This window comes from Clarias gariepinus, chromosome 26 (genome assembly GCF_024256425.1).
Source record: "Clarias gariepinus isolate MV-2021 ecotype Netherlands chromosome 26, CGAR_prim_01v2, whole genome shotgun sequence".
In the NCBI taxonomy this organism is placed as follows: Eukaryota; Metazoa; Chordata; class Actinopteri; order Siluriformes; family Clariidae; genus Clarias; species Clarias gariepinus.
The window spans coordinates 6449461-6578333 of NC_071125.1; the positions used below are offsets into that span (position 1 = coordinate 6449461).

The 128873-nt window shown below is 38.4% G+C and overlaps 7 protein-coding genes across 11 annotated transcripts; 6 read left to right on the forward strand and 1 right to left on the reverse strand.

Annotated features, from left to right (window-relative positions):
* Positions 1 to 4602: 4602 nt before the first annotated feature.
* On the forward strand, positions 4603 to 14536 carry LOC128513795 (zinc-binding protein A33-like). Of its 2 annotated transcripts, none has more exons than XM_053487337.1 (6): positions 4603 to 5055; positions 10242 to 10337; positions 10855 to 11085; positions 11209 to 11231; positions 11482 to 11600; positions 13144 to 14536. In XM_053487337.1, the coding sequence occupies exons 1-6, from the start codon at positions 4669 to 4671 to the stop codon at positions 13764 to 13766; spliced, it is 1479 nt and encodes a 492-aa protein (XP_053343312.1). In that variant the 5' UTR covers positions 4603 to 4668; the 3' UTR covers positions 13767 to 14536. The 2 variants fall into 2 exon arrangements, with proteins under 2 accessions (XP_053343312.1, XP_053343313.1); XM_053487338.1 differs by having other exon boundaries at positions 10861 to 11085.
* A 9383-nt stretch (positions 14537 to 23919) lies between these two features.
* LOC128513851 (E3 ubiquitin-protein ligase TRIM35-like) lies at positions 23920 to 27991 on the forward strand. Its single transcript, XM_053487397.1, has 6 exons — positions 23920 to 24276; positions 26130 to 26225; positions 26355 to 26585; positions 27122 to 27144; positions 27223 to 27344; positions 27428 to 27991. Exons 1-6 carry the CDS (start codon positions 23920 to 23922, stop codon positions 27976 to 27978), a joined length of 1380 nt encoding a protein of 459 aa, XP_053343372.1. The 3' UTR covers positions 27979 to 27991.
* A 3041-nt stretch (positions 27992 to 31032) lies between these two features.
* On the forward strand, positions 31033 to 68806 carry fam171a1 (family with sequence similarity 171 member A1). 4 transcript variants are annotated; one of them, XM_053487944.1, is made up of 8 exons: positions 31033 to 31311; positions 50858 to 51085; positions 51423 to 51515; positions 54529 to 54687; positions 56591 to 56767; positions 65070 to 65189; positions 65625 to 65739; positions 65898 to 68806. In XM_053487944.1, exons 1-8 carry the CDS (start codon positions 31203 to 31205, stop codon positions 67495 to 67497), a joined length of 2601 nt encoding a protein of 866 aa, XP_053343919.1. In that variant the 5' UTR covers positions 31033 to 31202; the 3' UTR covers positions 67498 to 68806. The 4 variants fall into 4 exon arrangements, with proteins under 4 accessions (XP_053343919.1, XP_053343920.1, XP_053343922.1 ...); XM_053487945.1 differs by lacking the exon at positions 31033 to 31311 and adding an exon at positions 49336 to 49397; XM_053487947.1 differs by lacking the exon at positions 31033 to 31311 and adding an exon at positions 49371 to 49397 and having other exon boundaries at positions 50861 to 51085.
* Positions 68807 to 72187: 3381 nt separating this feature from the next.
* nmt2 (N-myristoyltransferase 2) lies at positions 72188 to 82708 on the forward strand. The gene is made up of 12 exons (XM_053488306.1): positions 72188 to 72358; positions 74515 to 74632; positions 74771 to 74915; positions 76007 to 76125; positions 76270 to 76361; positions 76624 to 76740; positions 78363 to 78533; positions 78653 to 78761; positions 79045 to 79215; positions 79316 to 79483; positions 80125 to 80262; positions 81167 to 82708. The coding sequence occupies exons 1-12, from the start codon at positions 72249 to 72251 to the stop codon at positions 81185 to 81187; spliced, it is 1479 nt and encodes a 492-aa protein (XP_053344281.1). The 5' UTR covers positions 72188 to 72248; the 3' UTR covers positions 81188 to 82708.
* A 99-nt stretch (positions 82709 to 82807) lies between these two features.
* rpp38 (ribonuclease P/MRP 38 subunit) lies at positions 82808 to 84133 on the reverse strand. The gene has a single exon (XM_053488307.1). The coding sequence runs from the start codon at positions 84004 to 84006 to the stop codon at positions 83089 to 83091; it is 918 nt and encodes a 305-aa protein (XP_053344282.1). The 5' UTR covers positions 84007 to 84133; the 3' UTR covers positions 82808 to 83088.
* A 2379-nt stretch (positions 84134 to 86512) lies between these two features.
* Positions 86513 to 92835, forward strand: acbd7 (acyl-CoA binding domain containing 7). The gene is made up of 4 exons (XM_053487921.1): positions 86513 to 86623; positions 89948 to 90065; positions 90197 to 90259; positions 92534 to 92835. The coding sequence occupies exons 1-4, from the start codon at positions 86615 to 86617 to the stop codon at positions 92605 to 92607; spliced, it is 264 nt and encodes an 87-aa protein (XP_053343896.1). The 5' UTR covers positions 86513 to 86614; the 3' UTR covers positions 92608 to 92835.
* A 1967-nt stretch (positions 92836 to 94802) lies between these two features.
* Positions 94803 to 109298, forward strand: crot (carnitine O-octanoyltransferase). The gene is made up of 17 exons (XM_053487920.1): positions 94803 to 94971; positions 95830 to 95952; positions 97166 to 97290; positions 97417 to 97598; positions 98286 to 98410; positions 99953 to 100061; positions 100252 to 100345; positions 101561 to 101686; positions 101874 to 101975; positions 102071 to 102154; positions 102252 to 102359; positions 104652 to 104782; positions 104901 to 105024; positions 105476 to 105554; positions 106392 to 106485; positions 107389 to 107508; positions 107638 to 109298. Exons 2-17 carry the CDS (start codon positions 95838 to 95840, stop codon positions 107756 to 107758), a joined length of 1839 nt encoding a protein of 612 aa, XP_053343895.1. The 5' UTR covers positions 94803 to 94971; positions 95830 to 95837; the 3' UTR covers positions 107759 to 109298.
* Positions 109299 to 128873: the final 19575 nt, after the last annotated feature.

The following is a 128873-nucleotide window of genomic DNA, read 5'->3' on the forward strand; positions in this document are numbered from 1 at the left end:
TGTACAGGGCAACAAATTGGCTACAGTAACTGTAACTCTATAAGCCTTTTGCACTTGATATCACAATGTCTTTCCCTTGTCCACCATGCTTCTGGACAACAAAGGGAACGTTACTTAACCAATTAGTTGCATGAGCCTTCCCCAACAATTAGTTTCATGCGTCTAACTCATTCCGAAATATCTCTGAACTGCCATGTTGGCTAATGCAAGATACAAAGCCCACTAGCTTTCAACACACGACTGACTATCAAATCTAATTGGGATTCAATGCTGGAACAGTAAGTTGTCTATTAATTAGCAAGCTTGAAATGTCTGTATTAGTTAACGTTACCTGCATATTATTTTATGAAGAATAAAGCACAGTTTATTCCATAGCATTGTCTTACTTGCAACAGAAGTGCTGAATGTGCTAAGACTACCACAAACTTTGATACAATTTTGATTACTGCAAATTACCGCCCTTATTCCCCTTTTCACCCATTTAAACACACTTGTTTCTTTTGAAGGTATAAATAAGGTTGACTAAGGTACTGTATAAAGTCCACTATACTGTAACATATTGCATACTGTATGAAAATAATAAACAGAACAGAAGCAATCAGTTGTTAGGTTACGCTTTTACCTGTGTGACAAATCATTAGATTATTTTGTAGGTAGTCAGGTAATCATCAGGTAAACTTTTTTTAAGCTTAAAAATACACCTCAAATGTATTTGTTAACCATCGCCTAATGGTGGGTAACAGTACTTCCGCTGTCCATTAGGGTGACTGGCTTCATGGTAGTCATGTGACTGCAAAAGGTTTGTCAAAGTGGTTCACCTGATAAAATTATTTTGTTTGACATGATAAAAATTTATATTTTACTTGATGTCAAATCCACATTCTGAATTTCTCACCTTGAGCATTGTACACTATACAAAATTAGCCAAATTTAAAAACAGCACAATGTCAAGACCCATTGTAGATTTTTTTTATTTATTTGAGGATTAAGCCTTAAAAAGAGCATACACAATATATACTGGCAAGAAAAGGTATGTGAAGCTTTTGAAATTTCATGGTTTTTTTAATTAATTTTGTCATAAAATGTGATCAAGTGAATTGTCAAGACAAGGGAATTGACAATATAATGTGCCTAAAAAAAATCTCTTTTGTGTTTTTATAGGCTACAACACACTCATTCAATATTCAAAATGGTAGTGTAAAAAGTAAGTGATCCCTTGGAATTAATAACTGGTAGGCAATATCCTTAATTATGTGCACATTTCCAAGACTGTCATTAAGCACATCTGCAAAAATAAAACTGAACCGCTTTCAGTTTTATTTTTGTGCCAAGAGGATTCATAAATTAAGGTTAAGTGGGGTTTAATGTCTATTGATTTTATATTTTACTCAATTTACATTTTATTTGTAAAGTAACTCTATAGGCCTTTTGCACTTGGTGTCACAATGTCTGTCTGCCTCGACCACCACACTTTTGGACAACAAAAGGGACGTTACTTAACCAGTCAGTTGCATGCCTTCCCCAACACTTAGTTATTGCTTCTAACTCATTCCGAAATATCACTGAACCGCCCATGTTGTGTTTCATGGCTAATGCAACCTAAAAAGCCCACTAGCTTTTAATGTGCCTAAAATTATAACACACACACACACACACACACACAAAATCTGATTTCTCATGTCTTTATTCAACACAATTATTCAACATACAAAATAGTAGTAGAAAAAGGAAAGTGAAGCCTTGGATTTAATCATAATATTCCAATAATAATTAATAATGCTCTGTGGCAACAATAACCTTAACTACAGTAGGTGCTTCCTGTAGCTGTGGATGTTTTTTCTGAAGCCATTATGTTGTGGACTTGCTTCGTGTTGGGTTTTTTTAACCTCACTGTTTTGCGTAATTATTTTAGGCAAATTGTATCTTGACTTATAGATGAAGATCAGATCACATTTTATGACAAATTAATGCAGTAAACCATGAAACTTTTTTTTCCAACTATATACTGTATGTATATATGGCAACCATATTTTAATGAACCTCAGCACAGAAGCACTGTCATAATGTCATTTCAGTGAAGGGAAATTTTAATGGACTGAGCATACAAGTACATAGTTTATAATCATAAACTATGTACTTGTATGCTCCAACTTAATTTTGGTGTTTGTGGACTAGCTTTGGACTTGGATTTATTGAACATAGGTTTGTGTATGTGACAATTAAAAACCTGGCAACCCTGGTAAATGGAACTGAAAGTAAAGCATGTGGCATTCCAGGTTATTTCTTGAAATATTTACAGCAGTCAGTTCTCAAAGCACGTTGGCATTAAATAGAGTAAACAGTGTATAAACAAAAAAACATAAAGAAAAAACAAAACAACTGCTTCTAAGGGTCGCCTCTTAGTTTAAACTGGTAAAAATTTAAACTAAAACTAAAGACCTTTAAAGTTGTCTGGTTTAAATCCAATCCAAATGTTGATCAAATAAGGGATTAAAGATTTAACAGGTGATATGATGCATTTTAAGCCTGGAAGAATGATGTGGAAATGTAGAAAATGTGGCGTAAACTACAGTACAATTCAAATGTATTGTATTTTTTTTACAAAATACATTGTTTTGTTCTTGCCTCTTGCTTGGTTAAAGGTAAATTTAATGGAGCTATATAACAGGATTTATTGCATTAATGGTTTGTTTAGTTTTACACTGTTACACTGTAACATTTGTTTCCTATGTCTAGCGCTTTACTGTTTTTAAATATTTAAACTGTTTTTGTGATTGTTCATAGTTAATCTTAGATAATAATGCTCTGGACACGCCCTGGTTCTTCATTAGCTTACCCAGGTGGCGGTATTTGTGTGGGATTTCCCCACTTCAAAGTGGCACACATTTCCTGTAAAAGCATAAATTACACTAAATGCTGTCTTAGATACCCACTGTTGTTGTTGTTGTTGGTCTTTTATCTGCTCCCGGCAAGTGGCCGCCACAGCGGACCATCCGGTCCGCACATAAAAGCTTGGCACAGGTTTTACGCCAGATGCCCTTCCTGGCGCAACCCTCCCCGAGCCTTTAACATGGCAGGCGAACCACCTACCACTGAGCCACTATGAACCTAGATAACCACTGTTGTAAAATAAAAATTTATATATATATATATATATATATATATATATATATATATATATATATATATATATATATTTAAATGTAGTAAGTTAATTTGTTTACTAAAGCAGTCCTGAAATTTTTATGTCTCTTGCAATTAAGGTGTAATTTTTTAATGTAATGCCATAAGGATTCCATTTTAATGGGAGAACAGATACTAAATGCCATTCTATTAAACTTTATGTTACGGCAACTCACAATGCAAGAGCCAAACATCAGGTCTAGCTACAGTATAGCATTTACAATTTATAAAACATTATAATAACTATTATAAAACTGTTGTTTGAATAATACTCAAAATTAGTATCTTGCACAGATGTGTATTTGTACTTTCCATAGTCATGTGCATTATGTCTTGCACCAATACAAATACAATGAAAAATCGCGAAATACTATTTTGCTTTAAAATATAACCGCTATATGGAGAAAAGCCTTTGTTTTGACTAAATTTATCAAAATGTTTGAACTGGCCGTAATAATTTGTAATTCTCTGTTTCCATGGGCTGCTTCGTTACAAATAAAATGTCTTAATGCCAAATAAACACATTTTAAAAGCAGTGTATGCCTTAGCTTTAAGTTGTATGCGTGTTTATATTGACAATGGTCCTCTTTTTTCAAAATAGAAATATGTAGAAGCAGGATGAATATTTTTTGCTATGTTACGGTTAAATTATTAGAGTACAGTTTTTTTTTCCCCAGTAGAGCTCAAGGGTATTTGAGCACAACACAGACTTCAGAGTAGAATTTTACAAAAAAAAAAAAAAACAACACAGTAATATTATTTAAAGTAAACTTCCCAAAAAAGGTGGAGAGAAAGCAGGTTAATGTATTTGTAAATCAGTGAAACTCTCATGAAGACCATCCCAGGAAAGCAAGACCAAAACTTACTCCTGCTGCAAAGGTAAAGTTCATTTAGCCTCATAAATCACCAATGAACAAACAGCACCTTATATTAGAGCCATTTATGAGGACTTTACAGAGCATAAGCAAGAGATCCATCTACAATATCAACTGTTTAAATTAGATTTTAGATTTTGAGGCAATAGGTCACATGATCTGAAAGCTATTTAAATAAAGTCAATATAATTTCAACAAAAAATAATTAACAAACATGCAAAGTAATAATATGCAAAGTCATTATACACCACTATGCATCACATTGACACAAACAGTATGAACATTTCTTTATTTCTTTATTTCTAATATTAATATTATCCGTATCTCAGTCGGATAATGCGCACAGGTGAAGTGCTGTCGCCGGACAATTTAAAAAAAAAAAAAAAAAACCGAAAAAAAACCCCGTCCAATTTCAAACCAACTGCAACGCGGTTGATTTCGTTTGCTACAAACCATGGTAACCTGGAACTGAAAGTAAAAGTTTTCACGGTTTTTTTTCGGTAATTTCCCAGTACGCTCAGTTAGCATGTTAGTAAAAGTGAAACTGAAATAACAACAACTGACAGGAGCCTACAGTAAGTCGTTAGACCTGAGTGAAGAAGCCCTCATTATGGCGTCTAAACGCCTCTTTTCTGACGAGGATTTTATGTGCCCTGTGTGCTGTGATATCTTTAAGGAGCCCGTGCTCCTCTCGTGCGGTCACAGCGCGTGCAGCAGCTGCGTTCACCGGTACTGGGACATCAAGGGCTACAAAGAGTGTCCGCTTTGCAGGAAACGATCCGTAACAGACCCTCCCGTCAACCTGGCCTTAAAAAACCTGAGTAAGACCTTCCTAAAGATCCGAGGAGATCCAGAGACGCTCTGTGACATTCACGGACAGAAGCTGAAGTTGTTCTGTGTGACTGACGGACATGCGGTGTGTGTGCAATGTAGCGATTCGATTAAACACACGCAGCACTCTTTTATCCCTGTTGATGAAGCAGCTTCTCAATTGAAGGTAGGCTTTACACAAGCTAAAGTAAAGCTAAATTAGAATTCCAGCACATGACACTTTTTCCTTTTGCTCCTTTGACCACTAAAAATAGTGTCTGAGTTTTTCTTGTTAGTGGAATGTTATATATCTATGTTATGTTATGATATCTAGAAAAAAAAAAAAACTTTTGTATAGTATTGTTGATTTATCTATCAACATGCTAACTCCATGTACACACACCCCGAAGCACGGATTAAACCCAGGCCCTGGAGGTGACAGTGCTAACCACTAAGCCACATTGCCACCAATTCTAAAAAATATATATAGCCTATGTGTATTGTTTTACAATAGGAGGTAGTTAGCATCAGTTGTTAATTAGTGTGTGTTTTTTAAGCTGTATATTCCCATGTACAGTCAGGCCCATAAATTTTGGAACAAAGGTAAGGTGGCATTAACCATTCAGGAATTACAGCCATTTTCATACACACAAATAATTTAGGGGGCTTATAAATAATGGAACAAAGTCATACAATTACAAACATACAGTAAGGACTGACTTTAATACTGGACCCCATGGCCATGAGCAAATTCTCAGTTTCCTCTCTCCATACGCTTAATAGGCCCTTACTGCAGCCGCCTTCAGCTGCTGATTTTTTGTGGGTCTTTCTGCTTTCAGTCTCAATTTGTCAGTCTTGTCAATAAGTGAAAGGCATGCTTAATTGGGTTAAGATTAGGTGATTGACTGGGCCATTGAAGAACATCTCGTTTCTTTGCCTTTCGTAGCTTTCACTGTATGTTTTGGGCCATTAATCTTCAACCTGATACTTTTATCAAAAGTCAGGTCATCAAAAAACACAAGTGACCTGGTTCCATTGGCAGACATACCCACATATGCAATAGCACTGCCTCCACCATGTTTTCCTGATCATTCTGGTACTTTCCATCATTCTGGTACATGTGATGGAAAGTACCAGGTTAATTCTGGTTTCATCAGTCCACAGAATCTGGCTGAGTTTTCTGGCAAAGTCTAATCTGGTCTTTTTCTTCCTCTGTGTTACCAGTAGTTTGCACCTTGTTGTAAAGATGCATCTAGACAGTTGAAGAGTGTTCTTGACTTTGCTAGATGTTGGAAAATGGTTCGTCTTCACCATAGATAGAATTCTGTCATCATCCACTTTAGTTGTCTTCTATGGTCTTCCAGGCCTTTTGCTGTTTCTAAACCTAATGTTCCAAACTGTTGTTTTGGCCATCTTTCATGTTTTCAGCCTAATGATGGCCACCTTCACTTGCATAGACACAATTCATGTTGGGTGATCAGCTACAGTACCACATGCAAACCTAACACTTACGTCCACCACTTCCAGGACTTTTATTTGCTTGATTAGTCATGGAGTAAAAAGGGAACTGGGGTGTTATGTATGAAAATTCAATTCAATTTCAATTCAATTTTATTTGTATGGCGCTTTTAGCAATTTTCATTGCCGCAAAGCAGCTTTACATAGTCAAAAGAATTATTTAAGTTTGTATGAAATGTGAATTTGTATGAATCAAAATGGTCAGTTTGTCCCTGGTGAGCAAGCCGAGGGCGACAGTGGCAAGGAAAAACTCCCTGAGATGGTAATAGGAAGAAACCTTGAGAGGAACCAGACTCAACAGGGAACCCATCCTCATTTGGGTGAAGCAGAAAGCAGTAAATGATCTGCATTTATACAGTGTGTAGGGTGGGAGGCAGTTCAGCTATAATAGCTGATGTTAATTGATGTTAATATGGAGTCCAGGTAGTTATTGAAGACCCAGGTAGACTTGTAAGAAGTTCCAGTCATGAACTATCGAACTGTCAAGTCCCCAGAGAAACAGTTGCCAACACCAGTCAAGGCCAGAACCATTTTCTAGGTGGAGAGAATCATTCCCAGACACCAGACGCATCCCAGAGAGACACACGGGGCATCCATGTGACGAGATCTTCAGCCAGAAGCGGGGCACCAGGATGGGTCAGACAGGTCCGGAGGGCAGAGGGAGTCTGGATCACTGGCAGCTCAGGAACGACATGTGTAGCTCGACAGAGAGAGAGAGAAAGAGTGAAAGGGGGGGACAGGAGGAGAGAGGAAAAAGAAAGAGGGGGGGAAAGAGAAGAAGAGGAGAGATGGCAGTTAGGTATGGTCACAGTCACACAATGTATAATGTGAATGTATATTAACTGTAGAGTGCAAGCAGAGACTCCGGCAGGACTAACTATGACAGCATAACTAAAAGGGAGAGCCAGAAGGAAACACAAACATGAGGGCTTCCTGACATGTAAAGCAAACAATCACCTCACCGTCAGCAAACCTGAGTGATCAATGAGAGTGAGGAAGACAGCATCCAAACATACCAGTTCACCATAATACTCTACGTCCATGAGTCCCCCAGATCTGCTCCTTTACCTATGGCAAATCTATTTATAAAAATGCTTGGCTAAATAAATAGGTTTTTAGCCTGGACTTAAACACTGAGACTGTGTCTGAGTCCCGAACACTATTTGGAAGACTATTCCATAACTTTGGGGCTTTATGAGAAAAAGCTCTGCCCCCAGCTGTATTTTTCATAATACGCGGTACTGACAAGCAGCCTGCATCCTTTGATCGAAGTAGGCGTGGCGGATCGTAAGACACTAGCATTTCGCTCAGGTACTGCGGCGCGAGACCATTTAATGCTTTATATGTCAAGAGTAGTATTTTAAAATCAATGCGAAATTTCACAGGGAGCCAATGGAGTGAAGATAAGATAGGGGTGATGTGCTCATATCTTCTGGTTCTGGTGAGGACTCTCGCTGCTGCATTCTGGACTAGCTGAAGCTTATTTATGCATCTAGCTGAACAACCAGACAGTAAGGCATTACAATAGTCCAACCTAGAGGTGATAAAAGCATGAACTAGTTTTTCTGCGTCGTTTGGCGACAATAAATTTCTTATTCTGGCAATATTTCTGAGGTGAAAGAATGCTATCCTGGTAATATTATCTACATGTGCTTCAAATGAAAGGCTGGAATCAATAATTACACCAAGGTCTTTCACTGTTGCATTTGATGGAACAGAAAGGCCATCTAAAGTTACGGTGTGATCTAAAATTTTACTCCTAGCTGTATGCGGTCCTATGACTAGAACTTCTGTCTTATCCGGATTTAGCAGAAGGAAGTTAATTAGCATCCAATTTCTTATGTCCTGCACACATTGCTCAATTTTAGTAAGCTGTTTTTTCTCATCAGGTTTTGCTGAGACATATAACTGTGTATCGTCAGCATAACAATGAAAACTAATACCATGCTTACGGATTATGTTGCCCAGAGGAAGCATGTAAAGGGAAAAAAGCAGTGGACCTAAAACTGAACCCTGCGGAGCGCCAAACTCCACTAGAGAACATGCAGAATAATCACCATTTAAGTCTACATACTGATAACGATGGGTCAGATAGGATCTGAGCCAGGAGAGGGCTGTACCCTTAATTCCCACTACATTTTCTAATCTGTGAAGAAGAATAGCGTGATCAACAGTGTCAAAAGCTGCACTGAGGTCAAGTAATACAAGCATAGTTACACAACCCTGATCAGAGGCCAATAGAATGTCATTTACTACTTTAACGAGCGCTGTCTCTGTACTGTGATGAGGCCTAAATCCTGACTGATACAGTTCATGTATGCCATTTCTATGTATATATGAGCATAGCTGCTCCGCTACTATCTTTTCCAGGATCTTAGAGATAAAGGGGAGGTTTGATATTGGTCTGTAACTGGACAGCTGACAGGGGTCGAGGTCAGGTTTCTTAATTATTGGTTTGATAACTGCTAATTTAAAAGATTTTGGAACATATCCAATGCTGAGTGAAGAATTAATTATTCTCAACAGGGGTTCTATTATTGCTGGTACTATCTGTTTAAGAAAATGTGTCGGTACAGGATCTAATATACAGGTTGATGAATTAGAAGAAGAGATGAGTGAAATTAGTTCATTCTCTTCAAGGGGAGTAAAGTATTCTAGGTTCTGATCTGACATGGCTAGATTAACATCTGCATCAATTACATTGTTCGGTTTCAAAACCTCAATTTTATGCCTAATATTTACAATTTTATTATTAAAAAAGTTCATGAAGTCCTTACTATTGCATGATGTTGTTGTGGAGATTTCTGCAGTGGTCTTATTTCTGGTTAATTTGGCTACAGCATTAAATAAGAATCTAGGATTATTTTTGTTATTTTCTATAAGAGTGGAGAGATATGTTGATCTAGCTACACTAAGAGCTTTTCTATAGTTCAGGATGCTCTCCTTCCATGCTATTTGAAATACTAGTAATTTAGTTTGACGCCATTTACGTTCTAATTTCCGAGCGGTCTGTTTTAGAGTGCGCGTGTGATCGTTATACCAGGGAGCAAGTTTTTTTATCTCTAATAATTTTTCTCTTGACTGGAGCTACATTATCTAGGGTATAGCGAAATGTCGACTCTAAATATTCAGTCGCCTGATCGAGTTCTGTGGGGTCAGACGGTGATCTAATCGTAGTTGGGAACTCTGGGAGATTACTGATAAAACTCTGTTTGGTAGTTGATGTGAATGTACGTTTTATACGGTAGCGCGGCGCTGTGTGTACATTATTATTGTGACACACTTGAATTGAGATATAATTTGTCATTTGTGAATGATTAACCCCATTGAATTAAACCTCAAAGTCTTAACTTCTCTTACACCGTTCACACCCGTTACATTTTATCAATGAGGTGGTATACAAAGGCCGAATTTTTACAAAAAATCTGTATAAATACCTTTTCCAACCATCCTTTGCAAGAGAAGAAGTAGTTTATTAGCCTTTTTTATTATAGATTTGTATCTTACCAACTTGGAGCTGTTCAAGAGTGGATTGTCACTACAAAGTATTAAGTGGCACAATATTATTAAAAATTAAATAAATCATAAACAGGACACAGCTGGTGCCTCCTGACTGCTCTGATCTTCATCATTATCAGTACTTCCAATGTCAAACCTTTTACAACATAACTGCAATAATTTTTTCTCAGGGCTTTTTTGTCCAGCATATCTTTGTAATTTCATTTTTATGATGAATTCTGACATAATGAATTATAAATATATATATATATATATATATATATATATATATATATATATATATATATATATATATGGAATATGTAGTTAATAATTAAATTATATTTCTGATTGTAGGATATTCTTACCAGTGCAGTGAATACCTTAAAAATAAAAAGAAAGAGCCTTCAAGATGCCCAGTTTCATTGTCATAAAAATGTAGACCACATAAAGGTAAGAATGTCTAGCCTACTTAAAAGTTAATTAGGTTGTGATATGATCTGATAAGTTATAATTAAATTATATTCCTATAAAATATAAATTGTCCATGAAAGTAATCCGACCAGTAAATTTGCCTATGATAGAAATCCTGCCTATAATGCAAAAAGCATCCAATAATGACAGTTATTAACTTGTTTCAGATTATACATTTTATAGGTCAGTTGCATTAATGTTATATTATATTTGTTTTTGCATAGGGCAATGTGTCTTTTTTCAATTGTTCTGCTTATATTGAATCAATTAAATTCAATTTTATTTGTATAACACTTTTAACAATTGACATTGTTGCAAAGCAGCTTTACACACTCAAAGGAATTATATAAGTTTATATGAAATGTGAATGTGCATGAATCAAAATGATAAGATGATATCAGGCTATCATATAAGTGAGAATATATGAGTGAGAATATACTGGATGGAAAATGGGCGTGTAAATCTGATTTACTGGCACTTGTGTCCATCATGTCAGCAACAGGCAGAGTACATAAGGAATCAGATAAAGGAGGAGTTTAAAAAACTTCGGCAGTTTCTACAAAAGGAGAATCAAGCCATGATTACTCAGCTAAAGAAGGAGGAGCAGGAGAAAACAAAGAGTCTGGAAAGCAAAATAAACAAGATGAATCAAGAGATACAATCACTGTCAGACACTATTGTAAAGATACACAAAGAATTTGAATTTGAAGACATCAAGTTCCTGAAGGTTAGGCTTCCATCTTCTATCCCTCAGGTCATCCATTCTGATGTTCAATCAGATGTTTAAAACCTTTTATCCTGTACATATGTGTTCTAATACCAAAATATTTCCTTTTTTTTCTCAAAACAGAACTTTGACAGGAATTTAGCAAAGTGAGTTGGATTTGCTTTGCTTTTCTTTTTTTCCCCTTTTTTTATTCTTCATATAAAAGTAGCCTCAAATTTAAAGTGAATTGTCATTATAATTTGGACTTGAGGAACATCAGAATTTAAAACCTCTACCTTTGTTATGGCTATGATATTTGGTTGTATCTACAAATCTACTTTTTTTAACCATAAAGATTTTTTAAATATATATTATTGGAGAAGTCCAATTATTTATTTATTTATTTATTTATTTTAGAGCCGACTGCAAAGATTTTGATCCAAATGTGGCTTCAAGCGAAGTTATTGATGTTGCAATGTATGTGGGAAACCTGCAGTTTAGACTCTGGAACAAAATGCAGAGCATCATTAAATACAGTGAGTCTTTTAATTAACATTATGATTAAAGCCATCATGACTGTGAACAATGTTTTATCTTTAGGAATTAGATTATTTGAGAATGCTAATGTTCCTGGGGGCGGCACGATGGTGTAGATGGTGTTAGAACTGTTGCTTTGCACCTCCAAGGTCCGAGTTTGGTACCTTTTCCAAGGTAGTCCGGCTCCAGGCCTATCCCAGGATAGCAATAAAGCAGTACAGTAGGACACACCACCAATATACTGTACAATATACAATGTATTACAAAAAATATAAATATCATTTTATTATTATATAGATATTGTAAATCTCTGTTTGCTCTTTAAAAATCCTAATATTTAACGATACTGTCCCTTTTATCTATCAGCTATTAGCTACAGTACAATCTTATTTCCTTATAATCTAAAAAAAACTTGAAATATTTAGACTATAAGTATCACTTTTTTAATTACATTACAAAAAAACCTTTCCATGATATAATTTTTTTTGTGATCCACTGTATATAAATGCTGCTGTTCAACACACACACTAGCAAACACAAGTTCCTGTTGGAATCATTGTACGTACAATCATTGTCCAAACTTTTAAGCTTTCTCTCGCTTAGCTTTTCCATCAAGAGAGAGGAGAAGCAAAATCGTTTTATATTGGCAGAGCAAGATATTTCCTTGCTCTACTTTAAGCCCACTTTACAATATTAGCAAAAAAAAATGATGGGCCAGTCCTGCAGTACATTATATTGGCCCCAAAGTGTGCTGGCATTTTAATTATTATCTCAATGCATAACATTCCACAAACTAATAATTGGAATCCTTTGAATCATCTTCAGCTTTCATAATTATACTGTACATTTCATGTATATGTTTAATTACATAGCCATCTTCGAGTCATTACGAGGGTTATTACTGTACCTAGTTGAGGGAAGGTGCTACTTTTTCAACTTCAGCTGACTAATCGTGGCCTGCTAATTTTGTGCCACCCCCAAATAATTGGTTTTGATGATAAAAATTTGGAACTATCCATGATTCCATCTGTCACCACAGCCCAAAAGCTGCCATCACCAATCTGGTGGTGAATGGTGTTGCATTCTTGGGTGATAAGTTGTCTTGTTTTTGTGCCAAAATTTTGCCCCTATACATTAAACATGATCTTACCTGGTCATAGTAAACCATAGAGCTTCATTTTAACCACCGTACACCTTTGACGGATGTAGAAAATACAAGAGTTGTCATTGTAATGTTGCTGGAGGTCTTCTGACAGCCTCCCTAAGATCCTGTCTTTTCTTTTCATCGTCCCTGCTCAAGTCATATAACTTTGGTGCACTTTTCCCTTTTGATTACGATGATGATAATGATAATGATGATGTTAGCTTTTGAGTGTTCAATTTGTTTGTTAAGAGATATTCCAACAATAACTGTACTTGATGGTTTTTTTGCTTGTACGTTAATATGTATGGATATGGGGACAGTTCATTTAAAGAGCCTTCTAAACTTTTTTTTTTTATTTCAATAATATACACTTATTGTAATACTGTATGTCCTCTCAGGTCCTGTTATCCTAAATCCAAACACAGCTCACTCACAACTCATCCTGTCCCCGGATCTGACCAGCATGAGAGACACTGATGAAGACCATGAAGAAAAGGCTGACATATACAGACCGCCAGTTTTGGACACTCCTGGACAGTTTAGGAGTTTATGTGTTCTGGGATCTGAAGGTTTCTCTTCAGGGCTACACTGTTGGAATGTTGAGGTGGGAAACAGCACCTTCTGGATGCTTGGTGTGACCACTGAGACCGTGCAGAGAAAAAAACCCAGTGTTTTTCCCAGCGGTGCTTGGAGTATTGGGTACAACGATCAAAAGCTTTGTGCCCGATCCCCTTCAGGAGAACATACTGCTCTGACTTTGGCTCCCAAACCCCAGGTGGTCAAAATTCGCCTGGACATGGATTTGGGGGAAGTGTGGTTCATAGATACTGCCAGTAACACTGTCATGCACATGTTCTCGCACCAGTTCACTGAGAAGGTTTTTCCATTTTTCCACAGCACGTGCAGTTTGTATCCTCTGAAGATAATACCTCTCCAGCCTCTTGTGGTGCTGAGTGATGTGGTAAATAACAGAGGACAGTTTGAAATTTTGCGTGATGCTGAAGGAAAAATTATAATGTAGGTAAGACAATGTCTGTGTAGGATGTGGTGAAAATGAAGTCACTGCGGTTTCGTTTTGCTGTTTGTATCTGTCATGGCTAAAGGTAAAAGTGACGGAGCTGCATGCCATGCTAAGTGAAATTTACCTGTAGACATAATGCTGTTATACTTTAAAATGTTTTGTTTACATCATTTCATCTAACACTTCTACTTTAAACAGTTATTTATGTCATATAAGATATGTAATTTATTTCTGTGTCATGCCATATTTTGCCATATTTTTACATTCTGATGGGACATGGGAGTGTACTGTATGGCAGGATTTTTTTAAAAATCAAAATGATTACTGCAAAATCAATTAGGAGTATAAAGTCCTACAAATCCAAAACTAATATACTGATAAAATGCACCATAACTTGTACACATATACCCTGGCTATAACGTTATCATATTGTATGGGCTACCTGAGGACTTTGAGAACTAGTCCACTATTACCTAGCATGTAATTCAATTTATTTATTTAATTTATTTATTTCTGATTAAGAAGGTGTACAGTCATAAACAATAACAGAATCGATTAAAATGACAAGATTGTGGAGGGAGCAGACACATCATAAACGCAGAAGCATAAATCAGCCTTAAGGGCAACCTTGCTGCTATAGGGTGAATAGTGGTAAAGTGGGACAATGGGTAAAGTGGGACAGTTAAGCTTAATAATTTATATCTTTGCATGGATATGTTTTTATTACTAAAAATCAAAATGAGTTCATCATTAGCAAGTATGTGATAAAATTTTTCAAAAAAAAAATCTGTGGCTATGACATCACTTCCGGGGTGTGGCAAATCATATTTAACAACCATTTTCAGAAAGTGTCCCACTTTACCACTATTCACCCTACCTTTTACAATCAAGGTCAATCACATGCCTATGACATTGTGAGCGTTTATACTTCTGTGTTGGTGTGTTTATGTCGCACGCCAATGGGTTTCTGTGTCACTGTGTCCTCTGTTTGCCACACTTTGGTAAATTTGTTTTAAAATCCAGACAGGCTTTACAAGAACTTTACCAGGCTATCTCCCAAATAAATAAATAAAAAATCTTAATTTTACTAAAATGTATGTTTTTTTCTTTAAGAAACATTGTATGTATTTTATTCCTTTTTATGCCCTTTGTATTACCAAAGAGGTGCGTCACTATTTTTGATTAAATGCAAACAAATTTTAACAAATACAACAACAAAATAGTTTAAATAAGCCTAACACATACTAATTCATGAACGGTTTAAGCAACCATGTACTGTAATACATGGCATCATGTTACATTTTTTGTGGATACATGGAAACTACACTTAAACAACAACTATGGCATAAGTTACGGTTTCTCTCATATTGTGCACTACAGTAATTAAATATTAAATATCATACATCCAAGTGATAATCAGTTCAAGCGGTATTATTATACCATCAGTGTCCCTGAGATGACCAGCTGCCGATGCGCTTTCCGTCTCACACTTTACTTGACTTACAGACAGTATTTTATGCACTAAATTTATTTATACTGTTACCTCATAGTTTTCAAGGGGTAGAGACTGTAAGGTGGCGATTCTCTGTCACAGAAGATGCTTGTACAGTACGTTGAGCCTGTACTTTCTGGCCCACTAGTGACTTGCATGGTGAATGTAACCACGGGGGGGCGCAATCCAGTGTCTTCTTGTGCCAGTCCCAAGTCTGGATAAATGCAGAGGGTTGTGTCAGGAAGGGCATCCGACGTAAAACATTTGCCAAATCAATGATGCGAATCAAGAATATAATTCCCATACCGGATCGGTCGTGGCCCAGGTTAACAACGACCGCCACTGGTGCTTTTGACCTACAGGGTGCTGGTGGAAATTGGGCTACTGTTGGTCGAAGAAGAAGAGGAGGAAGGCGTGTTCGTAAGCAGAGAGAGAAGAGGAAAGGCAAGAGTTTAGGAGTGATAGTGGGGACTTTGAATGTTGGGACCATGACAGGGAAGGGAAGAGAGTTGGTTGATATGATGCAGAGAAGAAAGATGGATATACTGTGTGTACAGGAGACCAGGTGGAAAGGGAGCAAGGCTAGAAGCTTAGAATCAGGGTTCAAATTGTTTTACCATGGTGTGGATAGGAAAAGAAATGGAGTAGGAGTTATTCTAAAAGAGGAGTTTGTAAGGAATGTTCTTGAGGTGAAGAGAGTATCAGATAGGGTGATGAGTCTGAAGCTGGAAATTGAAGGGATAATGTTCAATGTTGTTAGTGGTTATGCCCCACAGGTAGGATGTGAGTTAAAAGAGAAGGAGAAATTCTGGAGTGAGTTAGATGAAGTGATGCAGAGCATCCCCAGAGGGGAGAGAGTGGTGATTGGTGCAGACTTCAATGGACATGTTGGGGAAGGGAACAGAGGTTATGAAAATGTGATGGGCAGGTTTGGTCTTCAGGACAGGAATGTAGAAGGACAGATGGTGGTGGACTTTGCAAAGAGGATGGAAATGGCAGTGGTAAATACTTTCTTCCAGAAGAGGCAGGAACATAGGGTGACATATAAGAGTGGAGGCAGAAGCACTCAGGTCGACTACATCTTGTGTCGACGTTGTAACCTGAAAGAGATCAGTGACTGCAAAGTGTTGGTAGGGGAGAGTGTAGCCAGACAACACAGAATGGTGGTGTGCAAAATAACCCTGGTAGTGAGGAAGGCGAAGAGGACAAAGGCAGAGCAGAGGACAAAGTGGTGGAAGCTGAAAAAGGAAGAATGTTGTGAAGTCTTTAGGGAGAAGTTAAGACAGGCTATGGGTGGTCAGGAGGTGCTTTCAGTTGACTGGACAACTACAGCCAATGTGATCAGGGAGACAGGTAGGAGGGTACTTGGTGTATCATCAGGTAAGGGGAAAGTGGACAAGGAGACTTGGTGGTGGAATGAGGAATTCCAGGAGTGTATACAGGGAAAGAGGCTAGCTAAGAAGAAGTGGGACACTGAGAGGACTGAAGAGAGTAGACAGGTGTACAGGGAGATGCAGAGTAAGGTGAAGGTAGAGGTGGCAAAGGCCAAACAAAGAGCATATGAGGACTTGTATGCTAGGCTAGACAGTAAGGAGGGAGAGGGGGATCTGTACAGGTTGGCAAGGCAGAGACATAGAGATGGGAAGGATGTGCAGCAGGTTAGAGTGATTAAAGATAGAGATGGAAATGTACTGACAGATGCCAGGAGGGTGATGGAAAGATGGAAGGAGTACTTTAAGGAGTTGATAAATGAGGAAAATGAAAGAGAACAAAAAGTAGAAGAGGTGACTGTTGGGGAACAGGAAGTAGCAAATATTGGTAGAAGTGAGGTGAGAAGGGCGTTGAAGAGAATGAAGAGTGGAAAGGCTGTTGGTCCTGATGACATACCTGTGGAGGTATGGAAGTGCTTAGGAGAGGTGGCAGTAGAGTTTTTGACAAGTTTGTTTAACAAGATCTTGGAGAGTGAGAGGATTCCAGAGGAATGGAGGAGAAGTGTATTGGTGCCAATTTTTAAGAACAAGGGAGATGTGCAAAGCTGTGGCAATTATAGAGGTATAAAGCTAATGAGCCAGACAATGAAGCTGTGGGAAAGAGTAGTGGAAGCTAGGTTAAGGGCAGAGGTGAGCATTTGTGAGCAGCAATATGGTTTTATGCCTAGAAAGAGTACATCAGATGCAGTATTTGCTTTGAGGATGCTGGCGGAGAAGTACAGAGAAGGTAACAGGGAGTTGCATTGTGTCTTTTTAGATTTAGAGAAAGCGTATGACAGGGTGCCAAGAGAGGAGCTGTGGTATTGTATGAGGAAGTCTGGAGTGGCAGAGAAGTATGTTAGAGTGGTGCAGGACATGTATGAGGGCTGTAAGACAGTGGTAAGATGTGCTGTAGGTGTGACAGAAGAGTTTAAGGTGGAGGTGGGTCTGCATCAAGGATCAGCTCTAAGCCCCTTTTTGTTTGCTCTGGTGATGGACAGGATGACAGATGAGGTAAGACAGGAGTCCCCATGGACTATGATGTTTGCAGATGACATTGTGCTCTGTAGCGAGAGCAGGGAACAGGTGGAGGAAAATTTGGAGAGGTGGAGGTATGCTCTGGAAAGCAGAGGAATGAAGGTTAGCCGCAGCAAGACGGAATACATGTGTGTAAATCAGAGTGACCCAGAAGGATTGGTGAGGCTACAGGGAGCAGAGGTAAAGAAGGTGCAGGATTTTAAGTACTTGGGGTCAACGGTCCAGAGCAACGGGGAGTGTGGAAAGGAGGTGAAGAGGCGGGTACAGGCAGGTTGGAATGGGTGGAGAAAAGTGTCAGGTGTGTTGTGCGATAAAAGAGTATCAGCGAGAATGAAAGGAAAGGTGTACAGGACAGTGGTGAGACCAGCGATGCTCTACGGCTTAGAGACAGTGGCGCTGAAGAAAAGACAGGAGGCAGAGTTGGAGGTAGGAGAGCTAAAGATGTTGAGGTTCTTTTTGGGAGTGACAAGGATGGATAGGATTAAGAATGAGTTTATCAGAGGGACAACCCACGTTAGATGTTTTGGAGATAAAGTCAGAGAGGCCAGATTGAGGTGGTTTGGGCATGTTCAGAAGAGAGATTGTGAATATATTGGTAGAAGGATGCTGAGGTTGGAACTGCCAGGCAGGAGGTCTAGAGGAAGACCAAAGAGGAGATTTATGGATGCAGTGAGAGAGGACATGAAGTTAGTTGGTGTGAGAGAAGAGGATGCAGAGGATAGGGTTAGATGGAGGCAGATGATTCGCTGTGGCGACCCCTGAAAGGGAACAGCCGAAAGACAAAGAAGAAGAGTGACTTGCATGGTGAGGGATACTGTCATGTCATACTCTGATCATGTCACAGTTCTTCCTCTTCAAATTCCTCGTTCCTTTGTAGCAGCGGAAATAAAATTCCAAAAACCCAGAAGTACCAAGTGTTCATTAAGAAGACTTCTCAAACCCTGATTTAAAAAAAAAAAAAGATTATAACTTGAGGAACTTTAGATTAATTAACAAGAAACTTAAATAAGAGCTATTTTGTTGATTTTTAAAGCACTGAAACTGTTTGTAACCAGTCAGTAAGTGTGTAGATGAAGAAGCCCTCGCTATGGCGTCTAAACGGTTCTTCTCTGATGAGGACTTCACGTGCCCTGTGTGCTGAAAGGTCTTAAAGGAGGCCGTGCTCCTCACGTGCGGTCACAGCGTGAGCGTGTCTGCTCTGCTGGAAAGGTTTCGTTACAGAGCCTCTGATCAACCTGGCTTTAAAAAACCTGTGTCTGACCTTCCTGAAGATCCGAGTAGATCCAGAGACGCTCTGCAACAAAGACTAGCATACGTACTTAAGCCTGAAATATGACGAGTTATACAATTATATCATTTGAATATAATTTGTTTATCCTTTGTTATATGCTAGGACCCATTCAATATTTGGTGATCGATTAAATTAGAAAGCATTAAGGTTCCACAGCTTAGGTAGAAATCCTGATAATAACCTGGGTATAGTAAATAAAACTATATACTGTAAAGTAGCAGGAATAACATTGGAATGACACAAGACTACCCCCAAGTTCATAAGTACTGTAAGTCGGTTCTGTGGTTGTGTGTCACACAGAATCTTGGGGCTGGTTTAAGATCCTAACATAGTATAAGAATGTAACCAAAGAGCATTTAATTTTAAATAAACTGTTGATATCTTTATATTTTTTTTAATGTTTTTTTCGTCCATTAGTATTATTAAGCCTATAGCCAACAAACTGTCAAACATATATTGTATGCATGTATGACTGACTGACATCTGTGTTTCTCATATCAGCAACAGGCAAAGTACACAAAGAAGCAGATAAATGAGGATTTTAAGAAACTTAAGCTGTTTTTGCAGACTGAAAATGCACACATGGTGACTGAACTAGAGGTGGAAGAGCAGCAGAAAACAACGAGTGTAAAAAATAAAATAACGAAATAATTCAAGAAGAAATAAATGCTCTCTTAAACCTCAACATCAAAGACATATAAGTGAAATTACAATCAGAAGACATCAAATTTGTGAAGGTCAGGGCGCAGTTATTTTTATCTTTCTTTATATATTTTGTTATTTCTTTCTTTTTTTGTCTTTTTCGCACCATCCTTGTCCTACTCTTAACACAGAGTTTGTGGGTGCAGGCAGATTCAAAAAAAAGGAAAAGGGAGCTGTGTGAGTTGCAGATTTAGACAGGACTGGTTAGACTCTGGCGGCACGGTGGTGTAGTGGTTAGCACTGTTGCCTTGCACCTCTAGGGTCCGATTGTGTGCATGGAGTTTGCATGTTCTTCCCATGCTTGGTGGGTTTTCTGCGGGTGCTCCGGTTTCTCCCACAGTCCAAAGACATGCAGATTAGGCATTCCCACGTTGGCCTTAGTTTGTAAGTAAATGCATGTTTGTGTCTGGATTGGCACCCTGTCCAGGGTGTACCCCGCCTCATGCCCTAAGCCTCCTGTGATAAGCTCTAGGCCCCCCATGACCCTAAATACATGATAAAGTGGTATAGACGATGGGTGAGTGGTTAGACTCTTTTACATAAAAATTTAGGATTGGTCAGACTCTTAACAGGAGTGGGAGGGAATGGGGAAAATATTTGGAATAAGACAAAGCTTTGGTTTTAGGCAAAGCAGGATTAGTATACTGGAATACCATATATATATATATATATATATATATATATATATATATATATATATAGGGCCATGTAGGTTTGGATTTTTTTTCTCCCTAAATAATAAAAACCATCATTTAAAAACTGCATTTTGTGTTCAATTATGTTATCTTTGACTAAGAGTTAACGGTTTTTGATGAGCAGAAACATTTAAGTGTGACAAACATGCAAAAGAATAAGAAATCAGGAAGGGAACAAATAGTTTTTCACACCACTGTATATATATGGTATATGTGTGTGTGTGTGTGTGTGTGTGTGTGTGTGTGTGTGTATGTATTCAGTGATTTCAATTTGTGTAATTTTAGATTCTAAAGTTGACATTGTTACCTTTTTTAATCATTGGAATGGAAGAACTTGTTATTTTCCTTATGATAGCATAAATTGCATTGTTTTTAATCAGTCTATACACAATAATATTCTTTGGGTTTTTTTTTTTTAAACGGGTATGGGGGCTATCTTGGTTCATTAATCTCCGTGCCTGGTTTAGTATTCAGTGCGCATCTGTTATATTACAACTATCATAACACTCAAATACCTTTTATTGGGGGTTAAGTGACTGATGTGCCTAACATTTTTCAGCTGAGCCTTTGTTTCACTGAAAACGACCGCGACACCCCTCTCTCTCACACACACACACACACACACACAGAGCCGACCAAATCATTAGCACCTCCCTCCCCCAGCACAGTCATTTACTTACACCTGAACTGAGTTGTTTGAGTAACATGGGTCGAACCCGTTACAAATCATAACAGTCTCCTGCATTTCATTCTTATAATAACGCAAAAACACAATCGGGGCTGAAAGACCGACATCTGCTGACGCAGTAGAACGTCCTAACACTGTTTTAATTTTATGGTCATTTATTTCAGTTAATAAATCTACTATAAATTTAAAGAACACAAGAAATAAGATGACACAAATCCATACACGCTTTTTTTCTAATTACAAGTGATAAAATCAAAAGGCTCACTGTGTTAACATTTATTGTGCTAAAATTTGATCCTAATAAGATTTGATTTAATTTGAATTCTAGAACAGTGGCAGCTGGAACACCTAAAACAGATGCAGGATTATTTATATATATTTTTTATAATCTAAATAAAAATGCTTTTTTAAACGTGGGCTATTGTTATTTACATGCAATATTTGTTAATTTAATTTAAATGGGGTTTGGTCTCCGGAATGTTGAGCATCAGGATCCTCTTCTTTACTTTCCTACGTAGAATCAGCGCTTAATCGCACGCATTAAGTTTTGTAAAATCGTTTAATGTTTAATAGTAAATAATGACCCCCGTTGCGCTGTACCACCGCTGGGAAAACCTTATGAAATACAAGTTTAGGACAATGATGATGATCTGCCACGGCGTGCGCGTGTGATGGGTGTATGCCCAAATCTACTATAACTACTCCCTCACTCCGTAGGCTCCCTGAATAGGCAGCAAAGGGGACGGGGCCGCCTATTTGTGCCGGCTGGCGATAATTAACGTTAATATGATCTCGGGCTTGCTCCGCATTATAAAAGCAAGGCGCGGAGGTTTGTCTGAGGTCTGGGAAGTACGTGATGTAATGGAGAATATGAAAGAAGCATGTCAGTGGGGAGATGTGACGCGACCAGGCACTTTAAACAAGGACACTAGAATTCCGCCCTTTGATCTCCGCGCTGAGGACAGCCCGAGAAAGAGCTGCGCGAGCTCCCGCGGCACCTTCACTCCCGCACCGTGCCCGCCCTCGCAGCCTCGCTGCCGAAGAGGAAAAGTGTGGTTAGGTTTTTGCGTCAGCGAGAACTCGCGCCGGCCATCGACAGCGGGAGAAGCGCCGTCACGAGGGAGCGTGCAGGAGCGCTGCCTCCGCGTGCTCAGTTCTGCCACTCGCACCAACACTTAGCATCAGCTGTGTGCCCGCATGCCAGTGTGGCACAGCCCCTGGAACTGCACATGCACAACCTTTATCCCTTTCTTTCCATTCTCCCTCCTTCAACACTTTCCTTCCCCATTTTACCTAAATAAATTACCCTTTTCCCGTAAGACCTCGCCTCGTGTCCGTGCTTTATGGTGCCGCCCGTGCAACATGGGTCGAACCTGTTACAGATCATAACAGTCTACTGCATTTCATTCTTATAATAACGCAAAAACACAAGCGGGGCTGAATGACCAACATCAGCTGACGCAGTAGAACGTCCTGACAATGTTATAATTTTTATGGTCATTTATTTTAGTTAATAAATCTACTATAAATTTAAAGAACACAAGATATAAGACGACACAAAATCCTACACGCGTTTTTTTCTAATTACACGTGATAAAATTTAAAGGCTCACTGTGTTAACATTTATTTTGTTTAAATTTGATCCTAATAAGATTTAATTTAAATTCTACATTTGTATCGTCATTTTAGTTCTGTGATTATAAATTTGTTTAACTACAATGTTTTACTTGATTTTATCCGCTACTACGTGCTGTTCTAAAACTCTGTGTCTCCTTAATCCAGCAGAGAATGAACTAAGGCTTGAGGCGTCAGCCTGTAGTTATATAGCGCCACTCAACGGTAAAAGCCAGCAAACGCACAAAGCCAAACGGTACCGCCGAGCGCGGCGACGGTAGGACCTACAGTCCGATTGATTAACCACTGTATGTATGCATGTAATTATATTTTTCTATATAATCTCCTGCTTCCCTAATGCACTTATCTCATGCACTTATTTCACTACTACATACTGGATACCATCAAGGTAATAAAAATTCTCAGTATGCCGGAGCCATGATCAGATTCCCTGCTTCACATCTGAAATGCTGGCCTCCCAGGAGCTTTAAGAGCGTTTTCAAACATGTGGAAATGGCTTGGAGTGAGGTAAGGACTGTACAGAGAATGTGGCAATAACTCCCACTGGGCTCCTGTAATGTCCAAGTCCAATGGTGTTCTGTTTCTGACTTTAAATTTCAATCGGAGGTGAACCAAATTTCAGTGTGGGCCAGTGCCAAAAAGTCCCTTACTTACTCTTAGGTTAGTTTCTACCTTATTTCTACTTTTGCAAAGAGATTTGATTCATTATATTATGCACTCACTGTTATAGTGGTATTAATTTAAGTATCTCAGAGTCTTATGCTAAAGCCTTGTGCACATTGTGTTTGGATACCACTTTGGACAGAAACACTAAATTGAAAACTATCAAGTTCAATTAAAAACCAGTATTAGCACAAATACTTATATACATGACTGAAACTTGCGATCTAATTTACATTAAACATACTTTACTTCATATGGACCAAGTGTGTGCTGCGTGATGATTTGCAAATGATCCCCTAAGGTTGACACACCCTGACTGACCTGAAAATAAACCCTGAACGTATTAAAGATCACATTAGCAGATGGGGGCAGCTCATTTTACGACCAAAACAGGTCAGCCTCCACGAGCACACGGCACAGCCTTGATTTCCAAACTACCACCGTATCATAAAAAGAGAGTTTTGTAAGTCAAATACACAAATGGATTCTCAGCTTCCTTTCTCTGCTAGAGAATCATCCTGTACTGTGTGCAGCAACATCTTGAAGGATCCAGTTTCCCTGTCTTGTAGACACAATATCTGCAGAGTCTGTTTCGAGGAGCACTGGAAGTGCACAGGGTCTCTGGAATGTCCTGTTTGTAGAGAACAAACAGCTACTCCGTGTAATCGTGACGAAAGAAAAAGGAATGAGAAAGCTTCACTCTGCGGTTTACACAATGAGAAATTCAGCCTCTTCTGCCTGGAGGATGAGCAGCTGCTGTGTGCAGTGTGTCGCACCTCAAAAACACATGAAAATCATAAACGTTGCACTATAGATATTGCGGCACATGACCACAAGGTGAGACAAGTAAAATTGTTTGCAGAAATGTCATTTACGTTGTTAAGATGAAAAAGGGTGTATTCTATTTAAAGGGTGCATTCTGAGTTGAGTTACACTCGTAGTGATTTATCACTGAAAGTTTGCTAATTTGGTCTCGGGTAAACTACAGGTCGTGATGGTGTTATGCGCATGAGTAGTGTGTACCAAAAACAGGTGTGTGTTAGAGTGTTTTTTTACCTTGTATTTAAACAATATTTTCTTCTCTGAGGAGCATTATTAACCACAATACAGTATGTCATGATTGAATTTGTTTTAGGGTGTTAACACTGGAAAATTATTGATTTAACATTCATTTAAAATCAATGTTTTTTTGTTTACACACAATGCATTACACCCCGATCAGATACTATAACGTGGAATAAATAGTGCTGATTATCAATTACAGTGGGGGAAATAATTATTTAATCCCCTGTAGATTTTGTAAGTTTGCCTACTCACGTAGAAAAGAAGAGTCTATCATTTTTTTTATCATATTATTTATTTTAAAGGATAGAGACAGAATATCAATCAAAAATCAAGAAAAAAAAACACATTATATAAATGTTAGAAATGAAGTTGCATTTTACTGGGTACAATACAGTGTCAAGAAAAAGTATGTTAACCTTTAATTTTATGGTTTTCTGCATTGATTTGTTATACATTGTGATCTGATCTTCAACCAAGTCAGTGAACTTGACAAATATATTGTTCCTAAAAATAATAACAAATTTTCCATTTTAAAAAATCTAATCACTACAGTACAAACTTTTTTTTCTTTTCTTTTCTTTTTTTTTTTTTTTTTTACAAATGTTTTGATTTGGATCTTTTAAGGTTATCACAACTAGTGTCAGTCAAATTGTTAGTTAATAAGAATAACATCATTAACTACTGGGAGAGGGAGAAAGAGAGTGAGAGGCCATAACTGCCTTGGAGGCACAAAGAGAACCTGTAACCTGTTGTGTTTCGTGTTGTGTTCTTCTAGTCCTTGTTTTGCTCGTTTCATTAATCTAGTTGGTTTTGTCGATTATAAAACAAAAATCTGTCTCCAACACTTTCTCACATTAAATAGACCAATAACTATAAGAAATCCATAAGTCCATAAATCCAAAACTTTTAAGGTGTGATTTTTACCCTGTTACTAAATAAATAAATTCACAAACCCCATGGCTAGGTTTCTCTGATCCCTGAAATCCATTACTTTAACTCATTTTCCTTATGTTAGAGTTTATCAAATAAAAATATATATTGTCATTTTTTATTTCTTTTTTAAAAACTATGTACAGCATGTGTATACATTCCAATATATAGGGCACTGGTGGCTCAGTGGTAGGTGTTTTGCCTGCCATGCGGAAGGCCCGGGTTCGATTCCCAGCCAGTGTCCAAACCCCAGCCACTGGATGCAGTGCCGGTCCCAAGCCCGAATAAAATGGAAGGTTGCGTCAGGAAGGGCATCCGGCGTAAAACCTGTGCCAAGTTGTAGTGCGGACTGGGTAATCTGCTGTGGCGACCCCTGGTAGAGAGCAGCCGAAAGACCAACAACATGTGTATACATTCCAGTATAATTTCCAAATATGCATAAGGTGACTGAATACACGTAGCGCTCCTTAAATAAATACTAAAGCACCCTTACAGTAAGCCCCCAATTCTTTACTTTGACTTATTGTATATTAGTGCTATGAAATGCTACTTCTATATCTTAATTTGTTGGTTGTAAATATTATAATGTAATTTGCGAATAGGCTTATATAGCTTTGGTTGTGGAAATCGAATAAGGTTTTTTTTTCTTTTACTTTGCTTGGATGAACTAAGTTTACAATGTCTATTTATTTCAGAGGGATCTTAAATCATCACTCCAACACTTACAGAACAAGTATCAGGTCCTCAAGAAACTCAAGTCAAATTATGAACAAACTGGAAAATGTATAAAGGTGAGAAGAAGTATTTCTAAAAAAAAAACTGCATATTATTATTATTATTATTATTATTATTATTATTATTATTATTATTATTATTTAAAAGTAATGTATAGTACTTAACGTAAAATCTCTTCATTTTAGTATCAGACCAAGAAAACAGAGCAGCAGATAAAGAAGGAGTTTGAAAAGCTTCATCAGTTTCTTCAAGATGAAGAAGCCTCCAGATTAGCCGCTCTGAGACAGGAAGAGGAGCAGAAGAGTGTGATGATGAAACAGAAGATTGAAGAGATAAATATTTGGATATTGTATTTATACTCTATGCTCAAAATGGCAAAAGATGACTTGGGAAGTGAGAGTCTGACTATTATGCAGGTAGATAACTGGCCTAGACCTTAGCATGTAAGACCAATCAGGAGCTCAAATCTTCAAGGGTTCCTATCTGTTTAAAACTTTTGCATTGCATTATTTAATAGTTTTAATTAATTATAATGTTGGTGGGTTAGTGGTTAGTACTGTCACCTTGCACCTTGAGGTCATGGGTTCGATTCCTGCGTTGGGTCTGTTTGCATGGAGTTTGCATGTTCTCCCAATGCTTGGTGGGTTTCCTTCAGGTTCTCTGGTTTCCTCCCACAATCCAAAGACATGCAGATTAGGCTAACTGACGTTCCCAATTTGCCTGTAGTTTGTGAATGTGCATGTTAATTTTGACCAGAGGTCCTACAACGGTTATAGAAGATGGGTATAAATGTAATGGTCACCACTGGCCTCCAAGGACCCTAGTTTGACTACAGAGGTTCCTAGAAGGATGGGATGGAGTTATAATGTTTTAATAGCAGGGAAATAGTAATAATGAATAAACTGCTTCTTTGTCCATATTTTTGACTGGTATGTCTGGATTTTTTTTACAGAGCTTAAGAGCATTAGCAAAAGGGTAAGTCATCTTTTTTTTAAATCAGAACCCATCAGAACCCATAACACTACCAACTCCTGAATACTTTACTACCTAAAGCAGAGCTCAGAGCTCCTGTCAAGAGCCACAAATGTCCCCAGAATCACTGATTAATGAAGCTAAGCACCTGGGGAACCTGACATTTAGAGTGTGGGAAAAGATGCTGGAAGTTGTTCAGTACAGTGAGTTTCCAAACAAAAAAACTTACCTAAAATCTGTTGTGCAATCGTTCTTGGATCTTCAATGTTCACATTTCTCTCTGCAGGCTCTGTGATTTTGGACCCAAACACATCCCACCCTGAGCTTACCCTTTCAGATGATCTGACCAGTGTCCAGCGCGGTCATGGAACACAACACAGCCCTAATAATCCAGAAAGATTTGACCAGTTGTACTGCGTTGTGGGTTCTAAAGCATTTACCTCTGGTATCCATAGTTGGGATACCGAAGTCACGGATGTTCTTGATTGGGAGGTCGGTGTGACAACTGCACTAATTTCCAGAACCGGAAAAACTGACTTGGATAGAGAAGCTTGGAGTGTCAAGGCTTCTTGTGGTGAATATCACGCACAAGTTGCAACAGCAGCAGCCTTCAAGCTTTATCCTAAAGAGAGTCTACGGAAAATAAGGGTTCGGCTGGACTGCGACAGAGGACAGGTTGAGTTCTCTGATGCTGATACTGACACACATCTTTTTACTTTCAGCTATAATTTTACTGAAGGAGTCGTTCCATTCTTCATTACTCCATGCAAACATTCACCCTTGAGGATATTACCACAATATATTGATTTGATGGTAAATATAGGACAAGTCAGTTAGAGGGTGAGCTTAATGCCTTAAGTCTTAGTCCATGGGGAATATACTCAAGGGTAAGTCAAAAATGATCTGCACTCCAGTCATATTAAAAATGCACCGTCTTATCAGCATTTTCTATTTAAGGCTACTGTCTTTCCAGTCATTGTTTTGCAGGTGTAAATGTTAAATCAGTTCATTTGTAACTGCAGCGCAAGCAATTGATGCACCAAGTGTGATTTGCTAAAAAAAAAAAGAGCATTGTGCATTTTTTGTGGTCTGAAAGTGTACCTGGTGCTGTTATTCATAAAAAACTATGTGTGCAGGTTAGCACTGTCGCCTTGCACCTCCAGGGTCTCAATTCTCGTCTCTGTGTGCATGACTGTCTGCATGTCTCCCTGTGCTTGGTGGGTTTCCTCCGGGTAGTCCGGTTTCCTCCCACAGTCCAAAGATATGCAAGTTAGGCTAATTGGCGTTCCCAAATTGCTTGTAATGTGTGTGTGTGCCCTTCGATGGATTGGCACCCTGTCCAGGGTGTACCCCGCCTTGTGCCCTAAGCCCCCTGGTACAGTATATAGGCTCCAGGTCCCCGTGACCCTGAATACAGGATAAAGTGATATAGAAGATGAGTGAGTGAGTAATTCTACAGCCAAAGTGCAGATAATGTTTGACTTATCCTTGTAACATAATTCAGGACAGTGCACATGTCCTGAATTATGTTATTATTATGATTATTAATTAATTGTGCAAATAAAAATCCTCTGGTGTTGGTGAAACCAATTTATGTGTGAAATAATGTAATCTGGAAACTGGTATATTATTTACGTGTATGTATCTGCTACTTATAATGAAGTAGCAAATACAAGGATTTTTTAATTTTTTATTTTTAGTGTTTAAGGAAAAGCTAGGATTCCATTTTTATGTTAAAAATATGCTAAGTTTAAGTGTCATATATTAAATGCACATAAAGACTCATGGACAATCATGGACACAAGGTGGCAGCATTGCACTTTTCAATTGTTCCTAAGAGCAGAATAGCTTATAAATATGTATCAGGGTTTTTACCCTTTTCCCAGTAAAATTAATGCATATTAAATATAATAAACAATGTTTTAAATGCATTTTTATCAGCACAAGTGTATCATGTGGCTGAAAATAATCATTTGGGCCTGACTTGTCTATGTTCATATGGCATGTTTCCAAGAAATATAATAAAAAATGTTTTTTTACCAATATGTGAAAAGATGCATTACTGTTGGAAATAACAATATATCTGCTGTTAGTGCATAATACTTTATAATCAATTAATTTTTTATTAATATTAGAAAATGTTTTCCCTGTGAAGCTGCACTAACATTGTCCTGTAACATCAGTACAGCACAGAACTGCTTAGTTCACACAGCAATAATAAACATACAGAACATTAGCTGGCATCCTGAGTGATCTGATTGTAAATAGTTCAACATTCAGTGGATTGAGGTACATACGAGCACATAACAGTAGCATAAACTAGTAGCATAAACACAAAAGCATCTCAATTCATCATAGTTGGGAACAAAAGAGTAAATATGTAATCTTTTTTTTAGACAATTTGGAAATCACCCTGAATGGTATAACTGTTAATAGATAAAGGTGATTCTATAACCAGCTGCCTTACATAACATCTTACGTTATCTCATCTGACAAGTTTCCAAATAGACATGATTTACACAGACTTTATACAGTTAGTTACGACCGAGTAATATGTTTGGACATGAGGCATTTCACGTGTGATGATAATAGATGGTAACAGCACTGGGACCTTTAACTATGTGTATCACTTTATAGGTTGAATCCCATATCACTCTGTAACCAGATATCAGGAGGACTATTTGTTGTGTTGAATAAATTATTGTAGAGTGCATAGCACACTAGCTTTCCATTTAAGACTATTTGGGATTTAAACCCAGAAAGCAGAAGTTAAAGTAGCTGATATTTTGAACCGGAATAAGTGGAAATATAAAGAGAAAATTAAGAAACTTGCGGGACCGTCCACCACCTCCATGGTTTATTCTATTCACTTTTTGGCTACATAGTACAGGTAAGAAATAAAAACTTCTTTCACCCCTGTTTTACAGTAGTAATTACATTAACCGTGCACAATACACTAGCTCCACCAGTTATGGTAGGATATTTATTCATTCATCTTCTGTACCACTTATCATGTATACAGGGTCACAGGGGCGGAGCACAACCTGAACAGGCCAATCACAAGGCACACACACACTTACTATAGGCAATTTGGGAATTCCAGTCAGGATATTTTTGTACTGTGAAGGAAACTGGAGTACTCTGGGGAACTTCAAGCACAGGGAGAACATGTAAACTCAACACACAGACCGGAGGCGGGATTCAGACCAGGACCCAGGAGGGGCAAGGCAACAGTGCTAACTATTAGGCCAGCGTGCCACCACAGAAGGATATGTGTTATTAAACAAGGAAATAACAATAATTCATTGATAATAAATGGTGTTTGTGGAACTGTAGTATAAAAGCAATATCACACAAGAGGGACTGCTTTGAGCATGGCTGCGATGAGGTCTTAGGCACATGGACACAATACAATTTGGTGCCCATTAAGTTTTTTGCCTGTGTTACACCGCCTATTAATGGAAAAATCCACTGTGAAACATATTAAAATGTTCATATTAAAGTATTAGTGTTGTGCTTAGCAATTTTAAGCTAGGGTCCTACAGTATGTTCTCCAGGTTTGTTGCTTAACTTTTGCTTAATTATAAAACGAAGAGAGAGAGAGAGAGAGAGAGAGAGAGTGTGTTTTCTTGCAAATCTAGAATACTAAATGGTTATGCAGCTATAATGTAATGTAGTGTTTAGCTATATCTTGTAGATGAACTGTAAATATTAGGGATGTATTTTGTTATGTTTTTTTTTTTTTCCAATGCAGAATCCAGTGCTATCCTTCTTGAATGTGATGTACTACAGGAACTGAAAGAGGGGAGGAAAGGAAAGGGTTAAAATCTGGTGGCGCTCTTGCACTCCCTCCAATCTTTGAGCTTTTTTTGTATCAGGAGTTCTCGGGCGGCATCAACACAGAGGATGTTGGCTGATTTTTTCAGGATGATTTGCAACATCTAACCCTAAGGATCCAAACATCCTACAATATGGAAAGAAGCAACACCACGAACGGATGTTTGCTGCAGTAGAAACCGCAATCTTTCTCAGCAGATTTCTCTTTACTCCAAGTTTTAATAATGCGCTGTGTGGAGGTCAGCAGATCCGTCGTGATTGTGCTCTGTCTTCTGGGATGCAATATCTGGAAAGCACTAACGGAAGCTTTGCGAGAAGATAGCGACCTCAGAGGTAGGTGAAATCACATTTTTCATTTTCCAGCAAAAAAGAAAAAAAGTTTGCACCATGTCAGTGAGCTGCGTTAGTGTGTGTGTGTGTGTGTGTGTGTGTGTGAGCAGAAAGAGCTGCACGGGATTCCCTCTGCATGTGGGCTAACGTTCATCCCAACAACAAAGCTAGCTCGGTTTGCTAATCTGCTGTCAGCTACTTTTAAATACAAAGTAACCGAGTTATCAGACAAACCCCTCTTTGATCCCCTTAAAGGCGCAGCGTTTCAGGTTCTTTCATGTTTACCTGCACATCTTTTTTGTTTCCTTTATTATTATTATTATTTGTTATAAATTATTTGATTTAAAATTCTGCTTATCTGACTGTCATTTAGCGTCCTTGTTAGCTCGTTGGCTAACCATATACAGTACTATATAACCCATACTACAGTATATACCGTTAGAATGTTTGAATAAAATGTTTACATTGTTGACTAAATATATAGTATATGCTAATAACTTAAACATTTAGGTTAAAGCCCTGTGTTTATAGTCCTTCTTTTCCTCGTCATGTAAATCTGGGAACATACTTTATATATTTTGTAGTGAATATTATTATTATGTGTCGTTTTTAGTCCTGGGATTTATATTATCTAAATATACAAATGTATGTAGCTACCAAAGCATGTAATTATTATTTATTCATTTTATGAAAAATGGGAATCTCGCATGGAGCTAAAGAAATGCTGCAATGATGCTTAGCTTTAGGACATCCGAGAGATGCAGCTGTGTAAAAAATACCATGTAAGAAAGATAAACAGATTATTTTAACAATTACAAAACATATCAGGATGCTTTAATTATTATTATTATTATTATTTTTTTTTTTTGGAAATTTTACCCACTACTGACTGTGATGTAAATGTTTGGATGTTCGGGTGTCCGGCCCCCCCCCCCTTTCCCGCTTTACTGCCACTCACACTCATGCCACAAACCCACCAGTTCTGTCTAATTGCATTTCTTTCACTTTGATAACAGTTTGGAGATCATTCCCTTCCCCAGTCTCGTGCATGAAAACCAGTCATGCAGTAATCAATGAGGATAAAGGACATTAGGATCAATAACAGGGTCACTCCAGATTGGCGCTCTGTACTGGGTTGCCAGATTTCGCGAGTTTCCTGAGCAGTTCCGAAGCGACCCTTCAAAACTTAGTTTAAAATCTTAATAATAAGCGATTAAAATCAAATGCGTCAAAGTGTACATAAAACCTCTCAATACTTTACAGCCTGTATATATGTGCATATAATTTGCGAGTAAGAGAGAACATATGGACAATCTGGCAACCTGGGTATAATTTGATTCTGTTTATAGAACGACCCAGACCTGGCCACGCCTCCTCTGCCTAATGCCACGCCTGCTGTGCTTAAGGCCACGCCCCTGCCTGTAACCCCAAAAGGACCTCAGAGATACAGTTGTAAAAAAAAAATTTACAGTGAAAATTTAGTATTAAGCTGTTTAATATTGATTATTTATCAATCTCAGTTGTTTCTGTAGTAACAGCTATGTATGCTAGATGCCAAAATACAATCTAATATTAATAAATAATAACTCATATGATGCAGTAATATATAATTGTTAATTTAGGTATATATTTCATTACGGTATAAAATGAGTTTAAAAAAATCTTCTTGCCATGTCACTACGGTATAACAAATTGGAGCATGCTATTATAGGAAAATAATTCACCTTAGGGTGGATTATATTTGCTATAACAGCACGGCCTGTTGTGTTATTCCTTTATCCCGTTGTATTATTGAACTAGAGGTTACCCACGGCTCCGCCTCATACACAAGGTTTACCCGCAACTCCGCCCGCGTGCAAATCCTGATGGCTGCGTGCTATCATTAAGTCCGAATGGCGTGTGCGGCCAACTAGTTGTCGCTCCTCGCACTCTTTTGCACAGTTCTACCTGTTGTACAGTATGCGCTAAATGCACTGAATGTCTTGTTCTGTTCTGGTTCGTTTCCAACGTGATGACAGAAAAGCTAATAATCGCCGAGTCACTAAACATATATAGATAATATATATATTTGAAAAAAAATAATACAACAATTAGTATCGCCCTTGAAACGAGCAGATTATTTGTATGGTGGCTAAATGTGTATGTATATTTAATTTTATTATTATTATTTTATTCCTCTTTGTTTTTCTTCCCAGTCTTACTAAACAAAGGCAATACCAGATACGGATGTACAATGGAGTCTGGAAACCCCACTTTCTCTTTTTAATGCGCTATAATGTGTTCCTCAAACGATGAGTGTTGGAAATCGGTTACTACTTTTAAAAGAACTAGTGGTTTTCCTTGGACGTTTCTGCACAGTTAGATGGGTAAAGCTAAACCACAACAGGCTTTTAATAGAGGAAATCTTATTATCTCTTCACAGCAAATTAAACAACCACAGCAGTGAATAAAAGGCTGTGCTCGTGTCATCAAGCCCTTCCTGAGCTGCTTTCCCTCATCCACGGTTACACAGTCTCGAGACTCTCTTTACCTAGGGTGGAGGAGCGATTCGGCTGCCTGCCTCACATCTGGAGAAGTCGGTTTTTTTTTTTTTGCGTGAAAAGGAAAGGCAGATATGAAGGGCTGCTTGTTTTATGTGGTATAGAAAAACACATGAGATAAAGTCGTAAGTGTGTGGTGCACATTTAGACATGGCTCTGCATTAGAGCTGTATGACTCATGTATTTCTTGCATACATTTATGACTTTATTTAATAGCATATAAACGTGAATCATGCTTTGGCTCTTTATAACACGCTGTTCGAGTGTGTTAGTCGATCCAGAGGTTGGTCTTTAAAGCTGAATGTATGCGTGTCAACAAGACACGGCTGTGTCTGATGTTAGATTTAATGTTGCACAGTGTATATGCATGAATAGTGATTGGTGTATAGGGTTATGGATTTCAATGTAATTATAGTTATTTAGTTATTAACCAGGGATTGAGCTAAATCATCCTTTCCCTACCGCTTTTAGTTAAACTACCAATTATCAAGCTGAAAAGGTTAAACTCGGATGTAAAGCAACCTTTAATTTCAAGGTCCTGTATTTTACTTTTTTTAAATTAACCAAGTATCAGAGTTCGCATCTTAATGCCCAAGCCCAGAATTCTTTTGCAAGACATGTCCCGTTAATATAAACTCAACTGCTAGTACTGGGTTGGACCCCCTTTATAATTCAGAACTACCTTAATTCTTTGGAACACTGATTCAACAAGTTGCTGGAAACGTTCCTTAGAGATTTCGGTTGCTAACATGATCCATGATGTCACTTTCCGTTTTACCACATCGCAAAGGTGCTCTAATGGACTGAGATCTGGTGACCGTGGGGGCCATTTATTTGAGAACCCATTGTCATATTTACTAAACCAGGTTGAGATGATTTTAACTTTGTGTCATGGTGCGTTATCCTGCGCTCATTAAGTGATGGATACCGTCAGCAACAATACTCAGGTAGGCTGTGGCATTTAAACGATGCTCAGATGGTATTAAGGGGCCAAGAACGTATCCCCCACACCATTACATCACCACCACCACTAGCCAGAACCATTGATAAGAGGTGGACTGGATCCTGTAGTGTATTACAAAAGGCTGACCCTATTGTCTGAAGTTTGCAGATAATATAAGACGTTTTTCCAATCCTCTGTTGTGCACTTTTGGTTAGCCTATGTGAATTGTAGCCTTAGTTTCCAGTTTTTAGCTGAGTTTTTATGAGTGGCACCTGTTGTGGTTTTCTGTTTCTGTATCCCATCTGCTTCAATGTTTGAAATGTTCTACATTTAGAGATGCTCTTCAGCATAGCTCAGTTATAACAAGATGATATTTGTTATTGTTATTGTTGCCTGTCTATCAGCTTGAACCAGTCTGACCATTGCATCAACCAGGCATTTTGGCATTTAGAGATGGTTGAGTGTGAAAATCCCAGTAGATCAGCAGTTTCGGATGCTCGTTCTGATGCTCGGTTTGAACTTCAGCAGGTCATCTTGACCATATCTACTGTACATGCCTGAATGCATTGAGTTGCTGCCATGTGATTGGCTGATTAGATGTTTGGATTAAACATCAGGTGTACCTGATGAAGTCATTGGTGTGTGTGTGTGTGTGTGTGTGTGTGTGTGTGTGTGTGTGTGTGTGTGTGTGTACATGTTCTTGTTTGTCTGCGTAGTCATGTTAATGAGAAACTGGAGGCAAAGTTCTAAGCCATTATAAACACTGGATAATGAAGATCAACTCTATTAGATTGAGTGTTTGTTGTTGTGGTCGCTTTAAATATATAACAGTTGCTTTGCTTTCGCATTGTTGCTTTTTCGGGGGAAAAAAACAACAACTTTAAGGAGTTGAACAGTAGACGTAAATCTGGCAAAAGGCTTAAGACACTTTGTCTTAGTTCTGAGGTTTAAACTATGAACCATTAAAAAAAAAAAAAGTTGGTTATTAACCAGTTCTGAATTTGTCCTAAGAGTCTCTCTCTCTCCCTCTTTCTCTCTCTCTCTCTCTTTCACACACTTTAACCTTGCGCAACCTTGAATGTTTGTACTGGCTGTTAAGTCTGATCAATACAGCCAGGTTTTTGAGACATTTAATGCCTCAAACAGGGGCCTGCATGCCTCCAGAGCAGTGACTGATCTTTTGTGTCAGACTTGTATACAGGATCATGTTCTCTGTGCTAATGATGCACAGGCTCAGCGTTAAACACACACTCTGGTTTAAGCGATCAGTCTGACAATAAATGCAGGGTCTTAGTTTATTCCACAGCTGCGATTAATGTTTATGAAAGTTGATGTAGAGACTTGATAAAGTTCCCTTGAGAAACCTTTTTTTTTTTTTGGAAGGAGTCTTCAATAGATGAGTGTGCATGAATCGTAATATTACTCTAATAATGAAAATAACAGCCCAATAGGAGTAAAAATGCATCTTTCCGACCCGATCTGGCTCTAACAGGAAGAATTTTTGATGTTAATAGGAACAACTCTGTTGCACCAGTATTAACTTTCCTCTCCGCTGTGGAAGAAGCATTGATTGGTTTGCCATTTTACACACAATAAAGTATCTAACCAATCACTGATGAGCAGAGTTGGGGGACGTAACTTTTTAAAGTAACTAATTACATTACAAAATTACTGTCATTAAAAAGTAATCAGTTACATTACAGCGTTACTTTCTGATAAAAGTAACTAGTTCGAGTACTTTTCTATTGCAGAAAATTAAAACACCGTTATGATTCCTCATGCATGTTGTTTTAGTTAAGACCTTTATAATTATTCTACCATCATCACTCAGTGAAGTTTGGCCCTTAATCTGTTAACTACTAACAGCAGGAATAACACAGGGGTGCGGGTAATCGGGGATGGGGGCGGGGCTTATAGGACGACTTTCACACATACACACACTAACTGAATCACTGCTGTCTGGCTCACGGATTACATAAATTGTCTGAATAACGTATTACATTTTTGGCATTTGTGAACAGCAATATGGTTTCATGCCTAGAAAGAGTACATTAGATGCAGTATTTGCTTTGAGGATGCTGGTGGAGAAGTACGGAGAAGGTAATAAAGAGTTTCATTGTGTCTTTGTAGATTTAGAGAAGGCAGATGAGTTCAATGTGGAGGTGGGTCTGCATCAAGGATCGGCTCTGAGCCCCTTTTTGTTTGCTCTGGTGAGGGACAAGATGAAAGATGAGGTTAGACAGGAGTCTCCATGGACTAGGATGTTTGCAGTTGACATTGTGCTTTGTAGCGAGAGCAGGGAACAAGTGGAAGAAAATTTGGAGAGGTGGAGGTATGCTCTGGAAAGCAGAGGAATGGAGGTTAGCCGCAGTAAGACGGAATACACATGTGTGAATGAGAGGAACCCAAGAGGAACGGTGAGGATACAGGGAGGAGGGGTAAAGAAGGTGCAGGACTTTAAGTACTTAGTGTCAACGGTCCAGAGCAACGGAGAGTGTTCAAAGGAGGTGAAGAGGCCGGTATAGGCAGGTTGGAATGGGTGGAGAAAAGTTTTGCAATAAAAGAGTATCAGCAGAGTGAAAGGAAAGTTGTACAAACCAGCGATGCTCTACGGCTTATAGACAGTGGCACTGAAGAAAAGACAGGAGGCAGAGTTGGAGGTAGGAGAGCTAAAGATGTTGAGGTTTTCCTTGGGAGTGACAAGGATGGATAGGATCGAGAATGAGTTTATCAGAGGGACAACCCATGTTAGATGTTTTGGAGATAAAGTCAGAGAGGCCAGATTGAGGTGGTTTGGACATGTTCAGAGCAGAGATTGTGAAAATATCGGTAGAAGGAAGCTGAGGTTGGAACTGCCAGGCAGGAGGTCTAGAGGAAGACCAAAGAGGAGATTTATGGATGCAGTGAGAGAGGACATGAAGTTAGTTGGTGTGAGAAAAGAGGATGCGGAGGATAGGGTTAGATGAAGGCAGATGATTCGCTGTGGCGACCCCTGAAAGGGAACAGCCGAAAGACAAAGATAAAGAAGAACGGATTACATTTTTGAAAATACAACTAAAGGAGGAACGTTGTTTCGTTTCACTGTGTACTGAACTGTATATGGTTAGAATGACGATAAAGCCGACTTGACTTGACTTGATATCTGGCAAGTGGTTCTGTGGTGTAAGTGCAATAAAACACCAGGGGAAATGCTGGTTTTGGAAGATAAAGGCCTTTGCGTTAGGCACAGTAATTGAATTTAAAGTCCGTCACCTGCCGTTTTAGCAAAGTGTTGTTTTTTTAATGTGTTTATAGGGTTGCTCATGTTCTGTATCCTCCTGTAGAGCTAAAAAAAAAAAAAAACATTTCTCCTTAATTGTCACGTTTGTGTATTTCAGGAGCGTCAAGCATATAATCATAAAACAGAAACTGAATAACTGACTACTAATGTTAAAGAACTTCAGTTAAAGATTGATATGCACTTTGTTGTAGCAGAGTTTCCTGATCCAGTTTCCTCCTCTCTCTCTCTCTCTCTCTCTCTCTCTCTCTCTTTCTCTCGTTCCAGCTCTGTCCACTGCATTGCAGTGCTTTATGGGTTTCTGTGCGTGTTTAGACAGTCCCATTACAAATAATGTGCAGGGTAGTATTTATTGCTTGTGTAGCTTAAAAAAAAATCACAGTCTCTAAAAAAAGGAAAAATGGATATTAAACACTTGGTGTACTTTGACATGTTCGGGAACACTTATTACATTGTTTTTCTCTTTTCAGTGTTATGCTTTATACTTGCAGCTGGATAAAAACAATGATCCACATTCGAAATCCAGAACTGCAGCCAGGTCCCTGATCTGTCTTTAGGGTGGGTTTAGTTCACTAGATTTAATATGAACACACACACACTCATACACATACACACACATATATACTGTACACACACATACACACACGGAGCAAGTACTGTAAATGGATCCATGTCCAGCTGCGGTATGAGGGATTGTCTCATGATGTCTGACAAGCCGTAGGTTGGCTTGAGTAATGCTCATGTCATGTAGATCTGAAGGCCAGCAGGGGAATGACCTCACAACATGAGTGCATGTAGTAGGCATGTTGATAATCTGCTGGTTTTGGTGCTTTTAACACGCGCGCACACACGTTGCCAGTGCTTTTGCTTTCCTGGATATAACATTTCAAATTAAGCAGAGACAAAAAGACTGTTTGTTAACCACCTGACAAGCATGAGATTGTATTTATTTTTTTTCTTTCTTTTGTAGATTTTATAGGTTAAATTGCACTGGCTGAAATAATACACTGCCTGGCCCAAAAGAACAGTTGCCATCCCCACTAGCCCATTTTCAGTCCGTGCCATATGCCTAGACCTGCCAACTGAATTTTTTTATTTCAATCCCACTCATTTTGTACTACACAAGTGTTCGAAACTGGAAATATTTTTCGTATCATCAGAATTTAGCACGTTAACACCTTAACATGCTTAACCTTGGGTGATATTTTAATATTCTGGGCATAAATTATTATTATTATTTTTATTATTTTTTTTTGCTGATAATGCAGCATCACAGGGCAGTACTGTGGAACATACTCCAGAAAGCAAAGTGCACTATCCGTTGTCTTCTATACACACAAGCTCACAGACAGCCATGATGGCCTGGTATTAATTTGATTGACATCTACTGTTGAATATTCCATGAGCTTTTGTTTACAATAAAGGTGAGGCGATGATGGTGTGTACTGAGGTTAATTGAATAAACAAGTAATTTGAGCATAAGTATACGAGCAATGATGGATCAGAACAGCAAGATCTATGACAGCACCTGTGTCACCTGGTAATATAATAAAGCTCCAAAGTCGGCTAAAATGCCCCAATGCTGGAAATCCGTAGCCTCTTTCTCAGGCACCAGAGAAATTCTTTTAAGATTTATGATGTGCATGTGTCTGGTACTTCACTAATTGAGACGAGTCCCATTTTGGTAATGGCAGAGGCTCTCCAAGAGAGAGGGCAGTCATGTGACCAGTGTGTTTTAACCTGAGAGTGCTGGAGGGGGAGGTGAAACATGACATGGAGTTATTGGTTGTAAATGCAATTGAGGTTAAAAGTCTCACTCAAGGGTCACACAGTGGAGGCTTGTCAGTGCTAGGATTTTAACTCATGACCTTTCAGTCAGTAACACAATGCCTTCACCGGTAAACCACCACAAGTCTTGTGTACTTTGTATTACTTTTGATTGAAACTTGTGAAAGATGAGGCATTGTTCCAAGTCATAAATAAAGAGTGTGGATTATCGGGTGACTCGGGTGACTCTAGTGGCTGCACTGTGTAGTCTTTTGTATTTTCATCCGTCGAAGTAAATTGCATCTTGGTTTGTGTTTAACTGAAAGTTCTGCCCAGAGCAACTTTCAAGACATGATGATGGAGACTTTGGATCATACTGGAGTTAAGTGCCGTGCCTGAGGGGACCGCGGCCTTAGTCATGAGCTGGATTGAAATCAGTGGCTAATTAAGATGAGAAAGGAGAGGGTACCCTCAGTTTACACACTATTGTTCTTACATTAAGCTCTTTTTAATCATCTCGAGTTTAAGAACATCTGGATATGGTATGTTCACCGATTGGTTCCTTAAATTTTTAGAAAAGGCTTTATTGCCCTGTTCTTTGTAGGAAGGGTGTTTGGTTCAAGTGTGGTGCTTCTCTGCAAGGGAGAAAGCAAATCTGGAGAAATAGTGTGTGTTTCAGAATAATTACAGGTCACGTTGTGTTTTATTTGAGACAGTTTTCGTCAAGTTGCTGTTGTTCGAAAGCTTGGAAAAACATCTGTAAGTTACCTTGTTAAAGTAGGCGTCTATCTATCTCTTGGGACTAGCAAGCTTGTTTAACTGGATTAGATTCGATTTCAGTTTAGATCAGGGTGTCACTTGTTGAATACTTTCTGAATGAGTGTTTTCTTTGGAAGATATTAGTAGATTAATAGATATTGGAAGGAGTCACTAGTCTATGTAGCGCTTAAACATAACCCCACACTGCACAACCATTCCCTTGGATTCTCCAGCACTGCTCAACTTGAAGACGTTCATCTAGACTGTTTCCTGTCCTCGAGATGTCCATACAGCCAAGTCACTGGCAATTTTTTTTAAACTATAGACCTTCCTGTTTCTTAGGTATGTTTATGTGTACATCAAACACTAACACACTGCCCGGCCAAAAAAAAAATACTCAAACACACATGCACTGATATTTCCTTGGACCTCCTTTTGATTACGGCATGCTTTTACTTAGGCATCATTTCGATTTGCCACAACATTTAGAGTCAGGTCAATTTCTCAGTATATACAGGTCATCTGCTAACATCATTTTCTGGCCACTTAACATTACCGAACCTAGACCTGACCCAGAAAAGCCATCCCAGGTCATAACACTGCTTATACAGACTTGTAAACTATGCCCTATGCTTTCTTCTTACACGTTGTAACAGGGTAAATCTGGCCTCATCAGACCACATGACCTTTTTACAATCCTCCACAGTCCATTCTTTATGCTTCTTAGCTAATTGAAGGCTTTTTTCCAATTAGTCTCACAGATAAGTGGTTTTCTTAAGGCTACACAGCTGTTTAGTCCCAATCCCTTGAGTACTCTTCACATTGTGCGTGGAAACGCTCTTACTTTCACTACAAAACATAGCAGTGAGCTCTACTGTTATTATTTTATTATTTCATTATGTCACCAGGTATTTAAATTATTTCCAATCACCATATCCATTCGACCATGATGGTTTGCCACATTCTATTGACACCAGCTATTCACTGCATCAGTTGGGGTTAAATCACTGATTGCAGCTGAAATATATTAATCGCTGCAGTAATTACCCAATAAAAGACTCTGACCTCTTTGCTTAATTAGATCCAGATGGTAAATTCTTTTTTTTTTTATATGTACATAGTACAACCTGGCAACCAACAAACATGGCTTTTTTTGCCTGTCTGTGCCATCCTGCTATAAACATTTTGAGTGGTATTTCAGGAAATCGCACAGTATTTAAGAACGTCTGGAGGAGCACAATGAAAAGGGGGGATTTCCAAGGTGAGATCTAAAAAAGGCAGTCAAAAGTGAAGATATGTCTGCAGGAAACTGAAGAATGGAGTTTCAAAGGAAAGAGCTGCAGCGTGTCATTGTGTGCAGGGATTTAATGCTCTCCTGCTGGGGAGAAAAACAATAGATCTGTCAAGTCGGGTTTGCAGCAGCACTAGAGGTGTTTTGAAAGGAGCGTGTGTACAGCAAAGACAATTCGTCTCAGTGCCACAAAGGACAAAGTCGTACCAGATGGGTTTTATGACAAACCTGCAAACTTTTTTACACATTGATAACATTATGAAACATTTGAAAGTCTTTTGTCAGTAAAGATGATTTTATGAATCCCCACTGTGGCAGAATGGCTGACACCTGAAAATTACACTTATGTTATTTCAGATAAATTAGCGGTTACACCAAAGGAGAATAAAAATCACCCAGTGAAAAAAGCCAACTGACTGAAGAGGAACGTATATAAAAGGCAGATTTTTGCTTCATAAAAAAGGTTTTTCTGAAATACAATCTGTCTCACGTTGTGTAATCTTTAACAGCAAAATAATCCTCCTCTTAAATGGCAACGTTATTTTAAAAAGATTATTTAAAAAATAAAGCGTAGAAGTTATCCCTGCAGCCTCACACCTCCATGGTGTAGGGTTTGATTCCCACCTTGGGTGTGTGTATGCATGGAGTTTGCATGTTCTCTCCCGTCCTTGGTGGGTTTCAGGAACGCCATGTTTGGTTGATTGGCATTCCCAAATTGCCCTTAGTGTGTGTGTGTGTGCGCGCCCTATGCTGGATTGGCATGTATTCCCCACCTCATGCCCAATGTCTACTGGGCCTTCCACATCATAGGATAAGTGGTATAGAATATGGATGTATGAATGAATGAATAAATTAATTTAAAATGATAGAGAAATGTGTTTCAGATTGACAATGACACTGGGATATAATAATTTATGATTTTTTTATGGTACGGCATTAGCTAAATTCTGCTAAAAAGCACTAATATATCAAGTCCTGCCTTTGTGCGCTAGGATTGGCTTGTTTTACATCATTAGTTAAGATCTAAACAATCATTATTGAGACAGAATGTAACATGTTATAACAGAGAAGGTTCGTCGGGAAATGATGGACGATATAATTAAACTTTACCTAAAACAAACTTACTAACAGATTGACAATCGTTTTGTTTTTTAATAACAGGAATTTCCATAAAATAATAATAATAAAATAATAATAAAAATTTTATTATCAAGTAATACTTATATTAACTTAATGTCTGGCACATAATTGTTTTTAGAAATTGTTGTTGATATTGGTCAGTGAAATGACACTCTTAGTAAATGGCTATGATTTATTATTTATTGGAACAGCCAGACTTTTTTGTTTTGTTGTCTTTGTATCGTTGCGTAAATATTTTAGTTAATGCCTGCAAGTCTGCGGAAAGGATTCTTTTCCATCCAGGATGGAGTTGAATCTGCAGAGCGGTCATGTTAATGTAAATCTCTCCTGCCAGCATCTGTGGGGATTTTCCACATTAACTGGTTGTGTTTTATTGGGAATGTTTGCTTTCCAGACATGCCATGCTGTGCTGAAAGAGGCTGAGGGCTGTTTACGAGTCTGAACCTTGGTTTAATTTTATGTTCAGATTTTTTTTGGTTTGGTGTTGTTTTTTGTTTTTAATTCTTGCCTCCAGTAACCCTTGAACTGTTTGTTGACACATGCTGTACAGTATGTGGCATATCAGCAACTCTATTGCTTTGCTGTAGTTGTGAAGCGTGGTGGAGGGTGCATCATGGGTTGAATCAGGGTAGCCATATATACTCTGAAGCAAAGAGCCAAGCCAGAGAAGTAAATCAACAAACAAATAATTTACACAAAGCATAAAATAAGTGTCTTGGCACGACCAAGTCAGAATCAAGTCAGTATGCTCAACTGAGATGAAAGTATGAAATCTCTGAAATAGTTTTGTAGGGAGAAAATTCCTCCTCAGGGTTATGCAAGGAAATGTTTAATAAAGGTTATTAGTATTACAGTTTCATTTCTGTCTTGGTATTACTTGTTCCCCTATGACATCTTGTAATAATAAGGGTGAGACCTTAAAAATTCCTTAGTAAAGGACAGTTTATTTCCATGACAGCAGTTGCACCCTTGTCATTGATTTTGTCCTGCATGTTGCTTATTTGTTAAAGCATATTTTTGTAAACCGTATTTGTGTATTCGCTCATTTGTTAAGTATGAACATTGAAATCAGTGACCTGAGGCACCTTCTCCAAGAAACCTGAATCCTCTGAAATACTGTTTGTTGCATACACACAAACAGCACTCTGTGTTTCTCCCTGAGACATGAAACCTCATAGGGGCAACCTTCGTGTCCACTGGGAACAAGTCCAACTGCGAGGCCCTCAGCTTGGGAGTGGAGTGTATTCCCACACTCGCCCATGGCGTATCTCCCCTGGGAACTCCAGAGCAGGAGAAAGATCAAGAGGTTTCTTATCAAAGCCTGTACTGTGCAGATATATAAAGACATGTCCTTTTTATGTCGTTTTCATCTCCCACATTTCCACGAGAGCAACGTTCCATGTTCTCATACTGTACTTTGATTACCAGTTTAAAGGTCTAGTCCATCTGAAGACCGTTTATGTCTGCTAAATGACTGGCGTTTCACCTGACCCTCACCATTCATCTAATAAATGGGGAGTACAAAAGTGGGCTGAGCCCAAGTTGATTATGTAGGTGGTCTGGTCACTGGGTGCTTGTCTATGGACATTACCCCCAGTACAGACTCCAGGCAGCAGTCCTAGTACCCCTAACCAGGGGGGGATGGAATATGAGAGCTACATTTATGCATCACTGTTTGTCTTTGACTGCTCTCTCAGAACTGTTTATAAAGACTGGTCCTGGAGTTCAGGAGGAGTTATCATAAGGTTGATAGTCCATTTTATTATGTATATATAAATTCTTACATTAAATAAATCCATTTATTTAATCATCCCCTAATTTTTTACATATACATCTGTATCTATTCATCTTCTTCTTTTTCTTTCAGCTGTTCCCTTAAAGGGGACACCACAGCAAATCATCTGCCTCCATCTAACCCTATTCTCTGCGTCATCTTCCCTCACACCAGCTAACTTCATGTCCTTTCTCACTACATCTATAAATTTCCTCTTTGATCTTCATCTAGACCTCCTGCCTGGCAGTTCCAACCTCAGAACATGTCCAAAACATCTAACATGGTTTTCTCTCTGATGGACTCATTATTGATTCAATCCATCCTTGACACTCCCAAAGAGAACCTCAATGTCTCCATCTCTGCTCCATCTCTCCATACATCATCATCTTATCCACTTTTATTATATATGCACACATTCTTGCATCAATAAATCCATCCATCCATTCATTCATCCATCCATCTACCCATCCACAGTGCCATCCATACAGTTTTTGTCATCCATTTATTTATCTATTTTTATTATCTACACACACATCCATCATCCACTTATTTACTTTTATCATGTATACGCACAATATAGCATCAGTAAATCCATCCATGCATTATCTGTTTCTCTATCCACGTTTATCATTTACATATTCATCTATTCAGCCATCCACCCACCCATCCATTCATTTACCTTAGTTATACATCCATTCATCCAGTCACCCTATAATCCATAATCAGTTTCATCATTCATCCATCCATATATTCAAGTTATGGACCCATCTATCGGTTCATTCATGGTCCATGGTCCATGTGTATCATTTAATACAGCCATCCCTTTATCCTCTTACATCATTTATACACCCACCCATTTATCAATTGATCCTTCACTACATACAGCTTTCCCATTTATCTATCCATCCATCCATCTATCTTTATCATTTATCTGACCATTGTTCCATCTATCCACACATCCATGCTTTCATGCATCAGCGTTTATCATTTATACAGCCAGTTATCTCACCCATCCGCTTCCATTCATACAGTTTTATTATCCATACATCTATCTATCCTTGTTTCTGTCCATCTAAATGTCCATATATGCATCCACCCTGTTTTATCATTTATACGCCCATCCATGCATTTAGATTCGTTTTTAACAAAACTGAATATAATTGAATTAATATTTGTTAGTCACTTAGTTTCACTAATTTGTTCCTATAAGCTACTTTACACTGTATTCTTGTATCCCACTGTAACTGTATCATCTTTACTCTCACTGTACTTGATGAGCCAGATTGCTTTTGCTAATTTTGCTTTGATCTTGACTCTGGATGAACAGTTTAGGAGCTACACTATGCATTATACATAGAGATCCTAAAAGAGAGACAGAGCGAGAGAGGATCGATCACGTCTGGCAACTTTCAGGTCTGTTTGCAGGTCAGCACTCAGCCCTCACGCATCAAAAAACCCAGCGTCAGCATTACCGGGCTATTTCTGTTCAGGACAGACTGCGAGAGTGTGTTGTTCTTTGGAGAAAAGCACTGGTTGTTAAGTAAACACAGCAGAAACAATGATCCACCTGACCTGCACCTGTGCTAGCAAAGGAACACGGGTGCGTGTCTGGTCATGTGTGTGTGTTGCCCGACTGGTTGTTCTCAGTAGGAAAGTTATCGCAGTTTATATATAAACAAATGTGGGTTTACTAGACAGTCCCAGTAGTCTGTCAAAGGCGTGTTTACAGTATATTTGTCTTTGCGTGTCCCGTGTTAAAACGTCAACCCAGAATAAAAAACTTCATGGTGTGCTGTTAGAGGAAATGTTTTGCATGCCACAAAGTGTGTAATAGTTCCTACAGTATGGCAGTTTTCCAACCATCTTTTTTTTTTAATCAAAGAACAAAGTGATAAACTTTAGATGTTTATGGTTACAATCAATAGTGTATGAAACAGATGCTCTTATCATTTACATTAACACACTATCCTAAATAGTGTCGCTTTGAAATGAAATCCCTTCTTTTTTTTCTTCTTTTTAGCTTCTCTGTATCGATCTGTCAGCGCGAGAAAAAGAGCATAACCTCCTTAACACACACACTGGTTACTGGATTGAATCCACACACACACAAACACGCGCTTGCCTGCATCGAGTAAGCGCTGACTCTCATTGTCCCATCGACAGGCCGCTAGGGAAGTCTAACTAGTGACACTGCAGTGCTGTGTTGCCAGGTCTGTGGTTTTCCCACAGAGTCAAGTGGAAAAAAGACGTCATGGCGAGAGATCAAATGGTGCTTTTCAGGAGGTAAAAACGAATAAAGCAAAATCCCAGCTGTACTTCTAAGAATAAAATAACACACTTACTGTTAGCTCATTATAGAATAAAAAATAAATACACATTTCTATCTATTTCCATTTGCCCTTTCATTTCCCTTTACTGGGTCGAATTCCTTACGACAGTGGTTCTCATCCCACAATCTGGACCATCCCCTCCCTCTGGACTCGCCCTTTGGTTGTGTAACATCTTTGACGGTTGTAAATCTATTGCACTGCTATTTCTACCGCCATTCCCAGCATGTTCCAAAATTTATTCACACACAACGGTTTTCAAACTCGCAGAGGTACTATAGATGAAATTGAACAATTGTCTAATTAAGGCTAAGCAGTGCTGTACATAGTTCATGTTTTGACCGTACAAGCCATGTTTCTGTTCTTTCTTTCAGCTTATAATGATAACATAATAAAAACTGACTTATTTTCAAAAATGGCTTTCCTAAGGGAAAAAAAAAGAGATTGGGGATCTGAGCTTTAAGTTTCATGCGGGCTAAGGCTCTGTCTGGGTTACTGATCAGAAGGTCGGCAGTTCAATCCCCACCTCCACCAGGGTGCCATTGTGGGCCCTTAAACCAGTCTGACTCAGGGGTGTGGATCATGGCCGACCCTGTGCTTTGATCCCAGCCCCCAATAGATATAGGGGGGAAAATTAATGCAGTGATGCATTGTAACTTTTTTTGTGTGGCAATACATCAGCTTCAAAATGCATAAATTTTTTTTATGAATTTGTTTTTACAATAACATTTGTTTCTGGTGTTTCCCATCCCTGGCCCACAAGCTGGGAGATGCGATAAAGAAATTTCATCCTTGCACAAAGAGGCACAAACTTTATTAACAGCATTTCAAAGCTCATTAATAAAACTATAAGCTGGTTGTTTTTAATCCTTCAAAACGTGTAAGAAATATCGCTGCTTGAGACAAATCATATTCATACTATTGAATAAAATCGATTGAAAAATCGCAATGCTCAACAATCTAATTGAATTGAATTGAGGATTTAATTATGATTTACAGCTGTAGCTATCATTCCAACCAGGTAGCCAGGAAACAAGGTTCAAAGGTGTAAAACCTATTAATATTTACAGAAGACTACAGAAGAGCACAGTACGGTTATGAAACTCTTAGCCACAGTAAAACATTTAAATGTTTTACGGGAACAGTACACACAATCATACACATTACAAGAACGTGGCTGCCACATCCCTCATACAGTCCTGATCGCACTCAAGCTATTTCAATATGTTTGGGCCATTTAAGGAATTCCTGGGAGGCCAGTGTTTTAGAGGTGAAGCAGGTAGTCTGATCACTAAGAAGACTTTCTACCTTGAAGGTGTTCAAGCACTAGTAAAATAAGTGGATTAGTGTAGCAGGGGATTATATAGAGAGATAAAGGGAGGTTTTTACTCTCATAACTGTATTCTGGTGACTTAGTGGTTAGCATGGTCACCTTGCGCATCCTGGGTTTGATTCCCACCTCGGGTCTGTGTGCATGGAGTTTGCATGTTCTCCCCATGCTCGGTGGTTTTCCTCCAGGTACAACGGTTTCCTCCTACAGATATACAGATTGCTGCTCCCAAATTGCCCATGCCCTACGTCTCCTGGGATAGGCTCCAGGCTCCTCGCTACTCCGTATACAGGATAAAGTGGTACAGACGATGTGTCCTTTTCACTTTTTTGGCGAATGTGTACTCTTTGAACTATGCACAATAGATTCCGTGCCATTTTTATTTATCATAGTCTCTTGGCAACATTTGTGATATAAGAACATGCTACAACTTTTGTTTTTTGAACAGCCATGGCAAAACGACAAGGCTAATTCTACTAACATCGTGTCTGGTTAAAGACATGCCATGACCTTTCTAAGTTCTTTATACCCAGCGTAGTAATATAAGAACATAATAACCTGTTGACTACACCGACCTTATAATCAGAACTACATGCTAGTTTAGCCATAAATACACAGTGGCTATGTCAGACTGCTTGGAAAAACGATCCATTTTAACAGCACGCTGTAGCTTAGAATAATCATTTTCCAGGATTTTAGGATCAAGTCCAACTTTTACGAGAAGCTCTGGCTTCCACAGGAAGTGTGCTTTCACCCTGGCTTCCAAAACAAACCTGGAATTTCCTGGAGGAAGGAAAAGCAGCCCATTGTTCTGAGTGCGTGTTGCTATTGGCTGCTAAACAGGAAACGGACGGGGTTATCTCTGCGGCTTTTCCATCACTCTTGGAGTAAATGGAGAAAACATGAAGAACCTGCAGCATGATGAGAGGAGCATTTTACGTGTAATTAATTTTTCTTGGTTTTCAAGGTTTTAGTGGGTGGTAAGGCAGGGAGATGAAGGTTTTTGAGCTACGTGTGAAATGGATCTTTATGATTGTAAGAGATTATAGCTGCTTAAACGAGGCTTTAACGTTACTACTGTATATTAGCATGGGAACGTATTAGAGTCGTGTTGCGCGAGTTTACTTCCTGGACACAGGAGTGATTTTAGTTCCCGTAGGCATGTCCAGAACAATCTCTTATTTTGGTAATGACAAAAAGAAAAATAGAGCTTGATGCTGCTTCTGATTTTTGTTTTTTTTCCTTGGAAGAAGATTTGATAAGTGCAAGTTGGTGTTCCTGTTCTGCTGATAAAGCAATTTCCGTGCAGGAGAATATGTTTAAAGCTGGAATTCGGGTTATGTTGGTGAGGCTGATATGACAGATCCTGTATTGCAGCACGTACATTCTAAAGATGGGGTAAATATTTAGTCATGTATTCTTTTGTGTGGTGATTCATTTATTTATTTTTTAAATAAAATTATACATGTATATAGGTGTTCTCACTATACAAATTATATTCTCATTATGCACTTATTATTAATATTAATAGATTCATTTTAAGAACAAAATCTATCGAGCTGTGTTAAATATTAAGGATGGAAATTGTCAGGGACCAACTGATATGATATTATTCCGAAACCTATGTGCCGATACCATTAATATTGCGATTCTATACATTAACATTCAGGCATTTGGCAGACGCCCTTATCCAGAGAAACTTACAGTTTTATCTCATTATATATCTAAGCAGTTGAGGGTTAAGGGCCTTGCTCAAGGGCCCAACAGTGGCAACTTGGTGGTCGTGAGGTTTAAACCTGGGATCTTCCGAACCGTAGTCCAATGCCTTAACCTTAGCTTTATTCAGCAGGTTTCTCACTTAAAAACCAAGCACAGCATTTAAACAAAAAAGTTTAATTAACTTTAAATAAAATTCAATAAAAAGTTACATTTACTGTATTTATGTCAACTGCCTTAGTTATAATTTCTAAAACAACTTTATAAACAATGTGAATAGTTTAGAGTGCACCACCAAATGCCTTTAAAGTCTTAAGCGCGTGTTGATCAGTCGTGAGCACGCGGCCACAGGCTGCTTCTTTTGTCTGCGCGCGCAACTTTTAACTCGCGTATTTCAATGCTGATTAGCAGATCGAAGGCTTTTTAGCACACACAACGTTTGATACTGTACTGTCATGAAAAATGCGTTTCTGTTGCCCCACTTAGAAGCTCGGCACTGGCTGATCGGCTAGTGCGTCGCTATAATAAATGTAATAAATTATTTAAAAATCGATTTTTGGAATCAATGTGGTTGTGCATGAAAGTTTACAATATTTTATTTCTTTATTTTCACATATATATCCACACACAACGCATGTGATCGTTCGATCCAGACTTTAATTCTCATTTCTGTGTCCTTGCCCAGAAGTGGCGTTGAAGGTCCACCTGAGCGACGCCAGCACTCACCAGCCGCTCTCCGATGCCACCGTGGAGGTCTTCGCCAATCACACCCCTGTCGCTAGGGAGACCTCCGGCAACGACGGGAACATCTTCGTCAGGTTCCCGTATCGCCTGGGGGACTTGCTCGTCATCACAGCTACCAAGCGAGGCTACGTCCCTAACTCCGCCCCTTGGAAACCGACCAGGCTGCCTGGTACGATAATTGTAATTGGCTAGGATTAAGTGTTCACCTTTTGCTCAGATCTCGTTAGCGAGATGAGCTGCTCAGTGTGATAAACGTGGAGGGTAATGGACCACCTGCGTTGAGTCCCTGGAGAGAACCAGAAAGGGGAATAAAGGAGGGGGCAGGGTTGTGGGGCATGGCTGAAGGGGTTTGTCTTCTTATTGTGTTCCATGTAAATATGAATGGATTAAAGAATGTATATGACATTGTTAAAGAAATAAAACAGTGCAAGTGCTGGAAAAACTATTCAGTATTCTGCATATGCAATGTCCAACATGTGTGTGTGTGTGTGTGTGTGTGTTTCTAGTCTTCTCATCGCTGAGCTTGGATCTTCTCCCTGAGAGAGCTGCTACTTTGATGGTGTATGACGACGAGGTACAAATCGTCTCTGGATATCAAGGTAAGAAAAGTGTGTGTGTGTGTGTGTGTGTGAGAACGAGAGGGACTCTACTACTTAAATTAAAGTCATCTAAACTTAAAGATTTATCTCTGCTGCACAGTATGTCAGGGGCTACAACAACAGACACCTGTATAAGGTTCCACTCCTCTTAGCCTAAAAGTGTAATCTGTGTACAATAACACACACACACACACACACACACACACACACACACACACACACAGATCAGGAGAGTGTCTCACTGATGGAGAGTTTAGGGGTGTGGCCATAGCAGGCCATTCGGGTTGGACAAAGAGTCTGTCCTCTTGAAGGCACAGGGTGTGTGCGCGTGTGTGTGTTTGTGTGTGAGGATAGAGATTGATGTGCCTTAGAGACTCCTAGTGTTCTGTTTTTATTCAACTACTGTAACTCATTTCCCTAAAAAACACACACAAATGTACACTTTTCTCAGGGTGCCTCTGGTGTACCCTTGTAGTTATAACCTTACATAAGGGGACAATAATCTCACACACACACACACACACACACACACACACACACACACACACACACACACATAAACCTAGGAGAGATTTCACCCCATCTGCCGCAGTATTGCTGCACAGTAAGAGGCGCCCTGCCTCATGCTACACACACATGTACACACACCTACATTAAAACACACACTTGGATTCACACACCTGCTGCTTCAGGGTGAAAGTTTTCTCCAGGACAGAATCTTCTTATAATGCTGATAAAGCTGATTGTGTGTGTGTGTGCGTGTGTGCGTGTGTGTGTGTGTGTGAGAGAGAGAGAGAGAGAGAGAGAGAGAGCAAGCATCCCAGGGAAATCCTAAAGAAAAGAAAGAGAAAGGAGGATGGGGGAATAAACACTTAAAGAAGGAGGGGAGAAATAAAGGAAGTGCTCCTTGGGGATCTCATTGACGAACAGATAGACGAGGAGCTGAATATGGCACAATTGTAATGGCAGATGGTGTGTGTGTGTGTGTGTGTGTGTGTGTGTGTGTGTGCATGACTGTAGGGTGCGGATACCCCAGCAGTGTTTAAGGATCTCTAATCTGTTCATTAGACTACTTTGGATTAACTGTCTGTGTGTGCGCGTGTCTGTGTGTGTGAGTGTGTGTGTGTGTGTGTGTATATAAGAGCACCTGGTTGTGTTGCGCTGCAGTGTTGAACTGTGGTGTGGGGCGGCTACGACTCGCTGTCATGTCTGTGGAATGCAATGGAAACTCGATGACATCATCAGTCTCCAGAGCCGTACAGGAGGGCCACGGATCCATGATCTACAGCTCTACTCGGTTTAGAGGGGGAGGCATGAAGATAGTGTGTGTGTGAGTGTGTGTGTGTGTGTGTGTGTGTGTGTGTGTGAGTGTGTGAGTGTCTGTGTGAGTGTCTGTGTGTGTGTGTGTGTGAGTGTGTGAGTGTCTGTGTGAGTGTCTGTGTGAGTGTCTGTGTGAGTGTCTGTGTGAGTGTCTGTGTGAGTGTGTGTGTGAGTGTCTGTGTGAGTGTCTGTGTGAGTGTGTGTGTGAGTGTGTGTGAGAGTGTGTGTGAGAGTGTGTGTGAGAGTGTGTGTGAGAGTGTGTGTGAGAGTGTGTGTGAGAGTGTGTGTGAGAGTGTGTGTGTGTGAGTGTGTGTGTGAGTGTGTGTGTGAGTGTGTGTGTGAGTATGTGTCTGAGTGAGTGTCTGAGTGAGTGTCTGAGTGAGTGTCTGAGTGAGTGTCTGAGTGAGTGTCTGAGTGAGTGTGTAAGTGTCTGAGTGAGTGTCTGAGTGAGTGTCTGAGTGAGTGTGTGAGTGAGTGTGTGAGTGAGTGAGTGAGTGAGTGTGTGTGTGAGTGTGTGAGTGAGTGTGTGAGTGTGTGTGAGTGTGAGAGTGTGTGAGTGAGTGAGTTGCATTAAAAGTCACTTACAGTTATCGTACCCACCTACAGTTAATATTTTGGCATTTCCGCATCTGACTATTTATTTATTTATTTATTTATTTAATTTATTTATTTTTTCTCAGAACTGTAGGTTTGCCCCGTGGGTAAAGTTGAAGCCGGATACATCTTTAAAATAAATTGTATCTACTGTCTCTTTATCTATAACACTCTCTTTAACTGAAACAATTTTGCATGCGGTGTTTGTCGGAGACCTTTTCGGTGTCGTCTAATCAGTAATTTAACTTTCAATGACTGGAATCATTGAATCGATTATTTTATTTATTTTTTCCACTGGCGAGACTCCCAGCCTCCCAAAAGCAGGATGAAGACTTAATGAGCTGATGCACAACTCGTATTACAATATGTACCCAGACAACATGTGCAGTATATTGTGTCATCGTAATAAAAATAAAGCAATGAGCAATAGTGTCTGTTATAAAATTTATGATGAAAATGGTTTCCCTAGCTTTTGCTACTTTTGTTGTTGTTGTAAAGAGTGTGTCATAACGCAGATCGATAATGAGGCATTTAATGACGGATTATTTTCCTATTATTATTTGCCTTATTATATTATTATTATATTATTATTATATTATTATATTACCCTTAATATTTCATAAAATGTTGTCTGGCTGAGGTGGAATCTGATACGGTTCAAGTCTTGTGTCTATGTAAAATAAGACACAGTGGATGTGTGTAAGAGGATATCATCATATTTTATCATTTTATGAATTGAAAATAATTATAATAATTTGAATATTCAAACAGAGTATATGATTGATTTATATTGATACATTTTGTGTCTTAAGTTGCTATTGTAACCTTAGTAACATTTTTTAAGATATAAAAATGACTTTTTTTTTAGACCCTAAATAAATCAATAATATTTTTAAAAATCCATATTCTATAATACATATTGTGTGTGTTTGAAATGCCCTTTAAAATTGATACATGTAATCTGGAAATGTAAATTAAGGCACTCAATATTTCACCTCGTAATTTATTCTTTCTGTAAGGAAAGTTGTTCGAAGACTACACTAAATTGATATATATATATAATTACGTTGTGCGAGTACTGCATATGTTCTGTGTCCAGGATCGAGGCTTCAGCCGTGGGTTCAGTTCCAGAGGCGAGCTCTAAGTCTTCCTCCTAATGCTACCTACACCAACCTGACCGCCTTCCTCACTGTGACTCACTCGGGGCAGAACACACAGCACTTCCCGTACCTGCAGGGCCTCGGCTCGAACAGCACAAGTAACACAATGGACACACACACACACATACAAACACACACACACTCTCTGTCATCTCTGTCGACTGCTTTCAAACTCAACAGGTGTGCTCTTAATACACCAATGTATCAAAATCCTATTACAAGTCCTGCGTTCTATTCAAGAATACAAGGGACAGAAAAGGGAAACGAAAGAGACGGGAAAAGGTTAAAGGGTATTCTCACAAGGTTACGTCTCGGCATGACGGTAACCTGGAGATGATGTGAGATAATAAGCTCTTCTCTTAACATGTGTAAAGTCCTTGGTGATTACACACAGGAAGAGAAGAGTCTCCTAACATCTCCAGGTCACCGTCATACCGAGACGTAGCCTCGTGAGAACAGCCGCAGTTCCCTTTTCCATGTCTTGTGCTCTGAATCTGTTAAACAAAACAAAAAATAGCAAACAAAATGTGGATCAGTAGATGAACACGCACAACACGTTGTACACCTTGTATTTGTTTGTAAAATTATATTTGCAAGATAGATTTGCAATACAAATCGAATCGGCTTCTAGGTATTGTGATAATATTGGATCAGTTTGTCCTTTGTGATTCCCCTTCCCTGTGCTTTTACACGTTTACTTATAGACGATTAGCACAGTTTTACTTGAATGACTGGCTTTAAACCCTTAGGTGAACAGCAGGAATGGCTTCTTTCCTCACTGCTGCATGATGGGAAAGGCAATTGATTGCAGGGTAAAGAGTATTGATAAATGAGAGAAAATTGGGGAGAAAAATCATTAATCAATTTACGTGGCAGATCCATCGTGCAAGGCCCTGTGTTCGTTTTTACCTTTAGAAATTCAGATATGAATTTCGAGTCCTATGTGTGCGGATTTGTGTATCACCACATTGACTCCAAAACCGATCGGAAATAATTCATTACATTTATAATAAAGATGCACCATTCGATCTGTGGTTTTCAGCTTGATCAGCCACGAGCAATCAGCCTTAGACATTCTGTGCCGAGTGGAACAACTGAAAAATGTTTTTATGGCAGCATTTAAACTATATAAAATAACCTTAAATCCAAAAGTTTAACATTTAACTTGAAATTAAATAAAACAAAACGCTCCATTTAAACTTAGTAGCATGCATCTCTGTACAGTATCTCATCTGCCATACCAAATGTGTGGATAGTTTAGAGCGACCCCTGTAGGATTAAAAAGAAACAGCGACGTTTTTTTATTGTCTAAAATACTTAAAGTCCCTGTGTAGGGGAAACTCTGGGGAACAAAAGAAAGTGCCGCAGACACACAATTCTATTCCAGGCGATCAGTAACAGGAGGCTTGATGACACAAGCTCAGCTTCTGACGAAAATATTTCTCCAGGATTGCTGACTCCTTCTCTAAGAATTTAAAGGTGCTGTGGGATAATATTATGATCCATCCATTTTACATCACCACTCTAATTCCAACTCTGGCTGGAATGCATTACAGAGAATAGCCTGATGGCTTGGAGTCATCTTATATTGATTGCAGATGTTTAAATTCTACTAGAATGTAATTTTCAGCACAGGCTATTTTAGATATGTGTTTTTTCTATCAATAATAAAGATAGCAACAATAATTAAAAGAAGGCTCCTTGTTGTCTAGTGTAGACGTATGATCCATAAAGGGTAACAGTAAGTCATGCATTTTTAAATACTCTCGTGTGTAGCACCACCGCCATATTTGATCCATTTGATCCTCTGTATTGGTCTCGCAGGACTGAATTTGCCAATTAGTTTTATCATTGTAGGATGTACCATTACCCGAATGGCTAAAAGGGTCTTGTGCATTATATATTTCTTTTCTCCCCGCCTTCCTTTTGTTCTACTCACACATAGTTTTCAATCGCACCTCGCCCATCGCCTTATTCACTTTGTCTCTCTCTCGCCGGTAGGCAGCGACCGCAGGTTTGAGCTGACCCCTGTAGCCGCCATCAGCGTTCACCTTTTAGGCAGCGATGGGGCAGAGCTTCACGTCAGCGAGCCAATCAGTGTGAGTTTTCCTCTCCCTGCGAACAGCGGCTTGAAAGAGAATGACCACATTCCCGCCTGGAGGTTCGATCCCAAGCTCGGTGAGTTTAACACGCTCAGGCACACAGTCAGTGTTGTACAAGACATCGTAGTGAGCCACCAGGGTGTACCGTGCTTTGTTTGTGTATGTGAAAAGCGGAAAAGACCGAGCACTTCAGTCGCCAGATTTCCTGTTCCCTTCATCTGCTAATCAGCAGGATGAGTCGCGTATAAGGTTTTAGGACTGCGAGCAGGATGGGAATGTTTTTGAAAATGTCAATAGAAAGTGGTGGGGATGTTCTGACAGTGGAACAAAAAGGTCAGCCAGGTCAGTATGAAGTGTTGTAAACATTGCTTGAATGGTGCCGTGAAGCTTGTGCAATTCCCCCTTTACACACTCACACACTCTCTTTCTCTCTCACACACGCACACACTGGGAATGGGGGTGCGGTGTCTTTATAAGCTTAAGCACCCTATTTATCAATCTATACTACGAACAGCTACATGTACTAAAATGCAGCATTTAGTCTCTCTCTGTCTGTCTCTCTTTTTTATATATTCTTGTAGTTTTTATCTTGTTTGCTAATTACTCAAGCATTTTCAAGGCTTGTCGAGGCACCCATTGCTCGAAAGGGGAAAAATCCCTGTTAATAAGCACATAATACGCAATAATCAAATGGTACAAAATAACACCAGACCTAATCATATCTGAGTCACAAGGCTTTATAAATTCATAATCCAGCACAGAATCAGTCAAATCTGCTTCAAATGACCTGATACAAAAACACAGAGCTGGATGTTGTTTATAATTTTAATTGCAATTTTACTATACACTTAAAAGTTAATAAGAAGAGCTGTACATTCCGGCAGGGTTGTGCCGGCAAAAAGCTGTTGTTAATGTTAGGGGAAAATTTATGGAAAAATATGATCTCGACATTGATTTTGGCGTGGTTGTCGGTGAAACCAACACTGCTGATCTCCTGGGATTTTTACATGAACAGCCTAACAGCGTTTACACAGAATGGAGGAAACACCTTGTTTGAGCTGAAAGGGAGGCTTCGTTGAAAACAAAAAGTCACATTCTTTAAGGCATTCATTTTCGTTTGCTTCACCTAGTCGTGAAGGTAAGAGCACTGTTGCACAGCCAATGAGGAAATGTTCTCTCTTTAGGGAAATTGGAGCTCACTGATAACGTGATTAGACAGGGAATCATTCAGCTGTAGAGTTTCCGATCATTATCTTTGTTTGCTTATGTTATGCTCCGGTAGCAAAAGAAAATAAAAAGTCATCTTAACTGCGTTTATTGCAAAATTACATTTGCAAGCATGCTGAAGTGTGTACAGTATATCAAAAATATTAACCATACTATACTTTAAGATAGATATGGGAAACTTGGTGAAAAGATCAGCACCATGAGTGTTTGTTGAAATCAAATCAAGATGAAACTTCATTCCAAATAGAATACACAGTGGAACCTTGGATTACGAGCATAATTCATTCCAGGAGCGGGCTTATATTCCAAAACACTCGTAAACTAAATAGAATTTTTACATAAGAAATAATGGAAAATCAAATTATTTGTTACACAGCCCAAATGTGTGTGTGTGTGTGTGTGTGTGTGTGTGAGTGTGTGAATCTAAAGTAGGCTCCCCTCTCCCCCTTCTCGTCTTACACAGTATGCAGTACTTATAAACCAAAACTTTTCCAGGTCAAAATTTATTAAAAATCTTTGCTCGTCTTGCGGAACACTCGCAATCCGAGGTTTCACTGTAATATACTGGGCATAACTTGTACAAAGCCTGTGGAAAAGTATTGAATGCTTGCCCAGGGGAAAACAAAGCTTCATTCCAATGTGTCATTGTGCCATAAATGTGCTTTTATAAACTCTGTAAAGGTGGTAAAATGGTAAAATGTGGATTGTTACATATCCAAACCTAGCTTTAATAATTTAGGCAGGCTGCATGTGATTGTAACGAAAATTGACACCATGACATTCAAATTTGAAAAATTTTGCATAGTCAAATACATGAAAGAAGTTGTTGGGAAGGGTATGCCTGTGTGTGTATATACTGTATGATGTTCTGGTTAAATAGACCTATAGTGAATATAGCGTTTTCACAATGTATGTTCGTTCAGTGTTTCTCAGTTTCAGGTGTTTCCCTGCTTCCTTCTCTGAATGAGGTTTGTGTGTTAAAGGAAAGTCTAAAACACAAGAATGTCTAGGATGGAGCTAATCCAGGACCTGGACTGATAAAGACTCCGACAATTTATGTAGATCCGCCAGCCATTCTGCATGTTGCACAGAAACATTACATTTTAACATCAATTAAAGTTTGTATGAATCATCAGTCAACCGCATGGTAAAGTCTTCTTTTCAGAAAATTAGGCATCTGGATTTCTCAGGAGTTTTCATATTAGGGACCCTGGATCATTTTCCAGTTGTCCACACAATAACACTTGGCCCCAAAATCCAATTCATGTCGATCAGTGAGGACGAACGTGTTCCGGGCTCGGGAACCGTGCTGGTAAAGGTGGTCTCTTGCATGGTACGGCTTACACAGACAGGAATTGAATGAGATATGACAGCCAATCATACCTGAACATGGAAGTGGACCACTGTTTAGAATGCAGTATCATCAGTGCATACTAATTAATCATGCCTAGTGTAAAAGCGTCTTCAAATTTTCTTTTATTAAGGGTCCGCTCTGGAACCCGCCCTGCCCCCCTTCCCCCAGTCTCACTTTATTTGACTAATCTTTTGACAGATGCTCACATCCCTTCTCGAATGAAATGGCACCCTTGCTTTCAAGCAAGGTGAATAAAAAAAGGTTTGAGTTTGTTAATGTAAAATTTTATTTGAATATAAGTTCAAGTTATCAATCAGTATGTTTTGCCAATATGAGATAGATGGTATATATAGCAGTTTGCTAAGTATTTTAGGTAACAATGATACCACTTTTGAAAATGGTGCTTTCTATTTACATCTGGACGGAAATTTTTTTTACCAGGCCTGGTGTCAAATCTCACACGTTAGAAAGGAACCTGATCAAATGTTTCATCTGGCATTTTGAACTGGAACTTTACTGCAATCTTTCTCATTGTCTCTAATGCAGTCTGTCTACAAAATTTAATCTTGTTTATTCTACTGGATTTTACGAAACATTAACACACCCCTTGTACTTTGTTCTAAATGAATATGAAGAAACAGAGTTCAATTGGTTGCAAATTAATGTGGAGGGACGGAATAGACAAGGTTTTTTTCTGTAATATAGGTCGTTTGTTAGACTGTATCTTAGCAGCCAGGAATAAACAGAGGGAGAGACAGAGAAGGGGGTGGAAAACAACAGACGCGACACTAACTCGATTTCAGCTTTCTTAGTGAGTGTTTCAGCTTTAGGCTCTTGCTCAAGCGGTTTTTCACAAGAAAGAAATGCCACGAGTATCTGATTACAGCCTTTTGATCCAGACGCTGACGTGCCGAGGATGTCGGCAAACATGGTTAAGCTCGCCGTTGGAGCATGTGAATGTAACACAATCGCATGTGATTAATGTGTCAGTTCGCGTGACATGAGGCCTTTTGTCCAGCTGGGCGTGGCTCTTGTGGGCTCATTCACAAAGAACCCTCAAGACAAATTTCCATATGGGTTTAAGTGTGATTTTACGTAGGCCTGTATGTGAGTGCGCCTGTATGATTATACTGTAGGTGTAGGATAATTGCTGCTCTGAAGTGTCTCATTGTTGCCTATAACAATTACAAAGAATTACCTTGGAGTAACATTAAAGGAGCGATTTGTAATTATTATGTGCCCTGAAAACACTTTATCCTTCCCTCCGGCTGACCCCTGTCTCTTTGCTCAGGCTACACATACAATACCAGTCAAAAGTTTGCACATACCTTAAAAGATTCAGTGATTTTTTAAAAAAAATTCTACATTGTAAAACGGCATCCCAAATATGCAATAATCTCCTTTTAACCAGTTTTGTGATTTCTGAGGCTGATAACTTTAAATGAACGTCTCCTCTGCAGCAAAGGTAAGTTTTGGTCTTGCTTTTCTGGGATGTTCTTCATGATCATGAGAGCCAGTTTCATCATGGTGCTTTATGGGTCTTCAAATGCACTTGACAATACTGTTCTTGCAAGAACGTAGGAACAGCTAACCTACGTACCTTAAAATAACAACACGACTGTTGTTGTTCTTGTTGTTACTTAATTACATAGCTATATGGATTCTACAACATAGAAAATACCAGTCCAAACTTCTGACCTGGCACAAAGTGTATTTAAAAGCAAGTAGATTGTCAGATCATTTTTGATTCACCCACAATTTTCAGATTGTGAAGGTTACAGTATATACAGTACAGTTGTATATTAATGTTTGATTTCATAACATTGTTTTAGCATGCCTTGCCTTCCATGTCTAATATAGTATAAATTCAAAACCATGTTAATTGGCATTTAAGCTCTCAATGTATTGTTATTGTGGTGGATCAAGCAAATCCCATGTTCTAAACAATCTCTAAATAAATACTTGTCATATTTTAGTGATCTCTTCATTATAGAAACCAGCATGTAATGGAAAATTCAAGCTCATTAAAAGCACCACGCTCTGCATTAGACCAGTGCTGTAACAGCTTACAAGTCATTGAGTACCATTTTGAATATAATGGATGTTGCGACATCATTGGGAGAGTGTGGTGGTAAAATGGCTTCTTAATCCAGTTTAACAGCACACTGAACAGAGCAGACGGGCCATGATTAGTTGATGTAAATTGGGCTTGGCCTTTGTGTTTTAGTAAAATCTTTTCCATTTCTTCAGCGTAATAGGTTTGATGTTGGAAATGCTTGCGCCGTGTGTTCTGCAGTATTGTGTCTATTCTGCAGTGCCATTGTAAGCGCATGGTGACTGGTTGCTGAGTCGTTGTGGATTAAATGGCAATCGATAGAAACTCCGTCTAGCTGTGGTGGAAAAACCACAGAAAATATGCTGCATCACTAAACCTCTCGCTCTTTCAGTGTATCCCAGTGACTCTTTCTTTCCCATTAAAGTGTCTGTTTGTATCCAGGCTGTAATTTAACTTTACAATGTCACTTTGTTACTTTACTTTATTTTATTTTCTTATACAGTATATCATGCTTATTGTTGAAATGATATACTTGTATTCCTGGAACATATTTATTTAGGCCTTGCACAAACATGTTTATTTAAAGTTTGCATGTTCTCTCATCCAGCAAATGATTTGTGCTATTATACAGTACTGTGCAAGAGTCTTGAGCAACCGTGATTTTTGCATATGAAATTAAATTAAATTATGTTCAATAAATTAAAGAAATGGGAACAAATGCTTTAATGCAACAGGCTGCAAATTGCTTAAAGATGCAATGTAAAAAATTGCTTGTTTATGTACAGTAACAACCTCAGCAACAACCTCATTTCCCCTCTCGTCCGTTCCCATCACTCACAATTCAGCATCACCAGAATGCTAATCATCGGCCTGATCATCTGTCATCATCTGCACCTGTTTCTCACTGGTTTATGCCTTTTTATGCTTAAATGATTTAAATGTCACTGAGTGGCTCAAAAAAGAAAAAGCATTACTCTGAAACTGCTTAGGTGCAGGGACTGGACTGAAAATGTGAGGCAAGAATTTGCCAAAAATGAGAGCCAAATGTAAAAATGAGAAAGCATGGAGAAATATTACTCAAGACTGTATTAATTATACAGAAATGGCTGGCTGTTTGGATACAAAATATGAAGAAATAAGGGTTGCTCAAGATTCTTGCACAGTACTGTGTATCTCAATCAAATTAGCTCAGGTCAACATTCAGTCTCGTTTAGAAAAGGGGAAAAACATGGATAAACCAAAAAACTTCATCCACCCTGGGTTAAGACATGCCAGTATGCTAGAGTAAACAAATCATGTAAAATGGATACTTTTTATGCGTAAAGAGAGTAAGTGTCCCTAGTGTTTACTGGTTGTATTTAACCACATTTGCAAGGTTTTTTTTGCTAATGTACAGTAGGTTTTGCTTAGGTTAGTATCAGTTCAAGTTGCTAAAATCCTGTAAGTGGCTCGACACCAAATCTAATTTTAGTTACTTTTAGATATCGTACATATTTTAGTTTTAATAATTTTACTTGTAAACGTTGTAAGTTTAGTCATACAATTATATGAGCTACAAACTTACAGATGTAGATTAAGTTTTAAATGAAAGTACAGCATTAACGTAAAAATCATGAATTTATAAATGTTTATTATACATTTCCTTTTTCACTGACTGCATCCTAAAAAAAATATTATTTTTTTTCTTTTCCTTTTTACTCAAGTACATATTTTTGTACAAGATTTGTCCAATTGTAATGGATAATAATTATAACACATTAGTTATGCCCTTTTTAAGTATAATTTCTCAGTACGTTTCCCACTCCTGGTCTCAACCAAACCTAATCAGGCTTGTAAATGAATTTCTTCTCCTTTTAGTTTATAATTAACCCAGTCAAGAAAATGCCACCCAATGTCATTACAGGTCAGGGCTGTTGCTGCCACATGTGGTATTCTTCATAAATTACTATAAGCTGTAAAACTATAAGACAAGTACAAATGCATGCATAAACTAGTGACGCACAAAGTTTTATGCTGAAATGTATGTTGTTGATTTTGCAAGCAAGGTATAAATACATGAATAATTTTTTATTGTTGACTTTGCTTTAAACCAACAACTCGACCAAGGAATATTAAAAAAGAGGGCTGTTCACAAAGACATCTTTCAATAACATCAAGTTTTACCCTTTTTTTTTTTATTTAACTATAATTGTGTTAATTATGGATTAGAGCATTTCGAGACTAACACTAAAGTGACTTATCTGAAAGAAGGGAAACAAGAAATAGTCATAATAACAGTAGCAAATGTAGGTTTAGACATTTAATCATTAAAAAAACTACACAAGTTTCTTTCCTTCTCGCATGCCTGTGTTGGATCAAGAGTGAAATCTCGTTATTTAATATCCTGCTAAATTCACTATTTACTTTTTCATTATAATAATAATATTCTTTAGTCCTGGTCTTTAAAAGGTAAAGATTAATTTAAAAATCAACTTTCACCTTTAATTATTAGCCATGCAAACTGTTTAGCAGAAACAGAAAACTGTGACTGTCAGTTCATGAAATAAATGTGATGACCTGGTCATTAAGTAAGAAGGACTAAGTGCTTCACATGAAGCGACGTACCATCATTCAACGTGGCCATAGAGGCATGCATTCAGCTGCCTATCACACAGTATGACTGCAGATCAATCCCTGCTATCCGTTATCACCCAAGACAGGATGGGTTCCCTGCTGAGTCTGGTTCCTCTCAAGGTTTCTTCCTATGGCCATCTCAGGGAGTCTGTCCTTGCCACCGTCGTCCTCGGCTTGCTCATCAGGGACTATCTATCATTTTAATTCATACACATTCACATTTTATACAAACTTCCATAATTTCTTTTGATTTTGCTTTGATTGTGTAAATCTGCTTCGGACAGTGACAATTGTTAAAAGCGCTATACAGATAAATTTTATGAATGAATGAATTGTACAAACATCTGGAGGGAGTGTTATAAACTGAGGTTGCTTCAGTTGGTTAGGTCGAAGCTCAGCAACGTTATGTGGCAATAAAATGAAGTCAGCTGACGACCTGGTCATTTAGTACATTCAGGTCATCACCCCAGATCATAACACTCCCTCCAGATGTGGCCACGATGCATGATGATGCATGATGATTGCTTCATGCGCTTTCCTTCTTACCCTGACACACCCATCGTTCTGTAATAGGGTCAATCTGAGCTCATCCAACCACATGACTTTTTCCCATCGCTCCAAACTCCAATCTTTATGCTCCCTAGGATATGCTTTAAGTATTTCGCTATGACTAGTCTCACAACTTAGTGGTTTTCTTATGAGCACACATTCCTGAGAGTCTCTCGTCCCATCACTGCGTGTGTGGAAATACTCTTACTTTCACTAGTGGTAATGATTACGGCCATTTGGTATTAGTAGCTCAAGGGTGTTTCACACCACTCTAGTGTTGATTTTTTTCCTATCACAGCACACCCTATCATATCCTATTCTCTACAGTATTTTGTGTCTGACATAAGAAATGGTTATCTAAGTTTGAAAGATGAATCTGTAGTGTATTATCACAACAAAAGGACTATTATTATTAATAATAATTAATAACTGGAATACTAAATGTAATGTTTGTAGATGTTAATATATTTGCAGTGTGGCTGAATACGGAAATATGACCCTCATGTTTAAATTTATATATAAATTATATATATTTGTACGTTAATTGAATATTGTATATATTTGTGTGTGTGTATGTAGGGGCCTGGTTAAAGAGTAGTTTGGGCTACGTGCAAAGAGAAGGAGGAGGTGAGCTCATCCTTAACTACATCGCCCCTCAGCTCGGTTACTGGGTAGCAGCCATGTCGCCTATAAACACAGGTAACACACACTGCATACCTTACTAGCAGGGACCACCCGATACGATATCATCACCATACCTAGGTGGCGATTCGATTCAGATTATTTAAGTATCATGATTTTTAAAATATCCAGATTTGATATTTAATTTAAGATTTTTTTTTTGCAATTTTTAAGAAATTTAGCAAATACAGTCATTTCCTCCTAACACACAGGATGCTGTGCTCTTCCTAGCAGGCAAAGTTTATAGTGTGCCACCTGCAGGATTGTGGAGGAATGACAACATTTTACAATCTTCTGTACAAACTCCAGCTAAAAATATTTAAATTTAAAATAGTTTTTCCCCTATCTCAACTAACTAGCTAGCAATGCTACATTTTCTTTCATATCTTGGTTGTCGTTCAAATCGTGGCTCAAAATGTTCATTCTCTAGTATTTTGTGGGTGTGTGTTTCAGGTCCTGTGGTCGCAAAGGACATCAGCACATACCACACTGTGTTCCTTTTGGCCATCCTGGGAGGCATGGGTCTCATCCTGCTCTTCCTCCTCAGTCTGCTGCTCTATTACTGCAGGTGTGTGGTTTTTCTGTGTGCGTTTTCTTCACGTAACTTATTTAGCAGCATTTAGTATCAGCCATTGGATTATGATGACTTGAATGGTTGAGGAATATTTGTTGTGGACATCAGAGTGTCAGTATGTTTCCTCATATTTCCGATGTCTGTTTTACCAGGAGAAAGTGCTCGCGCTCAAAGCGGGCTCACCAGAAGTACACTCTTACCTCGTCACTGGACAGCTCCAAACGAGACCAAGCCACATCCATGTCCCACCTCAACCTCATCAACGAAATCCAGCTAGACCATGTAGGGGTGGAACCAGACCTGCAAACACCCATGCTGAACATCGTCCCTCATGACTCCTCCACCAATGAGCTGGTGTCATCTCGGAACGAACTCGGGAGTCGCTCCCACTGCGAATATCGTCGCAGCTACACCTCTGCCGTGTCCTCGGCTGTCCATCCTCTACACGCATCTGCATCGTCTTCATCCCCGTATCCGCTGCACCACGCTGCCTCAGCTGGCCGCTTGTCCTCAGAGAGCAAGGCCAGTCCACGCGAGCTCCGCCTTTCTCCTTCCACGACTTCACCCACAGCTTCTCCAGAGAGGGATCTGGGGTCGGAGCATCGTCCATCAGACTTCCTTCTCTCACGGTCAGTAGATCAACTTGAACGCCCCCCGGGCCTTCTGCCCCGCCCCGGGGCACTGCTCTGCTGCATGTCGGAGCTTCAGGTAAGCCAGGGCGGAGCAGGATATCAGAAAGGACGTCCCACTTTACTAATCCCCGCCCATTACATGCGGCTGCCTGGGACGCACCCTCTCTCAGGACAAGCGCTTCTGCTCCAGTCAGATGAGCGGAGCGAGCTCGAGAGCATCCGAGCAGAGCTTAACGCATCCCATCAGCCTCAAGCTGAAGTAGGGCAAGTGAACAACTTGGGCAAAGTGAAGGAGGAGGAGGGGAAAGTAGGAGCGAGGGAGCCAACAGGAGGGACAGTGGGTGATTGGAAGGCAGCTCTCCCTGAAGCCTTGTCTATTCCCAACTCTTTAAGTGAGGCAGCTCTTGGGGTGGTACAGATGAATGGAGAAGATCAGCTACTAGCTGAGAAGACGTTAATGGAACTGAGGGGAGGAAAGCCCCTCCCACATCCCCGCGCCTGGTTTGTGTCACTGGACGGCCGCTCGAATGCGCACATCCGCCATTCCTACATCGATCTGCAGAGGGCAGCACATGGTGCCAGTTCTGTTGGCAGCAACGATGCCAGTCTGGACTCAGGTGTAGATGTGAGTGATGTCACACCAGGCCGCAAGGCCAAAAGTAAGGAAAAAGCCCGGGTTATGCCACCCACTGTTGCGTGCACATCGCTGGTATTTGTGGAGGGGGCTAAGGCTAATGCTGATGTTAACGCTCATTCAGAACCTGATGAGAGTGAGAGCCCAACTCCTGCCTGCAGCCCAGAAGAAAACTCGCTCAGGCCCTTGTTGCCCAAAGCTGAGATCGAGGAAGAGACTATAATGCTGCCTTCACCTCCACTGCTTCCCACTCCTCCGCTCCCATCACCTCCTCCGCTCCCTGATCTCACCGTGGAGGTGGAAGATGAATCAAGAGGGGACAAGGAACAGATACTGAGGACTGAGCGTGCCCAAACAAACCTTAAGCTTTCCTCGAGCAACAGCGCCCCGGATGGTTTGGCTGCTCCTGAGGACAGCGACGAGAACAAGAAGAGTCCGTGGCAGAAGCGAGAGGAGAGGCCACTGCTTGCCTTTAACCTCAAATGACCCCTGACGTTTGGCCTTTTTACCTGTGGATTTGCCTTGTGGCTAAAGGATTTGGGGGTCTGCCTTTTACGTTACTTGTAAAAGCGAAAAGCCGAAGCGACCGAAATCAATAATAGCTTCCGGGAACTTGCTTGTGTGTGTGAACGAAAAAGCACTGCGCTAAACACGTATATGCACAACAGCTATGCCTTTTTAAAGAAACTGCAAACGAAAGCCATTGTATGAAGGTGAGATGTTTAGCTTTATGAACTGCTGCTGGTGTTCAGGTAAGCAATAGGATCTTCAACTGGCAGCATACGGCACTGAACGCTGCGTCTTGTCCACAGTAAATGTTTAATCACGGGTTCGTCCACCTTGTCCCAGCACTTAGCTGAACGAAATCACTCGTTTGTGGATTAGCAGAAAGTCTTCCTTAAACGAAACTAAGAATGAAAATCGAGTCTGTCAAGATTTTGCGTCTGTGGTTTCAGCCTCTCAAGCGAGTGTTTGCTTTTTTTTATGCATCAGAGGCGAGTTTTGAATCTCGAGTGATGATTAAATGCAGTATTTCCTCCTCAGTATGATAATCAAGTCTGTGTATAATCTGTAGCATCTGTGAACTTCCTGTTGTGCTCCACACTCGAGACTAAAGACGCACAGCTATGCATTATGTTAACTTTAGTTAAATTGTCTTTTTTTTTTTGGCTTTATAATTTGCAATTGTATTATGTGTGTTTTTTATTGTAATCACTTTTTTTCGCAGCTTAAGTGAACGTTTTATTCAGTTATTCAGTTATTGTCTTTTGCTTGTCTCATACACACAAATTGCTCTGTCTGTCTGAAGTGCCTACGTAGCAGCTGGGTTCATTTACAATCCTCGCATCTTTTCGGAGATCCTGTCAAATATCTATGCTCTGCCTTTTTTTAATGTCATGCAGAAAACTTGTTTGTATGTCAATACAGTGTGTGTGTACGTGTACAGTGTGTACAGTGTATGTATGATGCTTCTCTACTGTGTATTTCTCTATCTGTGGAGAACAATTTTGGGAGTTGAATCAAATATGCGTGAATGTGCGTGAATCAATATGCTACACTTGTTTGCAGTTGTCAATCTTTGGCCAAATGCGTGTTTGTGTGTGTGACATTGTATGAATATAAAAGTTGTTCTTGATGCCCTTAAGAACTTTGACCTAATCACATTGCAATCTATCCACAACAAACCTCTTTTTGAATGTCTGGACTGATCACTTGTGATATGAATGAGTCCAATTATCCACATTTTTGTTTTTAATCCAATTTTAATTAAAGCATCTTATTATTTTGAGAATCACTGCTAGGAATAAACACCTATTACAAATGCATAACCCACTGTGATCATGTCAGGGAATTGCACTGGAATGTTTCTCTATTCATCATTTCTTTAAGGGGTTCAGTCATTTCAAATACAATTATCCAATCTAATCCTGTAAAAAAAAAAAAAGAGAGAGAGAGAATATTTTATTGCTGACAACGGTTTCCCTCATAACCTTGGGTTCAGAAAAATCACCTCTGACCATCAAAGTTACTGTTCGGATCAAGAGTCAAAGAGTTCCAATAGAAAGGAAAAGGCTTCATTTAAATGTTGGAGTGAATGTGAGTGGACATGTGGACGTGGTTGACCGAGATGAAAGGTAACTACAGTACGTACATGTACTTTGTTAGTACTTAAGTGCAGTTTTCATTTATCTGTACTTTACTTAGAGGATACTCATACTTTTACTCAACCACATCATACAAGAAATATCTATACTTTCTACTGCACTACATTTCTGCATGGTGTTGCTTTACATAACCACTAATAGTGTCTAATAGTATTAGAAGTGTTAAATTCGATATGCGTCTGGATATTATGATTTCCTTCCCTCCATAAAATACTCAATCAGAAAGAGACTCTTTTACTATGACTTTAAGGCTCTTGTAATCTTATACAAGCTGAATATTTTTGATACCTAAGTAAATTTAAAGGTACTCACTTTTGTATTTTTGTTCCATTTGAATTGTAAATGAAGGACTTTGATTTAAGTACAGGATTTGTGTACTTTGCCCACCTCTGGTGGTTAAGTATAGTGGACACACATCACATTAAAAACAGCTTACTGTAGGTAACAGACTTTAGGAAATAAATTCTACTGAGCTCCTCTTTTGAACTACAGCTGATGCAATCAGATTGTGCGTGGGTTTCCCTGGCACACATGGCACTATGTATAAAATGATACAGATACAGGCCTTCAGTTCATGGTTATATAAAAAACAATAAAACTGAGGAAAATCTACAAGTCTTTGACCATTGCCTGGTCAAATCTCCGATCTTCATGTCTTTAACCATGATTTATGCTATGATTTATTTTTATTTTTTTACACAAACAAAAGTTTACACACTGTTTTTTGCTATAATAATTGATGACAGATAGAACAGGGGAGACTTTTACAAGCTGACTAGAATCCTACAGTAATACAGATAATAACACTTTACAACCACATTAAGCAAAAAAAAAAAAAAAACAGCATCTCAGCATGCATAACCTTTCAAACCTTTAGGTGGATGAGCTTCAAAAGCCATAGGAATCTAAAGCTACAGTTCACCCAAACTAGACAGTTAAAGATGATAAAATTGTCACCTGGTCTTTTTTCAAGCTTCACCAACTTTGGAACATGATTTTTTTTTTCCTTTTTTATTTCATACTGGCATCTTGAATAGTTTGTAATTGTTTGTTCTTATGTCACCACACTAGCTATAAAATACTCATGAAAGCCATAATGGGGAAAAAACAATACTACTGTTATAGATTTCAGTCGACCTGAAAGTACAGTACAAGCACGCTGTTTAACTGACTCTTCTCCAGGTAAGATGAGCACTCATCAGGAGTAACCTTCATCTGTTTTCATGAAAGATTACACCATCCTTAAGCAACTGGGTTATTTGTCAGCCACTGTCATCCTCCATCACCTTCATCCTGCTGTTATTTTTAAAAAGCATGTACTGATCCATATTTGTAGCACGCCAAGCACTGGATCACCTTCATCTACCCAGTTCTCGCCTAGTGAGGATATTCAGGTCATTTTGTCAATAATTTCGGTCTCAATATACTTTTCTGGTTTTAAAATCTAGAAACGTTTAATACCGGACTGGGAGGATTGTATATGTTTAAAGTTCAAAACCACAAAGACTACACAAGCACTTCATAGCATTGGACAAAAATTGTTGCCTACATTTTTTTTTCCAACTTCTTAACTGGATGTTTAGTTGAGATAAAAGCATCTACTACTAAATAAATGTAAATGTTTTGATGATTAAACATTACCTATCCTAATGGTAAGGTACAAGAATGCAACAAAGCCACTTTGAGGAATACATGTCAGTCTGGATCTGGAATCGATTCCCACCTTGGGTCTGTGAGCATGGGGTTTGCATGTTTTCCCTATGCTTTGGTGGGTTTCCTCTGGTTTCCTCCAGCAGTTTGAGGATATGCAGATTAAGCTATTCGGCGTTCCTAAATTGCCCATAGTGTGTGTGCCCTGCGATGGATGGCATTGGCGAACTAATAACTTTAGTTATTAAGTTATTAACTAAGTCTTTAGTATATATTTTTTTGCCTTTTCTTTGCAGAATCTGTTTATGGTCGCTTGTGTCTCGTTATTTTGAACTTAGTCCAGCCAATTCTGTTTTTTAGAGTGGCTTAGCACTGTTGCTTTGCATCTCCAGGATCCGTGTTTGATTCTCACCTCGGGTCTGTGTGCATGGAGTTTCCATGTTTCCTCCGCGTACTGCGGTTTCTTGCCACAGTGCAAAGACATGCATTTTGGCATTCCTAAATTTTTCGTTGTGTGTGTGTGTGTGTGTGTGTGTGTGTGTCCTGTCAAGGATTGGTACACCATCCAGTGTTCAGGCCCTAAGTCTCCTGGGATAGGCTCCAGGTACCCCACTCCCCTGTATACAGATTAAAGTGCTGTAGACTATCATTAGTTCTTTCCGTGCTTGGTGGGTTTCCTCGGGGTACTCCGGTTTCCTCCCACAGTCTAAAGATATGCAGGCTAATTGGCGTTCCCAAAATTGCCCGTAGTGTGTGAGTGTGTGCTCTGCAATGGATTGGCACCCTGTCCAGGGTGTACCCTGCCTCGTGCCCTAAGGCTCCTTGGAAAGGCTGCAGGTCCACAAGCGGTATAGAAGATGAGTGAGTGAGTGAGTGAGTGGGACTCTCATTGAATTAGTATTATAATGCATTTATTTTAATAGGAGGGATTTTTTTCAAATCTTAACTAAATAAATATTTTAATTACTGCTTAAACATAAGGACGTTATGATGAGTAGAATTTTTTTTTTTTAGGTAAGGTCATGAAACATTTCTTAAATTAGTCCCGTAACGTGCGCGCAAACAATAGACTCTTATTATGAAGAGACGTTAATAGATGCTGTTCAGCAAAGGGCGCTGCTACTGCAGCTAGCGAGGCTTCCTGAATTAACATCGCCCTCTGCTGGACAGCACCAATTAACGTGTATTGCTGGCATTACAGGTAGACAAACTCTAATAGTGAGGAGACGTTGGGGGATGCTGTCCAGTAGAGGGCGCTATTACTGCAATAAGCCTCGTTAGCTAGCTGCTGCCCTCTGCTGGACAGCATCTATTACCGTGCATGCAGGCATTAGACTCTTATTATGAAGCGACGTTAATGGGCGCTGTTACTGCAGTAAGCATCGCTAGCCCGTTAGGTCCTTTCTCTTCTCTCCATCCGTCATGGCGGAGGATAGCGAGTCTGCGGCCAGCCAGCAGAGCCTGGAGCTGGACGACCAGGACACCTGCGGCATCGACGGAGACAATGAAGAGGAAAATGAACACACACAAGGGTGGGGTTTAATTTCTGAAATGGTTCCGGAGCAAATGTGCTGAGTTAGTTTAGTTTAGAAGCTAACGCCAGCTCAGGTTTAGCATGCATGTCAAAAAAAAAAGGGCTAGTAATAGGTAAAAATAAAAAGCGCAAAGAATATCATGTGTGCAAAGTGTACAGCCTCTTGTTAACACTTCCGTGTGCTTTACATTGGCCTGGGTTTATTTCCTGCTTGTCGGTTCAGCTGTAGCCACGGCAACGGGCCACGTTTGAATGAAACGCTCGTGCACTTAGCTGAGCATTATGTACAGAGGATGACTAGCAGTGGTGGTAGTTTTCAAGTTATCTATTGCTTGTTAGGTTCATCTTAACACACCTGCTTCAATTAGATGACGATTAATCGCAGCCGGATTCTGGCTTCTGATTGGTCAGAAGGTGTTGCGTCATCTTTTGTGACAATCTGCTTGGAAAGTACTTGGAAGCCAAACCTGAAATGAAATTGTATTCAAATACATATACATTAATATGTTTTTTTTTCATAGTACAGTATTTTGTGGTGTTTCTGTAGGAATTTGTGCCCAATAATTCAGTAGAGCCTTCAGGCACTCATTCATTGCCCGGCTCGCAATCTCCATTCTAGTTGGGGTTGAGATCAGGGCTCTGTGTTAGGGCCAGTCAAGTTCTTCCACACCGAACGCATCAAACCATGTTCTTGCTTTGTGCACTGGGGCTCAGTCATGTTGGTTGGAATAGAAAAAGGCCCTTCCTCAAACTGTCACCACAAAGTTGGTAGCAGAGCATTGTCTAAGATGTCTTGATATGCTGAAACATTAAGATTGACCTTCACAGGAGATACGGAGCCTGATTTAAACACCTCAATTATTAACAGATTAGGCCAAATAGGTAATAATCAGGTAATCGATTTTTTCAATTAATAGATTGTTTTTAATTTTTAATGGAAATTTGCTTTGGGATGAGGCGGCACAGTGGTGTAGTGGTTAGCACTGCGGCCTCGCACGTCTACGGTCGAGGGCTGTATTTCTACCTCCAGTCTGTGCGCGTGGAGTTTGCATGTTTTTAGACGCATGCCGTGGTCGCAGTCGTGCTTGGTGTGTTTCCTCCCACAGTCCAAAGACGTGTAGATTTAGCTAATCGGCTTTTCCAAAATAGTCTGTTGTGTATGAATTGGTGTATGGTGTGTGCCCTGTGACCGATTGGTACCCCTTTCAGGGTGTACCCAGCCTTGTGCTCTGGGATGCGCTAAAGGCTTTCTGCGACCGTGTATAGCATCACTACATGGTCCAGATCCGGACAGAGTCATAGTTCTATCTGCACCCTAATGCTTTTCTGATCATTTAGAATAATTACTATGCCAGTAATCTAGCACTTTTTCCCTCGAGGAAATCATCACTTAACAGAACCAGTTAATGTGATAGTTTACTGAGAGCCAAGTATGACGGAGCAACCAGAGTCCTGTTTTAGCATGCAAATGAAGATTTACTAAAGATTAAATATTGTTGTTTGTATTCCACATGAATGCAAAGAAATATTTAAGGCTGTCAAAGCTCAAACTGTTTATATGCTTAAAATATTTATTGAAAATTGGCAATAAGTATTATTAAAAGGCTATAGAAATTTTAAATAGCTTTTTTTTAATAAACTTACTATGACTGCCAGCATATATTGAGATCTGAATCTATCTGACCTAATTAAAGAAAGTTTTTGACTGTCTTAAATTTTATTTCAGTACTCCTGCTGTATAGGATAAGCATTATGAAAAATAAATGAATGATTAAATAAAGTATGAAATGCAGGGGAAAAAAACATCAGGGTATTCAATCAACATTGTGGTAGTCAAGTACAAGCAACATCGTCACACAACATTGAAGAGGCATGTAAAATGTAAAAATGTGCTCACTGTTGCTAGGCAGATTAAGCTTCATACAGCTTAATTGAAAATTATGCTAATGATGATTTCTGTAATACCATCATCTGTCAGGTCGCTGTTGCTATCACATCATTTTGTCAGTATATTAAATTTCTTGTCTGTGAACTGCTTTACATTTTAAATATGATTATTTAAAAAACAATCAACACAGCATTTTTGGTAAAACTACCATCCACCTATTAATGATCAAAAGATAATCTCCTCTTCTTTTTTTTCCTCTTTTTCAGAAGTCCTGGTGGAGACCTTGGTGCGAAGAAGAAAAAGAAGAAACAAAAGAGGAAAAAAGAAAAGCCTAGCTCAGGAGGAACCAAGTCTGATTCAGCCTCTGATTCTCAGGAGATAAAGGTTCCTAGCATGAACTCACACCTGCTGTGAGACGTTATTTCCTGTTTCGAGAAAAAGATTACTCATAGCACAAGATGCTGCAATGTGTAGAAGTACACGCCTTATTACATCCACTGATTTAGCTCTCTTCTCTTACAGAATCCAGCCATTCCCATGCAGAAGCTGCAGGACATTCAGAGGGCCATGGAGCTGCTGTCTACTTGTCAAGGACCTGCCAAAAACATAGACGAGGCCACTAAGCACAAGTACCAGTTCTGGGACACTCAGCCTGTGCCGAAGCTCAGTAAGTTCTCCTTCTGGTCTGAAGAACTGGAATGGATCGATACATTCGGGTTCACTGATGTTTTTAAAGAGGCTAATGATAAAAGCAAATATTTATATATTTCTAGTGAGGTAACTTCTTCACATTTGTTTTAACCACTTTTGGCTTTTTATTTCCTGAACAAGTCAGCTTCATTTTTTTTTTTCTTTTTTTGTTTTGGCATCTCAGCTTAACACATCTGGTTTGTTGTTTTTGTTAAAAAGATAAAAGGCTTGCAGCAATCGAATGAGTTTATTATTTCATTAAAACTTGTATATGGGGTGTTCTAGTCAAATCAGAACTTCCCATCTCATTAGCAGTAGAAGGAATCCTAGCGCATCTTGTTGGTTGTGTTGGAAGGTGACACACAAGGTGTTGCTAAGATATCAGGCCGTACAAATTGCATATTAAGCAAAATAGCATTTAGCTGTTCAGAACAGAATGTCGTGGGGAAATTCTTCATGAGTGAAGGCGTAAAACCAATTGACTTCAAGCATAGTACAGTGATGAGATTTATAGCTGCAGTAAAACATTTGAATGGTTTTAAAGAAAGCTGATCGTCCGTGAGGTGGCACAGGGCCCACTGTAGTCGTTCTCATGAACATTCAGCGAGTGGAGCGCCTGATCTTTAAAAATAAACAAATAACCTGTCATCACCTTGTGGAAGAGACACATCTGTCTGTGGGAACTGTACAAACAGTCATTCATCAAACATTACAGCAACTCAGCTGGGAGTTATTGCCACATCCATCGTTCAGTCCTGACCTTGCTCCAAGCCATTTCCACATATTTGGACAGTTTCCGGGAGGCGAGCGGTTCAGACATGAGGCAATCAGTCTGCTAATGGCTCCGGCGTATTGAAAAACTTTCTACCTTAATCATATCCAAGCACTTATGAAACACAGAAGTTTTAGTGTACGGTAGCATGGGATTATATAAGAAATAAATGGTGTTTTTACTCTACACAGGTCCCATTTGACTTGAATGCCAGATAAATATATTTATCAGCTTGGATATTTATGTATAAAGGGTAAACCTTTTATTTTTATTGTGTTTTATTTGTTTGGACATAGACGAGGTGGTGACCACTCACGGCCCGATCGAGCCGGATAAAGAAAACATCCGACAGGAGCCATATTCCCTCCCGCAAGGTTTTATGTGGGACACGCTGGATCTCAGCAGTGCTGAAGTGGTGAGTGTGTGTAAGACCAATTTGTATGTTCTTGTCCGCATATTGTTTGATCGATCATCTGTGTACATGCAGCATGCATGCAATTCCTTATGATTTGTGCAGCCATTTTAAGTAATTTGGCTTCTTTTCTTTCTTCGGTTGTAGCTGAAAGAGCTGTACACGCTGCTGAATGAGAATTACGTCGAGGACGATGACAACATGTTTAGATTTGACTATTCGCCTAACTTTCTTAAATGGTAAGATCATTTATATTATTTTTATTTATTTATTAGCTGCTTTATAAAAAGGTTTGTTGTATGTTAGGGTCCTTTACATCTATGCTTTTTATACAAAGACAAATACAATTCAGCCCAGTAAATAGCATATTGTTTGCATGTGTATCATCTATTTTGCGTAGCCAACCAAATGTTGGTTTTAAATGTTGCTGTACGTTTAGTTTTTTTTTTTTTTTTAAATAACATTTCTCACATTTGTCTTTTGCATCCATGTATGCTTTAGGGCACTGCGCCCGCCTGGCTGGCTGCCTCAGTGGCACTGTGGTGTAAGAGTCTCATCCAACAGGAAGCTGGTAGGCTTCATCAGTGCCATTCCTGCTGACATCCACATCTATGACACGTAAGTGTGGGAGCAAGACTTAGCGAAATTGCAGTTTTGATATTAAAAGCTAGATCTAGATTTTTTTTCAACCATATTTTATTAAATTTTTAATTGTAAAAAAACAAAGTATATTAAAAGGGGGGAAAAAAGATATACCAAGATAAGTATAGGACAAAAAAAATTAGTCTTCAACAATCGGACATATATACATACACACCATTAATTTAACACATTAACATTGATTACTAACTATACATCAGCAAACTGGTAACGGGGTCATTGGGCACCTAAGGTTTACCCAAGCCTGCATGGTTCAAAGACCAGCCTATTAGGTACAAAGAAAAAGTAATGCAGCTCAAATTGCCAAAAGCCCACACCTCGTACAGGGCACTGCAGGCAAAGGGTCCAAGGCCACCAACCCAGCCTCCAAACTCCCCAGATCCCAATCCAATTGAGCACCCATGGAATGCGGCAGACAAATAATTCAGAGTTCTTGTCCTGCAACCCACAGCAGGTGGTGCCAAACACCACAGCACGCTCCCAGAGCCTGAGTCTGAGGGGGCCAGAGCTTCCTTGGTACAAGTGGAATTTAAATTAAATTATTTTATTGTTATGATTAAATGGTGTGTGTGTGTATATATATACAGTATGTATACATGCATACATTTGTATATACATATATATACACATAACAAATATATAAAAAGTACAGATGGTCAGCTATCCCACAAGAATTAGGTAGTACATAATAAATGCACAAGGATGAATCACCAGATGAAGGCTATTTAATTATCTACAAAGGTAAATACATAATGTAATGATGGCCAGGCAGTTGTGCAATGTCAAAACCATAACATTTTCTCTATACTGTAGAGAAATAATGGGAGGTTTTGGCTTAATCTTCTGAAATAAACCACATCGCTTTACAAGTAATAAAAGCTTGGACAGTAAGTTTTGTTGAAGTCTTGTTTACAGGAGATTACCAGTACATAAATTCAAGAAACAACATGCCAAGGTCAATTTTAATTTCCTTTCTAAAGATGAAGTTAAGTTAAATGAGATGCTTTCCCAAAATTCCTATATTATCGGGCATTGCCAAATGCAGTGCAAGTATTACCCGGCATTACTCTAACACTCACACAGAGGGGAGAGATGCCAGGATAGAGGTGATGTGAGGAGATGACTGAGATACACAATTTTGGAGAGGTTTAAATTATTTGTGACAAACTTGGAGGAAACCTTTAATAGAATTTGGGAAGGCCTGTTCTTAATTTAGTTCTACTAGAACGTGCCTGACTCAAATAAATCCCTGAAAATCGTAATATCCTAGTCAAAACAGCGTTGGAAAGTATTTAGGCTTCTTCCAGGTAGAAAGGCTTGGTTTTGTATGATGGGTTTTAAAGCAGACGGGAAGCCAGTTTTACCACTGTTTAGTTCTCTTAACTATATTTTTCCATGTTTGGATTGTAATAAACAGAACAGAACAGGATTTAACCTCAATTGGAAAGTGAGGGACCAAGCCAGGCAATAATTATGACTCTTTTATGCCTGCAGTTAAGAAATCTAGCTTTTTTTTTTTCTTGTTGTTCAATCCAAAATCTATGAAATAAAGTCAGTTTTCTTTTCTGATCCTTGTTCAGGTTAAAAAAGATGGTAGAGATCAACTTCCTGTGTGTGCATAAAAAGCTTCGCTCCAAGCGCGTAGCTCCCGTTCTGATCCGAGAGATCACACGTCGGGTCAACCTAGAAGGCATTTTCCAGGCGGTCTACACCGCTGGGGTGGTACTGCCCAAACCTGTCTCTACATGCAGGTATCAATACACACATACGCATGAACAACAATGAAGTATTAATGTCTAAACGCTAACACAATGCTTCAACATTCTTTTTAGTTCATAATGAAGCTTTGTGCTGTTTTTTTTTTTTGTAGGTATTGGCATCGCTCTCTAAACCCAAGGAAGCTTGTAGAGGTGAAATTTTCCCACCTCAGCAGAAACATGACACTACAAAGGACCATGAAGCTTTACCGGTTACCAGATGTAAGTCTTCTGGAAATTCATACATATTTATGCTCATCAGCTGTTGTCATTGGAGATGCATTTAGATCTGTTTGGAAAATTCATCAATTAATGCGTCTCTTCTTCTAAGCATTTGAAAAGAAATAATGGTCAGAAACCTGATATGTTCAAAGCCATTTCTTTTCAGGAATTTAAGGAAAAAAAGCAATTTAATGTGATTCTGGTGTTGCAAAAAGTCATTTTAGCAGCAGATATTCACGTCTTCATGCCCCTCCTCACGTCTCCCTCTTTTGTTTCACCACAGAGCACACGCACTCCTGGGTTGAGGCCGATGGCGGCTAGTGACGTGCAGCAGGTAACGGCGCTCCTGCAGAAGTACCTGAGCCAGTTCCACCTGCAGCCCGTCATGGGGGAGGAGGAGGTGCAGCACTGGTTCCTCCCACAAGAGAACATCATCGATACATACGTGGTGGAGGTACAGTGTGTTCCTGTGCTTCCCCAAACCTCAGCTACCTTTCTGTTGAGTTAAGCGTTTAATGTCTGCTTTAATTTTCCGCGTCGCATTTTCCGTCCAGGGTTCTGGTGGCACGTTGACCGACTTCATCAGTTTCTACACACTGCCATCTACAGTCATGCACCACCCGCTGCACAAAAGCCTAAAAGCAGCCTACTCTTTTTATAACGTGCACACGGAGACGCCGCTGATCGATCTGATGAACGATGCGCTCATCCTCGCCAAACTGGTACAGATTTAATACACTTCAGATTTTAAATCAGACCAGACACCAAAATAATAAGATGGGATTAAGTAACTTTAAGATTGCTGTGGGACTTTATTCATAAATTCTCAGCCACTAAGACTGTGAACACGATATGACTGATAGTTGTGGGGTTTTTAAGGGATTAATGTACATCAGAGGTTCCCAAAAAAGTGATGTCATCTAGAATTAATTAAGTAGTTAAATTTTTTTAACAAAAAACTTACCACGACAGGGTAAGTGAATAAGGTTGAACTAAAATTACATTTGGCTTATGCTGGGTTTGGAGCTGGAGTCTAAAAGCCCCTGGTGTAGATATGTATTCTAGAACAACATCTGGTTTATGATTATACAGAAGGATGAGACAGGATACATGCAAAACCTCAAGTATGCAAAACGTTTCCGGCTCTTAATTCTTTTTTTTTTTTATGCCTGCTGTGATTGTGGTCTCTGGTGCTTCATGGCAGTTTCATATAGACACAATCATTTACTCTTTATAGGCAAAATAAGCAGTAAGAATTAAAGGAAATAATATTTATGTTTCAAATAAGACTGTGACCTGCAACACTATAAACACTTTTTTTTAACACCCTCGGCTGACTGCTTCTGGTTTCCTTTTGTTACAGAAAGGCTTTGATGTTTTTAATGCTCTGGATTTAATGGAGAATAAAACTTTCCTGGAAAAGCTCAAGTTTGGAATTGGAGACGGGAACCTTCAGTATTATCTTTACAACTGGAAATGTCCCGGGATGGAGCCTGAGAAGGTAAACAAAAACCAGCGAGTTTACAGGAGACTTTAATGGAGAAAAAAAGGATTATGAGGCAGGCAATAATGATAATGAGGCAGACAATATGGTATAAATACCATAAGAGAGCTTTTACCTTGATGCTGTCCAAACACAGTTGGTTCCAACCAAGCAATCTGATTAGATGAGAGGTATTTTACGAGTGGTGATAACAGACTGTAACAGCACTGGGATGTTTAAGTATTTGTCTGACTCTTTGTGACAGGTATTCTATTACACTGGTCATTATTCACACCAACAATCGGTCATTTTACCTGCATGGGTGAAAGTACGTCAGTACAATCCTCCAGTCTGAGGAGAGCGACTGCCTGCTGAAAACCTTAGTCAGAACTGGTCACTGACGCACTTTTAGCATGAAAACACATCTATTAATGTTATGTCATTTTAAACATAACTTTATCTCCCTAGTACTTGCGTCTAAGTTGGTTTATTTACTATTACAAAGCTAACTGGCTTTTAGCACAAGGCTAAATTCCCAAATTGCTTTGTAACCCCAATCGCTGTGCTCTGCCCATGTGTCTACAGCCGTATTAATGCCATGCTGATATTTACCACAGCAGCACTCTCCCTTTTATGTGATATTTGTTAAGTGAAACACTAGGATAAGTGCATTAGTGTAGAGGAGATTATATAGAGAAATAAAAGTAGTTTTTATGCTCTTCGCTGTGTTCTGTTAATCTGCACAATCAAGTTCCGGTTAGACTCCACAAGGAGGAAAACACCATTCAAACAGACAAATGCTAAATGCTTTGCATTGTTTTTTTGTTTTTTTTTCCCCCTGTTGAATGTCTTACTCAAATTAACCTTTGATTATGTATCAAGCAGCTATGTCTCTCACTGACTTGTCTCACCTTTCTTTCAGGTTGGCCTCGTGCTCCAGTAACCAGCTGCTACATTCATGTCCAGGGGACGGTAGTTGAAACATAACATGCAGCAAATCCATTCAGTGAATGAGTTCCATTGCGCAGCTCTCTTAGGTCTCGTTTTTCTTATGAGAGATTCTCTCATAATTTTTTCCTCTCTAAATATCGGCAGAATGTGAAAAGCATCAGCTTTAGACTGACTTTTTCTTCAACTTCTTCAACTGTAAACACAATTCTCAATTTTCCCAAGATGCATCAACTGTCAATGCCTCTCATTATCGCTTTCTTTTTTTTTAATGCACATACACGATAGACAAGCAAATGTCTTTCAGATGATCTCCATCAAACCCGTTTCCTTCTATTTTTTTTGTTTCCAAATCAGTGTGAAAGAACAAGCACCTGTATAGTTAATGTGTGATATTTATTACGTGTTGTGGTTTATAAAAGGGACTGAGAAACGAGGCAGGGTCGCATCCAAAGTCTTTACCATGGAACTCTGCTCTGGTTTTGGCTCTCGGTTGGGTTTTGCTGCGTACATGTGAAGAATGTATCACCTCTTTTTTTTTTGGAAGCACAACATTGATCTTAATCGAGCTTAAATGCTCTAGCGTTCCTTTTTTTTTTTTTTTTTTTTAATATGAATGATTTTTTTTGTGTCTAGGTCATGAGTATGTGCAAACCTAGAAGAATGTGAAGCCTCGTTTTCATTTGTGTACACTCCAGTGTTTAGTCTGTTATTTCAAACAATTCTGATATTTAGAATTGTATTTAAGTTGAACGTATCATCCGCAAATCATAAGAACAAAAGCTCAAAGCAGTGACACGTTTGCTGGCACGTGCTGCAAATTTTAACAAACAAGCACAAAGGAGCAGACGAGACGAACAATCACGTGCACGTTGTTGCTTTGACGACGACACGATCTTTCTAATTCAAGCTTTCCCTGTGCTTTTGGTTATATGCAGCTGGAAAATTGATCATTATTTGATTTCATCGCTTTTACATGGGACTTATACAGTATAAATATATATGCTTTTTTTATACAGTAGAAAATGCCTTTGTGTTCCTGCTTCTGTCATAATTAACAAATGTACGAGTATCAGTGTCTCCAGGCCTTTAAAGCACATCCAGATTACAATTTTAAAAGGCACCAGAGAATAATCTCCTTTTAAATTAGACAACTTTTCAGACAAAATCCAGGTCGCTATCTGTGAATGCCAGTGAGTGTGTTCATGTGTGTGTATGCAGTCCTGAAGCTTGCTGTATGATCCGAGCATGATCACCCCCCCGAAAATCACCCAAAATACTTGCCTTATTTACAAGGTCTTTTTTTTTAAACTAGCTGATGTGGTTTTGAAATGACGCTCAGCTTTCTCTGAAAATTTTTATTAAACTCCATTGCAGGTTGTGTGAACTTCAAATGAACTTAAAAGAAATTGTACCAGCACCATGTCAAACACGGTGGCCACCCAGATATCAGATTGTTAAAGATACATCAATGAATACCAGCATGGATATTTGAATAAAATAAAAATCATCTGAACCTGTAACTGCTCTTGTTCACTCAATCTGAAGAGAAGGTTTATCATTATTTTAAGTGTGATCTCTGGGGGTTATGTTCAGTAAGTGATAACGCTAGGCATGATGTAGAATGTTCTTTATTCTTAACAGGATTTTAATTGCATTTGTGTACATAATCATTTCAGTTTAACATTTTACCACAGTTGACTAAATTCATTCTTGTCATAATATGGCCTTCACTATTTCATCACCACTCTGGAGGGAAATTAAATATCGTCAGGTAATGTGAAAATGTCTCAAGGGAATAAGTTAAGATTCAAAGAGGCCTGAATGTCCAGGAGGGGAAAAAATTGTTCAAGTCTGTCAAACTCCAAAAAAATAATAATCTATCCTCAACTCAAATCACTTGTTCACTTTCGTCTTAGTTTTCCGGATTTTTGCAGGATTTGGGATGACTTTCTTTACTTTAAGAGGTTGCAGTAAAGTCACATGGTCTTTTTGAGCTTCAGGGAAATCCTCCAGCTTTCTTTTTCTCCCCCTCACCGGTTCCTCTGCGTCTCCCAGCTGCTGCTCGGTTTCTCCTGGCACCTGGACTACTACCGGTCCAGACACGCCTGTCCCCGTAGGCAACCAGGCCACGCCCACCGGCGGCACCTTAGGCACGATGGCTGCTATCGTATCCGCGAACGCGCTGCTGTGGCGTTTGAAGCCGAGCGCGAGCACGCTGGTGAGACCGAGCGATTCAGCAAGGCTCGCGCTCAGACCCGGAACCTGGCACGCGGGGACCAAGCGGGTGTGACTCAGTGGAATGAGGTGGCTCGTCATGTGGGCGGGTTTTACCGAGTCACACACCAGCACCAGGCCGAGCTCGTTCTTCTCCAGGCCTTTAGTAACCTCGTTGATGCCGATGGCGAGCTCGTTCCTCAGCTCCTTATGAGTCCAGCCTCTCTCATGTGACTCCTGAATCGATTCGGTGGTGTCAACCGAATCCGAGCACTCTCTCTTCTGAGTCGATTCATTGGTGTGAATCGAATCCGAGGGGCTTTTCTCTTGTGATTTCTGAGTCGACTCAGCTGTGTCCGCTGAACGAGAATGTTCCGTCATACCTTCCTTTCTTTTACTTCGCCACTTACGAAAAACTTTCACGTGTCGTTTCCGGAGATCGACCGAACCGAATTTCTCCGTCAATGTTTTTAGGACGATTCGCGCGTGCCCCTTTTCTAATGGCTCCCACTTTACGGTGTACGGGTTGTTGAGCGACGTTTTCACCGGCACTGGTTTCTTTTTCTCCTTTTTGCTGGCTTTCCCCGGTGTAGCCATCCTGCTCTCACGTGCTAAATCCCGTCACTACACGTCTGCTTTAATGGAGTCTCAGAATAGCTGTAGCAGTAAGTACTGTCTCTGAAGCTGCAGCGTGTGAGGTGTTCAGGGAGGCGGCCATATTTGTTTTTGTGCTCTTCTTCGTCGCACGTACACTGAAGTGTAAGCGTTCTGAATTTAAACTTGCAGCGCCGCCTGCTGCATGGGTTGTATAACACAGTCTAATAAAACATTGTGAAATCAGGTGAAGTGTTGTTGTGGTTGTTGACATATTTTTCACATTTCTGTGAACTTCCCTTGCTGTTCATTGCTGTTTATAACATAAAATAAGCTAATAAAGAAATTTATGCTACACACTACTTGTATATGCTGATATGCAATATTTAATACCCCTTATTATATTGCCCTAAAATCCACATCATTATCATGTGCTCTGGTTTTCAGAGTCAGATTATTTTTATTTTGTTAGCACTAATGATCATTATGTACTTAGAGGTATTACCTTATCTGAGTCATGCCTAGTATTGAATACTTTAATCCAACCACAATAATGTACATGAAAAAAACATATAATTAAAGTTAACTGGAACCTAATGTGGTTTATAAGTTCAATTCAATTTTATTTGTATAGCGCTTTTAACAATTGGCATTGTCTCAAAGCAGCTTTACACAATCAAAAGAATTATTTAAGTTTGTATGGAATTTGAATGTATATAAATTAAAATGGTCAGATAGTCCCTGGTCAGCAAGCCGAAGGCGACAGTGGCAAGGAAAAACTCCCTGAGATGGTAGTAGGAAGAAACCTTGAGAGGAACCAGACTCAACAGGGAACCCTGATAAGCAGCCTGCATCCTTTGATCGAAGTAGGCGTGGCGGTTCGTAAGACCCTAGCAGTTTACTCAGATATATATATATACATATACATATATAAGTGCCAAATTCAATTTCAGGAATGTTTGGATTATATTCATACAATAAATCTGTCCTGAGGTTTGAGAGGTACAGTGCTAGAAAAGCCTGCTTCTACACTCTCTGTACACTTTAATGGGCACATCTGTGCACCTGCTCATCATTGCCGTTAGCTAAATACCTAATCATGTGGAAGCAACACATTGCAGATACATTGGATGAGTTTCAGTTAATGTTCACAGCTTGCACCAGAATAGGGGTTGACTCTTTGACTTTAACTGTGTTATAGGTGTTGGTGCTAGAAAGGCTTGTCTGAATACTTTAGAAACTGCTGATGGGAGTTTTTTTTCCACACATGAAAGTTTCTGCAATGTACACTAAATGGTGTGGAAAATAAAGAAATAAAACACAGTAAGTGACAGTTTTTGTGAACAGTTTTTCTTGTTCATAAGAGAATTCAGGAAAAAAATGTCTCCAACAGAGGAAGAGACATTCTCCAAGAGGTTCTCCTTCTGAGTCTGCCATGCGTACAGACTTACCAAACTGGACAGTTAAAGATTTTATTTTAAATTACCTGTTTTTTGTTTTGTTTTGTTTGTTTGTTTTTGTGTGTGTGTGTTTTTTTTTTTTTTTCAAGTTTTCAAACGTTTAATATGTCGCCGGCTTGGTGGCATAGTTATTAACAATTTGGCCTCACACCTCCAGGGACAAGAGTCCCACCTTGTGTCTGTGTGCGTGGAGTTTGCATGTTCTCCCTGTGTTTTGTAGGTTTTGGGCAGCCCAAAATCGCCTGTGGTGTGTGAATGGTGTTTGCATGTGCGGCCTGTGAATGATTGTAATACAAATTTTGCAAGAGATTTGCATCGTCACTCAAAGCATTTTCGGCATACAAACCGAACAAAACTCTGGATAAGTTGCGTGTCCTTGTTTGCATCAGTGGAAAGCCAAGTTAGGCAAGTCTATGAATTTTACGGATTTTTTCCAGTCAGCGAAAGCTGTTTTGAAAGAGTTAACCCAGGATACCAACACTGCCTTCTGCAAACATTGCACGTGTTTAAAAGCTACATCGTTTCTTACTTCTTCTTATTTTTTGTAATATTGGTAATATTTTGGGGTGCCTGGATCGAATTATCTGCATACGAATTTTTGCCTTAAGAAATTTACATTTAGACATTTGGCAGCCGCTCTTATCCAAAGTGCTTTGAGGTTTTTGTTAATGGATATATATCCCTACACTGTGTTACTAGGTTACTAAGTACCATCAGTCAAACACTGTTTTGAATTTTTTTGTTTTGTTTAACCCAACTTTCCCTCCAGTACAATTTAATTTTTTATGCTGAGGTTCTGCTGTATTATAGCAGTTTGCCAGTGATTACAATCGTAATTGTATGTATTATTCAATGACTAGCCTAGATACAAAATGAAAAAGAAAATTGAAGAGCACTTTTTAAGTATAGTGCAACAACGTGCACATGCTGAAAGCTTGCCATGCTTTTATTATGAAATGTCGTAAGAAGCGCTGAATAGATACTGCGCTATAACCGCACCGATGTTTTTTTCCCCCCTCTCAGCAAATCAGCGCGCGCTCGCTCACTCTCTGGCTCGCGACAGCTCAGCTCAGCTCAGCTCGAGCGCACTCTATTAATTCATCAGCAGATCTGCGCGCGCACGGAGCAATAAAAAACACCTGATTGAGAAAATGCTGCAGGTGAGCTCTCTACCTTTATAACAACTTACAGAATGTATTTATATCATTTTATAACAAAACAACTTTCACACGGGATGTGATTTTTGTTTTCTATTACTTGTATGTTATTTTGCAAGGTTATTAATTGCACGAAGGTTTAATACGTCTTATGAAATAGCAGCATCAGGACAATGCAGGAAGCTGGCTGTTGCTATATGAGGTGTTTAAAGACCTCATTATGGTATTTTACGACATTTGCAAAATCATATGCACTGAAAAAAAACCCTCAGTTTGCATACCCCCCCATCCACCATGACGTCATTCTACAATCAGATTTTTGTTTTAATAAGCAAATTAATTTGATGCTCATGAATGAAGAAGATTCTCTAGTCCAATCCTGGGCATCTTCTGATCGAGCGCCTGAAAGTAAGCACTGCGTTTTCATATCAAGGCACTGCTCATAAGTGTTACATGCAATAAATGCAAATGATTTAAAAGAGGGTAAGCTTGTAATGACCTTACTTGGGGGGGATTTTTTAAGGGAGCTTAAAAAATCCCCCCCAAAATACTCTCATTAGTTCACTAGGTCAGGGACTAAGAATACCTAACCCGTTCAGAAGTGTTAATTCATTTGATGGGAGAAGAGGTACGTAGGTCTTACTGTAATTCTTGTTCGAACAACCAGAGACAGAGACAAGTGTCTCTGAGTGTTTTTCTTGTATCTTAAGACATGCTCGAGCCAATCAAGCAGTACTACAGGCTCAAAGGAAGCAGGGTGTGATTAAGTGCCTAAAGCAGATGGGCACTGGTCCTTTTTTTGGCTTGGCAAGAAAACCCTCAGTTTGTAAATCTGACACTGATTTCGGTAGGACACCAGTGGATGAAGTGCTGCAGTGCTGGGTGCGGTGTGGGAAAACTTGGCAAGGTTGAAAACAAGTCATTCAGCTGCATTCTGGATCAGTGACAGGACAGATCTGCGGCAAGAAAATTGTAGTAGTTTGGTCTCAAGGTGACACGGAAGTAAACAAGAACCTGAGAACCTGAAAAGATTCTGAAAAGCTGGAACATCCATGTGAGAATTAGGAGCTGCATACGGTACGCTAACTGATTAGTCAGCTAATACTGTACATTCACTAGTCACTGCAGTGTGACGATAAACTAGACTGAGCAGTGGGGGGATAGAAATTGTACTTTGTTAGTCTGGGAATATTGAGTAGATCGATCCAATTCAACAGTTTACTGCACATTGTGAACAATTACACTGGGAAAAGTCTTTTATTCGTCTTTGGAACAATATCAATCAGTATAAAGAGCAGCGGTGAATGTTTTCCCACTTTCACACACTCATGAAGGATGGAGTTGAACGTTATACTTTTTTAGTTGTTTGTAATACAAAACACATACAAAACGACAACCAATCAGGGAAGAAAAAGAGAAAGAAAGAAAGAAAGAAAGAGTGGCAGAAGGCCTCAGATGACTTTATACACATAAATATATCTGTATAAGTACCATACAGTGTGGAGTGATATTCCATTATGTTCACTCTTTATATACCCTAAGAGCTGAGACCAGGCTTCATAAATCTTTCCTTGGTTGTTTGCATTAGACCTTGTAATTAGGGATTCAAAAGTGCTGATATCTCTTATTAATTTTGTCCAAGCTAAGCAGACTTGAGAAGACTCTGGGAGTGGTGTATGCATTTACCATCAATCCTTCTTATTACTTGCTTCCGCAAAGATAAAATCAAAGAGTGGAGCAACATTAAATATTCTCTCCTCATTTTCATATCTCCATCGGTTGCTTTTATCTGTAATTCCATTTTGTGAAATTTAACTGAAAATCAATTATATATTTAACTGAAAACCATACATCAGACACATTTATGTCTAATTTTCCAATGTAATTTTTCCTACTGCAAATCTCTATCCTCGCTTTTTCTTAAATGTTGACCAAACAAAGTGTTTACCGGTATCTTGATGGACACAACCTTTCCACACAAGTGCGTTTTGAGAAATTTACATTAAAACAAGTTTTGCACACAGAATTATTATTTTGACAATTTATTTTATAAATGTATTTCTTTTAATTATTAACAGCATCGTCTTAGAAAGCATTGAAGCTGGAATGTGAATATACAGACGGTTTGTTCACGGCATTTAACCACACTAATAATGTAACAGACTAGGCATTCGACAACAAACAAAAATATCATGTCCTGAATCTTTATTTATGGTTTCTTGTTTATTTATGGAAAAAAGTCTAGTAAGTTGACCACTTTGACAGATCAACAACAGATTAACTAGTGAAAATAAATAACCGAATATGAGAAATTTACTGTTTTCCTTTATGCCGGACTCGCAGGTCAGTGGGTTTGTGTTTCTTTGCAATTCACCGCATGCTTGTATGCTGACACGGCGAGTTTCAGTTGGCACACACATGCACTTGTTAGTTGTTAGTTGAACAATAGGGTGTCTACACTGGAGGAATAATGACCACTGCGTAGTGAATAATAACAGGCTTAGTGGGAACAAAGACATGGAGGGAAATAGGTTAAATATTCACAGCCTGGATTATTTTACCCAGCGTGCATTTAACTGAAGAAAAATAACTGTACACTGTGTAACCACATTTTTAGATTTTCTTGTTTATAGCCGGAAGCCCTTGCTTGTTTAGTAAGTTAAAACTAATTTAAAACATTAAATTTGCTCGTCTTGCGAAACACTTGCAGAGCAAGTTACTTGCAATCCAAGGTTCCACTGTAAAGCAAAAAATGCCTAAAATGGTACGGTTTTTAAGGGCCTCTGCTCTGACAAACAGTGGCATCTTTATATACACAAGAGATTTAGTTCTTCATTTTTATGGTTAGTAGGTTTGATCTCTGAAAAGTGAAATTAATTTAAATATAAAGTGAATAAAAATATTGTGTTAAAGGTCATATGTATCATGTGTCTCTGGCTCCCTGAACCACTCTTTTACAATTTGAGCCCGATGAATCCTGGCATTATTATTACCCGATTGAGGAGGGGTTCCTGAATTTTCCTGGAATATGCCCGTGTCATCAGGGAAGAAAAAATCCATTGATGGAAAAACCTGGAAATTTAGTTTAGTTCTGGTTGTTAAATGAAGACTTACTGTAGACTTATCATCAAGAAGCTATAAGCGTTCTCCAGATGATTCTGCTCTGTATGTGCCGATTTATCAAGACAAGGGAACTTTTACAACATAAGCACATAAGAAATAACACATACTACTCAGGAACAAAATTTGTGTTACATAGCGTAATGTAATGACGTTAACAGGCTTTTTTTTTTTTTTTTTTGTATTTTACATACCATTTTTTTTCAGGCAGAGTTTGAGAAGATTGCAGCCGACGTAAAGAAGGTGAAGAGCAGGCCATCCGACCAGGAGCTACTTGACATCTATGGCCTCTACAAGCAGGCAGTTGTTGGCGATATTAACATCGGTAATAACACTTAACACATCAACTTCCTTAATCCAAATCTATTATACTGTATATATAATTATACTGTATAAAGCTTAAACATGCCTTAAAAAGAACAGAAAGTCTCTTGTTTAATCTAATGTTTAATGCAGATGCACCTGGGATGGTGGATTTGAAAGGAAAAGCTAAATGGGATGCCTGGAATTCCAGAAAAGGTATGACACAATCTCTGTGAAGCAACTGATACATTATTATCACGATACCTAGGTACCGATTTGATTTGTATTGCAATTCTTTCAGTATCATGATTTAATTAGTATTTCCGATTCTATGCTATTGTTTGTTACAATCTACATAAATAAAAGAAACGATTTGTTTGTACATAACTTCTCCTTTCAATTATATCTTTACGTTTCATACAATGCACGATCAGAAACCAGTCACAAACCAGAAACAGAAAAATTTCTGTCTGTATGTAGTTCTGTTCAGCCGAATTTGTCACAGCATGATGCAAAACTGGCTGAACAGAATTTAATTCAACTTTGCCAGTCCTATGGTATTTGCCTGAAGGTAAATCTGATCCATAAATGAAATCTAAATGTCAAGTGGATGGGAAGTCATGAGCAGTTACTGTATGTGCCAGATTACACTATAGCATCCATCACTTTTTTGGACGAATTTAGGGCTTTTTCTCTGCAGGTAGGCGTGGCTATCCGTGTCACATAAAGCCAAACAACGCAATAGTTTAACGTAAATACATAGTGCATGCAGAAGACACAGAAATTACAGTAATGCACCCAAAATTGCACAATCCTCACCAAACACAAAGTTTGACACGGCATAATTTACTTAAAAAAATGGTACGTACACTATGAAAACTAAACCTTGTCCCACAGATTAAATTTAGCAAAAATGTAACAAACTGTTGAGTAGAAGGGGAGATATGAGCAGTTATGTGCCAGATGCTGATCAGCTTATTTTTAGCTTTAACCTTTTAACTATTTCTACAAACTGGTTACCTGTTAATGATAGGTGCTTACACTAATTTAATATAATAATACTGTATAATAAGGTTTTGTCTGTTCACTGGTCTTACACAAGGCACCCAAATCCTCACCAAACAGAAATAAAAGCGCGACACAGCATGACTTACTCCAACAGAAGTAAAGTAGACTCTGAAAACTGATCCTTCAAAGATGATGGATCGATCAATGTATGTTTACTCTTCCCGGGGGAAGTTTAAAACCAGTTTGTCTCATACTGTATGTTCCGAAACCTTAGCGTTAATGAAAAGCAGTAATGTGAAGCACCACTATGAGATAAAACACAGGCCGTTACAGTAATATATCCTCAGCAGTCCGAGGTGAGGGTATGTACTGTATAATACCCGAACTGGGAGCACATTGTTAGGTACTATAATCAAAATGTTAAGTGAATTATGTGCTGGATTTAATAATCTATTTTAAAATAAGCTACTAATCAGCTACTGGCTCAAGGTAAACAAACACCTGCACCCATAGATATTAATTAAAAAAGCTAAACTGAATATTTTTAAAGTGATTCATTTATTTTTTCACTGCTGAAATACCAGCGCTGAAGTGGTATGAGTGAATTTTGACATGCCGAGTGGCGCAGTGGTAAAGTGCTCACCCCATTATCTGGAGATCGCGAGTTCAATTCCCGGGTGATCCTGTAACCAGCCAGAGGTCTAGGGAGAGCTGACTGGCTGAGTCACCTTAGAGGGGAGGGATGAGAGGTACTTAGTGTTTCCATATTAATCAAGGCTGTCTTCTGAGAGTGAGCAGTTTCAAAATATTATTGTACAGAGGGTGTATTTGACTGACAATGCAAGAAGTACAATTTAGCGTAAGATACTTAATTTAACAAAAAAAAAAAATTGTATTAATGAGCCAGGTAGTTTTTTTTTTTTTGTATTAATAGGCCAGGTAGAGAGTCCGGCATCACTGAGGAGTGCCGTACAGAAAGACAGGCAGACATCTACTCTACATAGGCTTCAACCTGAAATAATAATATTGCTGATTTCATCAAAACTGATTAGCTTATTTTAAGCTTCAACCTTTAATATACAGTATTTCTAAAAAGTCCTGTTCTAAATAAGTTCCCACACAGAACGCTGTGCTGCCTGCCAATGAATGAACAATTTAGAGCACATCATCTGCAGAATTATAGAAGAACAGTAATGCACCACCACAAATGCAAGATATGTAAATAAAAATGAATTTAAAAATACCTATTGTGGAGTCAGCGTGAGTGGAGTCAATAGAAATAGGATACATAACTCCATATCTACTTTCTACACATTATGACACACCTATTTGGCTTGTAATTAACCATTTGAAAAAAATTTTGTATAAAAAATATGCATCGATTTGAACACTGCGAAGTAATGTCAGGATATCAGGACTGATGCTTTATGCTGTGTGTGATTTGCTCGAAAATGTTAAATCTGTCACTTTTTACTTTCTCAGGCATGTCCACAGAAGATGCCATGACTGAATACATCTCCCTGGCTAAGGAAGTCATAAATAAATATGGAATGTGATTCTTTCTTCTTCTTTTTTTACTCACTGGAATAGATTTGCATGCAAGACCAAAATATTGGACACTTGCACTGATAGAGGAAATCTTTGTCATGTTGCAGTTAATGTTACTCTGATAAGTTTTTGTGTTTCTCAATTTTAACAATGAAATCTTTAACAGTAATCTTTACTGTAAGCTCCAAGTATAGCGTGTTTGTTTTTGCATGTAAAATAATAAAATAACAGGTACATTAAAAATATTGTTGTGATTTATTTGCTTTCTGTGAATAATAATTAATAATCATTTCCATCACAGGCAAAAAAAAAAAGAAAAAAAAGTAAAAAGCAGTGTTTTACCTCTATAGGAGTTCAGCATTTGTCCCTTTGTCATGGAAAGCATTTAATCAGTATTCTAGTGTGAAACGTAGCATCTGTGCTTGATGTGCGCACTGAATACAAAACAAGAAGCTTTTTTCATCGCAACAAGAGTTGAGCCGAGTCCTCACAAGTGGGCACATTCACAACAGTTACATTCACAACTTTATTTATTCTTCTGATGGAAAGAATAAATGTTCACCATCTCCTTGAGGTTTCTTTGTATCTCTATTTTTTAAAATGATACAGAACCTTAAGGGCTTGGGGTTATTTCCAGATTCAGAAGATCTGAACAGGACATTTGACAGTTTTTTTTTTGTTTGTTTTGTTTTTTTATAGACACTTGGTAGCTTAAAGCTTGCCAAATATTAAAAGCAAGACTCTAGCATTTGGCATTAATTTGCTTAATAATGGACATCATCTACAATGTTACTGTGTATTATTGACTTATTTGACTTGAGACATTCAGTGATGCCATTTATAATGTATTTTTTTATGTTCAGAATGAGATACAGTACATGCCATTTTCAGACTTTTACTCATTTTGCCAAATTACTGTTTTCCGACACACAAACAGTTCATTTGAAAACCTTATAGAAGCTTTAAACTTAAAAATTTTAAGCAAAGAACGACACATTTAAACATAGGTCAATGTGACGATTCTAATTCATCACTTCTTTCTGCCATGAATGATTTAAATGTGTTCAAGGAGTTTTTGGGGAATGTTGAAGCCAAGAAAAGGATGTTGCCATTACAGTAACTCCATCAATAATAAATGACAGGCATTTGCCACTTAACATTTAAGATATGTTATGTAAAATAGGACATTATGTTATTTAGATGACATTATGTATGTAGTGTTGTGGAAAGCCTATGCAGCCTATCCCTGTGGTATACCTTGGACGTGGAGGAAACTGGAGTGCCTGAAGAAAACCCACCAAGAACAAAGAGAACATGCAAACAATTATGACCAAACTGTACTGTGCAAATATATGTACAGTACTGTGCAAAAGTTTTTTTATTAAAACAAATTTTGTTATACATATTAATTTTTCAATTATTAGTTTTCCAAAAAAAAAAAAAAAATTAATCACAAAGTCTTGAGAAGGACTGTGGCTGGTTCTTCAAGATGTTCAGTAAAACTAAGCAACTAAATGCGTTATAAAACTGCACGTATTGTATCTGAGACTATATTTTATGCAAAGGGTTGTCACACCAATTATTGACTTTGCCTCATTAATTACTTTTAATTGCCTTTTATACCAATTTTAAACATAGAAAATTTTAAAGACATCTTTTAAAAGTCCTCTACAGCATTTATTTACATATTCCTAAGACTTTTGCACAATACAATACTGTATAGGACCCCTCCAGGGTCGTAGGTTCAATTCCCACCTCCAGTCAGTGTCCATAGAGTTTATATGTTCTCACCGCTGATTAGGCTTGTACTTTACTGGCGTTGCCAATAGTGTGTATGTGTATATGCCCTGGATTGGCACCCTGTCCAGGTTGTGTCCTAGATATCTGGGATAGGCTCCAGGTCCCGGTGACCCTGTATACAGGATAAAGTGGGATAGATTATGATTAGGTGCGTGAGTGAGTGTAGATATATAACATGTATGCAAAGCCCTGTAGATAACTATGAAATAAAAATCAAATATTACATAAACAATGTCCAAATTATATAAAAAAAAACTGTACTATGGTATCTTCTTAAATTAAATAAAATTTAATTTAAAAAAGACCTAATGGGAATCCCGTTAATCTGTGACGTCGCTTTGAGACTTTTATTTTGAAATCGCTCGACCGACGCCGCCATTTTGCCTTATTACCGACACTGTGCTGTTTACACTCTACTAGGTGAAAGTTCATGGCTCGGAGTCAAAGCCCATAACACTGCACTGCTTCTGGTCCTGCAGTAACTTCTGGAATCCTGCTCCAGCTGTTTCCTCGCTGTTTGGGGGGTTGTATGGTGTCTTTTCTTCCTGCAGAGCATTATATCTTACTTTGAGGTGAGGCGGTGTTTATTTACACTGAACTAGTGTGTTAACACGGTAGTGAGATTTTAGAGAGGACACTTGGGATAACTGATTTAATATTGAAGTATACAGTATGTAGTGCACTTATTGTGTGCAAAACCATTTAGGATTCAGCCTGGATCAAACCTTATGCATAGTGTATGCAATACTCTACACAGTGCACTTTATCTGTTGACAGCAACAGAAAGTGTAACCTGATATAACATTAAGAGCAAATGTGTGCAATGTCTGTGTTATTATTATTATTATTATTAGAGATTATAGGTGTTTTCTATACATTTTACTTGTTCCACATGTAGTTTGACAGTATAGTGTCTGTAACATACAGTACTGTGCAAAAGTTCTAAGCAACACCCCATTTCTTTAAAATGAATTCATTAAATGCTGTAGATTAAATTTAATCAAATCAGTGGGATCAAATGTCTGTGTAAAGATGCTATTTAAAATTCAGTTGTTTTTGCAACAACCTTAGCAGCAGCCTCATTTCCCCTCTCGTCTCTTCCAAACACTTAACATTCGGCATCACTAGTATAGTATACTAATCACCGGCCTGATCATCTGTCATCATCTGCACCTCTTCCATGCTATACGTTAGATCTTTTTTAACACTTGAATGATTCACTGTGCAGCTTAACAAACAAAAATCATTCCTCTGACACTGGTCAGGTACAGGGACCTCAAGACTACGTTAAAAGTACAAAAAGGTTGAGGCCTTTCAAAGCAAAATATGAAAAAAATTGAGGTGTGGCTCAAGACTTTTGCACAGTTCTGTACATAAGGCGTATTCATAACTGAACTTAAGAATATTATTTTTTTTTTTTTGCATGAAAGGTGTAATAATGGACAATCAGGTGTTTGAATCTGTGGCTGAGCGGACATTCCAGTATCAGTCTAAGCTGCCGCCGCTGCCCGTGCCATCCCTAGAGGAAAGTCTCAAGAAATACCTGGATGCAGGTACTGTAGCCTGAGCCAAGTGGAGCAATTCTGTGTGTTGAAGAACGTGTTTTTTGGAGGGTTTTGGTGTGTATAATGTTTAATATTCAGAGAGAACAAAATGATAAAAAAAATCAGTTTTTGACCAGAACTGATCTTCTTACTTTACCGTACACATTTATGTCTATTTTAATAAAATATATTTCACCAAAACTATTTTAAAGGAGACATTAGAAAATAAGCCAGGTCAGAAAACACAGCAAAAGACTTTTATATTCATTAAGCATATTCATTTTAAAATGTAATTATTTTTTATATAAATGCAGTTTGTATAACCACAGAAATGGTGCTTTGAAACTTGCTCCAATATGACCTCTCAATCTTGGTCTCATTAAGTAGAAGAAAAAAAAAACCAGATACAGACTGTGCCACTTTAGTCTCATGATTTAATATGGCTTGGCAGACCTTTCCAGCCTCCTAATAAGAGTGCAGATCTCTTAAATTGTTTTTTTGCTGCACCTTCAGTCCACTCTCAGCCACTGTACTCTGTGACTCCTTCAGAGTGAGTGTTGGCCTCAGGGTGGCTTCCCTCTTACTATAATTCCAGTTCCTGTAATTAAAATATTGACAGAAGGTGTTTTTCTGTATTTACGATGTTTGGGTTGAGTTCAGTACCATGAGAATTTATATTTGAAGTCTGAATTTGTCTGTATTTAAAAATGGTATATCAACTGATAAAGCGATTGAAGTTTTATTGATTAAAATCCTTTTTTTTGTTGTATAAATTAGTTCTTCAGTTTCCTGATTCAGAAATATTGTTGCCATTATCCTGTAATTCTACACATGGTTTGCTCTAAACTATTCACACATGACCAGGCAGCTCAACATTCTGTGTGGTTGGAGCAAACTGTTTGCTAATTTCGCTTAGAATTGTAACAAAATCAGGGGGAAAAATGAATTCTGTATTTTACGAATATCGTAATACCAACAGAATCGCAATACAAATTGAATTCACACCTAGGTATCGTGATAATATCATATCAGACGGTCCTGGGTAGATCCAATCCCTGAAGAATATTGAGTCAGTTTATGTTTTAATTGAACCTCAGAACACCATTTACACACTCCCACGTAAAACATGAACATACATATGGAGTCCATAATTTTGGTGGTCAAAAATTAAATCGCACTACCCCACCTCACCCTTCCTTTGTGTATTCTTTTATTTTTCCAGTAAAACCATTTGCTTCCGAGGATGAGTTCCGCAACACAGCAGCCATCGTGAAACGCTTCGCAGAGGGAACTGGGAAGCATCTTCATCAACGACTCCTACAACGAGCCAAAAGCAAGCGCAACTGGGTAACACTGAGTTTTGATTTAAATATTTGCTACACTACATCTAAGCAATTATATTAAATCCAGTGAATTTTTAAGAGACATTTTAAGTGAGCTGAATGACAGAAAACCTTGTCGCTGTTTGTTAAGCTGGAGGAATGGTGGTTGAACACAGCGTATTTGGAAGTCCGAATGCCGTCTCAGCTCTATGTCAACTTCGGAGGTCCAGGGCCGTATTTGGAGCACTTTTGGCCACCGTGTGAGGGGACGCAGTTGGAGAGGGCCAGTTTGGCGACGTGGATTACGCTTCAGTACTGGGACCTTATCCGCACGTGAGCAGCACTTATTGCAACTAAGCACAGGGGACGAAAAAAAATGGTAGCAAAGGTTACATCTATTTTTCATTCAAAGCTAAAAAGTGACAGAATAGCTAAAAGGCTTTAAGATTTCATGTGTTTATTTTTTTTTAGGGAAAGGAAGTGTTGACTTGATCCCAAATATTTCTGTTAAATTCTCCAGTATGAAAAGGCATAATAGCAGAAGTAAACATGCTTTATGAACTGATCAACCACAAGGTTTAGCACTGTGTTTTGGGTAATTTTTGACCATTCTTCCAGAAGCGCATTTGTGAGGTTAGACACTGATGTTGGATGAGAAGGTCTGGCTCCTCTCTGATTTATCCCAAAGGTGTTCTATCAGGTTGAGGTGAGGACTCTATGGAGGCCAGTCAAAGTATTCCCTGCCAAACTTGCTCATCCATGTCTTTATGGACCTTGCTTTGTGCACTGGTGCACAGTCATGTTGGAACAGGAAGGGGCTTTTGCAATACTTTCGGCAAGTGAAAAGAAGAAGTTTAAAAAATGTATATGGAGATTGTCTTGAGAATGTCATGAATGACAGTCCATTCAGTGTATTTGATGCAAGAGGGACATGACAATGCATGATGAGAAGAATTGAATCTGTTATTGTGTATATATTGATTTTGAATACTGTTTATTATCGGGTGTGTTCCTGTTTAGGGAGAAGTTAGCCGTTCATAAAGCAGAAAACATGCCTCTTGACATGGATCAGTTCCGCATGATCTTCTGTACCTGCAAAGTACCTGGGATTACCAAAGACAGCATTCTCAACTACTTTAAGACAGGTGTGTGGTGTGTGTGTCTGTGTGTGTGTGTGTGTCTGTGTCTGTGTGTGTGTGTGTGTGTGTGTGTGTGTCTGTGTGTGTGTGTGTGTGTGTGTGTGTGTGTGTGTGTGTCTGTGTGTGTGTGTGTCTGTGTGTGTGTGTGTCTGTGTGTGTGTGTGTGTGTCTGTGTGTGTGTGTGTCTGTGTGTGTGTGTCTGTGTGTGTGTGTCTGTGTGTGTGTGTGTGTCTGTGTGTGTGTGTGTGTCTGTGTGTGTGTGTGTGTGTGTCTGTGTGTGTGTATGTGTGTCTGTGTGTGTGTGTGTGTGTCTGTGTGTGTGTGTGTGTCTGTGTGTGTGTGTGTGTCTGTGTGTGTCTGTGTGTGTGTGTGTGTGTGTCTGTGTGTGTGTGTGTGTCTGTGTGTGTGTGTGTGTGTCTGTGTGTGTGTGTCTGTGTGTGTGTGTGTCTGTGTGTGTGTGTGTGTGTCTGTGTGTGTGTGTCTGTGTGTGTGTGTCTGTGTGTGTGTGTCTGTGTGTGTGTGTCTGTGTGTGTGTGTCTGTGTGTGTGTGTCTGTGTGTGTGTGTCTGTGTCTGTGTGTGTGTGTGTGTGTGTGTGTGTGTGTGTGTGTCTGTCTGTGTGTGTCTGTCTGTGTGTGTGTGTCTGTGTGTGTGTGTCTGTGTGTGTGTGTCTGTGTGTGTGTGTCTGTGTGTGTGTGTCTGTGTGTGTGTGTGTGTGTGTGTGTCTGTGTGTGTGTGTCTGTGTGTGTGTGTGTCTGTGTGTGTCTGTGTGTCTGTGTGTCTGTGTGTGTCTGTGTGTCTGTGTGTGTGTCTGTGTGTGTGTCTGTGTGTGTGTCTGTGTGTGTGTCTGTGTGTGTGTCTGTGTGTGTGTCTGTGTGTGTCTGTGTGTGTCTGTGTGTGTCTGTGTGTCTCTGTGTGTCTGTGTGTGTGTCTGTGTTTTCCTGTTAATAAGTTAGGCATACAGAGCCAAACCTGATAACAACAGAGGCGTGTCTCAGTTATTTGCGATTCTGCGAAACTACTTCAGTTTTCTTTCACAATATGAACTTCAGATGAGAGCAGTATTAATTTCAGTGCTATTTTTTGTTATTTTTTATTTTTTTTCGTCTGCAACTGAAAAAAACTGAAATGCCATCGGAGACAAGAATTAAATCCATGAATATGACTATTATAGCTTCTCTCTCTATTTCTTTCTTTCTTTCTTTCTTTCTTTTTTTCTCTTTTCTACATGATGGATATTAGAGAAAAAGCATCTTAATCTGAAACACTGCTTCCCTCAAGGACGGAATTTGATAATGAAAGTCATTTCATAAAATTCCATGGTGAATAAGCCTGAGCTATAAATGAAGCACAAGTCCAAATCCAAACAGTGGCCAGTCCCATTCTGCACTCAAGAAAAAATCTTCCTGTTTAAATATTGACCAGACTTTTAAATTTGATCAGATTTCACCAACTTTGAATCCAGTTTCCTTTCAAGCCTTGTGATGTTTTGAAGTAACGATCCCAGCTGTGTAAGTGTTCACCACGTTTGAGTGGTCTCTGTGTTGTAGAAAGTGAAGGCCCATGTCCCTCTCACCTCGTGGTCATGTGTCGTGGGAGAATCTTCACATTTGATGCTCTCTGTGATGGACGCATCCTCACTCCTCCTGAAATACTAAGGTGTGTGTTTTTTTTTTTTTCCTCTTTATTGTCTCGGTTTGTGATGACATCATTTGATTGAGATCAGGCTGATATCATAGAAGTGAGATGCTTTAATATAACAGCTGACCAATTTGGCATTGTCAGTTGAAGCATGTAGTTGCAATTACAGTATAATTTTGTTATGAGCATTGTGTGTGTGTTGTTTTAGGCAGCTGACGTACATTAAGGAGAGCTGTGATGGAAAGCTTTGGGGTGACGGAGTGTCTGCTTTGACCAGTGAAGAAAGGACGAAATGGGCTAAGGTTAAACAATTAGCTTCTAATATAAAACTCTTATTATACAGCACACAACATACAGTTTACAGTACTGTGCAAAAGTCTTGAGCCCCCCTCGTTCGGCCATATTCAATGAAATTAAAACATGTAGATTAAATTAAATAAGTGGGAACAAATGTTTTACTGTCACTGGCTGCAAAGTAGATAGATAGATAGATAGATAGATAGATAGACAGATAGATAGATAGATAGAAACCTACAATATTGTTTTTAATAGTGTCACATAGAATCTGAAAAACTGCACATTAAGGTTCATTAATGAGGTAAAAATGTTAAATAAATAAAAAATGAATAAATAGGAATATACGGTTTCTATGTGCATGATTGTATATACCGGTGGCAACTTAAGTAACTGTACATAAGGTCCACCAGCAAGTTGTTATATTAAAAAAGAGACAATAAAACGACACAATCATATCAATATATCTGTGCAATTAAAACAGAATGTATATAACTATTATACAAGTATTAAAAATTGGTTGTTTATGAAACAATCTCAGCAGCCACCTCATTGCCCCTCTCATCTGTTCCACCTGCTCACCATTCAGTATCACTAGTATACTAATCACAGACCTGATTATCTGTCATCATCTGCACCTGTTTCTCACTGGTTCATGCCTTAAGTTAGATCAGGGGTCGGCAAAGCCACATGTGGCAAATTTTAGTTATTTTATTTTTTCTTCAAATGTAATTCTAAAATAGAAGATTATGGTGATTTTGTAACATTAAAACAAAACATGTTAAATATTTGTCGCTTAAAATATGCACCACAGCCACCGATGTGCAACACCCGCCGGTATGCAATCTATTGAACTTTTTGAGCCCCGAGCTTTGTTCCAGAATTAGATGTTTTAATGCATGAATGGTTCATAGGTCACTGTGCGACTTAACAAAAGGAAAAAACCTCCTCTGAAATTGCTCAGGTACAGGGATTGAGCTAAAGACAAAGTTGTTCAGGAAGCCTGGAGAACTCTTCCTCAAGACTATGTTAAAAAACACAAGGAAGCCTAAGGCTTACATGAGCAGAATATGAGGAAATGGGGGGTGGCTCAAGACTTTTGCACAGGACTGCATATACAACAACAACCAGAGCCTCCTCATTGAATCCATACTGAAGAATTTCAGCATTTCGTGCTGGAGCTTCAAACTCACTGTACCTCCTTGCTTTATGTGGTTCTTCAGGCCCGAGAGCATCTTATCTCAATCGATCCCGTCAACAAGACAATACTGGAGACCATCCAGAGCTCGCTGTTTGTTGTCGCACTGGACGATGCCAAGCCATATTCCACCCCGGAGAATTACACATCGGTAAGTCGCAAATACAAACACACACACACATACTTATTATATTGAGCAGTTTTCCTCAGCGTTTAGACTTTAGCTCCTTCAGCATTTTGAAAGGGGTCTCCAGTGTCGGTGCTTTGTAACAGCCTGACGATTTTTTTTTTTAGATATTACCTCTGATTGTGTCTCTGTTTTCTTTTAATATATACAGATGACCCGGTTGGCCCTGACGGGAGACCCCACTATCCGCTGGGGTGATAAATCCTACAACTGTATCATCTTCGCTGATGGGACCTTAGCCTCAAACTGTGATGTAAATTTAAACATATCATCCACATTCTCATTCTCACAACATCAGCAGTCCATGGCCTTCCAGTTATTTAATTATTGTCTGTGTGTTTGTTATAGCACGCACCGTACGACGCCATGGTCTTGGTGTCCATGTGTTACTACATAGACCAAAAAGTGAGGGCCTTTAATGGAAACTGGAAGGTAAGAAAATGTATTTGTGAAATGGAAAAAGAGTGTTTGTAGTGTGTGTGTGTGTGTGTGTATGGTTATGGGTTACCATGACCTGTGTTGTGTGCAGGGTACAGAAGTGGTCCGAGATCTTCCTGATCCCGAAGAGCTTGTGTTCACAGTAGATGAAAAAGTCAAAAGCGACATCGCAATGGCTAAAGAGCAATACAACAAAAGCGTGAGTCCCTCTCTGTCTCTCTCTTTTTCGATCTCTCTCTTTATCTCTCTCTTAAACACAAATTTAAGGCCAGTTTTTCCTGTGCAAATCATCCTATTTGCAATAAAGTCAATTTTTTTTTTATCTTTTCACAGTCAAGGACACCACTAGCACACACAGTGGTATTAAATATACATTAATCGTGGTGCTGATTTTTTTCTAGCCCAGACAGACACAAACCGTTACTAAAAAGCATTTTTGTTGAAATCTCCCCTATGGATTGTGGGTAAGTTATTCAAGCTTGTGACGTCATCAGCAGTAGTTGAGAAGGTTTGTGTGTGAAATATAGTCCTGGCTGTAATACATGAACAGGACAGATTGTTAAACACTGATGAATGTTTTTTGAGGAGAGACTAGAAGTAAGTAGCCTACGCGAGTGCTTCCCAACATTATTTCCTTGGAGCCCCTCACTTGTATGTACAAAAAGCTTAGAAACAACCCACCCTAGCCCAGCCCTGCCCATATTGACAAAAAGAAAAAAAAGAATAATTGAATCTTTTGAAATAATTTCTTTGCAGACTTTTTAATTATACTGTAAGTGTGTACAGTATATCTAAATCTAATTATAGCAAACTCACCCTCAGAACAGACTTGTGCACCTGTGCGATCTTTGCCGCCTTTTTGAGGGAGGTCGTTGACACCCTGTTGCTAACATTGAATAATTTATGCTTTCTGAAACTAGAGAATATATATATTACAGACCGTAAGACCGTGTAAAGGCACACTACCCAAATTAGTAATATTTATCTATTAGCAGCTATTACAGTGTGGTAATGGAAAAATGAAGCGGTGTAATTAGTCAGAAAGTATCATGACCATATTGATATTCTGGAGCTGTCTTACTTGGCATGTGAGAAGTGTGCTGACCAGTTTTTCCTGTCTATGAAGTTGCACCTCCTCCATAGAGCAGAAGCCACAAAGCTTTTTTAAAAAAAGGCGAAATAATTGTCAAGTAGAAGGAAAATTATAAATTCTTTTTACATTTTCTACGAATAAAAATTTGAAAAGTGTGGCGCGCATTTGTATTCACCCCCTTTCACTTTGATACCCCTAACTAAAATTCATTTTTTGCATGTTTGAGATCTCCGCAAAGTGGCTGAATGATGTTGAGGTCAGGAGACTGTGATAGCCAGCCACTGGATGGTCAATTTGGCCTTGGGCTTTGGATTATTGTCATATTGGAATATCTAAGAGCGTCCCATGCACAGCTTTCGTGCTGCAGAGTGCAAATAGTCTGCCAGTATTTTCTGATAACATGCTGCATTTATCTTGCTATCAATTTTGACTAACTTCCCTGTGCCACTGGAGCTTACACAGCCCCCAAAATATAAGAGATCCACCACCATGCTTTACAGTGGGGATGGTGCACTTTTCATCGTGAACATAGCATTTATGGTTGTGACTATAACGTGTGTGTTCTGTGTATACAGTAAATGGATACACTCGTCTAATTTCAGCAACCACTTTATTATATGTTTTTAAGGGACAATACTATAGAGATGGAAATTGGATATATTTTGGAGTAGTCAGTGTGCAGCTTGTATAGCATTAAATATTTACTGTCCTCTAACAATAACTGAACATGCAGACTTTATTGTCTAAATAACTGGCAAAGAAAATGAGTACACTATAAAACTGTCTCCAAAGTGTCAATATTTCATTTGCACCATTGTTATCTAGCACGGCCTTAATCCTCCTGGGCCTGGAATTTACCAGAGATGGACATGTTGTTGCTGGGATCCTCTTCCACTGACTATTCTAAAATATATCCAAGTTTATTTTCTATAGTATTGTCCTTTGAGAAGATATAATAAAATGTTTGCTGAAATTCGTGGGGTGTACTCACTTTCGTGAGTGGGTGTATGTGTTTGTATGTTTTCAATCATTTATTTTTTATTTTTTTATTTTTTTGCATCATTCCTTTAGTGTTATCCCAAAGTCATGTAGTTAGCAATTGTCCAATGTTATTTTATCAAAGTAATAAAAAAAAAAAAAAAAAAAAAACGACCCAAGTGTCCAAATTTCGGTAATGTTTCCAAATTAAAGTCACAACATTTAAACACCAAAACGTTCCTGCTGGTTAGATGCCAAGTAAAAGCTATAAAAGTTTATAATTAAATTTTCATTAAAGTAGCCTAAGCTGATGATAATCTTTGTCATATTTATTTAGTGTAAAAAAAAAAAAACTTATTTGCAACATCACTACATTAACCTTTGTCCAAGTATGATTTTAATATAAGGTTTAATTTCCAGACTCAGGATCTTCAGATCGTCTGCTATGCCTTCACCTCCTTTGGGAAAGCAGCAATCAAGAAGAAAAAACTTCATCCAGACACCTTCGTTCAGCTGGCCATGCAGTTAGCCTACTACAGGCAACATGGAAAGTGAGTATCTGAACCTACAACGCTATCCTGCTATCCAGGTTTCTCGCTGTGAGGATTTCTATTAAGCAATGATAGTATGCAAAATTATATTTTTTCTTTTTTCTTCATTCTTTGTCAGACCTGGATGCTGTTATGAAACCGCCACCACACGCCGTTTCTATCATGGCCGCACAGAGACCATGAGGCCATGCACAGTGGAAGCCATACACTGGTGCAAAGTCATGTTGAATCCCTCTGCGACTGTAAGCAGCCTGTATCAACACCATCAACATGTACACATGCATCTGAACAAGTAAAGGTTGAAGATGCAGTTTGTAATTTTAATTCCCCTCTTGCCTATATGGTGTTTATGGTTTATTATAGTATGTTGAACATGTTCACAACTTTTTGAGGCGGAAAAACCATCAGAGGGAAGGGGCGGGACTAAATTCAGGACCGGAAATGAGAAATCTTTACAATGGTACTGTGGTTTGAACATGTGGGGGTTTCTCGTCTGGCATGGGTTTCTCGGTCAGGCTCGGATAAAAATGGGAGGGTTGCATCAGAAAGGGGATCCAGTGTAAAACCTTGTGCCAAGTTGTGATCAGATGATCCTCGACGGGTGAAGCCAAAAGACTAACAACAACAACTATAGTATGAACATATCAGATGTTAAATTTAAACAATTTTTAAATGTATTATTTTTTTTCACAGACTGAAGAGAAAAGACAAGCACTGCTTCAAGCATTCAGCAAACACAACAAACTAATGCATGAGGCTCAAAATGGAAAAGGTGTGTAACATGTCTCAAGAGGTTTAAGTTCAGTTTTATTAAAGCTATTCACATAATATTCTGATGACATAAAACATTTGTCATGTGAAACCCAGTACTGCACATAAAATTAACCTGCATTGTGGCATTTTTACTACCACAGTCTTTTCAGTCATTACATCATTCCACTTCCAAGTTTATTATTTTTTTATTATACTATTTTACATTTATTTATATAGATTTTATTATATAACCCTCTCTACTGTAATATCATAACCATGGTATACAGGGTTTCCTCATCGACAACCATTGCACTTATTGTACATAACCCTTCTCTGTGTGTATATATATATATATATATATATATATATATATATATATATATATATATATATACATATGTATGTATATGTATATGTATGTATATATATAAATAAAGAATTTATTTGCAAATTATGGTGGAAAATGAGTATTTGGTCAATAACAAAATTTCATCTCAATACTTTGTTATATACCCTTTGTCGGCAATGACAGAGGTCAATGTTTCTGTAAGTCTTCACAAGGTTTTCACACACTGTTGCTGGTATTTTGGCCAATTCTTCCATGCAGATCTTCTCTAGAGCAGTGATGTTTTTGGGCTGTCGCTGGGCAACACGGACTCTCTATATACTCTCTTTATACTATTTATATATGCAAATTATTTTGCACTGTGAAAATGCACTTCTGGTTAGATGCTAACTGTATTTTGTTGCCTTGTACTTACATGTGCAGTGACAATAAAGTTTAATCTAATCTAATCTAATGTATATATTTAACATAAAACCATGTTTTTTTTTTATTATTATTATTATTACTCAGGCTTTGACAGACATCTTTTGGGCCTGTACCTGATCGCCAAGGAGGAAGGACTTCCTGTTCCTGAGCTTTACTCAGACTCTCTCTACACTAAGAGGTTCGTCGTATTTCTTACTTTGACTGGTGTAGAATAACGAAATATGCTGCTGCAGGAGATTTGTACTGCAGTTATATTCTACTATAAGTTCATAATTAAGCAATATTACAATCCAGGGCATGCTGTTGTACTGAATATTAGTACAGCTGTGGTGTAGTTTTAGGTCATAAATGAAACAACATAAGGTCATAAATGAAACAACTAATTCAGATTCAATTCAGAACGTCTCATAAGTAATTATTAAAGAGACAGTGTGTTGTCGAAGATGACATCACATCATTGAAGTGCTTCTGTGATTGGTTGTTAAAGGTAGTATTGGCAGGTGTCTTGTCAGTACTGCAGACCGTACCGGCCTACCATTCATCATCCATCCTGCGATCAACAGTTGGTGTAAATTGTTAATAGAACACCTGTGACGCTGAATGATGCATACTGTGAAAGTCCCAGTGGTGTTATTGTCTTTTATCCCCACTTATGGATTGCCTTACTTCCAATCAGATAACTTGGTCAGAGCTAACTTTTGTATAATATATAGACTATAAGACTCTAATTATGGAATCTAATTAGGAAAATTATGATTATGTTGAGGTTTTCAGAACTCAGCTTCCTTAAAACATCAAAGGTCTTGTATTTGTGAATAGGTGCAAGAAGAAGAACAAAACTGACACATTGTATATTTAGGTGCAAGTGTTAATGCAGCACAGTAACGTTTTCATAATGACATACGAATAGAGTTTCATTACACATTTTATATCAGTGTTTACTGGAAGAAATAACCAGAGTCACAAAAGCAGTGTGTGTTTGTGTGAAAGAGCGTTTGTTCGTTCTGAAAGTCCAGAAGAGGGTCAATAAAGAATATAGCCAGGATGACACTGAAAGTTTCCTCTGTGTTTCTCTAAACAGTGGAGGAGGGGGGAATTTTGTTCTTTCCTCCAGTCTTGTTGGCTACACAACTATTCTGGGGGCCGTCGCTCCCATGGTGCACCACGGCTACGGCTTTTTCTACCGCATCCGTGACGACAGGTGAGCTCAGAAACATACATCTGCATCGTTTTTTGTTAGGCAAAGTTGTTAGGTTGCATTAGTATATGAACCAGTTTGGGTGTTATTAATAGACTTTTATTTAACCAGCTTATTTGTGTCCAATTACAGGATTGTTGCTTCCTGTACATCCTGGAAATCCTGCCCGGAGACAGAGGCTGAAACGTTCTTTCAGAACTTGTGCACCTCCTTCCATGACATCATGCAGGTCACGACCATGTCCAACCTATAGAGTGAAACTGTCTGGAAAACAGAGCAGTTTTAATACAGATTTCTGCTTTATGTAAACAAGCTAGGTGTGATTAAAGTGCCTTTATCTGTATTCAGTCTTACACTTCCATGTAATAGGATTAAGCTTATTAAATAAACAAACTAATAATTGAATCTGATACAATATGATAATAGGATTTAATTTAGTAGTCTTTGATCGATATATGAGAAACCTTGTTCAGAAACTAGGCCTACCCTTAACTCATAAATGAGTTTTAGAAGTATAAGTATATAGAGTTATATAGTATATAGAGTTGTTGAGAAATCACCTTGATAAGCATTTTACAGACCAATGTTGAGAGAAATGGAATTGCTTAAGTACAAGGAATTTTCAAGTCAAATCGTGACTTTTTGTGAAAAAACAGAACATGTTGGTTGTAAAGACTTTTTTTTATTTCTCTATATAATGCTCTGCTACACTAATGCACTTACTGTATCCCAGCATTTCACTAGTGCTTGAATACCAGAGAAGAAGAAACCAGAAAAAATTTATGCTGAAGCCATGATTGAGCTATTGATTTCACACTGGCCTCCCAGGAACTCCTTTAATAGCCCAAACATGTGAAAATGGCTTGCAGCAGAGTTAGGACTGCATGAGGGATGTGGCAATAACTCTCAGCCGACATACATGTAGTTGATCAGTCTTCAGCTTTAGTTAGGGCTATGTTTTCCGTAAAAAAAACGAAACAAAAGAAAAAGAAAAAAACCAAGATGTATGTCTTTGGTCCAGATGGCTAAATGTTTTTATGCGAAAGTCCAACATAATCACTACTTAATAGTCCATCATTGTTTAAACAAACAAATAAATTCACATAAATTGGCAAAATACCGTAAAGTCAGAGCAAATCATGCATCATTGCATCTCGCAGCATTTAAATGTTAACTGCTACCATACAACCTTAAAACAGTTTAAATTGGGTTGTTAGTTATCTAATGGGAAAAATGCTCTCCCTCTCTCTCTTAATTTTTCTCTCTCTGTCTTTCTCTCTGTGTCCATCTCTCTGTCTCTCTCTCGCTCTCTTTCTTTCTCTCTCTTCGTTTCTCAAACCGCATATGTGAAATGCACAAAGAATTAGATCCTTGGTTTAGTTTCTTCATAAAACCAACGCTTACATTTTTTTCCCTACCTGGAATCACTTCACTGATTGAAACTTAATCCACAGTTGCTCCAGAAAAGGTCGTGAGATTTACAAAGAAAATGCAACATGCTAATAATATATTGAATGTATAGAATACACACACACACACACACACACACACACTCACGCGCGCGCAAAGATCAATGCAAATGAACAAAAACAATGCAATTATGTATACTTCCTTTCATTTCTGTAATTAATTGTAATTAAATGTAATTCTGTTTTCTCTGTTTTATGCTGTTTTGTTCTCTTTAATGTACTTTACTATTCTATACTAGCTGTTTATTCCTCGAGTATTACATCAAAAGTATATTGTTTTGTTATAAATGTATTAAGATTATTAAACACTATTTTCTCTGGGAAGCTAATGTTATTGTTGTTTGAATTAAAATTTTGGTGTCAAATGATTTCCCAAATACTGTAGGAAGCACAACTACAGTACATGAAAGTAGTGGTTTAAAATTAAACTGGAGGGAAAAATAAGGACCACATCCATCCAGCAACCAAGAGCACACAAACAAGTTTAGTAAAAAAAAAAAAAAGATCATGCATGCTCACCCAAATGCAGTGGGATCCAGACATAGACAATCAACCAACAGAAAATATAATAATAATAATAATAATTAATGCATCCTCAATCAAGAATTTCACAATGTAAATGAAAATTATGAATAATAAATTAGTAGTAATTAGTCTTTTCAGTGGCCCCATAAACACGAGCAGTTGACAATTCCAGGTACTGTACACCACGTCTAAAAAGGTGAAAATCTGCTGTCTAATATTCAGCACCTGGAAGGATTTTCATTGCATAATCATCTTTCTAGCAGCCGTCAGGCCTAACACGTGAACTGGTGTTATTCAGTTTTGACAGATCATTTAGTGTCATGACTGGTATTTTACTGGCACTGATACTGAGACCAAATCTGACAGCATGGATGCAACATTGGCCCAGAACGGTGCATGTGGTGGCCAGTCCCATATCATATACAGGAAAGTTCTAGGAGATCTTTTTGGAATGGGGGAAAACTACTGCTAGAACCCAAAGGGGGATGTTATACTTTCTCTGTGTGGGAGGGGTGGGGTCTTGTGTTCAATAGTTTACTGTATTTTCCAGACTATACATCATTTTTTTAGTCATCTGGATGGTTGTGCCACTTACAGTATAATGTGAAGGGACTTATATGTGTGAATTTAATGCATTTTTGTCACCAGATGGCGACCTTGTGACTTGTGACTCAATTGCTACCGATGGCCATGTTTAAACACAAGACCATGCCAAAAGATGAATTCCCATACTTTATTGTTGTAAATAAACAAGAAAGAGTGAAAAGCCGAAGAAATTATGAATATTTGGCTACCAAAGTTTTTGGCTACTGCACCAAAATGCAGTAAATGTCCTGATGGATTCTTTAAAGCACATAAAGCCCTAATTATGGTGGACAGCATATGACTCCACATATCATTCCACAAATCAAACAGAAAATCAAAGACTGCACCCCTATACCAGACATAATCCCTGAAAGGACAACTAAGTTACTCCAGTCACAGTATCACAGTTACCCAGAGTTTTAAGGCTGCGTTATGTCACCTGTGGGAGACGTGGATGGTGGATGGAGAACAGCTCCACGGTTACCAGGAGGATGTTTGCAGGATGGTGTGGGATGATTCAACGCCGCATGGAGTTCGGTGACGACTGACGCCAGCTTCTTGGGATTCTGATAGTCTGGAATATTTAGTTTAGTTTTAAAGTTCTTAGAAATAAAATAATCTTAAACATCTTATTTAGTTTTAATATTGTATAACAGAAACTGACTCTTACCATTAATATAGTTGTAGAAGCTAGCATGGCGTCCCAACAGAAAGAAAGATCTCAGCAAATTAGAATATTACTTAAAACCAATTAAAAAAAGATTTTTAACATAAATGTTGGACTACTGAAAAGTATGAACAGGTACGGCATTGTGATTTACAGTTTGAAAAATACAGTAATAGAGAAGCCAGAGATGACCAGAGGTGGGTGACTTATCTACTACAGGGGGGGGGGTTCTTTTTCTTCTTTTTTATATATATAGAACACATCTGTGCAAAATATTTACTATAAGAGAACAACAAACTCTCACTTATGCAGCTTCTGTACTCTAAGGTTTCCTGGACCTTTCCTGTATATAATGCAGGGCCATTGAAAAGACTCATTGCAGTTTGTATGGGGCTGCCTCATCTCTTAAAAATGTACTACTAATCTTTTATTTTTTATTGTTATTACCCATTGTGAAATTCTTGATTATGTTTTTTTTTCAACTTTTGTGTGCTTTTGGTTGCCAAGAATTTGGGTGGGTAGGGATGCCACCCCCCCCCCCCCTCCTTTTTTTTACTTTATTATGATACATCTATGCATATTCTTTTGTGACTGAATATTTGTGATTTGTGATTTGATATCAGTTCCTCAGTAAACATTTGATCACAAAAAAAGTTTCCTTCTTCATGAAGAGTAATGTTAATAAAAAAATGACATTCAAAGTTAAACTGGGTTTGATGTGTGTTTATTATGTCTCAATTTATTAGAGGTATTAGAGGATGCTGGTGGAGAAGTACAGAGAAGGTAACAGGGAGTTGCATTGTGTCTTTGTAAATTTAGAGGAAGCGTATGACCTGGTGCCGAGAGAGGAGCTGTGGTGTTGTATGAGGAAGTCTGAAGTGGCAGAAAAGTATGTTAGAGTGGTGCAGGACATGTATGAGAGCTGTAAGACAGTGGTGAGATGTGCTGTAGGTGTGACAGAAGAGTTCAAGGTGAAGGTGGGTCTGCATCAAAGATCGACTCTAAGCCCCTTTTTGTTTGCTCTGGTGATGGACAGGATGAAAGATAAGGTTAAACAGGAGTCTACATGGACTATGATGTTTGCAGATGACATTGTGCTTTGTAGCGAGAGCAGAGAACCTAAGTTAAATGGAGAAAAATCAGGAGAGATGGAGGTACGCTTTGAAAAGCAGAGGAATTAAGGTTAGCCGTAGCAAGACAGAATCATCATCAGAATTCACGTGTGTAAATTAGAGGGACGGTGACGCTACAGGGAGCATAGGTAAAGAAGGTGCAGGACTTTAAGTACTTAGGGTCAACTGTCCAGAGCAACGGAGAGTGTGGAAAGGAGGTGAAGAGGAGGGTACAGGCACGTTGGAATGGGTGGAGAAAAGTGTCAGGTGTGTTATGTGACAAAAGAGTATCAGCGACAGTGAAAGGAAAGGTGTACAGGACAGTGGTGAGACCAGCGATTCTCTACGGCTTAGAGACAGTGGCACTGAAGAAAAGACAGGAGGCAGAGCTAGAGGTAGCAGAGATGAAGATGTTGAGGTTCTCTTTGGGAGTGACAAGGATGGATAGGATTAAGAATGAGTTTATCAGAGGGACAACCCACGTTAGACGTTTTGGAGATAAAGTCAGAGAGGCCAGATTGAGGTGGTTTGGACATGATCAGAGGAGAGATTGTGAATATATCGGTAGAAGGATGCTGAGGTTGGAACTGCCAGGCAGGAGGTCTAGAGGAAGACCAAAGAGGAGATTTATGGATGCAGTGAGAGAGGACATGAAGTTAGTTGGGGTTAAAGAAAAGGAAGCAGAGGATAGGGTTAGGTGGAGGCAGATGATTTGTTGTGGCGACTCCTGAAAGGGAACAGCCGAAAGACAAAGAAGAAGAATTTAGGTATGTGTGAGGTATGTGTGTTAGAACATTATGACCTGTTTTGTAGATTACTGAACCATAAAAAGGCCATCATGTTAAGTACTTCAACCTATCTAATCATTTATTGAATCCAAGATTTTAAATATTTGTTCTTTACATAATCTGTAATTTGAGACCAGGGTTAGGGAGGAATACAGTATGTGTGATTTGGCACAGGCTATTTCCACCATATAAACTGGGCAGCACTATTAAAAGGCGGCATTTGGATTTAAATAATCAAATGCTGAAGAGCCTTTGATTGGACAATTATTGAAGTTATTAAAAGGATTTCAACAGCTGCACTTCTTTCAATCCGATCTCATGCAGCGGTTAGCTTCTTGTTACTTAAACAACCATATCAGAAAACATATCCCATGGTCATGGGAAAAAAAATGCTTGGAAAAGTAGAATATAAACAATCAATTGTAGAAAAATCACAGCTATGTTTTCAACTGTTGTTCATGTTACAGTATAAGTGCTTATGCTCATGGTGCATCATTCTTTATTATAAACATGTACAGTAGTAACACTATTTTCTTGCAGCTGTGCTTTCTATTTGTGCAATCTTTTGCAAATCTTTTGACACAAACATGCCTCTAGCTGACTATTAGCTGTGATTGCATTACAGCTTTCCTTTAAAACACACCTAACAACATAACAGAAGCAGTATGAGGTGATTGCAGGATTTTGTAAATAGGGGCAAAAGGGAACCAAGAACCAGTTTGGGGACCCATGGGAAATCAAATTCAGTTAGAAATACATAATGGCTTAGAAAACATTAAGCATGATTTCCAAAATCTTGAGCAATGTCCTGTGCTCTAATATCGGTGGTATTAAGTTAAATGTGGCACTGCACAAGGACCTAAAAATCATTTAGTATTTTTCGATTGGGCAACACAATTCCATTATACAGTACTAAATTAAAAAACGAAACAGACATTAATTATTTATTAACATGCTTAATTTCCAAACCAAATATTCACTCTGTGTGTGTGGAAGGGAGTAAGAGAATGTTCTTTACAATCCACGTTCTAAACCTGACGTCTGTATTTAAATATGTAGATTAACTCCATCATCACACATGTATGCTGTGTCTTAGTACATCTGTATTCTGTGTCTGGGACCGATTTTTAGGGGATTAGGTGCGACCCAGTGCCACCCCTATAGACACGCCTCCAAGAAGCCGTGCTGGTTGCAGACATTGACAAAAAGAGCATGTTTACAATCAGGAACCAAAAAGAGAGAGAGAGAGAGAGAGAGAGAGAGAGAGAGATTTTTCTATGAAAAAAGGTTACTCAGAGCTTATACAAGCCAGGAATCAAATAATATTTTCAGTGTTTTATATATATATATATATATATATATATATATATATATATATATATATATATATATAACAACATTTATTTAAATTCTTTGTATACATTTCTGAATATATACATTCCTGAGATGTTCATCCATTCGACATTAGTTTTTTCCAGACTTTTTTTTTTTTAGCCACATGCCAAACAGTCAGCTGCAGTGTCAGCATAGAGCGCTATCTACTGGTCCATCAGGGAACCTCTCTGCTTTACTTAAAATCATGACATAGCCAACCAGCATCGGCAGTATGAGAATGTCATGGGTGTCCAGGTATGTTCCTCTTAACATCTTTTGGACATTAAGTGGCATAAAGGCTATAAAAGAAAAATTGCCATCTTGTTGATCAATGTTCTTCTAACACCATTTCCTAACAACATTATGTGGCATAGATTTTGGCATCTACTCAACATTTTGATTTCCTCTAAGGTGCAGGTTACTTCAGGGCAAATACCCAAGTACTGTCAAAGTTGTATAAACTTCTGTCTGAACATGTCTGATTTATATTATATAAATTGTTTTACAAATAAATAACTGTATTTGAGTAAAATAACTTTAATGCAACAAGATGAAGTAAAAATTTCTAGTTGAAATAAACAACCTGTCAGCAAGGCACAGGAATCTGAGGCAAGAATGAGTCCCGAGTAAACTGTCCTTTTTCAGGAGAACCTGATTCCTATTCTTGGATGGTGGGTGTACTGTATATGACGTGTGTATGGCATACACGTAATTCATCCCATAACCTCATACTCCAGTACATCTATCCTGAATGGCAACAACGATAATTTTTCTACTCATCCCGAGGCATCTGGAGATTGTGCCAGCTTCAGTAGACAAAGATCACCCCTGCGAGGATCCTGAGGCATCCATAGAAGGACCAGCTCCAGCTGGATTCTTTTTATGATGGTTGGAGCTACACATGCTGCTCCTGAGCTCCCAGTGATCCAGACCTTATCTCCCCTTTGCACCTGCTGACTCCTGCTGATGTTATATAATTTCTATCCGTTATCACCCAAATGAGGATGGGTTCCCTGTTGAGTCTGGTTCCTCTCAAGGTTTCTTCCTATTGCCATCTCAGGGAGTTTTTCCTTGCCACTGTCGCCTTCACCCTTGGCTTGCTCATCAGAGACTCTCATTATTATCTAAACACATTTTTCTCACAAATACTCATTTCCATAAATTTTCTTTTCAAATTTTCTTTTCATTTTTGTGAAGCTGCTTTAAGGCAATGACCATTGTTAAAAGCACTATTCATGCTTCTAAAAAAAGATGGAGCCTGCACTAATTACACCTACAAAAGTGAAGAAATTCAGTTGGCAGATGATTCACATGACTATTGCCAGGTGGGAAATAAAGACATGGTTAAACCTTTGGCCTACCTAATGTTTAACTTCAAATCCCAGTATTGCCAAGGTTCCTGAGTTGGGTTCTTGAGCAACGACCTTAATCGTCAACTGCTTAGATGTATCCTGTGGAAGTAACTTGGATAAAACCATTAGCAAATTGCACATTGATCAGAACTTGCTCTTTCAATCATATCTTTACGTTTCGTACATTGAAGGACACATTATTTACATTATATTATGAGGAGTTATGTTGTGAGCCAGATTACGTCACAGCATCTAGCGCTTTTTGGACAAAAACAGTGTTTTTTTAATTCTCAAGGTTGGTGTGGCTACTGTATATGCATCACTTAACAGAGCCAATTGATATGAAAATTAACGTAATGCACCTATAAGATGCCCAAATTCTCACGAAACAAAGATTTCATAACTCTGCATGGAAAAAATGTACACTATGAAAACTGAACATTCAAAAATGATTGGATTTGGATATATTCCGAAACTGTGGCGCTGATAACAAGAAGTAATGTGAACAGTCAGAAGCAAGGCTGTCAAAAAATGTTGTGTGACAGGTCAATTTTACTTTCTAAATTTGTGTAGCACTTTGGACAGCGCAGGACATGAGATCCCAAATAAGCAAGATCAAGGTAACACGGGTAAGAAAAAACTTATTGAGACTACACGAGTAGACAACCTTTAGGGAAACCAGACGCCACTGAACCCACCCTCTTCTGGGTGACACCGGATAGAGCTGTTATAAATAGCCTTAGTATAAAAGAGGTGGATAAGTAAAGCCAAACAGTACAGGGTGTTGAAAGGATGTTATGTTTAGTATTTGTCTTGAGATGAGATGAGCATAAGACAAGGTACAAATAATTTTTTTTTAAGTGAGGTTGTCCCCTAAAGAAAGGACAATCTTAAAATTGACTAATCTTGAAAAGGTGCATCCAAAGAAGCAGAAAATTCCATTTAATTAAATTCAGTTTATATATAAAAAAAAAGATAGTTAAGGATAAGATAATTATAAAATGTCTGAAAAAATATGTATCAATCAAAATGATCAGATTGTCCTGGAAAAGGAGGACAAGAGCAGGCATCACTATACAGTAATGATGTGTGGCTTTGCTTTTAACCAAAAAAAACCTATGAATGAGTGTTTGATAATATAAAAGATAAGTGTACATGTGAATCTCTTGATAAATTTTATTTCACGAACATATGTATATTGGTTAACACAACACAACACATAGAAAAAGGACAAGGTGACTTAAAGAGTACCATCACAACTCATGTTACACATAATTGATCACTCTTGGGTATTGAGAGGAAGCTAATCTCTTATGCCTGTGTCTTCCTTTTTTCTTTTTTTTTTACTCACTATTTACAGGTGTTAAACTACTGATCTGAGAGCCCAGGTTCAAACCACCAAGTTGCCACTCTGAGGCTCTTGAGAAAAAAAATATCTAAATGGCTCCATATAAGGGTGTCAGTGTGTGTAATTGTATATTTTCTAACTTACATGAAAAGAATGTAAATTATGAAAAAAAAAATCTGCTCTAAACTGCTTACAAATACAGTATATCTGTTAGAACAAATAAACCTGCGGTATATGATCATTAATCTAAACGGTTGCCATAAAGTGACATCACATCCTGTTTTGAATGTGAAGCCTGCTGTGTAATTACATTTGTGTTGACTCACCGTGTGTCAATAAAATTACGTAACTCTTGTAGAATCTGATACTGCAAAAAAGAGAAGGTGAAAGAAAAACCCATATATGGTAAAGTTAGATTGCTAATAGCAGTTAGGTATTATACTATATGGATTCTATAATTGATTATACAGACTTGTATTATATAAAGACCAGTGGCAGGAACAAGTATGTGAACCTTTTGAAATATCATGTTTTTCTGCATTTATTTGTTATAAAATGTGATCAGATCTTTATCATCCTCATCTCAAGGGTATTGACAAATATAATGTGCCTAAAATAATAACACGAAAAAATCTCTTTTTTTTTAAACGTCTTTATTGAACACACTCATTCAACATTATTCATCATTTAAAATGGTTGTGGAAAAAGTAATGGAATTATTAATAACTGCCCCAAGCCCGGGCAACAATAACCTTTTATCAGGCGCTTCCTTTAGCTGTGAATTCGATTTTACTGTACAGTACATTGTTTAAGAGAAATTTTAGGCCATTATTCCTGGCAGAACTGCTTTTGCTTGGTCATATTCTTTCAGACGGATGTCTCATGTGTATGACTCACTTCAAGTCATTCCATAGCATTGCTATTGGTCGAGGTTTGGGCTCTGACTTGGCCACTCCAAATTTTGTTTATCTGAAGCCCTTCTGTTGTAGGCTTGCTCTAGTGTTTTGGGTCATTGTCCTGTTGCATCACACAACTTCTACAGAGTTTAAGCTGATGTACAGACATTCTTACATTTTTTTTTTTTATGCTCTTGGGAATTCATCTTCCCCTCAATGACTGCAAGCTGGCCAGGCCAGGCCTGATGCAGCAAAGCAGACCCAAATCATAATGTTTCCTCCATACTTTATGGCTGGGAAGATATTTTAATGATGATATGTAGTGCCCTTCACGGCCAGATGTTTGCTGCGTGTTCTTTCCCAATAGTTCAATCTTAGTTTCTGCAACTTGGTCTGCAGCAATAGGTCACAAAACATTTTGCCAATACCGCCGTGGAGTGTCAATGTGCTTTTTGTTGTGCTTTTGGAGTCATTTTGACTGGGCACCCACTTTTTCATAGAGTAGCCATAGTCTTAAAGTGTTTCCAATTGATTGTGGACTGGTGAATTTCTAAAGTCTTTGAAATGACTTTCAACAATTCTTGATCATTGATCTTCTGAAAGCGCTTTTTGGCAAGGCATGGCTAACATAAGCATATTCTTCTTGTGCGGAGCAAACTCAAAAAGTTTAAGTGTTTTTTTTATCAGTGACCCTTACTTTAAGATACTTTTTCCAATAGCGCTATGAGGTTTTTATGGTTGTTATCAATAAAGATATAGAAGATTTTTTTTATTTGATTAATTCAAAAACATTATATGTATCAATACTCTTGACTTGGATGAAAATAAGAACACATTTTATAAGAAATTAATGCAGAAAACCCTAAAATTCCAAATGGCTTACATATTTTTTCTTGCCACTATAATTGAAGATTAATACCACTTTCCTAATATCATGTAGGTCCCTCTTCTGCCACCAAAACAGCTGTGACTGCTCAAAGCATGGGGCTTCGTGAATCAGACTTGTTTGTTTAGCACATTCCATAAATCCTTTATCAGACTGAGATCTGAGGAACTTGGAGGCCATCAAATCCCAGCCTTGTCAAGGTTCCTGAGTTGGGTCCTTGAGCAAGGACCTACATATCATAGTAACCATCCTCATTTTTTGGTCATGTTCCTTAAGGCCCAATATTCTGCTAAAAGAGGCCATTGCCATTAATGAAGATCATTGCCATAAATGGGTTACTTTTTTTATATATATATATATCTATTACACTAGGCCACCTTTTTCCCCATTTTACCCTTTTTCGACAGTATGGGCACTCAGATTGCAGCCCCATCCACATCCACAACAAACTGTAATGCACTGTGTATCCGAATCTTTTAACTGCTGGGTTAAAAAACAACCCAACCATAACACAGACGCTGGGTCAATATTGGACTGAATACGCACTGGGTTGTTTTGACCCAAGTGCTGGGTTTCACAATTTAAACCAGAATTCTGGGTTGTTCATCCGAGCCAATTTTTTTTACCCAAAAAAGACGCAAAACGGTCACAACTTCACAAAATGTAAATAGATTGTCACAGAATTAGAAAATGGGAATAACTGAAGTCCCCCCCCCCCCCCCCCGATTTTCTCCCTAATTTAGTCGTGGCCAATTCCTCCAAGTCACTAGGGGGCTCCTAGCTACTACTCTAGTAGCTCCTCCTAGCTTCTACTACCATTTAGCCGGGAGGGCAGAAGACTATCACAAGTTTCCTCCAAACTGTGTGACGTCAGCCGACCGCATCTTTTCGAACTGCTTGCTCACGCTCCTTCCGCATGCGCGAGCTCACAGACGCCCCTGATTGGCTGTAGAGCCGTGATTAATGTGGCAGCACGAAGTACCTCTCATCCCCCGCCCCCTCTGAGAGAGCTCGGCCAATCAGCTCTCGGATGATAGGGCGAGCACTTTACCACTGCGCCACTCAGAGGCCCCCAGAAATAACTAAATTTTGACAAAAATGTCAGACAAAATCATATAATCTGAAGGCGACCATTTATTAAATATAAAAAATATGTAAAAAAAAACAATCAATACAAATTTTAATCATAATACCCACATGACATCAAACATTCCCCATCTTAATATTTTACCTATAAGTTATTTAACTATTACTATTTCATTTCCTTCAAAATGACATTAAAAACAAAAACGATAAAACTTTTAAAAATATTATTAATTAAATGTGGGGTGAAAAAACTGTTGTCCTCAAAAATTAACAGATAAGTACTTGTGTCCATCAATCTGATCTGCAGTATGCTGGAGAAACTCGCAGGTGAGAAGACACTGCTTTGTGTAGTTAACATCAAAGATGAAAAAAAAACCTTTAAAACAAACATCAATGGCCTCCACCAAAGAGTCTGTATCAACAGCATTGCCTTCAACAATGGGAAAGGTCTGTCAGGTTCCTCTTGCCTCATTCCTAAGGCACAAAACAGGGAACAATGCTCCAGACATCTCCATAATTTGCAAATGCCATTCCCAACATGTTGGTCCCCACCTGTGGATTACACACCATCACTTAGTTGCAATATAACTAACATTTACATCAAGAATTTTAGTTAAGGACATACAGCTACATATGTATTTAATGCAAAACATTTTTTTTCTTGTCTACACACAAAAATACATAATGTGAACATGAATTTAGTGTATATTTCTGACTAATTTACCTCACTATTTAACATGTGAGGGATAACAGGATACACTTTAAATTTTTTAAATAGACGTTATCTTTAACAACCGATTGATGTTTTGAGCTCTACACACACATTCTCACTTAAACAACTCTTAAACCACACTTTGTGTCACAATAACCATAATATTTTAAACATTTTGCTGGCTGCCGTTTGGAGAAACGAGAGAATAAAGAATAAACCAGTTGTTCAGTCAAAATAACCCAACCAGGTGTTCGTTTGTAAATGATCCACTACATTTCATTTGACCCACCACAGAGCAACCCAACAATGTGTTTAAAGTACTCAAAATAACCCAGCATTAACAACCCAACAATGTGTTTACAAAAACAAACCCAGCATTTTTAGAGTGTACAGCTGTCCTACTTTACTACTTTTATTTACAAAAAATGACAATGGATTTCAAATAGAAAGATACAGTTCAGGCATGGTAATAATTAACACATATGAAGGATCACCTTTGCCAGTCAAGCTTTACAGCGTTATGATGATTACACCTCATATAACAAAGTTTTATCATGTTTATATAACAAGTAGTAGAATGACCTTGATACTCTCTCCATGAATGGAACTATGCATGTGCAAAAAAAAACGTAATATTAATATAATTAATCATATAATACTTTATTTATACATTTTGTTTGTACACAATATTATCTGCGTTCATGCCCTCAGCAAAAGTTAATAAAGCATGCCAAATATTAAAAAATGTGCCAGTAGACCCTATAACTGTATACCTAACTTTCTCCAGTTTAAGGCAGTACATCACTTTCCTTATCCAGCGGCTAAATGTTGGTGGATCAGGGTCTTTCCGTTTAGTCAAAATTAGTCTTGTAGCCAAAAGGGAGCAGAAGGCCAATATTTTAATTTTCCTTTGGTTAAAACTAGTGTTTTCTGGAGGCACACCAAACAATGCAATAAATGGAGTTGGCTCTACAATCTCTCCAAATACTTCAGAAAAAGTCTAAATAATATTGGTCCAGAACATGTAGAGTCTTGGACAAGTCCAGAACACATGCAGCAGAGTTGCAGGAGCCTGCCTGCATCTGTCACATGTGGCGTTTCACTCACTCACTCATCTTCTATACCGCTTTATCCTGTATTCGGGGTCGCAGCGACCTGGAGCTACCTCCTATAACAAGAGGCTTAGGGCACGCGGCCCGGTACACCCTGGACAGGGTGCCAGTCCATTGCAGGGCACACACACACACTTATTTATAATACAGGGAAATTGGGAACGCCAATTAACCTAACCTGCACATCTTTGGACTGTGGAAGGAAACCGGAGTACCCGGAGGAAACCCACCAAGCATGGGGAGAACATGCACACAGACCCTGGAGGTGCGAGGAGACAGTGCTAACCCCTACACCACTGTGCCGTCCATGTGGTGTCTATATCAGTTTTAATCTTAGAAAGTCTGACTTTTGAGTAATGTAGACGATGCACAATCTTAAATTGTATTACAGCATGTCTAAGGCAAATGGATGATGAGAAAATTCCCTGTATTATTTTGTGCCAGATTGCCTCTGAAATTGGTTCATCTAAATCCTGAAGTCTCCCATTTATTTCTGAGTAAACCTAAAGGTGTTAAATTGAGTAATTCATAAATCCTGCGTATAGTTTGTTTTTGGATTGATTTACATTTAAATATTAAATCTAATAAAGAAAGTGGAAGGCATGATGGGAAGTTATTAGAATTTAATGCCACAAAGTTTCGGAGCTGCAAGTACCTATAAAATGTGATTTGAGAATGTTGTATTTCTGTACCAACTGTTCGAAGGATGCAAAGTTTCCATCAATATAAAGTTTAGACAGTGAGACCAAACCCTTCCTAGCCCAAACTTTAAAAGCACCATTCATCATAGATGGAACAAACATGTCATTTTTAGCAATTAGGGCAGCCTGTGATAACTCTTTAAGGGAAAACGATAGTCTGAATTGATTACAGATTTTAACTGAATATATAACAACTGGATTAGAGGTGAAACTAGAGATGGGTTGAATAAATGGTATTTTAGAACACAGTAATGCTATTAGAGAAGTGGGCCTACAGTAACTGAAGCCTCCTCCAGAATTGTCCAAACAGGGGGATTAATGTAATTATTCAACCAGAACATCAGTGCTCTTGTATTGGCTGCCCAGTAATAATACATGAAATTTGGAAGTGCCATCCCTCCTTTTGCACGAGGTCTCTGCAGTATACTTCTTTCAATTCTTGGTGTTTTTTTGTTCCAAATAAAGGTTTAAATCTGATTATTTAGTTTGAAATCTGATTATTTAATGCAATGATTGTTTTGAGCTGATTTTTATAGACTACTAACTTCAGTTCCAGTCAGCAGGTTTATAATTTTTATAACTTAAGTTAAAATATTTGCCCGCCGTCTGGAGAAAGTTATGCATTGTGTTATTTCACCTGATCAAACAGGCTTTATAAAAAACAGATATTCTTTTTTTAATATTAGGCGCCTGTTCAATGTTATCTATAACCCATCTCTATCTGACACTTTGGAAACAATTATTTCCCTAGACGCGGAAAAAGTATTTGATCGAGTGAATTGGGATTTTCTTTTTTACACTCTTGGTAAATTTGGTTTCGGCCCTAAATTTATATCATGTATAAAAGTGCTATACTCATCCCCACTGGCTGCCGTTCGGACAAATAACAACTTATCCCCTTTCTTTGAGCTTCAGCGTGGTACTAGACAGGGGTGTCCTTTGTCACCTCTTCTCTTTGCTGTGGCTATTGAACCATTGGCTATCGCATTAAGGGAAAATGCCAATATGAAAGGTATCTCTCGTGGGGGGGTGGAACACAAAGTTTCCCTGTATGCTGACGACATGCTGCTTTTCATATCCAATCCTCCTCATAGCCTACCAAAACTTGTGGATTTACTGAAAGACTTTGGTGAAATATCTGGCTACAAGGTTAATCTACAAAAAAGTGAAATGATGCCAATTAAAAACAATATAGCACAGTTTCCTGATTCAACCCCCTTTAAGATTAGTCCCAGAAAAATCAAATATCTAGGAGTTTGGGTAACACACAAACATGCAGATCTGTACAAGGCGAATTATCAGGTTCTACTTTCCAAAACAAAATTAGACCTTGAAAGATGGGACTTGCTACCTCTCTCTTTGGGCGGAAGAATAAATACAATTAAAATGAATCTGTTTCCAAAATTCCTGTACCTATTTCAGTGTCTTCCAATCTTTTTAACAAAATCTTTTTTCAATAACTTAAGTAGTCAGATTTCTACTTTTATTTGGAATAAAAAACAACCACGTATTAAACAAAGTATCCTACAGAGGCCCCGTGAATCGGGAGGAATGGCACTTCCAAACTTTCTTTATTATTACTTTGCTGCTAATGTAAGGGCAATGTTATTCTGGGCGCAGTATGCAGTCAACCCTCCCGTCTGGGTGGCTATAGAGGAAGCATCCATGGGATCAATATCTCTCTCATCATTATTATGTGCTAAATTGCCACAAAAACAACCCACATCTTCTCTTACCTCAAACCCACTAGTTATACACTCAGTTAAAATTTGGAATTAGTTTCGGCGTCATTTTAAGCTTACTGATCTATCCTTGATAGCACCATTAAATGGACATTGTATGTTTGCTCCGTCTTACACGGATAATGCTTTTGGGGTTTGGTTTAAGTGTGGTATTGTGTCATTATACGATCTTTACATTGACAATATCTTTGGCTCATTTGAACAACTTGTACAAAAGTTTAACATTCCCAGGACACATTTTTATAGATATCTACAGCTGAGGAATTTCATTTCCTGTAACTCTGACTCCTTCCCTTTGTCTCCTTCTCCATCCCTTTTAGATTCTGTTTATAGCTGTAAACCAGATGGCAAACAGATGATTAGTGCTGTATACAGGTTATTAAACACAAGTAACTCAGCCACATTAAAAACACTTAAAGGCAAATGGGAAAATGATGTAAAAGAACAAATTTCAGATAAACTGTGGCAAAAGATAATACATAGAATTTACTCATCATCAGTTTGCCTCAAACATACAGTCATTCAATTTAAAATTGTTCACCGGCTTCACTGGTCCAAGGTAAAACTGGCAAGGATTAGAGAGGACTTTGATCCCACATGTGACCGATGTAAGCAGGAACCAGCTACGCTACTACATATGTTCTGGACATGCCCAAAGCTATACAATTTTTGGAGTTTTATTTTTGATAGTTGTCAAAAATATGCCAAATATTATTAAAACCATCCCCATTTATTGCACTTTTTGGTGTTGACTCAAGTGGTGTCCGCTTGAATGACGCCAAGGCCAATATGATTGCCTTTAGCTCCTTTCTCGCTAGGAGACTGATCCTGTTTAGATGGAAGGAGTCGTCGCCACCAGTGGGTACTCACTGGATTAAAGAGGTCTTGTATTTTCTTCATCTAGAAAAGATTCGCTATTCTATAACGAAAACCACTCAGAAATTTTATGATACCTGGCAACCATTTATAAGCCATTTTGAAAATATAGATGCAAATCAATTAGATCTGTAATAAAATACTGCTTTTTTAGTCTTTGTTTCTAATACTTTCCTTCTCTTCCATTTCTGTTTGATGTGCAATTTATTTAATTTTCTTTTCCCTTTTTTCTGCTGACTGGCTTTTTTTTTTTTTTCTTTTTTTGTGGGGTGGAGGGTGGGGTACAGTTAGGAAAAAAATAGTGTACAATGTATGTATGTATATGTAACTTGTTAATATTTTCAATAAAAAAGACTTTGATCAAAAAAATATATATATTTGCATTCTCATTAGTTATCAAGACATTCAATGCTTTACTACAGTCAAGACATGTTGACTTTCTAAAGAATGAAAGTAAAGCCAACCTTAAGCCAAGTGCAGAGAAAAAAGTTAAGGAAAAACTGACATGGGTTACATCTGATTCTACTTGGATCTTTTATTGGTAGCTTTAAAGTCACCTTGGATCTCAAATTAAAAGAAAAGATTATATTTAAATCTAATATATTTTTTTATATTTCATTAGATATAACGGAAATGGCTATATATCCAGACTTTTGGGCTATAGCCTTACAGTATGTGTCATTTTTGTGTGTGAGAAATACAAAGGAGTAATATGGCTTGGATAACGGTAACAACATATGTATTCTTTTATGATTTATGACTATTTTATTTTACATTAGTTGTTTTTAAAAGTAAATCTCTCCCTTTCTTGTTCATATTTGACAACAGGGAAACTTTCACACATCAGTGTCCTTATCATGATCATTATCATCATCATCATCATAAATTACATGACTACATACAATAAATGTATGTAGTCATGTAATTCTTCAAAAAAAAAGCAAGTTCTAGACCTGAGGTTTTTCAAAAGATATTGGTCTTTTGTAATACAATATGTCTCCCGAAGCACTGTGTACTTTACTTTTACTACATCAACAAACGAATTGCTACAAAGTACACTATACACTCACTCATTATCTGCTATAAATGGGAACACTTTTATCACTACACATCAATGCAATAATGCAAGAGCCAATCATAAGGCAGCAATGCAGTGGCAGAAATCATACAGACAAAAATCTAAATGTTTACGCCAAATATCAGACACACCAGCAGGCACACACCTCATTAGGACGTTGGTTTCCATTCTTAAAACCCACTAAAATTCATTTGACCCAACACAAAGCAACCCAACAATGTGTTAAAGTACTCAAAATAACCCAACAATGTGTTTACAAAAACAACCCAGCATTTTTAGAGTGTACAGCTGTCCTACTTTACTACTTTTATTTACAAAAAAATTACAATGAATTTCAAACAGAAAGATACAGTCCAGGCATGGTAATAATTAACAAATATGAAGGATCACCTTTGCCAGTCATGCTTTACAGCGTTATGATGATTATACCTCATATAACAAAGTTTCATCATGTTTATATAACAAGTAGTAGAATGACCTTGATACTTATATCCATAAAAGGAACTATGCATGCGCAAAAAAAACCATGTAATATTTATATAATTAATCATATCATACATTTTGTTTATACATTTTGCTTCATAGCTTGTATACAGGGTAGCCCAAAAGTCATTTAAAAACAGTATAAAATAGAGCAAATGCTCAAATGGATGGCCTCTGACTTCATAGCGCTTGTGTATATGCTGATTGCACGAACGTTGCACATTTCTTAATGTTAACATGAACATTTCCTTAACATTCCCTAATGTATCAGAAATCATGTTGGTAAATGCAGAGATAATTTCCTTCTTTAGTGCAGTGATTGTTTTGAGCTGATTTTTTTTATAGACTACTAACTTAAGTTCCAGTCATTAGGTTTATAATTTTTATTACTTAAGTTAAAATATTTGCATTCTCATTATTTATCAAGACAGTCAATGCTTTACTACAGTTAAGACATGTTGACTTTCTAAAGAATGAAAGTGCAGCCAACCTCAAGCCAAGTCCAGAGAAAAAGGAAAAGAAAAACTGACATCTGATTCTACCTGGATTTTTTTATTGGTAGATTTAAAGTCACCCTGGATATCAAATTAAAAGAAAAAGGTTACATTTGAATGTAATATGAATTTTATATTTCATTGGATATAACGGAAATGGCGATATATTTTCAGACTTTTGGGCTATAGCCTTATGTGTCATTTTTGTGTGTGAGAAATACAAAGGAGTAATGGCTCAGATAACGGTAACACCACCTTCTTTATGATTTATAACTATTATACATTTACATTAGCTGTTTTCAAAAGTAAAAATTTTCTTTTCTTGTTCATATTTGACATACATACAGACAAAAATCTAAATGTTTACGTCTAATATTAGACACACTATCAGTCACACACCACATTAGGACATTGGTTTACATTCTTGTCTAGCAAAAGTAGGAATTTGGAGTGGGCTTTGAAAGTTTTGTTTTGCTCTTTTTCTGAAGATAATAATGCTAATAAACCTTGTGTATGCTTATAAATTTGTATTCTTCCTTTGTCCTAAGGTTCAGGAATGATCTGCCTTCAATAAACTACTGGAAGAAAGCAGCTTAATTAAATTTTAAACTCCACATTTATTTATTCTGCCTGACAAAAACAACTCTAGGTAAACTCATCCCAAAAAAACATGTCGTTTAGAGGTTTTTCTCTACTTTTGATTTTGATATTCTCTCGTTTAAATGACATCTATTTACATATTATATAAGAAACTTAAATATTCACCAGTCTCGTGCTTCCTGTTGTACATGACGTAATGGCAGGTACCAATATAATCACTCGCGCGCAGTGAGCGCGCACCACCTTTTCGCGCTCCGCTTGCGGACCTGAAGACCGCGCACGAGCTCAACGTACTGCAGGTTAACGGCGCTGTGAAAGCAAGCTTAAAAGCTAATTTGTGTAAATTATCGTCGCTTGTTTTCCTAGGACCGTTTTGTGTCGCGTTTGTTAGTGCTGTGTAGACTCTTCCTGTATTGATGATGATGACATTGAATATTTTGTTATTAAATAATTTAATAATTTGTCTCCGGTGTGGCCTCAGGAAACAACAGAGCTCAAGTTAACACCATTAACACTACGGAACAACAAGCGGCTTCAGAGAAAACAGACACTATGGGCAAAAAGTACGACCTGAAGGCGGAGGACAGTCAAGGGAGTCCAAATGGAGACATAAGGTACGGTTGGTACGGTACTTTTAAAGTGTTATGTAACAGCTTATACTTAACTCTCATACAGTTGAGAGCAAAAGTTTGCACCCCCTGTACAATAAAAATTTCGATCCACCCTAGATAGTGTAAACGCTAGCAAATGAGTCAGCAGATTTTTTTCCTTGTATTACTTATATTAAAAACATTTATTTTCTCATTAATTTATCCAGACATCTAGTGCTTTACTACAGCCAAGATCTGATTTTGAAATGATTTATAATGTTAAATGTTTAAGAAATTTAAAGTTTAGTTAATCAGAATCACAGAAACAAAAAGCACAGGAATAATAAAATAAAAATCTAAAAGTTTGCATTACATAATTTGTTATTAACAAGTTGATATAGACGTTTTTTTTTTTTTATCATTTTGGTGTTTTGTGACAGAACAGGACTGGTATCAGAGACCTATTGGAGAGAGCCTTCAAAGCCCTGAAAATTTGAACACCCAAAATCTTCAGCACTAATTTACAAAATCCCTTTTACTAAAATTGTCTTTAGGGAATCTTTACAGAGTAATTTGTAATATCAAATTTTTCTGAAGATGACCCAAAGACTGTCTAAATAGTCTTGAAGGCTACTGAAGTCTGGTGTGCATGCCCAGTGAGAAATATTTACCAGTTACCCTTTATACAAAACCGCATATTGTTAAAGGTGTACTTAAATAGAAACGTGTGCTAGTTTGAGTATTTGTTGTTGTTGGTCCTTCGGCTGCTTCAGCAAGGGTTTTACACCGGATGCCCTTCCTGACGCCTTTGAGGTCTGTATATTAATAACTATAATGTTGCTGAGAAAAGAAAACTGAATAGTTATGGAGCATCTGTAAAACAAGTTAGTGC

Bases quoted from the DNA above. Each gene is read 5' to 3' on its own strand.
- crot (XM_053487920.1), top strand. From the start codon at position 95,838: ATGGACAATCAGGTGTTTGAATCTGTGGCTGAGCGGACATTCCAGTAT. The intron at 97,291-97,416 runs GTAACACTGAGT...CTGTTTGTTAAG, and splicing joins CCAAAAGCAAGCGCAACTGG to CTGGAGGAATGGTGGTTGAA. The intron at 101,976-102,070 runs GTAAATTTAAAC...TGTTTGTTATAG, and splicing joins CCTTAGCCTCAAACTGTGAT to CACGCACCGTACGACGCCAT.
- rpp38 (XM_053488307.1), bottom strand. From the start codon at position 84,006: ATGGCTACACCGGGGAAAGCCAGCAAAAAGGAGAAAAAGAAACCAGTG.
- LOC128513795 (XM_053487337.1), top strand. From the start codon at position 4,669: ATGGCGTCTAAACGCCTCTTTTCTGACGAGGATTTTATGTGCCCTGTG. The intron at 5,056-10,241 runs GTAGGCTTTACA...TTCTGATTGTAG, and splicing joins AAGCAGCTTCTCAATTGAAG to GATATTCTTACCAGTGCAGT. The intron at 10,338-10,854 runs GTAAGAATGTCT...CCATCATGTCAG, and splicing joins AAAATGTAGACCACATAAAG to CAACAGGCAGAGTACATAAG.
- LOC128513851 (XM_053487397.1), top strand. From the start codon at position 23,920: ATGGATTCTCAGCTTCCTTTCTCTGCTAGAGAATCATCCTGTACTGTG. The intron at 26,586-27,121 runs GTAGATAACTGG...TTTTTTTTACAG, and splicing joins AGAGTCTGACTATTATGCAG to AGCTTAAGAGCATTAGCAAA. The intron at 27,145-27,222 runs GTAAGTCATCTT...TACTACCTAAAG, and splicing joins TTAAGAGCATTAGCAAAAGG to CAGAGCTCAGAGCTCCTGTC.
- nmt2 (XM_053488306.1), top strand. From the start codon at position 72,249: ATGGCGGAGGATAGCGAGTCTGCGGCCAGCCAGCAGAGCCTGGAGCTG. The intron at 79,484-80,124 runs GTACAGATTTAA...CTTTTGTTACAG, and splicing joins CGCTCATCCTCGCCAAACTG to AAAGGCTTTGATGTTTTTAA. The intron at 80,263-81,166 runs GTAAACAAAAAC...CCTTTCTTTCAG, and splicing joins CCGGGATGGAGCCTGAGAAG to GTTGGCCTCGTGCTCCAGTA.
- fam171a1 (XM_053487944.1), top strand. From the start codon at position 31,203: ATGCGCTGTGTGGAGGTCAGCAGATCCGTCGTGATTGTGCTCTGTCTT. The intron at 51,086-51,422 runs GTACGATAATTG...GTGTGTTTCTAG, and splicing joins GAAACCGACCAGGCTGCCTG to TCTTCTCATCGCTGAGCTTG. The intron at 65,190-65,624 runs GTAACACACACT...TGTGTGTTTCAG, and splicing joins CATGTCGCCTATAAACACAG to GTCCTGTGGTCGCAAAGGAC.
- acbd7 (XM_053487921.1), top strand. The intron at 90,066-90,196 runs GTAATAACACTT...TGTTTAATGCAG, and splicing joins TGTTGGCGATATTAACATCG to ATGCACCTGGGATGGTGGAT. The intron at 90,260-92,533 runs GTATGACACAAT...TTACTTTCTCAG, and splicing joins TGCCTGGAATTCCAGAAAAG to GCATGTCCACAGAAGATGCC.